General features: G+C 32.6%; 6 protein-coding genes across 17 annotated transcripts; 3 read left to right on the forward strand and 3 right to left on the reverse strand.

Annotated features, from left to right (window-relative positions):
- Positions 1 to 19272: 19272 nt before the first annotated feature.
- On the reverse strand, positions 19273 to 23343 carry LOC132696006 (diacylglycerol O-acyltransferase 1). Its single transcript, XM_060660523.1, has 9 exons — positions 23188 to 23343; positions 22894 to 23021; positions 21235 to 21363; positions 21094 to 21182; positions 20976 to 21028; positions 20819 to 20924; positions 20283 to 20761; positions 19956 to 20228; positions 19273 to 19898 (listed from the first exon to the last, which is right to left on the reverse strand). Exons 2-9 carry the CDS (start codon positions 22992 to 22994, stop codon positions 19668 to 19670), a joined length of 1461 nt encoding a protein of 486 aa, XP_060516506.1. The 5' UTR covers positions 22995 to 23021; positions 23188 to 23343; the 3' UTR covers positions 19273 to 19667.
- Positions 23344 to 23529: 186 nt separating this feature from the next.
- Positions 23530 to 33754, forward strand: LOC132696004 (golgin subfamily A member 2-like). 2 transcript variants are annotated; one of them, XM_060660521.1, is made up of 7 exons: positions 23530 to 23750; positions 28229 to 29270; positions 29362 to 29729; positions 29779 to 29992; positions 30330 to 30580; positions 31254 to 31475; positions 31533 to 33754. In XM_060660521.1, exons 1-7 carry the CDS (start codon positions 23748 to 23750, stop codon positions 32580 to 32582), a joined length of 3150 nt encoding a protein of 1049 aa, XP_060516504.1. In that variant the 5' UTR covers positions 23530 to 23747; the 3' UTR covers positions 32583 to 33754. The 2 variants fall into 2 exon arrangements, with proteins under 2 accessions (XP_060516504.1, XP_060516503.1); XM_060660520.1 differs by lacking the exon at positions 23530 to 23750 and adding an exon at positions 27960 to 28128.
- Positions 24797 to 27389, reverse strand: LOC132696007 (protein slowmo). Its single transcript, XM_060660524.1, has 4 exons — positions 27255 to 27389; positions 27034 to 27199; positions 26004 to 26199; positions 24797 to 25368 (listed from the first exon to the last, which is right to left on the reverse strand). The coding sequence occupies exons 1-4, from the start codon at positions 27284 to 27286 to the stop codon at positions 25091 to 25093; spliced, it is 672 nt and encodes a 223-aa protein (XP_060516507.1). The 5' UTR covers positions 27287 to 27389; the 3' UTR covers positions 24797 to 25090.
- LOC132696005 (probable ATP-dependent RNA helicase DDX23) lies at positions 30175 to 38599 on the reverse strand. Its single transcript, XM_060660522.1, has 8 exons — positions 37675 to 38599; positions 36997 to 37624; positions 36358 to 36516; positions 35098 to 35266; positions 34838 to 35040; positions 34124 to 34315; positions 33814 to 34077; positions 30175 to 30364 (listed from the first exon to the last, which is right to left on the reverse strand). Exons 1-7 carry the CDS (start codon positions 38440 to 38442, stop codon positions 33860 to 33862), a joined length of 2337 nt encoding a protein of 778 aa, XP_060516505.1. The 5' UTR covers positions 38443 to 38599; the 3' UTR covers positions 30175 to 30364; positions 33814 to 33859.
- A 443-nt stretch (positions 38600 to 39042) lies between these two features.
- On the forward strand, positions 39043 to 39668 carry LOC132696716 (probable small nuclear ribonucleoprotein Sm D2). Its single transcript, XM_060661703.1, has one exon. It carries the CDS (start codon positions 39144 to 39146, stop codon positions 39495 to 39497), a length of 354 nt encoding a protein of 117 aa, XP_060517686.1. The 5' UTR covers positions 39043 to 39143; the 3' UTR covers positions 39498 to 39668.
- Positions 39669 to 44641: 4973 nt separating this feature from the next.
- Positions 44642 to 121410, forward strand: LOC132696277 (regulating synaptic membrane exocytosis protein 2). 11 transcript variants are annotated; one of them, XR_009618010.1, is made up of 23 exons: positions 44642 to 44668; positions 47528 to 47879; positions 58178 to 58382; positions 67997 to 68190; positions 70308 to 70460; positions 71414 to 71625; positions 76750 to 76985; positions 82096 to 82309; positions 83971 to 84144; positions 84220 to 84237; positions 84884 to 85023; positions 85077 to 85242; positions 90275 to 90471; positions 90525 to 90752; positions 96121 to 96399; positions 100121 to 100434; positions 101827 to 102050; positions 103640 to 103798; positions 107803 to 107950; positions 112332 to 112546; positions 113374 to 113513; positions 115412 to 116043; positions 117689 to 121410. XR_009618010.1 is itself a non-coding variant. In XM_060661015.1 (22 exons), exons 1-22 carry the CDS (start codon positions 47770 to 47772, stop codon positions 117689 to 117691), a joined length of 3864 nt encoding a protein of 1287 aa, XP_060516998.1. In that variant the 5' UTR covers positions 47467 to 47769; the 3' UTR covers positions 117692 to 121410. The 11 variants fall into 11 exon arrangements, 1 of the variants encoding a protein (XP_060516998.1); XR_009618012.1 differs by lacking the exon at positions 44642 to 44668 and having other exon boundaries at positions 47437 to 47879; positions 101830 to 102050; XR_009618011.1 differs by lacking the exons at positions 44642 to 44668; positions 107803 to 107950 and adding an exon at positions 111470 to 111614 and having other exon boundaries at positions 47439 to 47879.
- The last annotated feature ends 486 nt before the right edge of the window (positions 121411 to 121896 follow it).

Genomic DNA, 121896 nt, shown 5'->3' on the forward strand with positions numbered 1-121896 from the left:
AGAGGCTGCCCTCATTTACCGATGCTTTAAAAATTCCGTTCGACTTTAGAATCGGATTTAAGAAACGTTACATACTAGCACACTCTCGCGATTAAACATCAAAACCTAATAACTATAATCGGATTTGGGACACGCGATCTGTCGTACCAAAACCGGTGTGTGAAGACGGGTCACTTCGGAGAATCAATTTTTTATAGATGTCATGTTGGCGAAAACAATGCCACGAATTTTATTTACAGGCTGATGAACAGAAAACCATTTATTATGTGTAGCGACCGTCCGCGGCGGAGATTAAATTGGGACCTACTTTCGAACAAAACGGTACATATTTAAAAAGGTTGGTAAGAGCAATAGCATCACAAGACTATTCTGATCTCCATTTCATCGTTTGGCTCAATTTGGCCTTTTAATGTACATTTGATTAGAAGACGGAAAACATAACTGTTCATCAGCTTGATGGATTTTCAATCTTCATTGCTCAAACAACAGCAAAAGCTACCATAGCCCTTTTAGAGAAAAATTGACAGACAATATTTAATTCATGACAATGTCAAAATACAAATTGCTCCGGTAATAACCACAGTAACGAAAAAAAAGAAAAGATGTTCCTAAAATCTTTAAGTCTCGGAATCTAGTTCAAATTCAAACAATTAAACTAGAACCTGCAACTAAATCATTGGCCTGTTCTGGCAACCAATAATCGTAAAAAGATATAGAGGATTAGAACCTTAAGTAGAAGTAAGTAAGTAAATAAGTGCCATAACTATTCTTGATGAAGTCCAAGATACTAACCTTGTATATATAATATTTTGATTAATCAGAAGTTTCGTTGAAAATCCATTTAAATTAGAGTGTCACAAAAATAACTAAAACAGATCTTAAATACAACCCTACAAGACAACAAACTTAATTTTAGCCGAAGTGTCGGAAAATGAAACTGGAGTACAATGAATGAACTGCAGCAAGTAGAGTATATCGATGAGATGAATGATTACGGAAACAGGCCGGTAGTTTTAGTACGGAATTTAGTTGGAGCCATTAGTTCCGTGTTGACCTTTTACTCCATCACCACTGACTTAATTGGTGGATTAAGTCATGAAAGAGCCAGTTACGATATTCGACATATTTTTCTGTAGCATGTTTGTTTCAATATTAGGTTCAATCATCCTTACGAGTTAATAATATCATTCTTGAAATGTTAATCTTTGACCATATTACCGCTTTTGGGCAGCCTGTTCCCTTGTGTCAATCAAGCAAGCCCACCTACTGGTCAGTATCTTCGTTCAACAAATTGAGAAATTTAAACGACGCTTAATTTGAATATCGAGTTTAAAAGCCTATTCAATTAACACCAATGTTTATTTATCCGGTTTTTATAGTCTCCGCCCATTTGACATAGAGGGTTTTAATCGATTCATGTAACTACCTGCCTTACAAATTCCACTTAAAGTGGACATTTTATAGGCGTTTTGTAACATGAACCTGTTCATATAAAAAACCCATTTGAATTTAAAATACGTCAACAAACGACGTTACCATGTGCGACAGAACCATTGAAATTATCATAGAAATGAAATAGAGCGCTATAAATTGTTTTCGAAATTAACAATTTAGCGGTGCAATAAAATTATTACGATGGCATTGCCTTTAGAGTTATTGCTGAAAAGGATATTTTTCGAGAGGCAATTATAACGTAAATAATATTTCCTACCCACGGCCTGTATTTAACGTTATTTGTAACTCGACTCGTAGATTTATTTTGTTGCAGCCCCTTTGCTCCCACAATTTCTGGAACATAATTGTTATTATAATTTGTTATGAAGATAGCAGAAAAGTATCGAATGTTGAATTATTGTTGATAATTTTCTAATTGGCACATAAGCTAACATTTACGTTATTCCAAAAGTTGGTACTTAAATGATGCGGCATGTTAAACAGCATTGGAACTAAATATTTGTCGATATTTTAGATTAAAATATTCAATGTAATGATCCTGGCGTAGGATTTTTGACATTAGTTTTAGCATATATAAATTTTAAATCCCAGCGCCAAAAGTAAACGTATTTTTCGAAAGAAATGACTGCTCATGCTTAGGAAATGTACCGTGCTGATAAATTTTGTTTATTAAACACTTGGGGCTCCGACTCCTGCCAAATCAATCTGGTGACTAAAATGGCGTTTATCAAACTTGTTACATAATATACTATTCTGTAGTACTGTAAGTACTAGATGATTATTTTTTCTCTTAAGGATATGCCGTTAATGTATGGGCATTCCAAAATACTTACAGGTTATTTTTGATAGACAATTTTCATAAAATAATTCGCAAAAAACTTTTTTTATTTATTAGAAAGAGGGCCTCTCGGAACGCAACCGAGGCCCTTAAATAGGTAAATGCAAAATGCATTTAGGTAAGTTTTTTTTTCTGAAAAGACCCAGGCGTATCAAATTTGATTTCATTGAAGGTTGGTTTAAATTTTTAAGTTTAACACCATGAGTAAAAATTTCATGTTTTGAAGTAAAGTAAATTTAGCTGAATACAATTCTTTGTTAACTCGGGAGAATTATAAAAATAAATGATACTTTGATTGGAAATGAACCTCATATTTTTTAACTACCTAATGATTTAATGGTATATATCGAATACAATTAACATATAATGAACTATGCATATGTCCTCAGCCCGAGGTCTAGCATAATTACTACTCCTGGTGAATATTTTTCCGGAGCTCAAAGAGGCTCCGTATAAATTTATCCTGGCCATTTACAAAACTTGTACGTATGAGAAGGTCGGTGAGTGACAGAATTGATAGAATTTAAAAGATTTAGAGTTTTACAAGCTGTTAAAAATACATCAAATTAATTGATGGTAAATGTAATTATAGTGTTAGATAATTTAACTACAACAGTTTCAAAACATAAAATACCACTGCACAGGCGAACTAAATCGTCACGAATGTTTCTTCATAGAAAAAAGGCTTTTAATTATAGAAAATTGAAATATTAATGAGAACCCGATAATTTGTTTAAAAATTAATTAATAACAACTTGGATATCGATACTCTTTTGGGTGCTATTCACAGCGGACGTGATACGCAGGTTTTAAAATTAATTAACCACCTTAGATGCAATCATTCAATCACCCGTCGTCGCTTGGAACTTTTGGACACCGGGTTTTAATACGAGCTTGCCAAAGTATTACTTTTTTCTATTCCCTTCTGTAAAATACCTAATTATACATCGATTTGGCATGCGGAAAGCGTCACTTAAGTTTAAGTTTCGTATCCCATGAATTCGAGTCACTTCGGACATTTCCGGGATATTACTGGACGGGTTTGGGAGAAACTTGGATCTTTTCGGAGATTTTACCCCAAGGCTTGAATTTATAAGTTTGTTATTTCTGACGGTCATGTCAGTGAATGTATTCATGTTGTTTTGCAAAAACCTAAAAACTAACCATCGTAGAAAAAGTATAGTTTGCAATGTGTTTGGCAAACTTTTTAAGTCACTCGTTTATTAAGCACCCGCCATTTACCACACTTGTTTGCATGATATACTATTAATTTGCTGTCTATAACTGTTAACAAAGCGAAACTCACATTATGCGATAACTGTTTTAGGGACCAGTCCTTAATCGCTGATAAGTAAGATGGTCTGCACCATTAAATGAAATTCTAATTTATTTTTAAGGAACGTCGTTCAGAAGTTTATTGTTATTGTTTATTTAAACCTCAATTCATAACGTCAAAATCTTGCAAGAAATTTATTTATCTGGTAATCATAAATTGTGGACCGAACTGAACCGAACCGATCTTTCAACTAATTTGTTCAACAGATTTGCTTTAACAGCAAATTCCATTCATCCTACGCTCGTACTAAGTACTGCTTGTATCATAATGCCTTTTCACCCTAAATTTTCCAATGTAAAACTTTATACTGCAAAACTTTTGTGATAATAACTTGTATAGCTTGAACTGAGGTGGCTTTTATTTGATGAAAAACCATTTATCAAAATAAATAAGAACTGAAAGTTCAGATTTTCACGAAATTATATATTTTTACATGACAATTGTTTCGACAACACCGTGTCTTTATCAAATGTTATATTTACCAGCTACCTGCTACTATATATACGGAAAAATGACCATAAAACCTTAATTAATATTGTTGTGAGAATTTAAATTCAATAAAGGAGCGGTATTTAAGTCTAATTGATCGTTAAGCAATACATTTGAATGCCAATATGAAAATTGTCGTCAGAAATGTGTTTTTCTGTGTTTAAGTGTGTTGCATAATTAGAATCTAGACTATTGTTTTTAAACGCTCTTTTATGTTCGTTAATGCGTTTCTTGAAGGATCTACCTGTTTGTCGAATATAAATTTTAGGACATGATCCGCATTTCAACCTGTAGACACCTGATTGTTGAGATTTTGGACACTTCGTTTTAATGTTTTTTAAAAATTTTCCTATTGTGTTGTTAGATCTAAAAGCTTTTTTTAAACCACATTTTGACAAATGTTTTGAAACTTTTTCATTAGGTTCTCCTATGTATGTAATTGTTTTAAATGGTTCTTGTTCTGTATTAGGTTTCGGATAAATAGAGTTTACTCTTGTCTGGATTTGTTTTTTATTTATAATTTTATCTATAATGGAAGAATTGCAGCCGTTGTTCATTACATTTTGTTTAATGATATTAAGTTCTTTGTTGTAATTTTCTGTTGAGAGTGGCGTATTAAGAAGTCTGTGTATAAAAGAGTGAAATGCAGCCATTTTGTGTATACAAGGGTGATTTGAATTGTTATGTATGACTGTGTCCGTGTGTGAAGGTTTATGATAAATGGAAAAACCTAATGTGTTTTGCGTTTTCGTAATAGTTAATTCTAAAAAATGAATAGAGTTATCCTATTCAATCTCGAATTTTATACGATTATGTAATGAGTTAATGTAATTTAAAAAAGAATTCAATTGTCTCCAACAAAGCAAGTAAAGACATCATCTACGTATCTATACCACCATAGAAAACTTTTACTTAAAGGATGTTCTAGTATGATATTTTCCAAATTATCCATAAAAATCTCGGCTAACAAAAAACAAAGTGGGTTTCCCATAATCAAACCTTCCTTAGAGATGTAAATCTGTCCATTAAATTCAAAATAATTTTGGTCTAAAGATACTATTAAGCAATCTAATAATTCTTGTTTCACCAATGGGTTAACCTGTTTCCGAGTTAGGGTGAAATCTACTAAATCTATTACATCCATAGGTGGAATACTGGGAAATAAGTTTTGTACATCAAAAGACAATAGTGTTGCGTTAGAAGGGATTTTCATATCTTTAATTTTGTTGATTAATTCAAAAGAATTTTTTTGTTGCAAATTTTGGTTTAAAATGTGTGTGGAAAATATTTACTATATATATATAGTAGCAGCTAGTTTGTAAATAGTACATTTCATAAAGACACGGTGTTGTCGAAACAATTGTCATGTAAAAATATATAATTTCGTGAATATCTGAACTTTTAGTTCCTATTTATTTTGACTTGTATAGCTACCTAAAAGGAAATCTGAAGAGAATAAATTTTAGTTCAAAATTTAAATGATTATTTAATTTAGCATGATGGTTGCACATTCATTTAATTCAAGTATTTATTATTGGTTAAAGTATAAACTCTGGTATCGAATTACAAATTTTTAATCAAATGAGTGGCAGTGCTCTTCAGATGACGACGGTAGAAATTGAAATATGAAACTGTGGTTCTATGAGTTATTGATCAAAAAACCGAGTCGACAATTCATTTTTTAGATATTTTAATATGTTTTTGGATTCTAAACCACTGTTCTTTGTTCCTCTTTTGTATCCAGTTATTTTTTGGATTTGGATTGTCCTTCATATTTCCGACTTTTTTTATAAACGATAATAAAATTTCTGAGATGAAGATAGACTTGCCACATTTCCTTTATTCGTTCGAATATCTTTTGAATAACCACTCATTTACGCACTGCGTACACTCATACTGCCAGTAATGCGCACTATTTCTCAGAACTTTCCAGTAAAGAATGAGTGGGATTGGAAAAATTAATTTATTTCATTAGATTCAACCAATAAAAATAAAAATAAAAATAGAATTTAAGCTAAAACGTTTTAATACAAAATCTTAAGCCACCCTTTTATCATATTATTATTTTTTAAGTTTTAAAATTATCGAACTGAATTGGCTTTTAATTGATGGAAATCCATTTAACAAAATAAATAGGAACTAAAAGTTCAGATTTTCACGAAAATTTGAACTTTTAGTTGCTTTTTTTAAGATTATAGCCAGTAGTTTGAAATTATGATTTTTTTTTAAGAATTTATTTGAGTTAATTATTTTCTTAGAACATTAAAAATATAATTCAGTATAATTTATAGCTGTACTAAAAAAACTTACAAAATATGAACTGTTGATTAACTGTTGATAAAACGATCAATATGTGGTGTAGGTAGGTCTAATATAATTGAAAACAAAACATTTTTCAAAGGGATAGAGGATCTTGTACGCAATTTTATCGTCAGTATATTAGTTAGATAGTGCTCATAAAAATAGTTTATTATTTAAATAATTACACGATAATACAGAAGTATTCTCGAAAAATTTAGGACAAGGTTGCCGAATACATACTTTATTCCAGAGTGAATGACTACAGTAGACACAAACTCTCAGCGAGAAATTGTCCCAAAAAATTTTCTCTTTCCTGAACACAGTAATTATTTATTTACGACACAACGTATTGTAAATTATCGGCTGCATAGCATACGATTAAGGCTTAATTATAATTTCGATGCTTTGGGCAGTATACACAAAGTTGCATTAATCATGGTGTTAAGATATTTTTTAAGTACTACCTTTTATATGAATTAATTCAAATAACGGTACGAGAAGATTTTCGAGGTTAATAATTACCGAATTTCAATAATTTACTTTCCACCGTTATATTGACCATCGTTTGTCCACCCCAAAACCAATAACGCACTTTAAAATATCCTTTAAGTATGTCCGGCAGACAAGTGATGATTTTAATTGGCCTCTTTGGCGTTGGTGAAATATTCCCAAGCAGAGGCGTAGATGAAATATTGGATGTCAATTATGTTAGTATTTGGAGCGTTTCGTCATAAAATAATAATTAAATAAAAAATTAATTAATCAAATTATGCACAATAGCTTAACTCTGATATCACATGGCTGGTAGTCCTAGGACTGTGAATAATAAAATCTTGCAAAATACTTCTTTAACGATACCAAATACAAAATTGCAGATCTGACTGAACAATTCAAACTATTAGGCTATCATCAAAAATAATAATTATAAAAAAATTAGGCGACCAAATCTCTAAACTCAATATATATTATACAAGGTCCGTCAAAATTAGAAACAATAATTTTAAGTGCATATTTAAAAAAAGGTAAAAAATTAAACATTTTGTCTTTCTATTTTTTTTTTGATTATCTTCATTGAAAAAAAGGCCTTAATCTTTATCTAGCTGGACAAAAACAATTTAACGATTAATCAGGGTTACTTAAATACAAAATAGAAAAGAAAATTTACTAGAACTAAGGAATAAACAAAGTATAGATGACCGAAATAGTTTTTCACTAGTTAATATCTTCAGAATATCATTAGCGTACGATGATTTTATGCATAAATATGGGGGACGACAATGGAATGAATGATGTTATGCTGTTTGACACAAAATAAAGACACTTATTATGACAAATAAGCATGCCAAGTTAATTAGTAAAAAACGATTTTCTCTAGAAATGTTGACATTTGAAGACGAAGCAAGTTTGACTCAAAATACTACAACAGAAAAAATAAGGAAGTTAACTAATTTTTCAAAGAAACTTCCACAGGCTACTGTAATGCTTTTTACAAAACTTCTGGATTCCTCCTGCATCGGTTTTTGCTTAGTCGAAATTACTAGCAATAGCAATTTTGACTAAGCAAAAACCGACGCAGGAGGAATCCAGAAATTTTGTAAAAAGTTAACTAATATTTCTAAAGATAAGCCTGGGAAATTAAAAATATAATTTAAGAAATCGAAGTTGTTAGCGGCAACGCGGCATACGACAGAGTCAATAACCTATAATGCAATAAATTCTGTTATATTCGGTTCGTAATTAAATAATTACTCGTAAATGATTTTTAACATATTCTGCCGTATGTTTTGTTTTTCTTTATTTCAATTGTAATTAACATTAAAGAAATAAGCTGGTCATCAAATTCATTTTTTAATAACAACCCCATTTTAGGGACATTTAACATAAAACCGCGGAAATAAACCACTCCAAACCAACATCTAAAGATGATTTATCCCAAAGAAGAAATTTCCCAAAATAACATACTACACAAAAATTATACATGCGTTCCAGTGTTTTATCTCCGATAAGATGCGATCGTTCGATAACGTTTTCGACTTTAAATTTTAAAAATAAGCGTGTAATTAAATTTCCTGGTGAAAGATTAATAAAAAACGGCGAAATATAATAACTCGTGACCCTGAAAGTAACCCCGATTTTATCAATAATATGCAGTTATTCGATTCACAATTTATTTTCGATGCCAAATGCATCTCCGGTAAAGATTTTTACGGGAGATTATTTTAGCACGTGGATTAATAGTTTTTTTCAGTGGCGTACAAAAATTCCAACACTGTCAAAATTATCTTTTATAACAACGTCTTTTTGTATATTTCGACGTCCAAGTATTTAATTATAAATTAAGTTATAAAGAAGGTTAATTAAAAAATTATTTCATTTAAGATCTTACAGGTCGAAGTTTTCATAAAATTAAAACGTGTAAAAGAAAACACCACTTTAGTTACGGTTTTGAGAGTTTTGTGACTACGGATGGTATTTTCACGTTTGAATGTTGCGTTGGAGAATGTATTCAAAAAGCAATGCTCGTAGAAAAAGTATAGTATGTTAAACACGTTGACAAACTTCTTCAGTCACACTTTTATTAATCAAATCAAAGTCGTGGCTAAAATGGCGTTTAGAAAACTTGTTGCATGATATACTATTAGAATTAGAATGTAGCCCCTTATTCTTGAAACTTTCGTAAGTTGTATTATTAAATTGTGGTGATCTTCTGAAAACAGGTAAACATACTCTTACATGTAAAGTGAAAGAAATTATTTTCTTGAAATGTATGTATTCAGTAAAACTATTAAACTATAACGTTTGTACTTTAAAAAAGGAATGTTGGAAAATGTTATAGTTTGCAACCTGAATAAATTTTTCATGCGCCCAAAATATGATTATATTAAAATATAACTTAGCGAAGAGTGAATATTTGCTTTTATCGCTATATACAGGATGTAACAGAGTAAACTGAATTTTATAAAAGAAGAAAAATATATAGTTTTAAAAAATATCTGCATCTTTCAGTTTCAAAACTTTATATAAACAATCGAGGATTTGTTATTATTATTTTTAACTTTGACTACCTGAACATTAGAAACGAAAGCAAGAGAAAATTTGTTTGCTAGAAAAACCATTTTTATTTTCCACAATAAATTTAAGGTAATACTTTGCAATAATTACACTTATTCTGCTACACCCTGTATTTAGCGATATAGTGAAACTTTCGCATTTGTTTAGAATTTGGATCGATGAGAACTTTTCGTCGGAAACTCGAATACTTTGACTTATACAGGACGTTCGGAAACTTCGAGGAAAGATTCGACGTGGTAAAATAATAGTAGTCATTTAACAAGAATTCGAAATCGTAATATTTTCCGAGTTATAGCATGTCAAAATTCATTTTTTTAAATTTTATTTTTAACGCAATGGGTTTAATTCTCAATGAATTACTTTGATTTAGTAAAAGTCATTGTTACAAATTAAAAACGTTTCAGAAATCTGTCACTGGAGGGAACTTTACCCCGAACATTTTTTGATATTGCAAAGAACAGAAAATTATTACTCTTGTTTTGAGTCGATAAGTTTTATCCTTTAGCCACAAATTATTTTTGGCCCGAATACCCCTTCTTCTAATTTACAGAAAGGTGATACTGGATAAGGTGTTACGGAAAATCAAGTGGAAATGCAGGCCAGCATTATTAACCTACAGGAGACGTGCACTAAATTATTGAAAACAGTATGTTAAATATTATAAAAATGAAAAAATGGCATAAGTATATATATATATATATATATATATATATATATATATATATATATATATATGATGACACTATATTCCGGGATATCATCCGTTCGCTCGTTGAACTCCGACTGGAATCCTGCATCCGACTGGAATCCTGCAAATCTTGCATCCGACTGGAATCCTGCAGACGTTTCGCCAAAATCTCACTTGGCATCTTCAATGCTCGCGCTCCGAAAACACTTCGAGTGTTCGAAGTGTTTTCGGAGCGCGAGCATTGAAGATGCCAAGTGAGATTTTGGCGAAACGTCTGCAGGATTCCAGTCGGATGCAAGATTTGCAGGATTCCAGTCGGATGCAGGATTCCAGTCGGAGTTCAACGAGCGAACGGATGATATCCCGGAATATAGTGTCATCACATTTTTCCATCCGTGAATCAATACGTGAGAATATATATATATATATATATATATATATATATATATATATATATATATATATATATATATATATATATATATATATATATATATATATATATATATATATATATATATATATATATATATATATATAAGTCATATCTAATTTAAGTAACATAAATACATTTTCGAAAATAAAAAAGTATTAATAATAATCGGGAATTAAACAGTATACAACGCAAATTACAATTTTAAAAAATGCTGTCGAATTTCGCAACCATTTATTATTCTTTGTCGTAGATCATTGATATCTGTTATAGGTGTTTCATACACTAAATACTTGAAGTGCCCCCAAAAAAAGAAGTACCTCGGATTAAGGTCTCGTGAGCGAAGCGGCCAAGCTAGAGCTCCGTCTCGACCTATCCGTCGATGTTCAAATGCCTGATTTAAATACCTTCGTACACCCAATGTAAAATGGGGTGGAACGCCATCTTGCATTAACCACGTTTTCTCTCCACTAGAAGGATACCTCTTCCAACAAAGGTGGTAGTTCCTCTTGTAGAAATTGCAAATAAAGGGTGATTCAATAAGGGTCTCCACATTAAAATAATAAAGGAAACTCGGAAGAATATAAAAATATACAAGCATTTTTATTTGCCATTTTAGATTAGTGTATTACAATTAGGTATGAAAGATGATGTCATTCAAATGACCCCCGCAACTCATGTGACATGACGTAATTCGTTTATTGAAATTTCCTATCACTTTTTGACACAATTCAGGTTCTATGCAGGCTATTTCGCGTCTAATCTCCTGTTTCAGCTCTGGAATAGTGTTTGGTTTATTTCTATACACTCTGCTTTTTAGATACCCCCAAAAAAAAATCTAGAGGAGTAAGATCACATGATCGCGGCGGCCAATTGATATCGCCATTACGTGAGATAATCCGACCAGGAAACTTGCCCCGCAGCAATTGCATCGTTTCTCTGTGTGACAAGTAGCTCTATCCTGTTGGAACCACAAATCTTCAATGTCCATACCTTCCAACTGCTCCCAGAAGAAATCAAATATCATGTTTCGATAGCGAACACCATTAACCGTAACAGCGTTCTCCGCATTATCCTCGAAAAAAAAGGGCCAATTATTTCTCCGCACCAAACAGTCACTTTTTGAGGATGCATTGCTTTTTGAACAATCTCTCTTGGATTTTCTAATCCCCAAATACGAGCATTGTGTTTGTTTACAAAGCCACCAACGTGAAAATAATTTTCGTTGAAAAATGAACCCCTTGTTCTCGTATCCATTCTGCAAACAAGCAGCGCTGTTGATGATCTCGAGGTTTCGACTCCTGAGTTATTTGGACTTTATGTGGGTGTAGATGCAAGTCTTTTGTTAAAATTCGCTGTGTGTTCACTTGCTGCGATCGATGACGAATCGATGTGTTTGGATCTTCGGCTACATTTTCGCGAACAATGGCAATATTTTGATCTGACCGACCTGCACGAGCACGTTGAGGGATTTTGAGGTTAGTTACAGATCCAGTTTGCTCACATTCACATTCCAAATTGTCCTCTCAGAAGGTCGATTTTGCGCGCCGAAAAATTCACGTAGAGCCCGAAATGCATTTTTTCTTGATCGACCATTTTCATAATAGGCTTGCACAATTTTTACACGCTGTTCAGTCGTATATTGCTCCATGACTAATTTTGTTTATGTTTCGAGGTTAGAAATCTCATATGATAATAAACAAATACAGTGGCGTTTCAAAAATATTTCAGATTGTAATGTGGAAACTCTTATTGAATCACCCGTTACACCCCTTAAAGAAATGAGGTCTATAAGATTATCTCCTGCCCATACATTTAAAGAAAACCGGCGCTGATGTTCCTTCAATTTTTGCATGTGGGTTTTCAATGTTTCACTGATGCATATTTCGAAAATTTACACTAGTGTCACGACTGAATACAACCTCGCCAGTGAACAAAATGACATTTGAGAATTGCGGGTAATGTTGAATTATTCCTAAAATTTGTTTACTCTCAACTGCTCGTCACATTCATACAGTGAAGATTATTTTCATGCAAAACTTCCCAAACTGTAGAGCAAGCAATTCTTTGATGAGAAGCAAGTTTTCTCGTACTCATTGACAGGTCAGCCTCCACATTTTTAAGTATTCTTTCCTCTCGGTTCTTTTATAACTTGGTCTCTCCTTATTCGTATTATCAGTTTTGAATGATCCTTTTTTACCAAGTCTCCTGTGTATGTTGATGAATGTCTTAACAGATGGAACGTTTGTATTGAGATAAGCGTTGATATGAAGCCGTCATGCATGAGCGGCATTTCCATTTGCTCTTCCGTAGCAAAAATATGTATCGCGATATTTAGTATTTGAATATTCTTGATGGGTCATCACTGTAGCAGTTGGATAATAAGTTCTTTTAATAGAAACTAATTTTTAACGAACTGAAATAATGACTTTTTCAAATTTCATTAAGTCCTGTTAGGTAAAATCACAGGGAAAATTCGAGCCGAGAATAAAAAATCGATTTGTAGCAAAATGATAACACTTATCGACTTCAAAGAAGAGTACCAATTTTTGAGGATTTGTGATTCTGTTTAAGACAATCTGTTCTATTTTGCAATATCAGTCTAAATACATAAAATTCGGGCAAAATAAAAAAATGTTCTAGGTAAAGTGCCCTCTGGTGACATATTTCTGAAACACTTTTGTTTTGTAACGATATTTTGACAAACTGTAACTCGGAAAATATTTTTTCCTCCAAGTTTCCGAACTCAATTATCGAACACCCTGTATACACAAATTATTGTGACCTCCAACCAAAAACGTAGAAAATTTTAATAGATCATTGCTTAATATGACCCGCTATACTTCTTCGAAAAAGACGATAATATATGCCGCAAGTTCCCAGAAGAGTCTATTTAACATGAGAATGAATTCATAATAGTGTTTCCCGTCTAGTAAGAAAGCATTTAAATGCAAAATAATGGATATAGGTAGCAGTGCCGTAACAGAGTTCCGAAACATTTGGGTTTATATAATTCTCGGAGTGAAGAGGTGCAAACGTTGTGCATAAAAGAGAAAACAAAATCCTCTACTTCGCAAAGGTTTAATTCAGGTTCCACGACCCTTGCCAAGTGTAAGAGATATTGAAACAGAATATAGGAAAAACATTACGATAAACATATTAAAACTACTGTTTTTTTACAGAACTTGGTATTTGTGATCTTTCACCAAAACAACGATTGCGCGGCAATGCAATGCGTAGATATGATTCAATAAAAATAGTGCGGATTCGACTAAATACGGTTCTGAAAATAATGCAGAAGAAGGCGGAGCACTCATCTACATTTATTATTTAATCATACCTAATATAGAGCGCTACAACAAAACAGATTTAATATAAATTTTAATAATACGGATTAGTCACAAAGCTTAACCTAGGATAATAAATATCGGTATTTTCTGTACCAATGTTTTATCTATATGAATGCTTACGAAAGATTTGTTTGGTTTTATTTGACTTTCTGCTATTGTAGGTAGTGCTTTGTTTTCTGCTGCAGTATTTTTGTCAGAACTTTTGGTATTCAAAATCGACAACATACGTGATTTTTTGAAGTGCATGTAGCATGGATCACACGTATTACTTTAAGACTTCAGCTTCATTATCCACGGTCGTGAACTCCGGACATTTCCCGTACTTAAGTCACCTGGTCGGATATTTTGGGTAGATTTTAGCCACAGATGGTGTTTTGACGTCACTCAATGAACGTATTCGTACTATTCTGCAAGAATGTACTGGTCGTACTTTATTAAGCACTTTCATATTTTTTTCATAAATACCTTACATTTACAAAGATTTCAAAATAATTGGATTTTGTTAGAAAACTGCTTTTATTTCGAAATCTATTTAGGTATTGGAATATAATACGAATATCAAACGTATAACCAATAGAAGACCTTGACGCTCAAAATGACTGCAAAGAGTTCGACAGATTTCACTGTGCCTGTGGCATTTGTTTAAAATATATACCATTAAATTTGGGGTGCAAAAAAAAGAGTATGTTTTAAAAAAATAACGCAAATCATCTAATAACTATATGAAAACACAACAGCCTAGAGCCAGTAAAACAATCCGGTGCGATGAAAATTGCATCAACCTTTAAATGCGGGTGTATTTACTCGATTCAATTAAATCAATCCTAATAAAAATTTTGATGTAAAAGGTTATTTGAGCAAACAATAATGCGGGCCTCAGTAGATCACGGCTAATGCATGGTTTCACGAGTTAAAAACGAAAGCGACGAACGATTTAAAAATATTCCAATCCAACGTTCATAATTGTTCGATAATTGAATCGTGTGCTGTTATGATACATTTTTCCACATTCTGACTATCAAATCAAGCGTTTTTGTGTTATCGCGCGGACGGAATCGTTTTTTATTTCTATCCTACGATTTATTATTTATGGCGGTCTGCATTGTGAAATGGAGCACGGCAGAACACGCTCTCCCTAGCTGTAAATTGTCTGCGAAAAATTTTAAACAAATTTTAACAGTTTACGATATAGTCCGTTTCCGACAGATACGGCTATTAATGTATTACATTGCGGCACAACCAATATTATAAATATCGAAGTCAGATAAGTATACAAAAAACTTTAGCTTACAACTCGTTGTACAGTCAAACATTTTATTGCTCAAAATGCCAAAAAAACTTAAAAATAATGAAAAAGATGTGTTTTTGGAATATTAACATTTAAACTGGTATAGATTCTTGTTCAATATTCAGTACTATAAAAATAAACTTTTTAATATATTTTTTAAAGTGTTGATTTCAACGAATTGAGGGTTCAGTTTAATAAAAACCACTTTTCGACTAATACAATATGCGTAAAAAAAATCCGATAATTTAATTCATACCGAAGAATAAAAGCATTTATAACGTCGTTGCAGTCGAGTATTATTCTTCGATATAAGATGACCAGATGAACTTTAAAATTTTTGTAGAATTCAAAAAATACAATACAATACAATATACAAGGTAACGAATTAAAAAATCACAGTTCATGATCATAACAAAAATTAAATTTTACAAAAATTATACAATGAAAATTGTAAAATAAAGTATTAAGTATTATAAGTTTACATATATTTGTGTTATTAATTATTTTTATTAACCCCAGGTATTATTACAAAAATTGTAATAAACAACATGGATCTTTAGAATCAAATAAATACGAAAAGGTCATACATCATTATTATACATAAGGAATATATTTTACAGTAATTAGCTCATATAAATTACACAATTTTATGTGAATTGAACAAAAAAAATAATTTCATCAAAATTATTTTTTTAAAAGAAAAGTTCTTTTACTGCAGGGTTTGTTGCGCTAACATAGAAAGACACCCAACCAATGCATGGACTGCCTATTTTTCATCTGAGGAATCGAAATATATTTCTACCAAATTTTCTTCACTTGCTTTTAAATTAATTTCAAGAGATTTTATTAAATTAAGTACTGTATAAAAAAGTTTTGTGTGCATTTTTTTGGTGGTAATTTTCTAAGAGTGGAAATAAATGAGTCTGGAAAGAGTAGAAGGCGATTTGAAATATCTTGAGTGTTTTTTCTTCAAGTTTTTCTTGAAAAATATAATCTGTGCCTTATAACGTATGTATTTCTTGGCTCATTTGCCTCTTCAGACAGCTAACCGATTAGTAAAACAAAATAGTTCATAATTTGATTTAGTTAAACTCGACATTCGAAATTTCAAATACTTTCTCAACATCTTCAAAAAATCAGCGTGATGTGTTTCCATCATTGAAACGACCAAACCCGGGTTGTTCTGGCTTATCCGCAATACGTCCAAGTTTCGGACACAGAATATTTTATATTAGACAAACCTTTTTATGTTACACCACAAATGTAACATTTCTAAGTCGATTTATTATTTGTTAACGTATTGTACTGTTTTTCACTGTAACAAATATTTGAAAAGGTACGCTAATATGCTGATTACCAGCAATACCATAAATAAAATTAAACTTTGCACTTCGTTGTTGATATATCGACATTATCTTTCGCTTTTACAGTTAATTTCATAGTTTCTTTAGCAAATTGTAACTTCATTGGATGACAAACCTTAGTGATGAAGTTCTATAATTATCCCACAAGAGATATCAAAAAAATACTGGCGTCATAACTCTTTTCTTCCTCAAACTTCTGTTTGTATTCCCAGTGCCCCGAGCCCCCAAGGACCCGTCGAACCCCTACTTACGTAATGAATTTAAATTAATATTAGGTTTCTTCTAAAATACGATATTATTTCTCTATACAATGGCACTGGTTAATAAGAAATATGATTAAGTAAACTTTGCATGATAATTTCTTCTGAATAACATGATTTTTTGGCCTGTAAAGCTTTGTCGTTATAAGATGGATGAATGTTAGTTTGTATTTTTAACTTGTGACTTATATGTATGATGGTTTCCTTCTTACAATTTAATTTAAATGGCCGGCTTTTAAAATTTTAGTTTGGTTTGGTTCTTTCGCTACTACTTCCATTGCACCTTGAGTGAAATATATTTGAAATTTTCTTTTCCATTTTCTCGAAAACTTAACGTAATTCGTAATAGAAACCTATTTGCTTACAGGCAAAATATAAAAAAACAAATGCAAAATAACAAAATAAATAAACAACTAAATAGGACCAAAATTCAAAATTCTAATTATTTAAATTTCGAATCAAGACGTTTTGACGTGTGCGAGTAAATAATCTAAAACCTATCAAAAAAAGAATTTTTAAATCTTTTTTTATATAACAATAAACGTTGTCCGTTATTTTATACGCTGGTTAATTAACTTAACTCATTGACTCATAATATTATTGAATACTGATTGCAGAACGTTTGTTCAGATTTCATTAATTCGTTTTCAAAAAATGATTAAAATGCGTAGCGCAAAATTTTATTTTATTTCCTTTTTCTATGGAATAGTTGGAAGAATATCTATCGCCCTATTTGCGGAATATGTAACACAACCTTTTTTAATTTAACATTAACATTAACATTTATGCGTTAACATTTCAATTAAAACGCAAATACATATCTCTATCGTTTTCATCCACATCCAAAAGAAAACACTTTAATAATTACGCTTATTATATTTTAATTACTTAGTATTTGTAAGTACTAATGCACAAATTATTGTCACAAAAATGTTTTCTTGGCTCTGACGTATCAATGTCAAAAGAGTAGTTGCTAGATAATTTGGATTCAACGTCTACTAGATGTTTGAAGTGTTTTTGCCATGTTCTTACCAAGTCTGACCGTAGTGAGTTGCGTGCACCAAAGAAAAAGTACTAACGAAAAAAACTCCGCCGTTATATATAAGGGGTTTCACTCGTTAAAACATTTTGTTTTAAATTGTGGGAAGTAAAGAAGATATAGCGCCACCCTGTATGTATCATGATCAGTCAATTGGAGTACTTTTTCTTTATCAACATTTCCAGAAAAAAAGCTTGAAATGTTATTTTAACTTCGCCAGTCAGATCAGATCAGGTCTTCTCGAATATGCCGCGAAAACATTTGACCCTGAAATATGAGACATCACGAAATAAAATTTAATCAACTAAAATTCTGTTGTAAATAATCGATTTTGTGTAATTTATTTACAAAAAATTATAATAAACATTTAACAAACTGGTGAATGCGCTTAAAAGTGCAAAATAGAATAATTAGTCAATAAATATTATCTATAGTTTTAGTGAATTTATTATGTTATATTTATAATTTTAACTTAATATCACAACCGTTTTAGTAAAAATAACGATCAAAACAACAACAAAAAATTCAATTGTTACGCTCGCCTCGTATAGGAGGGAGTATTCAGTAGGTTTTATTAAACTTATAAATATGTATATATGATTTACAAATATATTTGTGAATATCGAAATCAGGAAAAGTTTTCTTAAGCATTTAAAAGTTATATTTACGGTTTTTCTTACATTTGCGATATTTATTGGTTTGTTTTGACACTGCCAAAATAATACATAAACTGTTTTTTGTTGTGTGTGTCATTATAGTGAGTATGACTGCCACATGTTCCTCGCACGTGAGTTAATATATATATCAAGTCAATTCAATGAGTGTATCATAACTTAAGGTTCAAAATTCAAGGTAATATTGAAATCGGCTTTCTGATCTGCATAAACACTAATTTTGAAGTTAAAATTTTTGCCTGCTTGGAAACTATTGTAATTTTTCTTATATTAATTTTCACTGACCCTGCCGTTTTTTTAAAATTACATTTTCTGAAATTTTTGTTACGGATTTAGACATCAAAAATAAAACATAACATAGCAAGCCGTCTGGAATATTTTATATTAGTTTGGTTCCGAAGAAGAACAAAGTACTGGATGAAAAAAGAATGTATATTATCTCAAATAATTTTCTGTTTTATGAAAAAAAGAAAAAATGCAATACAAAAGTTTATTTCAGTCTTTCCATAATGAACAAACACTTTATAAAGAATTTCAAAGAACTTATTTTAATAAACATATTTTAATTACTAAGTAAATTCACATTAGTAAATCTATCAAAATAAACACCAACAAAATAATGGATATAAAAAATTGAAATCTAGTTTAGGTACAATGTAACAAAGAAAACCAACAAAATTTAATTATTTTATGTTAAAAAAAAATCTGAATAGTGATATGTGGTGGTTCTTCTTTAATTTTATAAGTGTATTTACAGAAATGCCTAAAAGAAATGCACTTTCTATTAGAGTATAACATAAAAATATTAATATTATAGAAAAATATTAAATTTAAATTTACAAACAAGAGGTATAAACAAATATAATCAAACAATAAAGTAAATCAAACAAAAATCAATAATATAATAAGTATGGTAACTTCTGTGATGTTATGACTTAGAGAATTATCATTCAATTTTGGAAAATTGAACTACTAAATAACAACTCCATATTTTTGTAAAAAAATAACATCTCAACATTTCTAAAATATTGTTATGATCTTCACGCTCGCTTTAAACAGCAATAGCAGAATTAAAATTTATCAAATCTGAGAATACTGAGCAATTGATTCACCATGATGTATAACCATGTAATCATGGTAGTACATCATTATACATAACGGCTGACCGATGATTATAGAGGCCCAAACTACTATGTTGCCAAACCGCGGACCATATTTCTTCTCTATAAACTTGCAAAAATATGATAGGGGTACTTGTCCCATCATACCCATAAATGCCCATATTTTGTAAGTTTTTAGAGGAACACTGACCTAAATTTTAATCCAAAGTTATTTATACAACTTTTTTAGCAGCAAATTTATGCTTACCATATATTCATGGAAAAAAGCACTGATAAAGAAGACGGTAACACTAGCGGCAGTCCTACCATAGCCCATATCCACCATTGGTAAATAAAGATGCCGAACAGCCCACCTATGTACGGGTAAATTCCAATTGCGCCAGAAAATATCAATATTGTTGGAATTCCACCAATCCGCATAAAAATTTCTATCAGCAAACTGCAGCAACTCCCCCAAAAGATTCAGCCACGAGTGGAATAATATGTAAAACGCTATGAGCCAAGCTAGGTGGTTAGGAATCTTGGAAAAAATTATAACTAAAAAAGTTGGAGTTTACAAAAAAAAAATACTGACTGCTAATTTTAGTAATCTCTCCGAAGCCAATGGAAGATCCATATTACCAAATGGAATTAATGAATTCCTTATGGAGGGTATCATGTACTGTTGAATAACGGCCAATATTATCTGAGTACCAGCCAATACCTCAAATATTCTCTTTACCAAAAAACGTTTTCTAACCCTATCAGTTCTAGGAAAATTCAGTTCATAACATAATGTCGGGGCTAGCAAAAAATACCCCAAATCTCTTGCAGTTAAATTATCTGGATATTGCACTAAGGGTAATTTTGAGCAAGTTAGATCTTCTTCAGAACTGTTCTTGTTTTTATTTTTATTTTTAATCTGTCTCTGAAGATTACTAAGAGAAACAGACTGTCTCCTTAGAGAGCTTTTACTGAACTGTCTAATCAGTCTGCACCACATATTTACTTGAATATAGGACCATAATTTAAGGAACAAAATGCTGTACACTGTGCAAACACATGATGCTCCAACTGAAAACCAAAACAATATATTTAGTAATAAAAAAAATATTGGAACTATGGAATTACCTAAACTAAAACCGTCTTTTACATGGATTGTAACCATAGGCACTAATATCACAGAAATTAAATTCAAGACATGTACCAACATGCCAAAATTGTTTGGGACAATTTCCTAAAAACTGTAAATTAGAATAAAAAAATATGAAGGAGAGAAGTTACTTGCCGCTGCAAGAGCTTTTTCAATAATGAGACATAAAGTGGTAGGTACTAAAGAATCTAAAAAATGAATTCTCTGTAATTACACGACTTGCAAAAAAAAAACACACAAAACAAAAACATACATAAAATCAATATTAGTGATGGATGCTGCGAGCCTTCTTCTTGGGTTAACACATAAAACCATTCTATAGGATCCACTCTTATTCCATATCTAAAAAGCGTTTCAGTAAAAAATGCTGCTTTGATAATTATTAGATACTTACTTTATAAAATTTTCTAATAAAAGCCTGAGACCTCCAATAGAAAGAAGCAGAAACGCCCAATTTACAAAGCCTGTAAAATTATCAAAACCAGAAGTCCAAGAAAATAATGAGTCTCGTGGTTTATGACATCTAAAAAAAAATTGTAATTGGCCATCATTTTCTATATACCAGGTGATTGATAGTCACTAGTACGTTCGACGAATGATTTTTGTTTTTTCACGTTGAATGTCCTATTTGAAGTTCTGGAGAACTAACTAACATTTTTTTTTTCAAATTTTGTTACATCACTATAGTGCGCCATGATCGTTTTGAAATATTTATGCACCTGCAGCGTTGCCAATTCAATTCGAAACAGGCAACATTGCAAATTCAAATAGAACACCATATATATAGTAAGTTTTCTGGTTTTTCGCATAATTCTGAGTAATTTTTGTTAATACTTATGCTTATCTCTTTTCCTTACTTTGGAAAAAAATATTTTTATTCTTTTTTGCAGAAACACATCGCTTTAATAATAAAGCTCTTTTTCCGTGAGCTAGCAATTTCAAAATTTCACAGAGATTGGTTTACAATTGTTTAAATAATCAATACGTAACTTTCATGGTAAGACATACAGCGTCCCAAAAATTTACATTTTTGAAAAAAATTAGTAAAAACACTTTTTTAATGCCACCCATGTATTTGACATTTCCGTTAGGATGGTCAAACTTTACCTACAAATGTTTCCGTATAAAAAGAAGACAGTTAATTGTTTTTTTGGGGGTGCACCAGAATTTTTGATTTAATTCATTGTAAGCTAAGTATAAACACTAATGGAAAATTATTGGAAATGGAAATTAATAAGAATGTACAGTGGTGTGTTCTACTATTCTATACTTCCACCTCTTATTTACATTTAATATTATATTATACAAGTTTTATAAGTGACACTTTAATCACGAGTTCTTTTAGGCACAACCGAGGGGCAGCGGAGCGAGTGCTTAATAGATGAGCTTCTAAATGAGATTATAACCGTTGGTGTATCCTACGCAGAGTACATTTTTGCAAAACAGCACGAATGCTTTCTTTGAGTGGCTTGCGATGTAACCATCACAGCTGACAAACGTCTAAATGCACCCTAACCTGTGACTAAAGTGCTGGAAACAGTGGTTATCGAAGCTGATGTCTCTTTCCTCGCTCCCGATCAGTCCATAATTAGATAGTTTAAAGTAGGGAGTAGAGAAATAAATTTAATTATGTTTATTTAAGATATTTTGGATTCTAAAAATATTGTAATAATTAATTTTTGGCACTCTCGCCTTTTTATCAATAAAATATGAAGATATTTTCTTTTCTTTACATATTTAATATTATTCGGTTGGAAAGAGTGAAATAAGTTTTATGGAAAATATTTAAGTGTTTCATGATAATTTTTCCTTTCTTTATCTAAATAATAAAACAGTTTTTAATTCATTGCCAATATAGACCAGAAGTGGTGAATGATAAAATATTATCTAAAAATAATTAAAAAACGCTTGTAAAATGTAAATTATAATTTTGATTTTATTCATAGATCTACACCACTTATCTCATGTCTATGCTCTACACGTTTGTAAAAAGAGGTTATGAAACTTCTATTCTACCATACAAAATTTATTTTTTCAAAAGTTTCAAACTTACGGTCGATCCGGTTGGTTTTTTCGAGCTTTTGCTTCAACGGCATGGATTTTTTCTGCTTTTGTTACACTGGAAGCTCTTTTTCTAAGTCCTTGTTCATTCATTTTTGAGTAATATTCTAAAACGTCGGGCTGCAGAAGAGAATTTATCAGAAAAGTCGGTCTATTTTGACAATAAAATGTTATCTGTTGAAAGATTAAGCGGATCTATTAAGATCAAAGGGCACAAATGAAGAGGGACATATAGGTTTAGAAACATTATTTTAAGTTGTGGCAAGGAGGGGTAAAAAAGCACTACCTTTATTGCAACCCCACAATTGGCATTTTCTAGCCTTGGAAGAATCACACTTCCTCATTAAGTAAATAACAAAACAAATATTACTTAGAAGTTAAAAGTAGTTAAAATTCATAGATGACATATGTAAAAAATGTTAAACGTTGGCCAAATTTACTAGAATCATTTGCCCATGACCGATTTCTGACTGATTATTAAAATTCCATTTTAGTTTTAAATTAAATAGAGAATATTTTGTGAGGGTCAGTTCTCCTTTTCACATTTTATTAAACGAACACACGCGGTTTTTATTTTCCACTCCATACGTCAAACATAAACGGCGTGTATCCGTCATCACATATCATCGAGCGAAGTAATCGACTATTGTAACGTACATTTCCGTGCAACTATATAGCTACAAGAAGTCAGAGAAGAAACTACCATAAAAAGGCTTCAGAAGCGCCATTTTCAAATCTCGTTTTCAACCAATAAAAACCCGTCATTTGAAACAAAGCAGTAAGACTTCGCAACTTTCAAGAATCAACGTGGCTGCTTACAGCATTTCAAATTCCATCCATTCAATCATGGTAAGTCAGAATGTCCCAAAAATTTATATTTCTGAAAAAAAGTAAAAACTTTTGTATTTGGTATTACCGTTAAGATGTTCAATAATTTACCTACAAAAGCTCCAGTATTAAAAGAACACAGTGTATTGTTTTTTGAGGGTGCACCGGAATTTTTGATTTAACTTATTGTAAGCTAAGTATAAATATTAATAGGAAAAGTATGTACTAGAATTAAAGTAATAAGAATGTAATGTGGTGTGTTCTACTATTCTATACTTCCACGTATTATTATATTATACAAGTTTTAGAAGCTGCACTTTAGTCACGAGTTTCTTTAGGCACGACCGAGGGGTAGCGGACCGAGTACTTAATAAACGAGTTTCTAAATAAGATTAAAAATACAGGGTAGTTTTTTCAAAACAGCATAAAAAGGTTGAGAGGCACCATTTTCAAATCTCGTTGTCAACCGATAAAACCCATCATTTTAAACGACGCAATAAGTCTTCGCAACTTTCAACAATCAGCATGGCTGCTGACAGCACATCAATTTCAATCAATTTATTTTCCATTTGGATATGGCATTTTTTCAGCAGAATTTCGTCAAAATATACTCTTAATCACATTAACGTCCCACTATAAAGTCGAAGCCCAGTTTCTAACCAAACTTGTTCTAATTGTGTGTTTTGGTAAAATGAATGGAATAACCGTCATTAGTAACGTCTACTCGTTTTCTGAGAGGCCAATATTGTTCCCGAGACCAAACATTCACGAAATTACTTTTAACAACACTTTAAACTACTTAATACACAACAAACTTGCACTTTGCAACATTTTTTTCCTGAACAGCGATGTCCACACAAATAACTCATTTTTTGATGGGAGCTGAGCACCTTTTGACAAAATACCGCTTAAAAAATGTAATGTCAATTACTCAAACCGAGTGTGTGAATATTAAATTTTCTTTAACACTTCTGAATTTTGGGTTCTAAAGAGCCTATATTATCCGGATAGGCAAGAGCTCCATGTCTAGTACCAAAAGAAGATTAAATACTTGGAAAATAAAAACATTTTCAGTGTGGAACAGCAATTTATTTTCTGCTTTGACTCATAAATCTCTAGAAGCAATCCAGCTAAGGAATGTGAAATAAATAACTTAAGTGTACTATTCACAATTAGTGTTCTTGGTTAACAATAACAAATCAACAAAGTGTTGTTTAAAATCTCACAAATAAATAACCTGAACTATGTAAGCTTGGCGCTATCTGGTAAAAGTTGCCAATAAAATAAATTTTCACTAGTTTGATTTAACCACTTCAAATCAATGAATTTATTTAATACTTTTTAAATTAAATTAGGTATCATTAACAATCGGTGAAATTATTTATCTTTAGATGCTGAATGTCATCCAGGCTCTTCTTTGCTTTCTGAGAAATATCGTCCATTGACTTTTTTGCACTTGATGTTAAATCATCGAAAGACTTTTTGGTTTGGTGCAAAATCTCATCTGTACTTCTTGTGAGATCTTTTACTTCCTCATTTATTTTTGTTATTACCCATTCCATTGCTTGTCTACCTTTCCCAGCATTGCTCGAGATTTTTGAGGTGAGGAGATCTTCCATGTAATTTGTAAGTGGTACTCCTGGGAAGAAAACAAAATTTTTAAATTCAGTGTGTGAATAAGTTGAGATTCAAAAATATTCTTTTTGAATAGCACTTAGTGTAATAGCAAGGGCTGATTCCTCCACAGGATCTACTAACAATTTAGTAACCATAAATTCAAAAAAGTAACTTCCGAAAATATTTTGACATTATTTTCTGACATTACATATAAAACAAAGCCATATTCAGAAAAATAAAACTATACTTCATTAATATTAATATTTAATATTGTATTTGTGTGTGTATAATATTGTATTAAATTAATGGAATTTAGTTAAAACTGAGTTACATAACTGTTATTTGTGCTGTTAAATTGTTTCAGTAAGGAAAAATCTTAAAAATTACAGAACTATCAACAGCAGTTATGTTCCTTAAATGCTGTCAACATATTTTAAATTTATTGAGTTGATTGTATTAGTTACTGGAAGTAAAAATCACTTTAAGCTTTAACATCTTTTTCCTGTCCCCTCTTACAGATGATTTAGTTTTTAAATTGAATTTTAGTAAGTTACTTCCTAAATAAATAATAAATATGCTTGTCATTACAGTTTATGCAAATTGTATTCAAATACAACTTGTACACAATCACACCTTACTTCACGATAATTACATTACCTTGAACTGTAACCACTGCTTCCTGTTTCAATAATGTCTTACTAGGATCTGAAGGGTGCGGCAAATACCTCAATGTTTCGTTTACTGCAATATGGCGACAGAAAGTGAGATTAACAGTCTTCAGTGTCATATGACGTGATTCTGGATTGACTTCGGAATGCTCTGCAGCATAACATATATTCGCTGAACCTATTAGCTGAATGAAATTGAAATTAGAATAAAATACAAAGATAAATTTGATCTGAAAAAAATGGAAGTTGCATTTTTTGCAAATTTATCAAAGTTATAAGGGATTTAAAAAAAAAACACACTTTTATGGAATAACAGAAAATTTCTACAAATCTTTTAGTCCTATTTTATTTTATTTTTAGTTTATACTGAGGATCTTTTTAAAATTGTTAATCAAGGCTAAATTTATGGCATTTACAGCAGATAAATAATTTCTCTGATTCAAAATGTCTGTTTTAATTTTCAGAATGTGGAGTATGCTTATAAATTCGCGTCTGATGGACTATATGGTAAACCAGTGTGAAAAGATAGCTTTATGTGTCTGTGCATTTTATGTGACTACAATGAACTTGGTCCATAAATAACCAAATCAACTTACTTTTTGTTAGTGCAAGTGCGCTATTGAATAGCTTTTTTGAAAAATTTGAAATATAATATTAAAAAGTGCAAGATCCTTTTATAAAAAAGTGTGAACTTGTCTTGCAATAAAGTAATTACAACTTTTTTGCTGAATTATTTGTAAAAAGTAAATTAAGTCAGTCCAGATAAATTAAAGGATTTGTCCTGCCATTTCTGCTAAATTCTTTGAAAGTGAAATCAAGTTCAAGGTCATATATAATTAGGACCTACAGATAATATGAAACAATTTGGCTCACCATGAACTTGTCATAATCCCTAAGCAGACAACAACCTTGAAATCAGATTGAACTCATTTTTAAAATAGCTAAGGTTTGAGTCTTACTTCATCATCAATATTATATAACATAGAGTTTTAGGAAAATAAAAATAAGTTAGTACTCACTGCTTGAGCCCACTTTGGAAAATACCACATCGAACTAACAAGTCTCTGAGTATGTAAAATTCCATCGACCACCTTCCGTTCTACGACGTCGGTACCTATCACAGCAGGATTATGCGGATTGGGATATTTTCTCCAAGCAGCAGTAGCTACAGTTTCCCACGGATGACTAAGAAAAATAGAATATGTGTAGACATACATGTCAGCCCATTGAAGAAACTTACTTAAATGTGTGTTCACTTGTCCAAATTTTCATTTTGCCTTTAATTTCAGTTTTTTCCGTGGGAACTTACAATGTACTCTCAACTGGACTACAGATAATTGTATTTTCCATCTGTCATATTTCAACCAGAGAAAGATATAAAGTTACAGAATCGTAGAGAGTGTACCATGATTTTTCGCCCATTGCCGCCACAAAAACGCCAAACAGGAAAAATGTGTTTTTTATGTCAATCTTTTCACATTGGTTGGTGATTGTGATATTGCATTTCTGGTTTAATTCTTTTATTTGTGAGTTCTTGATCGAACCATTTATATTTATTTCTCACCTTTTTGATTTTTTGTGGGTAAATTATTTATTAAAGGAAGTTTTGTATCATCGTTTTTGAACTAAGCAAATAATTAATATTTAAAATTTCTAAGTATATCAATTTTTTGCGTTTTATTTTGTTTTTTTTTTCATCAAATAATAATGCTAAACATATTATTTACAAATATTTAAAGAAAATGTTATTTGATCGTCAAATAATTGTATCGGTATATAGTGTAATTATATTCAGAGAAAGAAAATAATCTCTATTACTACCCTTTTTATTTATAAAATTTAACTCACTGGGAAAAATGAAAAAATCGCCGTTGTATATTTTGCGAACTTCTTGCTCTAGTGAAGGAACCTTTGATTTGAGCCATACAAAAATTAGAACGTTATGGCATCTCATATAGCCATAGTTGATAGAAAGGTAAGCTAAGGTATGTCAGTTTGTTTTGGGTTGGGTATTTTCGTTTTTATTGAACATACCTATTTGTTAAGAAAAATTATAGAGCATGGCAGATGTGGAAAAAGATAAGAAATTGAAATTAGCAAATACAAGGAAGAGGGTGAGTGATTGAATATAAATTAGGTTCTCAGTTAACGTAAACCTTCAAACTTGAAAAAGGTTTATAGGTTAGCCACATCATCATCATAGCTTTGTTTCAGTTTAAGGAACTCCAGGAATTGAAAAGGAAAAAGAATGAGTCCAATATAGTCACAGAAAGTTCCGATCTATCTTCAAGTGACATTCATCAGGATAACTTTCCCAACACTCTCTCTTTAAGTAATGCACAAAGTGAATCAAGCAAAAACCCAGGAGAGAATCTTTCCCATGAATCCTCCCTTCAAGAAAATGTAAGCCCAAGTAACTTAACACCATACTTCAATAATGATTGTATTGGTGTAAACTATGGTCCCGTGGATTTTTTTGATAATATATCTGTGCCAAATGTTAACAAAATAAAAGACGACACTCCTCTTTTAACATATTTTAATACTGAAAATGATGCAGAAAGCAATGACCAATATATAGGACAGCCAAAATACTTTGATAATACTTCAGCAAAGTTAGATAATTTATTTACTGAAAGTAATCAATCCAATTATACATTATTTCCCCAAGATATTAGAAACAAGCCAACATCATCCAATAGTGAGAACAATTCAAACATGAATGATGATGTTCTCTGTCAAGATGACCCAGAAATAAGGGAAAATGAAATTGCAGAGTACCAGCGAAGAGCTTCTGCCATGAATGACATTATTCAGGACCCAAACATTAGTCATAATGTAGATGACAGTGTTTCTTCTGCTAATGATTCCCGCCTTATAATTGATTTAGACAACACTTCTTCTGTGGAGGAAAAACGAGATAACAACACAACAAAACAAGAAATTAGTCTCTCAACAGATATCGCGAGACAAGAAATTCAACATTCAAACGTGGAAAATTTGAGGCAGATATCTGATCAGCTAGCGCAAATGATAGAACCAAGTTGTGAATTTTCTTCAATGGGATCAATAACAGATTTGGAGAAAAGAAATTTAGAATTGGCTGCAAATTTAGAAAGGGAAAGAATGTTTTCTCAACAACTGCAAGCTGCGAATGAGGAATATCGATTGCATATTCATAATTTGGAATTGAGAATAAAAGAAAGAGATTCAAGTTCAGAATTGCAGGCAGTTCAAGAAATTTCCAGATTAAAAGGTAGGTTGATATAAGAAGGGTACTGTTATGACAAAAGGTTCATCTTCAAATTGGCACTTGCAATATTTCTTTCATTGTTATTCATATTTAGGTGAACTTCAAGCGCATTTCCAAACCATTGGATTATTGGTAGCAGAAAAAACTGAGCTTTCAGCCAACCTCAGTCAATATGAGGTGAATTGGAAGCAGAAGACTGCAGAGTGTGAAGATTTACAAGGGCGCTTAAAAGCCTCAAGATCAAGAGTGTCAGACTTGGAAAGGGAATTAAGCAATATCAAAGCTGAAAAGGCTAAAGTTGAAAATATTGGAGGACAATACAATGAGCATTTGGAAAAGCTTAAGGAGGAGTATAAGATCATAAAAGCACAAAAAGATGAATTAATTCAAGATTTATTAGAGGCGCGAGAACGACTGGCTCAAACTTTGGAAGAAAATCTGTCTCTCCAGCAACAGAATAAAGTATATTAACAGTCATCTCTTAAAATGATCTTGACATTTTTTCTTATAGGAATTGAATGGAAAACTTTCAATGGCAGATATTAAAATTCAACAGTTAACAGTAGGTGGTCAAATCAGCACTGATAATCAGATTGAACAGTTAATTAAAGACAAGGTTGCTTTAGAAAGTGAAGTGACTAATCTAAACCAAATACTTAAATCTATAATTAAGGAGAGAGATGAATCAACTTCACAATATCAACAGTATGCTCAACAGTTAAATGGTAAGCAAACAAAATTTAGCAAGACAGAAGCAAATTGCACTGACATGTTGTATTGTGTTGATCGGATGAGTCATACATACTTCTCCTCACACATTGTGACTAAAAGTCTGGAAACATATATTTGCATTTATTTCACCAAATGTGACTGTCATGAAATGAATGGAAGTATACAAAAAAAGTTCCAACAGGCAGAGGGTGTAATGAATATCTGGTCCACCCACATTTTTTCAAACAAATTCCATATCAGAATCCAGGGGCGCCATCAAAAAATAGCTGTCTAATCTAGGCAACATCCCATCTGCGATGTGTTGCCAGCTGTATTGTTTCTAAATTCCAGGTCAAATATCCAACTTGTCTGAAAAATTGGAGCAACTGCAAGTGGAAAATGAAAATTTGTTAACTCAAGAACAGAGTCGGATTAAACACATGGGGGAACTTGAAAGGCAACTACAAATCCTCCAGGACAATCAGATTTTTTACACCACACAAAACGCCAACTCTGATCTTAAAACTGAACTTGAAAAGTCTAAAGAACTCTGTGTGGAAATGCAAATAGAAAAAAGTGAAGCCATTGACAATTATACTAAGGTGATTTTTATTTAGTTTGGTAATATGTGTTGAACTTCATGTGGGTTTGAATACTGTGTGTACTTTATTCTGCCTCCTATATAATATTAGAATTTTAAAATTTTAAATTAAAATTTTATTGGAACATCCTTAAGATAGTTTTGGTTAGTTTTAGTTAGACATCAAATTCTAGTTTTCTAACTTGTCTTGAGTAGACCACGTGAGTGGGAAATTTCATAAGTCAGCAGGCTCATACTTTTAAGGAAAAAGGAAAAATATTTCAATACTATTATGTAGTTAAATATCTTGGGATGAACAGTTAAATTTCAGCACACAAATAAAAACTGTTGCAACTCATCTAAAGTTTTAGGAATTGTGATATGGCACCACACTGTCTCCAGTCTGTAGGGAGGCAAATTAAGCTTACTTGAACTTTCTTTATTAGTTTTATATTATCTCTTTCATCTTGCTGTAATTTGTGGTTTTATTAATGTTATTTTTAAACTATTTATTAAGCCACCAGTACTGAAATGAATACTTTGCTTTGCTTTTAAAAGTGTAATCCTATATCAATTAATTGGAAACTGACAAATTGGCAGATATAGTTTCAATATAAGGTAACTATCAATCGATGTACTATAAGATAGTATCAAAAATTATTTTCTCAATGGTGATTACTTTTATTTTATTACAGGTTTCCAACGAAAATGAGCTGCTGCTGAAACAAATTGAAGCCAAAAATGACTCTATATCTCAACTGGAAAACATGGTGGAACAACTGAGAGGAAATCAACCAGATAGTGTAAAATTATTGGCAACGATGGAAAGCGATAAGGTTGCCGCTGCGCGGGCCGTACAGCAAAATAAGGACCTTAAAATGCAGTTGGATAGCATGCAAGAAGTTTTTATGAAATTGGTAAATGTTTTAAATTGGTCTTGTGAATAAATTATTTTAAAAATGTATTTATTTCAGGATAATGACAAAGTCGAATTAACTGATAGATTAAATTTACAACAACAAACTAATAAAGATTTGATGGAAAAGCTTCAAAAAACCGAGCTTCATCTCCAGACGTTAGCCGATGCCATTGAAATTAAGGATCAAGAGCTTGTTCATCTTCGAGAAGCTTCAGCAGATTTTGACAGAGATACTTTACATTATAAGCAATTGGAAGATAGGTTAAGACATTATGAAGCAACTGATAACTCCTCAAATGCTTTACAGCATGAACTTCAGGATATGAAACATACAGTTATTAAACTTACAAATGAACTAAACAAGATGAAAAATAATGTTCAAATTGAGCGACCGCCGGAGCTCTCCGAGTCGGAATTAGGTGAAGCTAAGAAAAAAATAATAGAACTAACCAAGGAAATCAATAGATTAAAATCACAGAAAAATGTTGACCTAAATATTGAAAATAAAGAAGTTAATGACTTAATTACAAATGATTCCAATCAAAATATGTTAGACAAGGAGAATGCAATGAAATATTTGGAAGAGAAAGTGAAGAGGACAATGCAAGAAATAGCAAATTTGACAGATGAGAAACAAAGGCTAGAACATATTGTTCTTCAACTGCAAGGAGAAACTGAAACGATAGGTGAATATGTCGCCCTGTATCAGCATCAGAGAATGGTTCTTAAACAAAAGGCGCAGGAGAAAGACCAGCAATTAAAACAATTGGCCCAGGACAGGGAACTGATAAAGGGTAAATTGGATCGGCTTAATCAGCTTATCGAAAAACTGGTCATAGAAAAAGGTGCCATTCCGAAAGAACTCATCCTACACCAAGAATCGGTGAATAATCAAGTTGAGAGTCTTTCTGAAGAGCGTACTAGGATTAACGACAAGATAAATAGCATAACTTTTAGTGGTAGTGCACGAGCTGAGAATACTAGTATTCAAACTGCCGAGGAAATAATATCTCTCTTATCTGAAATAAAAAGCAGTAATTTAGTGCAGCCAAATGAAAATTATCACCATTGTCCTTGGTGTTCGGGGCAGTTATTAACAGTTTGATTTTAATATAACCGATTTTGTAAAAAGATATATTTGGTATGGTGGTCATGTTTAGATTTTGTAACCAACGAATATTTTTAAAATGATAAACATGTTTGTTTTGCTACATTAGAATTTGAAATAATTGCGACATATTTCAAAGTGCCTTCAGGAAAAATTAAAGCTCTGGAAGTGTTGCTAAATGGTTTTTTATGATTCCTGATGAAGTTTTATTTCCTCGTATATGTCTTTAAAAAATATAAGAGGTCAGTTTTTTTCCATTTTAGTGGCAATTTTGTTATATTGTATATTTGTTAAATAAGGAATGCTATTTAAATATACTTATCCTCTTCAAGTTGATATTTTTCTTATTGATTTCAAAGATTTGATGTATATAGGGTGTTTCAGTTTTGTGTCGCATCAACTTAACAATCGAAAGAACTTAAAGAACTTTCAAAATTGCAACATGTTCTTCTAAATTTAGACGACCAGACCATTTTTGTCGATAATACTTATCCATTAAGTTTCTTATGACCCTGTAATAATGTACTGAATATCTATCAAGCTCTAATTAAATTACCGCATATTCCATATATTTGTATGTTCTGCTTCTAAAAATTCCAAAAAAAACTGCCACCTTCAACCTCTGAGATAAAAAGTAAGATTCTAAAAGATCTTATAAATGCTTATCCAGATGTTTATGAAATTTCTGGTGTCAATGTGCTGGATATCTATCAACATGGACTCAGGTTCGACTTAAATTTCCGCATATTGCTATGTTTCGCTTCTAAAAATTCTAAAAAAACTGCCACCTCTGAGGTGAAAAGTAAGCTTCTAAAAGATCTTAAAATGCCTATCTAGACGTTTATGAAATTTCTAGTCCAATGCACTGGTTATAAAAATTTACAATTCGAGGACGAGTAAAATAGAATTTACCTGTCCATGAGATTTCTTAAAAATGATCTATTATTTGCAGTTTCATTAAGAATTCTATTCATGCTGGGGTAGTAATCCTCGAACAGACCTGTTAATCTGATCCTGAATTTTCCGCTGAACTAAAGAGATTACCACTACTGAATTTAATTTCTGAACACATGTTTTATTTAAAGACTAAAATATTTCGAAAATTTTGCAAAATTTGTTGCGAAAACATGCCAATCTCGGAAACTAGTTAAATATTAAGCGTCAGGAGTCAACCAACCAACCAACCAGTTTGTATGAACTATTAGAGTAAAATATTTACAACAAATACCTTTCTATTGAAGTTATATGTTATATTAATACACAAAACAGTTCTCTTAAGCAAAAATCATTTCATCTCTCCTGCGTTTGGGCTGGTTCGGTTTCAGCTGACATTCTGGGTGATTCATCAATTCCGGTGGGCAATTAGATACCGGCGACGATATCAGCATCTGCTTAAGGTCATAGAACAATGCTGAATCATCATTCGTGCAGAAGCTGACTGCCACACCAGTTTTACCAGCGCGACCGGTTCGCCCGATACGATGAGTATAATCTGCAAAATAGTCATGAGGTATTTTTTTTATTAAATCGCAACTCACCTTCAATTGTTTTGGCCATATCATAATTGATGACCATGGAAACGTCTTTGATGTCGATACCTCTCCCTGCAACATCAGTGGCAACCAAAATGTCCTTTGCGCCAGACTTTAGACTTGCCAATGCATATTCTCTTTGTTCTTGACCTTTGCCACCGTGAAGTGTGCAAGCATTGTAACTAAGTTTCTCCAGACCTTTAACAGAAAATTAATTTATTTTCCTTTTCAAAATTTGAGGCAGTCTGTGTCTCTCTATGATTTTAAATCTATTTGCAAGTATTGAGTTATAAAATAAGTGCAAAAGCAAACACTACAAATTAATAAAATTTGAACTATTATTTTCCAATATCCAATTCAATTTAATACCTTTACAACAAAATAATTATAGAAGTTCTCAGGATTACAGAAATGAAAAAATATCAGACTATCCATAGATAAATATGAATATGCCCCCGTGAGCTTTAAATTAAGCAGAATTACCTTTGTGAATGTATACTTCAGTTCCAAAAAAAATGTTCTTTAAATCATAATTATGAGATATTAAAAAATTGAAATTCAAAGAAAAAAATGACAACATTTGCAAAATGGCCATAATAAAAACATGAATCATAGAGGATACTTAAAAAGTGAACATTTTGGCAGTGAAAACTTTTTACATTTGATATTTTATTGAAATATCTACTTATGAACCGACCTAGAAACAGCAAATATGTTTACCTTTAGCAAGAACATCAGCACCCTTCTTTTGGTTAACGAAAATAATAATTGGGGGATCAAATCCTTTTGAAAGGTATTCCATAAGTTTCCGTCTTTTATCATTCTCGCCTAATATGTGTACAATTTGTTCTACTCTTTCTGTGGGTTTACCAATGGATCCAATGTATACCACAGCTGGCCTTCTTAGGTAGGTCCTTGCCAATCTAAAAAGAAATATATTTTAACTTATTGAATTAATTTATTATTTAAGTAGACAAAACCTTTCTACTGCGGGAGGCATAGTAGCAGTAAACATGACAGTCTGTCGATATTTTTTTTTGCTATTGTAATTGGCCAACAATACTTTTGTATCTTCAGCTTCTTCTGTGTCTGGTTTTAAATTTGTGACAGGCATGTATTCAAGAATTTTTTGAACATCAGGTTCAAACCCTAAAAAAATAAACTTTTTTGTGCATTGTTTAAGTGGTACACGTGATACACGCCAGTGCCTGCGGTATTTCGTTACTGTTACACAATGTTAAAAATTCAAAAACCACCTTAAATGGTTTCAAGTCCCCTACAAAGTGAGAGGTTAGACTAATTTTTTTTCCACAACAACAACCAGTAACCAAAAGGGGATATACCCTACAGGAAAAACATTACCGCTAAATATTTTAAAGGAATGGAAACGAAAGACGATTTTGAATTTATTAAAGAAAGTTAAAAAGTTTTTGTTTCATCGATAGGAAGCAACTTTTAAAAATTGAATATTTTTTATTTTGCGTATGGATTCCTTAAAAAAAAAACATTGTCTTTATGTAAGATACAGCCTCTTCTGGTTTGGGATATCTTATATGGCTAAAAACATATTTAATAAACACATAAAATAATAAAACCAGTTACTATTCTGTCAAATTGTTCCTTTTCATTTAAGATGTGATACTATAATTAAACTCTTGAAATATTTACTTTATTTGCATATTAAACCAGCGAATTTGGAAATATGCATGTATGAAACCATATAAAAGGCGACTTTATTAAATGTATATCATTCATTGTGATTTTAAGTGTTCACTATCTTCGTCGCTATTAAATATTTTTTTATGCAATAAAAATTTTCTCTGAAAAAACGTCATGAACATTTGCCAATGTATTTCATAGTTTTTTAGCAGTATATTGCAGTATATAATTTCAACTAACATGTTTATTTTTTGATTAAACAGTTCCCTCCAATGATCGATAAAATAAGTTCAAAATAAAAATGTTTTTCTCATCCCTACTCTAAAATTCCAAAGGGACACTTAAAAATGTCAACTTAATTAAACATCCATTACATGAGTCACTGGTTGAGGGACGATTGTGTAAATTGAAAATACTAAATGATAGTTTACTCCAACAATGTCACTGATAATGCTCGTTTAAAAGGCGGTTACTTTTATGAACATATGGCTAAACAATAAAGATCATTTCCAAAAACCTGTCGAAAATGCTCTTATAAAATTTTCTTTATTGGATCATGTTGATGAATTATAAAAGCTTACCTAAATCAATCATACGATCAGCTTCATCCAATACAATGTAAGTACACTGGTTCAGCACGAGATAGCGATTGTCCAATACATCAATTAAACGACCTGGTGTGGCAATAACAATTTCACAACCCATTCTTAGTCTGAAGCCCTGTTCCTCTCTACTCAAACCTAAAAAATTACAGTAGGACTTATGTAAATCTAAATAAATTTTAAAAGTTAAATTATTAATTAAGCATGCTTTTTATATTGGATTATACCAATTGGATTTGTTTGTTAACTACAACCTCAAGATTAAACATGGTATTCCTCTAGATTGTCGATTTGTCTGTAATTGTGGGGTATCTAAACATTGTAATTCAAGATATCAAAATAAAGTATTGTGTCTTAAAGCATTCTAAAAACAAAATATTACTGCTATTTAGTGAAACTTGAGGGGTTTGTTTGTATACATGATTTTAGAAACATCAAAACTGAATGACTCTCTACATCAAAAAATGAGATTTTATTGTTGCATATAATTTGATCACTTTTCTGATACTATCAATAATTGCTAGTAAATTTAATAACTGTAAATTGGTTGTTATTTTTTCATTCTTTTTAAGTGCTATGGAAATTAATCAACAAAAAAAATAATATCTATGTACATACCTCCTACTACCACAACAGTTCTAATACCTAAAGGCTGACCAAATTTTACAGTTTCTTCTTCAATTTGTTGAGCCAGTTCACGAGTTGGTGCCAAGATTATGGCATAAGGTCCCTGATCAGCATCTTCTGTCCTTTCAATTTTAGGCAATGATTGAATCCATGACAGTAGTGGTATAAGAAAGGCCAATGTTTTACCAGATCCTGTTTCTGCAACCCCAATGATATCACGATTTTGCATGCCAATGGGTATGGCTTGCCTCTGAATGGGTGTGGGATCTTTATAACCAACTTTATCAATTATTTCTAGCAACTCTTTCTGGATCCCAGATTCTTTCCAGACACGAATAGGTTCGGGAATCTTACCACCCTTAATGGTAATGTTATAATCTTCTCTAAATATACGCCAATCTCTCTCAGTCATTTCATCTTTTTCTTTTTCAGACCAGTGGCGATCATCCCATAACTGTTTTTCTTCTTTTCTCCGGACCTTCTTAAGTCTAACTTTCTCTTGAGCCTTTTCAGCTTCTGTTCTCCTCTTTTCTAACAATTCTCCATAAAATTTACTTTGATCGCGCTTCTGTGCTTTAATGTCTATACCTGCCAAATTACCTCTGCCAAAAAATTGTATCTAAAAGCAAAAAGTGTAAGTGAGATTGAATTTTTTTACTAAACCCATACCTGATGTTTTTCTTTATATAATGGATTATAATCCAATGATGTATCCTCTCCAGCATCCCAATCAAATACAAATTTCCTATCATTAAGTCGTCTTACTCTTCGTTTCTTCTTTATTAAACCCAAGTAACGTTCTTTAATTGCTTCTTGTTCCTTTTCTTTGTCTTTATCCTTTTGCTTTTCATCATCCCTTTCTCTTTCCCTATTCCTCCTATCTCTATCTCTATCATCTTTTTTCTCTTCCTGTACTCTGGATGTGTGGATATTATGCAAAATTTTCCTTTCTTCTTCCTGAAGTTTTCTTTGCTTATCGACTTCTTCTTGTCTACGTTTCAAAGCTTCAGCTACACGTTGTTCTTTCGTTAGGAATATAGGCTTGCTTTTTGCAGCTTCTTCTGCTTTCTTTTTTGCCAGCAACTCTTCAAGAGACAGTGGCTCCTTCTTAAGAGGAACCTTAAGTTTTATGTCAGCTTTAGTATCGGTTAATTTTTCCTCTTCCTCTAAAGATTTTTTAATTTCTTTAGGTTTCCTATCTCTATCTTCTTTTTTATTTTCTCTAGAGTCTCGATCAGAATATTTTTCTTTCTCAGTCCTGTCATATCGATCATCCCGTCTGTCTTGCCTATCGTCTCGCCTATCATACAGTTTATCTCTTCGGTCATATTTATTATTTTCATACCTTTCTCTTGATCTGGACCTCTGTCGTTTGTGCGATTTTTCTTTACTTTTGGAACGTGACCGTCTATTTCTTTTTTCCCGTTCCTTTCCCATAACGAACTCAAGATTAAAATTTCATTTAACTACACTTTGGTCCCGATTTTAAAACTACTTCTTTTTCAAGTGTTTTGGTATTTATCCCCAATATTTTCATGAAAATTTAACTTTTACGTAAATTATGAAGTTCGGCTTCTCATATTTTTTCCATGAATCTTCTTCTTTTTGTCAATAGAGTTAATGGTAAAAAATGGAATATGCTTGCCCACACAGAGACGTCAGAATTTTGAGCTATTGCCCCATTCCATTTATACTGCCCATTTTAAGTGACTTTCCTATAAAAACGATTTATGTTTATTCATACACCGATAATACATCAGATAGAAAATATTTCGTGCCGTTCGTAAACCGCTTAAACACAAAATTGGCAATAAAACATTATCTATACACAAGCAGCCGAACAACAAAATGGAGCAAATGCAAACCAAATATGTTTTTGAAAGTTATTATTTGTCTATTTGCAATCGTCCTCAGAGGAAATAAATGAATTAATTTTTTTATTTGAAAAATTCCAACTATAATATCACCGCGTATGGTCTTAAACTTATAATCATTCCTAACCAGTTTTCATATATGAATTGCAGTGGTTAAAATTTTAACTATGCCCAGCGTGTATAGGTTAGCAATTTAGCATTCTTAACCTATAACAATCGTATAAAGTACTTTTTATAAAAACAGTATTTCCAATATTTTTCGATATGGCTTTGACGAAACCAAAATCCGAAATGACGTCCGAAGAACTGCAGGCTCGTGAGGAGGAGGAATTCAATACGGGTCCCCTGTCGGTGCTTACTCAATCCGTGAAAAACAACACACAGGTCCTAATAAATTGCCGGAATAATAAAAAGTTATTAGGACGTGTAAAAGCGTTCGATAGACATTGCAACATGGTTTTAGAAAACGTGAAAGAAATGTGGACTGAATTGCCTCGACCTGGTAAAGGAAAGAAAAAAGCAAAGCCAGTGAATAAGGATAGGTTTATTTCGAAGATGTTTCTACGAGGGGATGCAGTTATAATGGTTGTACGTAACCCATTGGCCACCTCTAATTAAGTCAAATAATTTTGTTTATACCCTAACCATGTAACTTAAAATAAGTCTTGTTTTTTACTTTGGTGTAGTTTGTAACTACTGATGAATAATATTTGAAGTGGTAAATGTTTCAAGCCATAGTGTTAACAATGCTTACCTGCCAAATTTGAATAAACAAATTCAGAAAAATAATTGTGTTTTGTGACTAGTAGTATTCCGCGTTATTGGCCAACAATTGAAGTGTTATTGCTATTAATTTGCTACTGCTTTTTAATGAACTATTCACATAATAAATATCGATTTTAGCATTATTAAGCAATTTGCACCTTTGAAAAAATATCACTAGTATTAGTTAAAAGGGTTAATACCTGAATAATAGATGCAAAAAGCAATTTTTTATATAGGTGGTAAGTAGACTGGGTGTAGAATGTTGGAAGTTTTGACATGGCACATGTCCCTGTCAACTTTTTTCATGTTGGCTTCAAAATTGCGTGTATTGTCGCATACGCCCTCTTTATTTCTAGTAGATATATGGTACAGACTGTTTATTTAATTTTGTTTTTAAAAACAAACGATTTTGCAAAAAATATTTTTGTATAGTTAAAAACGAATTATGTTTTAAATAGGAAAAAGCAGTCGTCAAATTTATATTTTTATTATAAACTTTATAGTTGTATATAACTGTATAGAGGGTGCTCCTTAATGGTGTGCCAATCTTACGGTCTCCTAAAGCAATGACTAGTCGAGTGATTTTTAGTAGAGAGGTAGAGCACTCATGGAATAATTAAGATTCGCTTTAAACTCTATTGTCTTCACGACTTAGTTGGCGCTTATAGGTGCGAACCCTACTGGTATAATCGTTAATGATTAATAGGATCCTAAAAGTCTATATATCTAAGAATGGATTCTAGATATGTTTGTGAAATTTGATCCATTTGTGCATCAAGAGGCATTTTTAGATTCACAACACGCGCAGCATATCTTTGAAGATATGCACGCCACTATCATTTTCCTATATTGCTTAGATATAATTTTTCTATATTCCTTAGATAATCTAGTTATTTCTGCATTAAAAGCATCTCTTGCATTTTTTTTTAAATTAAAATACTACATTACAACACTGACTAATAAAGGAAATGCGTAAATGTATGTAAAGTTTTATATTGACTAGGCATTTAAGGTGACCCTATTTCGATTATTTATTCAGAGTAAACGGAATCTAAATTAGAAAAAAGAACAGCTCTGTCTTGTAAGGCATTAACTAAAAATTTTTGAAAATTAGGTTTAGTTATGGCATGGGTTTTCGTCTAACCATACATGATTAGTACGGAAATTCGTATATAATTTACTGTACTGACGAAACATTTTTTAAACTACTAAAAATTCAATTAATTTTGTCCTTGATCAAGACTAGTAGCTCGTACCAAGGAGAAAATGTTTAATGTCTGAATGAACATAGAATATCTGGTTCTCAGATACTGAGTCCACTTCAACGAAACATTTTGCCTGTTTCCACAATATATTTGTTTTAACTGAAACGTGGCTCAAGTGAGTGTTGAAGAGGTGGAGAGGTTGTAACTCAAAAATTTCTAAACCATACGATCTTTCGACAACATCCAACAGGTTTTTGCAACCATTGGATCAAATTGAGTTTTATAGTTAGAGCAGTTCACTAATCTAATCTCCTGCTGCAAGCTTACTCAATTTTTTCGAAGACCTTAGCGATTCATTATATTTCAGTTGTATTCTACCTGTTTGCCAGAATGACAATCTCACTTTTTCAGCTATTAGTATCTCGTGGAGATTATGTCACAACATATTTGTTTTAACTGAAACGTTGATGCATGGCAGTATCTCCATCTCAAGTGAGTGTTGAAGAGGTGGATAGGTTGCAACTCACAAAACCTTACTTTCGAAACGATTGGATATTTCGACAATATCGAATAGGTTTTTGCAATCATTGAGTAAAAAATTGGTTTACATCCTATCTCATCTCCTACTTCACGTTTACACAATTTTTTCGAAGACGCTGGCTATTCTATTGCATTTTAGTTATTCTAGCTTATTCTACCGGTTTACCAGAATGACAATCTCAGTTCTTCAGCTACTACCTCGTTACAACCTCAGGATGCTGCAAGGGTGGAGGTTACAACGGTTACAATTACTTCCGCAGCCTTTTGGACCTGTACCTACTCTTTCTGACTCTATTTGTTTACCCACCTGTTAGTGTTACATTGAGAGAAAATTCTGAGACTTTTAATGGCCTTGACGTCAACTGGTTTCTACAGATACTTCAAATCTGCCAATTTTTCAGATATTGTTGGGAAAGCACATAAGAAATTTAAATTAACTGACTTTGATAATGATTATGGAAAATTCTCTGGCTTAAGAGTTTTATGCATATGGAATAGTATTAATCTATATGTATATAACAAAAAAACGGTTGGTATAAAGTATGTCCACGATTACAATAGACACGAGCAAAATGAGACTAAAATGTGAAAGATACAACAAAAAAATTATTCATTATCAAAGAAAGTGGTCTTTTTGACAGCTTGAAGATAAAATGTTAATTATAAATTTTGTTTTTAATTAAAAAATACATCTTATTACCCATTTGTTGATGTTGACTTTAGAATAGAGAATTTTTATATTCAAAGGGGAGGGCGAAAATTCTTATCGCTACATTTTCGAAATGCTTCAAGAAAAGCCTCCAAATATTCCATTCCATGTGCAGAAGTTTGGTACATTTAGTAACAGTTAGTAAATAAATTCAAACAACCTGAATCCGTTTATGATGCTTATGCTTTCCTTAAGAAAACAAGCACAACATTTACAAGTCTTTAAAAAAAGTTGTATTGGCCATATGTTAAGGAAAAATAAAATCTGTCCAAATAAACCAGTTTTTGGATCGGCAATAAAATTTTAAATACAACTTTTAGTATAAACGACACCGTGGCTTCTCAGCACTTTAGATGTTGGAGTAATGAAAATCCAAAATTTACAAATGCGAATCGTCAATACTTCAAAAAAGTAAATGTTTGGTGTGCTATTTTCTATTATGAAATTATAATGTACTTTTGTGATAAGACGACATTCTCATTTGAACATGGCGAAAACATGTTTTTCTACTCCTACCTAATTATATACCGATCTAGTGTGCGAAGATGTCTTTTCACTCCCGTCTGTAAAATACCTAATTACCCACCGATCTAGCGTGCTGGAAGCGTCAGTTTACCACGTCAGTTTCGTTTTCCATGAATCTGATCCACTTCGGACATTTCCGGGATTTTACCGCACGGATTTAGGAGCAATCGGATGTTTTCGGAGATATTTCCCACGCTTTGAATTTTGACGTTTATCATTTCTGATGGTCATGTGAGTGAATGTATTTGTGTTGTTTTGCGAAAACGTACCCAAAAACTAACGGTCGTAGAAAAAGTATAGTATGCAACACGTTCGGTAAACTCGTTCATTAAACACTCGCTCCGCTGCGCTCCGCTGATGTCAAATAAACTCGTGAGTCAAATGCCGTTTACCGCACTTGTTGCATAATATTCTAATTTTACCGCGTCAGTTTCGATGTCCACGGATCGGAGTCACTTCGGGGATATTACCGCACGGCTTGGATGTTGACGTTTGTCAATTCAAATTTAGCCAAAAATTAAAGGCAATAGAAAAAGTATAGTACGTAACATATTTGGTAAATTTTCTAATTCACTCCTTTATTAAGCATAATAAACTATTTGTTGCATACTTCTGAGTCTGTCATTTTGGATTATAAATATTCTTTGTTCTAAAGTCAGCACTTTTCTTATTTTGACAATCAAATAAAATAAGTGATAATGCGAAATATTTTGATTTTAAATCGAAATTTTAAAATTTCGAAATTTTGCTTGAAAATTTGTAATGATTGATTGATGTATTTTGAAATTTAAATAATATTTGTATTTAAGTAGTAAAAAGACCATTCTACTCTTTAGCAAATTTTCTCTTTATTTTATTTTTATTTATATTTATATTTATATTAGTGCGTTTTTTTCGTACCCTTTACAAAACAAACGTCAGGCATTATGAACGTTTAAACCAAGCGAAAACTTTAGAATGGCTTTTTCCGTATCTTTCACTTTTTGGTCCATTTGTTCTCTTGCCTACTTCATGGGTGAAGATACTGTATATGTGAGTAGGTATAGGTTAACCTTTTTTATTTTATTGAAAATGATTGAAAAACTTCTTGAACAAATTAGACAATTGTGAGAAAAGGTATTTAATTTGGACTATTTGAAAATATGCTTAATTTTATTGTCCTATTGGGGTTTTTGTGGTGCTTTGTTGCAAAGCGTCCTCGCAACCAGTTTTCCAATAAGGCGTAAATTATATCAAGCGACAAGCGACCTGAAGTATTAAGTGACCTACCCCCGTCACGGTACGTAGCAATGCACGTTGAGTTTTTCAAGCGTGTATAATGTCCTTTGTTTCAGCACGCGCGAACTAACCGTGTGTTTTTCTCATTTTCCACGTAATCGGTCGGTTTAACGTGAAGGCAAATGCCAATGTTGCTTGCACCTCAACGTGCCCTTAAGAAGGTTCACGAAGAAATTGTTATTGCGCTGCATTTAAACGCAAGGCTGCGGCGCATTGTTTTGTTCGCTGCAAACTTAATCTGCTTCGCTTCAAGGAAAACGTTTTCTGGGTCACTATTTTGCTTTGTTACGTTTATTACACACAACACATTGCTACCAGACGTGTTTACAGGCAATGCGAAATTTACCATTAAAGCTGCCTTATACAGTGTGATCATTTGAGTACTTACACAAAAAAAAAAACTCAAGCTCTATTTTGCTTCTTGCAATAAACTGAAATCGCTACTAAGGGAATATACAGGTGGATTCATTAACTTATTCATCAGTTCGTCAAATTAAAATAACATATAAACACAAACCTGAAAGTACTTTGATACCTAGATACAGGATGTGAAAGTTTCAAAAATTTTCGTTTTTTCGTTTTGATAAAATAATCATTTAGAGTTTCTTTAGCGCATTACCAGAGGTGAGGACGAAACGTGAAGACGGAAAACGTTACCCCCAAGGACGAAGAAATATTTATTTCACCTTTTTTTAAAAGAACAACATGTCTATTCAAACACCTTATATCCGCATAGAAGACATGGACCACCACTAACGTCACAGAACGTAAGTATGGTCACAGATCATTGGATATTATTATCATCCTTATTAACAAAACAAACATAAAAATCATCATTTCGAAATTCATATTGACAATTGATTTATCGTTGACAAGGTGTCCAAAATTTACCCAAACGTCACGCAGTAATAGTTACATTAATGTATGATTTGGAGGAAGCTGTAAAATGACTCGTTACTACATGATTCTGAGGAAGTTTATGTAATACAGTAATTGTTGTTATTTTCTTACTCCTATTAAATGAACATAACAGCTTATTTGCAAGGAAAATGTTTGAAAGGAAATATTTTTAAAACTGTAAACATTCGGAATAATTTTCAATTCATAATATGGTTAAAAGAATTTTCCGAGGAATGGAAAAATGCAAAAATATATAAGCTACAGCGTTCAGTCGAAGAATTCGATACACATTCTGCAAACCTGCAAAGTCACTGTTGACGTAAAATTCAAAATATGCCAGAAACTGTGAGGTATACGAATATTACATATGAAATATGCATATTTCAGAATGTCTTAATATAACTTTTGTCCTCAGGTTTTTTAAATATTTTGTAATTTCTGAGATAAAAAGATGATATTCGGTACAACCAATTTAGTTATTCCAATGATGCCTCAACCACAATCTGGCGAATGCGCTGGGCAGGTCAAATGTGAAATCTATTTACATATTAGCCTATGTTTTAACAGACTGAAGCCATTGGTACATACATCGCGACAAGAGAACAAAGAAAAGAGAATACTCTCTTTTGTCCCAGTAGTTGTTAACTTTTTCATTATTCTGGCAACTGAACAAACAAGTTTTTATTTGAAAATATAGGTATGCTGTTTTCGCACATTGAATTTGGTTATATTTTCGGGCAGACTCAACTCAGGAATAGATGTGTTATCCAGTATTTCTGCGAAATAATTACTTGAAAAAAAAAGACACGACTGGCGTTTGTGTAATAAAAAACTAAAATTACTGTCGTGTAAACGAGCGTTTGTTAAAAAGAAGTGACGAGAATATTCACGTTTTATTCACAAATCTAAAACATGACAAAAATACATAGAAAAAGAGCTTATTAAGTCGTCAAATTGCCTAGCTTAATACGACTAAACAAATAAATATTGAGTTTTACATTTGGTTAGTTTTGGTGATTCTAGAGTAACATTGCCAATGAGTTTCTTAATAGGATACTTTACTTTCATTAATATATGGATTAATAAAAAAATCAAATTTTAAGCCGCTTTTGTTATTGCTATTAAAAAATATAATTTCATTCATGTTTTCCTCGAGTTTTTGCAAATAGACTCTTTTTTGCATGGCAGATTAGGGAACTAACAGATCGTCTGTATAGAATTTTAGGTAAATTAAATTAAAAATTAGAAAAAATTTATTAAAAAGATTTTAACCGCAATATGACAAAAATAATAGAAATACCTTACTGATGAGTCCTTTTAGAATTTTTTCTTCTTCATTTGCTATTATACTTTGAACCATATGCAGTAAAGTATCTAGGCAATTTTTTTATACTGCACATATTGTCGTAGTTATTTGTAATTATTTATTTTGTGAAAAAGAAGGTTTTAGTTAGTGTTTTAATGTGCGTAATGAGTGACGCGATTCCCCATTGTATTTTATCAGTTTTATCAATATGACACGCCCGTATTGGACGAACCACGAAAATTTCATTTTACTTTTAGTTGTAAACAAACCGCTGCATACGTTTATTTATCGGGATAGATCTTAGCGCACCGAATTCAAAAATATAAAATTTTGCGCTTATATTTTTGATCTTTGATATCGATTCGGCATCCTCGGCGAAAGTTAGGTAGAAAATGTAATCTAAAAATATAGTTCTTACAATGAAAATATTTTAATATCACAAATTACTTTATTTAATTTATTTCATTTTCTTAACTGAGATTTTCTTGAAATGACAAATTAAAGATTGAGTTCGTTAAAATTATAAATATTTTGCTAAAGTTTGATAAACAGCACTTTAGTCACGACTGACTGAAAAAGGTTTGGAATAACTGAAAAAGGTTTGGAATATATTTTAGCAAAAGAATACGAATATAATCACCAAGTCATATGTGGCATGACCACGAGAACTGACAAAAGTTAAAATACCATCCGCTATTAAAATATAATGAAAAAATCGCTCCCAAACCTGTGACTAAAGTACCGAAGTGGCTCGCGATGCGGTAACGAAGTTGGTTTACTAAAGTGACGCTTCTCGCAGAATTTTGTGTTTTAGAGTAGGAATTAGGAGAATAATTTTAAATTTTATATTAAACGTGTTTGTCAAACCTGATCAAGTTTTCGAAAAATTTGGAAAATGATAAGAAAATAATAACAAGTAATGTGTTTTTACAACGTAACAGGAAGAATTGATGGATAACATCAATCTGGCCACCCATTCAGGGAAACAAAAATAGACTATTGATCTTAGGAATGTTTTGAGAGCTCTTAAAAATTTGGAAGAAGACCTTGTCCGTGGTCACTTGGATACCAAGGTAGGTAAAATGACAATACTAGAGTCGCAAAATAATTAGTTGCCTCTTTGCGAGGTTTTGGAAATCCCTACAATACCAAATATCTGCTGTAGGCTGAGCAGATAGAACTCGATTACGCATCTTGCATCCCGCCGTAATATAGATTCCTGTATATCTTCCCGAAATTTCAGCGGCGTGACGGCGCATCTTCAGATATCATTTCCCGGCGCGTGCCCCGCACCGGGAATCAATAATGTTATCGCGTGACGTCACCGGGATCGCGTTCGCCATTGGTCCGCCCTAAACTCATCCCATTATTTATTAAAAGTGTATGAATGGGTAATTGCAACTGTGATATTTGACTGTAGATCGCTCAACACAAACAACCGAGGAATAAAAAGGGCTCGAGCTCTAAACGGAATTAGCACGGGATATAGTGCGGGTATAGTAATACTCCGACCGATAGTGGAACTCGCGTCTCCAGGTCTATCCTGCATGTTAATTTGTGGTTATTTCGTTCGACATCATGGAATACTCGAGGATATATTTCTATAGTGGACTCTTCAATAGATAGTTGTGATCAGTAGGGTGATGCCTGAAAAGGGCTAGGATGGAGGAAGGACCGGATTTGTCCCATTTGACTCCAGAAGAGAGGGCCATTATCGAATCGGTCATGGTTCGCCAAAAGCAAGAGGAGGAACGGGAACAAGAAATTATGAGGTACAATTTTGGCATTCCTATTATCTGTTGGAGATACTTTTCTTCCTTCTATTTCCTGAACGAACCATTTTGCCTAATCTGGGAATGTTGGTTCAATCGATTAAATCCAAGGAAAATCTTTAATGTGGATCTTGCTATTTTGTGCATTGAAAGTAAATGTATTAAAAAATTATATTCAATACACTAAGAATACGAAAGGGAATGCGCTGGGTTTTATTGTATTTATTCTACATAGAAACTGTGTTAATATTGACAACCAATTTTGCAAGTACCAGAGGCCAATAAACAATTAATGTTGGGCTTTACTGGGGTAGGAAAGATGATGCTTTGACGTTATCTGCAGGTTAGGAAGAGCTTTGACATTTACTTTACTGAAAACCTGGTAACAAAACGATCCATTTTCTAATATTAACACCAATGTGCTTATTTGTAGTTGTATTTTTCTAGCTAGATTATTCTAGGACAAAAATTTCGAAAAGTCAATTTTGTTGAATGTATTTTATATTTACGTACTGATAGTTAAACCACCATTTAATTAATTATCGATGTCTCAACAAAAGTAGTAGTCAATTTTTAACTCGATTCTATAAATGAAATGAAATTTCGTAGCAACCGGCAGTAATTTTGAGGGGAGTGAGCGAATAACAGGCACGCTGTAAGTCTAAGTGACAATTCCATGTGGAACACCAAAGAACCAAGCGATTTTTGACATATCAAGTGAAATTGAGTAATTGAGCTTTGCTTTTTAACGTATTGAAAAGGTGATTTTGCATTATGTAGAACCTTTTTCGTGGAATCCAGCAATGTAGCTCTGTAGCATTGTACCAATAGGTTCCGTTTTGCAATTATAATGGTTTTTTAATGAATGAATGAATTGTAGATTATTTTTTATTTTAAATATAATGACACAAATAACAAGACCAATATTCTACAATAAGAAAACTTGACGGGTAGATGAAGTTAATATTTTAGCCGTTGTAGAGGTAAATCCATAAACATAATGTAGAGCCATGCAGGCAGAAGTTGTTAGAAGAGTTAATCACATTATTAAAAAAATCTTGAAAAAGTAGTAAAGTGTCACGACAATACCATTTAAAAATATTGCTGAACCCTGAAATAGTGAACAGCTGAAATAGTGAGATAGATACATAATAACTGTTCCCATTGCAACGATCAAAAGGCAATGCAAAATAAAACAAAATCATAGAGTGCTTTAATTAACGTATGCAGTGATATAAATAAATAAATAATAAAGGGCAGTGTCAGTGTACATTTTTACCGTTATATCCTCGCAGCTAATTTAAATGAATCACAAAAAAATGTAATAGCCTTCAAAAATGATTTACCAAAGCATTATCGAAAATCATGTATACATATTCAACTGCACTCGAGGTGATATTGGAAATTCGAGTGTAAATCTATTTCAGAAACGTCAGACAGAAAATTCAGAATGGGTAAACTCTTTAATGATGTTTTTCTAACTTTTTTGTGATCGCCATGAAATAACTTTTCGATAATTTTATTATGCAGCAACTCACTCGGCTCGATTATTTCGGAAGTTTGGAAGTGTGAATAGAAAAGAGGGAAGCGTAAGGCCCATTAACACGAGCCTCCGACCGACGCTGTTGAACAGAGGAAAAATGGAGCAAAATCAAAAAACTTTAATTTCTCGGTTCCAACAACAAATTAATTTATCTAGTGACACTTGCAACACATATATGGAGAATCATAGCTTTATTCCAAAAGAGTTTGGATTGAAATTTCAAGACGCAGGAAACCTAAAGGAAAATTGAATTTATATTAGTCCTGCCGAGAAGAAAGCTATACTCCTTTTATTAATGAATTACATAAATTTTGAATACTCTTCACAATCATACTGCCTGATTTTATAGTCTTTTATAAGAAGCCTAATTTTTAAGATTCCTATTCCAAACATTAGATTCTGGAAAATATACAACGCCAATCTAATGTGATATTAAAGTTTGGATGTTGGAGGAGAGTATTTTCGGCATACTCGTATATTGTCATATTGTTAATTTTGGAATTTATTGTAAGCTTTACTTTTAATTTTTCATTTTACTCATTCAATTTTTGTTAAGTTGTTTACTAAATAAATAAATATTCATAATAAAAAAAAAGAAAATAAGTTGTCAAATATTTAAAAAATAGGCTACATGTCTGCAATGAAGTTTATTGCAAAGGCCCCAGAAAGTAAATACGTTTTGTCAAGTTTATTAATTTTCATTTTTACTCGTAAACAAGACATGTAAGCAAGATACTAATACTAAAGGGCAAGAAAAGTTGTACGTTTAATGACTGAAAGTAATATATATATATACTGTAAGCAAGATACTAATACTAAAGGGCAAGAAAAGTTGTACGTTTAATGACTGAAAGTAATATATATATATACATATATATATTCTCACGTATTGATTCACGGATGGAAAAATGTGATGACACTATATTCCGGGATATCATCCGTTCGCTCGTTGAACTCCGACTGGAATCCTGAGGTTTCGAAGTGTTTTCGGAGCGCGAGCATTGAAGATGCCAAGTGAGATTTTGGCGAAACGTCTGCAGGATTCCAGTCGGATGCAAGATTTGCAGGATTCCAGTCGGATGCAGGATTCCAGTCGGAGTTCAACGAGCGAACGGATGATATCCCGGAATATAGTGTCATCACATATATATATATATATATATATATATATATATATATATATATATATATATATATATATATATATATATATATATATATATATATATATATATATATATATATATATATATATATATATATATATATATATATATATATATATAACCTAACCTAAACCTAACAAATTTTCTTTTTTTTTTGGTTGGATGGCAAATCGTCAATCGAATGTTGGTTCATGTTTCTTAAAACACCCTGTATATTGACAAACAATAATCACAACAAAAACAATAGAAATTTTTGATGCCTTCGTGAATTTTTTTATGATCGAAAAGAATAAAGAAAGAAACTAAAGCAATAGAGATAGCAAGTATAGTAAAGAATATGAAAAATACAAAAAACAAAAAACCCAAATCAAAGAATCAAATTATAAAATCAAGCAGCAACGAGTGAACAAAATTAATTTTGGAAATAGGAAACATTAAGAATTTCAGAACACTTCCAGTTATCCCCCTACTTTTTCACTATTTTCAATTAACATTGTAAGAAATCGTTTTTTTAATAGTATAATATGCAACAAGTGCGGTAAACGGCATTTGCGCCAAGAGTGACTTGCCCAACGTGTTGCATACTATGCTTTTTCTACGACCGTTAGTTTTTGGGTACATTTTCGCAAAACAACACGAATACATTCACTGACATGACCATCAGAATTGACAAACGTCAAAATTGAAGCAGTACTGTAATATCTCCGAAAACATCCGATTGCTGTCAAACCGCACGGTAAAATCCCGGAAATGTCCGAAGTGGCTCGGATCCGTGGGAAACGAAACTGACGTGGTAAAGTGACGCTTCATGCAAGCTAGATCGCCGTATAATCAAGTATTTTAAACACGGGAGTAGAAAAAAGTATACCAAACTTGTCGCATACTATACTTTTTCTACAACCGTTAGTTTTTGGGTACATTTTTGCAAAACAACAAGAATACATTCACTGACATGAGCGTCAGATTTGACAAACGTCAAAGTTGAAGTCGTGCGGTAATATCTCCGAAAACATCCGATTGCTCCTAAACCCATGCGGTAATATCCCGGAAATTTACGAAGTGGCTCGGATCCTTGGGAAATGAAACTGACGTGATAAAATGTCACTTTCCGCAGGCTAAATCAGCGTATAATTAAGTATAATTAGAAGGAAGTAGAAAAAATGTCAACACCCCATAGCTTTTCGTGTTGTTGTATTAACAGCATTCCTTCTCCTACTGGAATCTTTGCGAGTTATCCATTCTGTGAGAATCGGAGTAAAATATTCTGAATTTTTGACATACGACTTTGCTCTTTCCACTAGGGTGTACTAACTTTAGCTTTTGTGACTTTGTTCTGGGGATAAGTTCTGTTTAATCTTAATACATGAATTTAAAATGTTCGACTTGTTTAGTCTAAATAAGTTTCCAAAAATCGACGGCCTTCTAGATGTTTTGGTTAGTTTTAATTAGTTAGTGTGCTGCAACTGGTATAAGCTGATATCGCTAAGAAAACTATATAATCATGATGATGATTCCTAAATATTTTGGACTATACATCTATGGCAGTTATAGTTGCCTGCGATAAACCATTACTGAAAGATTTTACATGTAACGGTGAAGTTTGTTACCACATTCTTTTTGAAATTTGAAGGTATGTTCCCGAACATCGATATTTTGGCCTCTCTAGAAACTCTAAACTTTTCAATTAGATGGCATTTGTTACGTCTGAGTGGTTCTGAGTAATGGTCAGTTTAGTAGCTCTTCTCTGGAGCATTGGTCCACACGGCGTGCTTTAACATAAGCACTCTGTAGTGCGTCTGCTTTGGTTGGGTATAAAAATCTTAGGGATCCAGTGTCATCTTGTCGTAAGTAGATATTACATGTTAAATCTTTACTTACTTTTATTACTAAATGCTTTCTCAACCCACGCAACTTTCTCAACGGCGACAATTTTGTTTAGAAATTTGTATCGCTGCTTCTACGCAGTTGCACTGAACATAAAACGAGCAGAACTTATTTTTGTTACCCATTGGGCATATTACCTGCATCTTTTAAAATAACAGAAGACTTCGGCTTTATCTTAAAAAGGACCTATTTAAAAACAAAATTTGCAGAGAAAATATACCCTCTCACCAGAAGATGAATAATACTGTACCCGTATAGTAAGATTATCATCCCAAATTGATAATCTTTTAAGAAAATGCATTGTACGAGAGCATCTATATGTTTATTTCGAAAAAATATAATGTTCAAAATGTATGTGTATGTTCAAGGTTGAACCCATTTCTTATCCACATTAAAAAGACTCAGCATGCGCGTATTTTGTGAACGTTTATAACGGATAGTGTCCTAGAGTAAAATGGTACGATAATGTTTACCATGGGTTTACTTGCTTTAGCGACACCAAAGTGTTCATCACACTTAGTAGCTTTTTTAAATTTATCAAACAACTAAGAAAATACATATTTACTGATATGTGCTTCTTTACTTTTGATGGCGCATCTAGTAATCTTGACTTATCGTATTTAGATTACAAGGTAATACGACTCGTCTTCTGGAACTAATGGATAGCGCGGTTTTCAGCGAAACCAAGTCCTGATAACAAAAACCAAGCGCAGTTTTTAAGCAAAATATCTAGCTTTCATTCTGCAGGCAAGGAAAACTATATCTACTACCCAACATTAAATGAAACCATATCTATTACCTTTGAAATTATAACTTTTTACTCAGAACCACTAACTAAAAAATAATGATTTGGCGAAATGTGTGGAATAAAATATTCCAAAAGGTTAAATCTGAATGTGCAGCGAAGGGGACATATCTTGTTGATCCAAATGTAATCCCGGACGAGGTATTTCTTGTAAGAATATTTAATCTGCCAAACTTATATATGGGTTCATTAATAATCATTCATAATTATGTTGTCAAGTTTTATGTTAATTTTCTGAAAATGCATAGATGTGTCTATATATATATATAGATAGTTCACTGAAAGTTTCTAGCTTAGTAAAAGTCCATATAACTAAACAGACCACGAGAATATCAGCATAAGAGAGACGCTGTGCCAATCTGAGGTTTCTCTCCACTGATCTTACGAAATATTTGACATTCACGGAAATTTGCAATATCCAACTTCCTGAGGTTTTAGCAGCAGGTAAATCTACAGGTTTTATTGTCATTCCTTTTTTACACTCTGAGCAATCCAGGGGAAAAACTGGCCCTTAAGTTTTAGCAAAAAACGAACTAAAAATTCGCCATTTCACCACAAGCTTCTTTGGTTGAACACTCGTATATCAAACTTTACGTGTATATCCTACTAATAGCCAGTCACGCAGATAAAAGTTTATCTGAAGACCCCGATCCGCCGCAGTCAAAGTCTGTCTACAAATTTGTGCGTTAGTCAACAGCACGCGCTAGATGTACCGCGGTATGTCATGCAGCAACTTCTCTGACAGTTAAAATACGCAGGTTAATTTTATTGTTTCCATAAATGTATAATTTATAGTGAAGGGTTAAATCAGCGGTTTAAGATATTTTCTTAAATAAAAATAATATAAAATAATTGAAAACGTTTATACTCGTCTATTGTGAATAGAGTTTTTCTAAGCTCTTCTCAAGCGTGCAGAATGATGTCAGTTTCGTCATCTAAGGTTGCAAGCCACATGTTTTCGGGATATTACTCACGTTGTGGGAGCTCTCGTGTATAAACTCGCGATTCAAATGCTGTTTATCACACTTGTTGCGTAATATACTATTTTACCAGAGTTTCTAGACATTTATAAGAAGACATCCAGCTTTGTGAAAAATAAAGTCAAATGGGTACGCCAATAAAAACTTGAATAATAACAGGCATTAATTGAATAATTTCAAGAAAGTGTCCTAAAAATCCAATTTCGTTTGAGAGAAAACTCAAAATTTAGGTGGATGCTTATATATTCGTTATGTTAATCATAGAAACAAACCCAACTACAGTCTTATTTATAATTATCCAGGCCATTTTTCTAACCACCAAACTAAATGATAACAGACACGATATTCGGCATTCAATAATCACCAAGATCCCATCAAATCTTGAGACAAAAAGGAGTTAAGTGTGCGGATATCGCTGCTTAGAGAGAAAATAGTGCAAAGTGCAGGTTAGCGGGTATAATGTAAAGGCATGAAAATATTATAGCCACCTAAGCCGCGTCAATTTTTATGGTAGTAGGGACTGGGGACACTATTTTATCCATATAGCTATATGGTGGCAAGTAATCTCGTGTCCCAAAAAACTCGCTAGAAGCAAAACTGTACCACTTGTAATACTACTCATTAAGAAGAATAAAAATAACTAATTATCCAAAAGGAACGAGTATTATTATCTTCAAGTGAAATATAGTTGCATAGAGCACAGAGGACACACAAATACACAATGAATCAGTACCGGTAACACTTGCGGAAAAAGAGATCAAAAGGAATCTGGCAATAAAAAAGATTTAATATTGCATTTACACAAATTGTTAAAAGGAAAGGTCCGAAGTTATTAATCAAGCAATCTATAACCTCTCTATCTCTGATTAAGAGAATTGTTTTCGAACAGAAAACCAATGAAAAAGGCAAACCAAGGAACATATTCACCTTGTCTAATATGATTCGTCAATTTTTAAAAACACTAATAATTTAAGAAAAGAAGAAACTGTGGTGAAAGTATCTACCTAGAATTAAATTCCAATGCAGTGATTGGTTTAGGTTAACATAAAATTAGTTATAGACAAATTATTATTCAAGAAAATCATTGAAAAAAATTGATAGTAGTGATGGTGGGTGAAAAATGTTATATTTTCTCTATTCTATCACACCTAATTAAATAAAATGTAAATTAAACGAAGCAAAATCTATAAAATTATATAAAAACATCCAAACCGCCAAATGTACGTATTTTCATCCCCGTTTCATCTACGAAGCCCACTTGTTACGGACATCTGAAGAAATTAAAGGTAGGGGAATGAGAACTTAAAAGTATACCAGTAGTGTTCAAAAAGTAAGGTGACTTTTGTAATTGGGCGGTCTACGTACATTCGAACTTCGATATATATTTTTTTATGTTGTTAAACATGTTATAGTGTCAGCCAGTTGGCACATTTACTTTTTTTACGAGTTAGACGTTAGACCTGTTTTGTGTGCTAGGCGATTTTCTGCTGTCAAAAAAATGGAACAAAGAAATATGCATAAAATTTTGTGTAAAAAATGGAATACAGTGCTGCCAGGTACTTGAAATATTGACAACGGCATATGGTAAATATAGTTTGAGCAAAAAAAAAATGTTTATAAGTGGTTCCATGATGGTTGAGAAGAACCTCGCTCTGGGTCAACAAAGCGTTGAAGAAGTGAAACAAATGATGTTGAAAAATTGTCGCACTATTAGAAAGGTGGCTGAAGACGTCGGCATCTCTGCTCGTGCCATGCAATTTTTTCCGAAGTTTTGACCTTCAATTTTTTTTCCAAAACTGATTAGTTTGGAAGAAAAGGACCGACGAAGGAGCATCGCTCAAGAGCTGTCAATAATGATCCAGATATGCTCAAAAAGGTCATAACTGGCGACCAATCAGGGGTATATGCTTACGACGTCGAAGCCAAAGCCAAGTCGTCACAATGGAAGAACCCAGAACTGCCAAGACCAGAAAAAGTTCGATCAAATGTCTAGGTTTGGCTTACTGTTTTCTTTGATTATCGTTCTCACCACAAGGTCGTCGTACGGTCAATAAATGGTATTACTTTCAAGCAATACGAAAAAAGATCTGGAATTGTGGGAAAACAATTAATGGATTTTGCATCGTTGCTTGTGTCTGACATTTTGCCAAAAACAAAACCACAATCATGCCTCAGCCATCATATTTACCAGATATGGCCCCCAGTGACTTTTTTCTAACTAAGCAAGTAACTAAAACCTAAGAACCAGATGAAAGGAAGGATGTTTGGAGCAAATGTGGACATAAAGTAAAAAAAAAAACGAGAGAAGAACTCAAGGCTATATCAGAGTGCTTACCAGAAGTGCTTCGAGGATTGGAGAAAATGTTAGCACAAGTGTATTACATCTTGGGCGCTGGGGGGGGGGATATTTTGAAGGAATATTAATTTTGATGAATAAATAAAACACTTTTTGCTAAAACTTAAAAGTCACCTTACTTTTTGAACACACCTCGTATATGCCATTATATTCAAAATGCGATGTTTTATTGCTTGCTCTCCTCTGCGAACAGGGAATGTCACAGATTTAGTCTCACTTCGATAAATCTATCTAACGGCATTTAATTTATCCCTAAAAATTTCTACAAACTGAACAGTTCTTATTATTATAAGAGGGGTTCACAGAAGATAGGAGAGTTCTGGATGTGGGAGAACTGGGCTGTTACTGTTTTAAATAAGTTATTATATATTTTGTCGGAAAATTTTATATCATGGATATTGTTCCATACCGAAGTTCGTTTTTGAGGGAGTAGTGATGGGACTTAATATCTTATATTTCATATTTTTTACTACGGAATTCGTTATAATATCATATTGCCTTTGATGCCACTTAAATAAGGCTTAAAAAACAATTTTACAAGGTAACGCGTGGGTTACTTTTTAGTATACTTCATTCACGGAATTGGGAGCGGCTAAATGTTTTCAATGTACCTGAAAACTAATGGTACAATTTGCTAATATATATTATAAAACTTGAGTAAAATTTTCGGGACACATTTTGCTTTAAAGAAAATTGCGCCTATAAATGCTGAAACGTACAACAATTGATATTTTAGAAATAATTCATCCGATAACTTATGTACATGGTATTTACATACATTATTGTAAAAAGTTAATCGTAATCGTAAACATTTGAGTAATTTATTTCGTATGTTTTGAATTCACTCAGTAAAAATGTTTCTGAAATTCATCATATGCCTACATTTTAGGTTGCCTTCCAATTTTTAATAAATTATATACTTAAACTTCAACGAAAAATATTTTCTAAGATTGTTTGTCAAAAACCATCCTGCTGGCTTCTTCAGAGCTTATTATAGTAACATGTGGAAGTGTCTTTCAAAATTTACAATAATTTACTTCAAATGGACCAAATTTAAATTTCTACATCGGTTCTTAAGAAAACTGTAAACGTTATTATTATTCTCAATAAAAAAGGGGGTCTTACATTTTGAAAAATTAAGGTTTGTTCAGTAACTTCTTAATCTGACCTCAGTCATAGTAGTTAAAGATTATATTAAATTTTTGATTAGTTTTTTTTGTAAAATAATCAGAATCGTAATAAAAATTAAACCAAAAAACATTCTTTTGGAATCTGCTGATACGTGTAATTAATGCCATAAACAAATATTTCGGAATGTGACCCCGATGTTTCCGCGGTTAACGCGGTTGAATATCATGGAAAAGGAAATCATTATTTGTGATTGTTGTTGATTCTTGTGGTCTAATTCCCGACTCAATGGTCGACAAAGAGTTATCTTATTAAGATTTTAAATGTATCTATGTAAATTACCTATACGTTACTTAGATTCCTTCGTTCGACGTATTGATTCAAGCCCCGCTTTGATCGTCATTTTTCGTTTTCAAATAATATTTTGTGGTTGCAGGCGGAAGGCTGACGAAGTTCAAATCCTCGAAGAAACGATACGGGCCCGGAACGAGCAGCACAAAAAAGCCGGGATCGAACTCGAAGCTACGTGTCACATATGTCTCAAAACTAAGTTCGCCGACGGCATCGGCCATATTTGTAATTACTGTTCCATCCGGTGTTGCGCCCGGTGTGGCGGAAAAGTTACTTTAAGGTCCAATAAGGTTCGTACTTAGCTTTTCTAGTTTTTAATAAACGCGTCGATATCAGAAACTTGCAAATAAATAAATACGTGAAAATTTGCAAGTTCCTCAAATAATTCCTCAATAATAAATGTCAGAAATAAACACATTTATTGTAAACATTTAATTTAAAAATAGTTTCACTAGTTCTACAAAAGCATATTTTTAAAATGTTGTTTTAGTAGTCGATACGCGACATTCCTAAAACCTGAATTTCAAATTTGATTGGATGTTTTTAAATACTACGAATTGAAAATAATGAAAACAACTAACGACTAGACATTTTGCAAAAATAATTGTGCTTCTGGACTTATGCTAAATGGAAAAGGAAAGGTGGTTATTTGATTTGCTTATCAGAAAATCAGTATCAGAAGATAGGGGATCCTTCTCTATTTGCGTAGGAAATTTAATAGAATGATGAATATCAATTAAAAAGGCCAAAAGAATATTTACAAAATTTTAATTTTATTGAAAATGATAAAAAAGTCATCTACGTAACCAGAACAGAAGATGACGTTATATAGAAAGTATATTGTTTAACTTCGGATTTCATACATGAAAATTTCAGCTAGCATGGGATAGGTTGGAACCTATAGACAGGCCGACATTCTATATATATATATATATATATATATATATATATATATATATATATATATATATATATATATATATATATATATATATATATATATATATATATATATATATATATATATATATATATAAGGGGTATTTTTTTTCGATGTATAGAACTTTAAGTTGCAATAAAACAACAATAGATTATTCGATTGACGTGAATTTTATTTATCCAAAAGATAATTTTGTGGCGTTACATTTTAAATATGATTTCTGGCATATGACCGTCACAGCTGGCGCGGATGTAGTCCACTCTGGACGTCCAATTTTCGATAACTTTTTCCAACATTTGTGGCCGTATATCGGCAATAACATGGCGAAAACAGTCAGTTTTTCTGGATGTAACGGTGTTTCGACATACACTTGAAGATTAGCTTCGCTCCAACAGTTTTGTTTATTGCTGTAGCCATTCAACCAGAAGTGCGCTTCATCGCTAAACAAAATTTGCTTATGAAAATCGGGAACAACGGCAATCTCGTTTTGGGCCCATTCGACGAATCTACGCCTTACTTGATGATCGTTTGGCTTCAATTCTTGCACGAGTTGGATTTTGTAAGCACGTAAACCAAGATCCTTCCGCAAAATCTTCCATAAAGTGGATGGACACAGATCCAATTCCTGTGCTCGATGGCGGATGGACTCATTCGGGTCTTCCTCAATGCTACGCTCTACAGTAGCAATAACTTCTTCTGTACGCACCGTACGGCGTCTTTGGGGATGCGAGTTATCAATAAGAGTAAACGAGGTGCGAAAACGTTCCATGGTTAATCGAATTAACTGCTCTGATGGACGATTTTGTCGACGATAAAATGGACGTAGTGCGCGATACGTATTCCGCACAGAACCATTATTTGCGAAATAAAATTGCACTATTTGCAAGCGTTGTTCAGGCGTGAGTCTATTCATGATGAATTGCCAAACCAAACTGAGAATAAATCATTTGACAGCTGTTAAATCCAAGTAATGCCAACTTAAGGTTCTATACAGCGAAAAAAAAACACCCATTATATCCGTTTTAAGTTGGTTTACTAACGACAGACAATCATTAAGAGGTATGCTTGGAACTAAATTAGCTACATGTATGGAGACCAAAATCTCTGTTTTTGGTATGAAAATATTTAAGTTTAATCCGGTTAATTGTTTGAAATTACTGATGGAGAATGAACTCGAAAAATGGATTAACTGTAATAAAACATTCTTTAACCAAGAGCTTGGAACATGGTGAAAACATTATTCAACACTAGTGGACGTATATGAATATCATTTTTATTGATTATTAATCTTTGGAAATCCATAAAACATAGGAATACTAGCGTTCATCAGTACGAGCTTCGATTTATAGAATTGGAAAAAGCTGTTTCTAGCCTCCCAAATATTTTTTAAAATTTGTTAATGAAATTTTGAGCTGGGTTAGTGGCAGTGTAATCGCACTTATCTTTATTTGATTTTCTGTAGAAATAGTTTGGACGGAATTAAGGATCTAACAGATTTTAAACATATCGTGTGTGTCCTTATTCGAATTTGTTCACCTGCAGTGGGGAAAATGTGAAAATATATTTCAGACTGGTTTCTTATACTGTTACTTAGATTCTATGTAATGAAAAACAATATCTCGGATCAAACGTTCGTTGTTGAAGTTGTCTTTACAGGGTAGTTGGAACTTGAATTGGCATTGTGGGGGAAAAAATTCATTTAAGATTTCAATTGTTATTCAATTTTCTTACTTAATTTTTTTTTAGGAAGTTGGGGAAGAGGCAAGAGATCAGAACAATTTAAGTTTTAATTCTAGAAAATTCAATTATGTCGTTTGACCTCATCCTTGGCCCACTCCATGAAAAACAGCCTTATTAACCCCCATTCTTCTTACTAATGGGTATTTCGGAATAATGGTTTCTTAGACACTTAATGTTAAACCAGACGTTCACCTTACACCCCTTCCTCATTAAATAGTTCATCTTCAGCTCGTGGACCAAAGTAACACGACCAGAAAAAAAAATGGAAAAGTAGTCCATCTCTCAGAGTAAACTCAGGAGAAAAGAAACAACCGTGTTGTCCTTCACAACAATTTAACGTAAAATCATTTTTTTTTCGAGTGCCAAACGACAGAACCAGTTTCGAGCACTCAAGTACCTTAAATAACATATCTAGCGAGTGAACGAAGTAATTAACCAAGAGGTAAACCGGAGTTCTAGTAACATAAAAAGAACAACCCAGCGTAAACACACTTTTTTGAGCTAGAAAACAGCGGTTGAAAACAAATATCTGTGTTTGTGTGTGTTTGGGGAGATTTGATTAATTTTCATTATATTAAGTTTGAGTAATTTGAGCTATTGTTTGGTGGGCAAAACTCGACCCAAAAGAAGCAATACAGTAATAACGTGAGTTGGACATAGTACCAGAACAAAGGAAAAACTTAAAATGGTTAGGGGACTAAAAGACGCAATGATCTATGACAGGAATATGAAATACCTTTACTATTTCACTATTTTTGCCTCCGAAGTGAGCTGACGTAACCGTAAATCGTGGTAGGGTGTCCTATTAAAAGTTTTGAAGGATTAAGAAAGCGAACTTTTCGAAATTTGATATACAATAACAGTGTTTTAGCGAAAGATGCTTTTTGAGACATTAAATTAACATTACATTAAAAATTGTCAACTGTAGCCTTGCTGAAAATCCCTTGCCAAATGTTTTTTTCTGCCCAAAACTCACAACCATCAATGTGGTTTTAAAGGGCTGATCTATATATAAAATATCATAAACAACACCAAAACAAAATTTTGAGTGAGTGATTAAAAGCTAATTTGGTCCAGGCCTGGAAGAAAAAGTTGCCGATGTACTGTTATTACTAGAAATAATGCGAATTGATTTAACCAATAGATTCCTTTTGATAAGATCTATAAAAACAGCTTTTGTGTGAATTTTTAACTTTTACAGTGATTTCAAAAAATCGGGTAGTGGATTCACGTATTTGGTTTTCCCGTCATTTTTTATTTTACCTTAAGAGCCTTTGGTGGACGGGTCAAAAAAATTGGAACTGATTTTTTTAAACTAGACTTGACTAAAAAACAACATTTATTATAATAGACCAAGAACAATCCAAATTTTAGAAGAAAGAATGAGACAGGCAATCAATGAATTAAATAGACATTTATCTCATTCTACAAAACCAATGAAAATGAAAGCGATTATTTCAAGAAATAGAATTTAGTTCCATTATTTTTGCTGATTGCTAAGCAATTAATTCGATTAAACAAATTCAAGAGTTATTGCCGTTGCCTTTGTCAAAACTGACAATTATGTTTTAAGACTTAAATATCAAGGAAATTTTGAACCGTTCTATGTTCAAAACTAATGGATAAGAATATGAAACAATATACTGGACGTTCCATTAAAAAAGACATGTTGTTAAAATTTGCCATTTTTCCATAAAAATCATTGAATTTTCATATTTGCACTGTTTGTATCTCTTATGGGTGATCATGTAGATGATGCTGTCAAAAATGTAAGGGAAAAACATATCGAAACATATTGAAATCATCGACCAATACACAACAATGGTTCGGTGTTGGTCCCGCGATTATATCGATAGCAATGGGGAGCAGGAATTCGCCGCGGAACTCCTGCCAGGCTGCCCGGGAAGAGCAGTGCCTCGATCGTGGCGGCGGCGGCGACGTCCGTGGCGTGGGAAGTCCATTGTGAGGATGCCGGCAGTGTGCGTGGGGTTCGAGTTGACGTCATTGCCGAGAGAATGGCCTGGCCAACGTTGTCATGTATATCCAGGAAGAATACTCGTACATGTAGAGTGTGTAACGTCGATTCCAAATGTAAATATAATAAATGGATCTGTTTCGCCTTGTGACAGTATAAATAAGTTCCAAACTCGACACTGAAGTTGTTCGTTTTTAAATTCACATTGATGGTGGTGATATTCGGAGTCGTTTACGTGTTCGCGTTTTTATAGGGTGCGGTTAACATAACGTCATCAAGGGAATGAAAAAGGTTATGATGGAATAGAACATTGAGTGCACATAATAAATAAAATGTACAAGTATACAGGGTGGGCACTTTTCAATAGGATTTTATGGGTAACTTTTAAACCATTAGAGATACGGGGCGGTTAAATGGGATAAAAGTTGTTTTCATAATACCCTGAAGTTGCCAATTAGCTGAGGCGGACTAAGAAATATTTTAGAATAATCAAATTCTTTGGTTTTAGTATTTACTTCCTAGCATTTTTACAAAAAAATCGTTAGACAAAAGTTGCCGGGTTCAAAACGAATCTCGTTTTCAATATTTAGATGTTTTGACTACAGGTTGTCCGAGTTCCACAACTAATACCATCAACACCGAAATTTTCATTAGAACCTCCTGTATTTTGTACATTTTTAGATTCTTAATAAAAAAAATAAGCTAACTTTATAATTAGTTCTTCATGTCTCCTGTTACTTGCTTTCGCTACTGTTTGTTGCTTCATATTGTCTAAATGTCCTATGCACGTCATTGTCATTGACATTGTCATGCAGGTCATTTGCTTATTGTATCAATGAAGTACTTAGAATAGAATTAGATAAAAATTCAGAGAATTTTAACTAAAATTTTATTGTTGTTAGTAGTAGTTCAAAATTGGGAAACCATTTCGACTAGACAAGAATATTCTGAAGAAACTCATTTTGAACCCTACAATTGTTGCATAACTTTTTTCTTTGTAAAGTTTAAAATAATAATAGTAATATGGAAATCAAAAAATTTTTGGTTTTCTAAAATATTTAAAAGTCCACTTCAGCTTATTTAATTTTGTTATTGTGCATCTAAATGTAAAAGTTTTGTCCTATTTAATCGGCTTTCAATAATGGTTTCAAAAATACTCATTCAAAAAGGTGTCACCATGTTGTCTCATTGAGAACTTCGTCGATCTGATGGAAAATCCATAACTACTAAAAAATTTGAAATTTGGGACTATACAGGGGTCAACTTTTTTAATTTCTTTCTAACATTTTTTAATTTCTATAGAAATTTTATCCATATTCCATGTAAAATATCGTATATTGCCGTTTGCCAGAACATTTCTACAATTTCCCTATCCTTTACAGTTTCAACGTTAGGGAAAGAGAAATGTTAAACAAATTTCAATAGTAAATGTAACATAATAACATATTATTAGAACTATATTATCTTAATATTTAATAAAATTTTAAAATGAATTAGTAAATAACGACTAGAAAATAAAAAGAAAAACAACATTACATAATTTTCAAGATGTTTCATTTGGCATTAATTTTTTCCTCATTTTTTTTTTCAACAAGTTTTTTAAGAAAAGTATAAATCACAAATTCTACCAAGCAAACCTTTCCTTCAAACTTAGCAACAGTTCAGATAACACTTGCTCTTTGTACAGGTTGTAAACTAAAACAAAAACACTTTCGTCAAAACATTTGCCGCAAATTGTGAAAGCAATAGCGTTAAGTCATCTATTAAGTAAAGTATCATAACCAAGTTTTACAATTTCCTTCGCACCGAGAAATAAATGTTTTTTCTTTCCGTGGGAAATTAGGAATTAATTTTGAAAAATAAAAAACTCCCAATATTAGGACACCATTTCTACCTAATCATTAAAAAATCTTTATCTGAAGTTTTTATGTGTCATTTATAGAGATATAAAACACCAAATTTTTTGAGATACAACGTTCTTATTTGACCACGTCGAAATTTCTAGTATGAGAAAGAGTTTTTATCCGGAGCAAAAAATTTTGGTTTAAAACTTTTATAAGATGTGTTGACAATTTAATTCTTATATCAGTAACTAAAAATAATAATAAAATCTTGAGATAGAGGCACAGCCCACACGAGCACACATAAGAGATTTTTTTTTTTATATTTTAAATATTTCTATCACTCCTTCTCCAAACTAACCAAACAGGTACAAAGTACCAAGTTGAATATTTTAACCTTCACGACAAAATGAAAACTTCGTTTTCTTCGTACTTTTACGCACTACCATTCGAGTGATTGAAAACGGAAAACAAATCTTTGCAAACTCTAAAATAGTTGTTGGGATTTCCACAACAAAGCCATTTTTAACAGTCTAGGAGAGGATTTACATCCCTAAATACTTGTTTTCCAAGTGTTTTCTGTTCAATAAATAAGATTTCGTTCTGTTTTAGCACATTTTGAGAAATTACATGGTGTATTTGCCTCTCTTTCATCTAATCAGAAAATCATGAAATTAAGAAAATGTATACAATGATTTAGTTTTTTTATTATACTGTCGATAAAAGAAACACGAATCATACACGTGAAGCGATAATGAAATTTGCGTGATCGCAATTTTATGAATGGCGGTATCACCAATAGCGGCAGTTAAACACACGTAAATTAGCGATGCAACAATTATTATTATCATCTGATTTTAGATTAAAACACTTTGCGTCACCTGATGCGGATAATAAATAAAACATTTGGTTGGAAATAGCTTTAATAAAATACTTTGATTTGGTCTTAGGACCGTCATGTGCATTGCAATGTCCCCGCGCGTATGCAGGTTTGCAGTAGTAACCGATTTTTCGCTATTAATGCTTATTATTATTATTAATGCTATTAAACGACTCCTTATCTCGACTATGTGTCCGTACTTGTTAATTTCATAGATAGGTGTATGCAGACAGTTAAACTACCCCCAAAGTTTTATCTCATCACGAGTTCAAAGATGAAAACAATAAACACTTTATCGAATAAAAAATAAGGATATTCCAAAACTCGAAAGATTAAAGATAAACATATCTCTCGTGATTTTTAATAAACGTAAATACCATTTAAAAATGTTGTTTTTGTCGAAACTTTTTTGTCAACTTTTGGAAGAAACTTATACCAATCTGGAACTGAATTTTAATTCAGATTTTAAACGTTAACGCAAAAGTTGCAGAAAACTTTGAATTGAGCTGTAGAATGAATGACCACTTTGAATATTTTTTTTAGTTTTTTTTCTTTACTCGCCCCCCTTTTCGGAAGTGCATTTTTAAAAATGCAATATTTGCAAATATTTTTAATTCAAACATCTATTACGTACGAATAATTAAAAATTTCTTTCCATAAACCATTCAATAGCAAACAAGCAAGATTAATTTTTGCTGTCCCGGGTCGAACGCTTCATCCCACGTTGATTGTCGTGGGTGTATGCTGCATTACAAATAGCCTTAGGCAATCAACCAACCCACCTTCATGTTCAATTGCGTTCCGATGCCTACGCAAGGCATTTCGCTGATCCTCCCTAAAATTAGTTTTGGTTAGTTAGTTTAGGTTAGAAAATTTAACTGGTTTTGGAATATTTTAGCAACAATTCCCGGAGCAAGTGGAGTAGGGAGTAACCAAAATTCAAAATATCTAATCGATAAGAATAATTCAACTATGCTTAGGCTTGTTATTAAAATACCATTTTCTAGAATAGATTGTTTTTCTTTTAAGGTCGTGTTTTTCTCGCACCAAGTGAGCTATCGCGTGCATTAACAAGCCCTCGCTCCGCTTCTTTCCGCTAATACCAAATCAAAGTCGTGGCTCAAATGGCGTTTATCAAATTTGTTGCCTAATATATAATTTTAAACAAATTTATTGCAATTTTCATTTATTCCCAAGCCACATTATTTCTTCTATAATTTCACAACTAGCCCTCTCAAACGATGGTATAACATATCATGCGCTTTTACCTGATAACTGTCTTCTTACTGGTCTAAATTAAGTAGACAGTAACGGAAAATGAGTCACTAATCCGATAAATTTTGTTTGACGTCACAAAGATTGAGAATTTTCTAAAACTTCTGCCTGGAAAACGTATCGACAAAATCTATGCATTTCAGTTGTACGTCTTCCGTCAAACCGAAATAATGTGCTGATATTACCTCAGGTAATGTGGTTGGCTTTCCTAATTTCCCTTCGTATTCATTTTAAAGATATATAGTGTTTTTCGGTTGTATACCGACACTAGAATTTTAATTTAATACTGTTTTTATCTAATTTTAGGCCCTTCAATGAATCATTAAGTTGTGCAATTTAATTTTTTTATCTCAATGTCTATAATGTGCAGTTATTCAAGAGCTAAATTTAAATTTAGGTTGTTGTATCCGTCAGCCACAGCATAAAATCCCACATTTTGTATCCTGCATTTGTCGCCGTACGCAACGCACGCTTGAGGTTGCAGGGTCCTTATCAGAGTTTACAATTTTTCCTTCCTCACAAGAGTTAAAAATGAGTTATTCCCGATAATCGTAACCGGTATGTGTGAACTTCTTTTGCTTTCTAAGCGTCGATTAGGTTTCTTGCTGATAGCTAAAATTCTTTATAGCTGAGGCTTCTTAGCTGTAACGCGACTTTGCTGTAAAGTCTATTTATTTGCAACCAGGTTATGTTATTTAGTTATTTTTTTAGTTTGACATGAGGTTTAAATAGTCAATTAATAATTTTGATTGCGTACTTCAGTGATAAAAATCATGTCTCTTCTTTAAAGACTCTGTTATATTATATACAGTTATAGTCAAGGTAATTTCAATAAAACGCACACTAATTTTGATCGTATACAAAGGGTTCCATTTAAGAAAATATAGTTTTGATAAATTTCGAACTTAAAAAAGAAGTTAATCGTATTGCTTTGGTCAACAATCCCTGTTATTATCAGCCATTTTTTAAAATTTAATCACAGCACATTAGAATATTAAAACTCATATATTCTCATTTTGCGCGAACCGGATATAATAACTACCTTTTTGGTCCTTTGATGCGGGATGCCCAGTCAAGTCAACGGTACCAATTTTCTCGAAATTGATTCAATTTTGAGTTTAGCGCCATTTCATGTATTTATGCTCGAACATATTTTTCGCTCTCCCTATTAACATTCTACAAAGCAAATGATGTAAAATATGAATCTTATAGATATGAGCAATATATTTCATGATTTATGTCATTATTTGCAGGTGGTGTGGGTTTGCATCCTCTGCCGCAAAAAACAAGAACTTTTGAGTAAAACGGGTCAATGGATGTTGACTGGCGGCAATCCTGAGACTGATATGCCCATACAGATGCAGATGCAGCAGGCCCCCTCCGATAAGCGGCCCAAATTGGAGCGGGCTCACTCTGCCGCAGAAAAAGAAAATCAACCTTTGCAAAGGTACACTTCAAAATTTAATTTTTAAAGACTGATGGTAATTAGTTGTTTTTACTGGGCACTATAATAAACCAAACGCTACTCCTTCGCACTATCGATTTCCGTTGGTAAAAGATCTGTAAAATTCTTGATTCTTAATATTAGTTATTGCTTATAGTCCGAGACCTATTTGAGTACGCAAGATCGAGACCTGGTTGAAGGACAGTGGGACTGAACCAACCAATTAAAGAAAAAGAATTTTTTTTCACAAAAAATGTTGAAGTTACCATCCATTTAACGGCAGATTAGTACAAAGTAGCCAACTTTTTTTTAAAATTATGTGAATAATATGAATCAAAATAATTTTTAGGGCATAGGGTTGCTCTGTTGCAAATTACGAATTTGGGATTTGACTACTTTAAGTAAATCAAACCATTGTGTGAAGTTTAATACAATCTTTCTTTTTTCCAATTCTATTTGCTTACTGAGAGTAACCTTACCTGCTAACTATGAACAGGGGTGATTATGAGGCATTTTTTTGTCTAATTGTTGTTACCCATAACGATTTGGGTTTTTGCTTGAAGAAAAATCCACGACTCTGCTCAGCCTGACGAACCACTCCGAGAACTTTGTCTTTTTTTTTTCAGTCATAAATGGTCAGTCTTGTCATATAGACTTCTAATATTCTGATATGTTGTTTGATGTTTCTATATCAAATTTTGAAAATGTGACATTGAAGCAGGTCGAATTTTGGTGCTATCATTTTTTTTTTTCAAAAATCAATTCAAATCAAAAGTTCAAATTATTATTATCGCTTATGTTTTGGTTATGGTTAGCACCTTGAGAAGTTTTTTTCATATCCATATCAAGCTAGAAGCCGTCCCAAAGTCGTCAATTGTCATTTAGAGTCAATATTTATAGTGGACGTTGTATCCACAATATCAATTAATAGAAATATATATAGGATATTGTTTACTTGATCTACATCATGATTAGAAATTTTATGAGTTTGTCAACCTTCCTTCCTTCGAAAACTGAATAGTGGGCAATCGTCTCCAATGGGGACATATCTTTCTTTGACACATTATTTCGTTTCTATGAAATCCAACTCCACAAAGATTATTCTTAGTACAGTACCGACGTTAAAATCGAAAAATTAACTTTAACATAATACTTAAGACATTTTGCTGGATATGAAACCATCACGTTGCTAATAAATAATTTGAAATAAAAAATAATTAGCCAGAAGCTTGTCCTTCACATTGGCCAAAGCTCAACAATAAAAAATCTTGTAAACAAAATTGGTAAGAGATGTAAACAACCATAGAATTATATCTTGGAAAATATGGCGATGAAAACAACAGTAGGGTAATTTTACATTATTTTGCTTTTATAAGGACGGAGGGTGGGCAAAATATTTCATCACACTTTATCCTCGTATCAACAAACAAACGAATCTTTACATCAGATGAAAACATTGTTGGGAATCAAATTAATTTATAGCTTCTGAGATGAATGTTTTTTCACGGAAAATTTAATGGGACCTGAGCAAACTTTGACAACATACTATCCGTATCCAAAACAAAAACTGACGAATCGACAAATTTTGTTTGTGTTTAAATGGTGCAATGTTGGTCGAAGAGTTGAAATGACAGGTCTTGAAATTTATATATAGCATATAGAAGACCTCTATATATGAACTTACTTTTAAACGACATGGACTATTATAGTATAATTTTGAAGCATTCGTGAGATTAAGAAAATGTATACAAGCACGCGCACGAGTAACCATATAAGGTTAAATATATTTTTGTATTATTTTGTATTGTATTATATTTGAACCAAAGTGTTCATGAGTCAAGTCAACAATAGTCATAATTTTTATTAATAAATTAACTAAAAGTGCTTTAAGGGATAGTGGGGAAGGGAAGTGTATTTCGTATAACATTCAAAATCTATATTGTCTGATAAGACTCTTTGAACTGATACGATTTTAAATTACAAATTCTCAAAACGCTCATTAAGAAATTCTTGAAAAAGTTCATTAGATTTGTGTCGAAAGCTCATGAATGTCTGAAATTTTTCTGTGGAATTTTTGGGGAGTTTGCGAACACAATTTAATGTTTTATTGAAAATTTCAGATCAGGTAGCCTGTTACGGCGGCAGTTTTCCGAGCAGGAACCAAGAGCACTTTCCTGCGAAAGGTATCAGCAGTTCAACGAGGATGACCCTCGATTCTACCAAGGTGAACTGGAGGGTTTAATGAGAACCCACCCTCATCTAGTACCGAGAAGGTTTGTCGCAATATTTTAATTAAATTTTTGGCATTTTTTTCATTTTGTTAGTCTCCGGTATAATAAGTAATATGTATTTTTTTTTAATTCATTGTCTCGAAAGTATTAAAAATATATTTAAGATTTTAAAAAATCATTGTAAATAATCATCACTGTAAATAACAGAAAACGATGTAAATGCTAAACGTTATAATTTCATCTCAGCACCCAAATATCAAGGGCCAAACTAAAACCGTTCAATACCCACCACTGTAGTGTTTTTGTCATCCGATTTGGAAATTTCAAAAACTCCGTTAAATAGTCAACATTAATTTTGTTAATGCACCATATATATTTTCTAATTTGCGAAATCTACTACGTTTGCTAAACATGTTTATGTAAAAATGTAGTTGACTTCAATATGACGGTTATAATGGACATAATTATTTTAAAGTGGCATCAAACCACAAGGATCTAATACCACTAATACTACAGCGGTGGGCGTTTCCTTGCATATATTTATATGAATATTTTCACGCAAATATAAACTTTTTGATATCTGCGCTTTTTGCCATCCGCATAATGCGAACAAAATTGTTATAGCTTCCTTTTTTTGCTATACATCACAATAATGTGCCCTTAGAATCCCATTGGTTATATTTTCTATTCCAGTAGACATTTATCTAATACAATTTCTTGCAAGCTTCTCGATAATGCAAGTAGTCGGAATACTTGGTGATTTATTTTTGAATTTTCGAAAAAATTCGATATGAACTTTAATATTCATTTTTAGGGTTGAATCAACCTTTAAATTTTTTGCTCTTTATTGCCGGGTTCCACGAGAAGATTGCTAGAATTATTGAAATGTGTTTGCATGATGCAGAATTGTTTGAACAATTTTTCTGGTACGTTATTTATATTACTCCTTAACTTTTTGCTTGGAATTGGTTCGAAACTAAATAAATCTGAAACAGGTACCCAGACGAAGAACCGGATACTTCTCCAATTGACCTTAATCAGCAACGGGTCTCGTCAACCGCAAGTGCCAACAAAAAACACAAACGAAGCGGATCTACTAAAAAGCAGCATCCAATGCCTCAGGTTCAACTTCATTCCTATTCCAGTTCCGAGGAAGATCTAAAATCGACGCCGGAATATGGAAGCGACGAAAGAGACAGCGAGAAAGGTAAGTCGGTCTATAATTTTTTTGGGTTCCCATGTATTCGGATTAGTGATACAACCACGATGTTCAATGGAAGAATAAGGGGCTTTTTCGGACACTGAAAGCGCCCTTCCAACTGGCCCTAGTTCAAAAATTAATGAATTAGACATTTCAAAAGTTGTTGCTCCCATCTGGTAGATTCTACAAAGCAGCGCAATTTTTTGAGAAACTGTGAATTTAGCCTTAGATATAAATACGTATGATATTGCTGGAAAATGCTCAAGGAGATTGGGTTTCCATAAAACTTTTCCCTAACTTTTCTGCGCTTTTATGGAGATCATAAACTACAGTCAAAGCAGTACCATGTAAAATGCATTGGATTCACTTATTGAATGTGCGTGACGGTTCGTCAACATTGCAAAAGGAGCAAAGGCTATGATCGAAAACATAGGCATAGGTGATACTTCTTAATTCTTGAAACGGGAGTTGTCTGTAAGTTCGTTGAATTCTGAATTTTTTACTTCTACGTAATATCACAAATTCGTCTCTTTTTAAAAACAATAAAAATTTGTGCAAGTTTTTCTATGATCCAAAAATGTTTTCTTAAAAAGAAAACATGCAAAATAGATGCAAAGGTTTTATCGCAATTGGGTTATTTTTTTATATTTAAAAGTTCAAGTTCTGCGAATTATATTCGGTGGAAAGATGTAACCTAGAAAGAATTTTGATTAGATATTGATTTCGCTTGTAGCTACCAAAATATTTTTCTCCCAAAGTTTTGAACGCGAAATCATCTCATATTTGTCAATATTTAGGAGATAATCATATTCAGTTGTTTGCGAGTAGGTTAAAATGTTGTTTTAAAAAACAGTGACTTATTCTTAATAGTGGTTCTTTTATTTCTTGCAACAGTGGGATATCAAACACTTCGTGCACAGTTTTTATGCACCAAGGTTAACCTTTTTTTATTAGAGTTGACTATGAACCAAAAAACGTGGACTGCAAGTGCGTTTTCATTATAGTTTAACTTCCTTTAACAATAATTTTGTCATCTTTCGTTAAGTGATGAAATGCTAATCAGCTGTATAGGACTCTTATCATTGGGATTTCTGATTAAAATATAGGACAAAATCTCCTATTTCGTCGGAACAATTTATTTTAAGTGTTTTCTTTTTTTATTTAAGTGTTAACTTTATTGAAGTCAAAAATCGCGTATGACATATCGTTCTCCTGGTAAAATCGTTAGTTCTTTTTTTTAATAATATTTCATTTTTTGCAGTCTTCTGGCAATACACCTTCTTCAAAGAAACAAGTTGCTGCCACCTTTTTTCATAGTGTTTTAAACGTATCGTTGGAGCAATGTTCCTTCCCAAAGTATCAAAATTATTCATTATTTTGTAAACCCAAGCAGTGTGCTGCAATTAACAGCGCAAAAAGAAATCTCAAATATCTTAAAAATTTTCTAAAATAACATATTTTTGAATTTTTACACAAATTATGCATTTTATTATTAGGGTTTTTTATTTTCTTAATGATCAGGTAAAAATAAATAAATTGAAAGCTTTACTACATTTTTTAGAAAATATAGATTTGTCAGCATGTTCCCGTTTTATCATTAATAACGGAAACGTAAATATTATTTTGAAAACTAAGCACAAGATCGACCGGGCGGCTATAATGGACTCGTATGGGACTAGACTAGATATATATTGGGAATATGGGAAAATTGAATTCATGGATTTATTCTTCAAAAATATCTGCATTACCTGACTCTCTACCTGTTTGTTATTTTTTTCATCACTTGCATCACAGCAATATTTTAACTTTTTATCCGTTCTAGCGATCGTAAGATAAACAGAACATATTAGCGGCCATTTTTAAATAATTGTGTATAATATTTATTTTGTATTTAATATTTTATTCACGAATTGGTTACGTGAGTATTCCGTTTACTTACACGTTTGTTATATTTTCTCCCTGATAATACAATGTGGCGCGAGTATCGTTGTCAGATGCCTTTTGTACAAACAATATTTACAAAGTTGCTCAGTTTTTCTGTACCCACTGAGACGTGGATGTGCTATCATTGGACATTCAGGGAAATCATTTGGTTTATTTTTTGGAACCTTCAGTTCTATTCAAATTTATTTGACATGGCATGGAAATCCAAATAACCCTTCGTTTACCCACCAGATGGAAGAAAGAGGGTATTTACTCTGGACAGAGACCGTTGCACCAAACATTCTGATTCACATTTGGATAAACTGCCAGTATTTTGTTTTGAATTATTTAATTATTTGGATTTTGGAAAGCATGATAAAATCTTTAACATTCATATAATGCATTTTATTCAAAGAACCCAAAATACTCTAAATATTGTGAACACGCAATGCGATTTGCAGGAGGCCACGAGAGCGAAAAAATATCAGAAAGACTGAGTCGGCAGGCGATACTCGACGAAAAAATCAAAAAATTTTTAGCGGTGAGGCTCAAAATGATGATGTACCAGAATTATTGTATTTGATGTTGTTTCATTTAAATAACTGCATGGTGGTGTTTCCCACGCTGCTTATGCACAGTTCTCTATATATCTCTGCATTTGTCAGTTTGATATACGACCTAAGTTTGACTTATGTTTTTGTTGTCATGTGACGCAAGTATTGGCAAGTATACGATCTACGTTTATGCCACATTATTGTTTATTTTGCTGCAATGAATATTTCTGAACATTTCCCAATTTAAAATAAAAATATGTTCCCAGATATTGTTAATAATAACAGCTAATGAGGGTGTGTATGTAAACATATACAGTAGGTACGTCTATATGGGGTGATTCATGGTGGATGGTGATGGAGACATCAACTTGTATATTTTAGATGGGACACTCTGTCTACCTATTACTAGATTTTGAATTCTACTAACAATTTCTGGTTATTTTTGCATAATACAACCCTAATACTTAGTGATTTTCGAGGAGTAAATTATTTGCCTAATTTTTTGTTCAAAACATGGCCCCAATTAAATCTTAATTTCAATGTGTAAGGGGTTGCAATTTATGCTGGTGTTTTACGTAGTCAAGTTCAATTTCACTTTTTTAAATGGAACGCTGTGTAGCATGAGTAGTAATGACATTGTTAATCAATCAATCTGAAAGTTTCAAAAAGCTCATAATGGAGGGAAATTTTATCCATAATTATTGAAATGTTTTTATGATTGTCCAAACATCCCTTCGTTCATTGATTGTAAATCAAAATACGTTTTATTTAACTTTCTCCATATTCTTGCTATTATTTGGAAACATTGTTCCTGAAAAATAAATAAATTCATCAAAACTTTATTTGAGTAGTTCTCTCCCTTATTTAAATGTTCAATCGAATTCATTTATATGGATAACTAAGGCAAATATATCAATTTGTAGACAAATTTGATTTTATTTACGAGTTCTTAATATTTAGCATAGGAACATGACATATCATTTAAAGCAGTTTTTTATTGTCTTCCAGAACAGTTGATAAAGTATTTAACTTTTTTTTTCTACATGTCTACGAATTTCAATAGGCGACTGTTTCTTGTATAAAACACAGTCGTGTTTTGAACAAAACATAAGGGAGAATAATTAACTTCTAGAAAAACCACTAAAGATTAGGGAGGTATTATAGAAAAATAACCATGTCCAATTTAAGATTTCCTTTTTTCCGCAACGTTGAATCGCTGAAAATATATTAGATAGATCGTCCTCGCTTATGCAATCAAGAAAATTTTCAGAACTGTCTTGTCTCGTTCATTATAAACGTCTAACTTGTCATCCAATATGCATCACCCTGTATAAAGGAAAATAGTTTCATTTCCTCGAATTGATCATTTAGATGGATAAAGATGAATTTGTTCACAGTGGTGTAAGGATAACTTAGCTGATCGCTACAGCAACTCGCAGAATATTTGTACACATCAAAGAAAACCAAGTGTGTACTTGAAGGACAAACTTATTTTACTGCAATCTTAATAGATTAATTAATTTATGCGGATTTAAGGATTCAATATTCCTTTTGAAATAATGTTTTTTAACAACAATTCTAATTATTAATTAAATCTGTTAACTGTCTAACTATCCAACTCCAAAGTTTCTTTGTTGATAGCATAAGTAAAAATGTGTAAAGGCGTTGTATAGCATATTTCTAAATTAGGTGATTGCTAATAACAAATCGGGGACTGAAAACTTTTTTTACAAAAGAACAGAATACACTGGACTTATCAGCATTTTTCTAAAATTCATCAAAGATCGTGAATTCTACAACATCATCAACAAAACTGCTTGCTGTCCTTATCTAAGTAATTTGAGGGTTTAGAGGCTTCGTAAAATCTTGGAATTATTATTCCACCTTTCTCCGCATCTTCCTTCTTAACAGGAAAAATTACTATCACTTTTTTCCAAATTATTACTTAAAAATTTTGCGAAAATTTATTTTAACTCCAAAAAAGGTAAGTAAATATGGTATGTATCTGAACAAAGCTTAATTTTTTGCATTCAATCCAAATGTAAAATAAGGTTCCTGCACGTTTCTATTTATTCTATTTAAACAAAGTCAGCTATTGCTATTGAATACTTTATACTCTTTTTATTGTGCAGCAAAAATTCATGATTAATCCGGTATGTTAGTAATAAATATATCTAAAATCCTAAGTTACTTAGCAAATACAGCTCCATGCTAACCATCAAGTTATGAAGACTACATTCGAGTAAACATTTCCCTCCATTATGAGCTTTTTGAACACTTTCAGATTGATTGATTAACAATTTCATTACTACAGTGGTGGACTTTGCATTCGCATCGCATTTAATCTTTGGCCATCCAGCTTGCCGTCGGTATGACAATGTGTGACCTTTCTCACCCATGAGCATAATCACTTATTGTAAATTTTGAGTTGTTGACCGAAATAATATCGTAATGAAAATTGTCACATTATTAACATAGAGTAAGTGCATTAGAGGATTAAATGGTGATAAGATACAGTCCATTAGACCAATAATAATTTCCAGCAATATTTTTGGAACTTATGTACGTTCAGTCAGGAATATTGTATATAAATCCCGCGTAATGCTAAACGCCAATGACAAAAGTGCTTTTGTCACTCTAAATCCCTCTCTAGGGAACAATGGCGACTGGCCGCCCTTAAGTCACTATATCGTCGCACCCCAACACAGACCATTACAGGACGTGACAGCTGACAATAGAGGATTCACCGAGCGAAGAAAGAAAACAGTAAGGTTCGACCACAACGACGGCAGTAGGCAAGGTTCACAAGACTCGCATAGAGATTCGGGAATTGACACGTCTTCCACGTTCACTAGTAGTGAAGATTCGACAAGGGGAGATTTACCCAAGGTGCCTAGATAACACGTCATCGTTGTAGTTGTCCCGTAGATTTCGGCGCTTATTACAAAGTTTTGCTAGAGGATGATAGAAGTTCGCCATACGTGAAAATGTCTTTGGGATGAAAAATGTTATAGTCTCGAAACATATTCAGCTGATAAAAGACGCGAATGTCGTATGGTTTAATGGACGTTACACAGGGTTTCTCACGGTAGCCTTTTGGTAAAGGTTTTAGTGGATAGAATAAACTTACAATTCTGATCGATTCAAGGATTATTCAATATTGTTTTTCCTAACAAAACTTGATAGTTTGTTTCGTCATATTCGCCCGTACCTATTTTGTACAGTTTCTTAGAAATCCTAACTATTTTGACAACTTTTAAAAACTAGACACTATGTAATTTACCAATGGATATTTCCGATACGGTACGACCTTGAAAATATTTTTAAATAAAAGAGAATTTGAAATAACTGCGGCGTCCACAATATTGAGAATAGTTTTTTTTTCTATACAATTCTAACTTCTAACGAATAGGCGCTCTGAGAAACTTTTTATAATGACGATTTAACAACAACCCCAAATATTGTATCAAAACAAACCAAATGTGCATTAATACTATTTCCATATTTCAAATTCGCGGGTATTTTAGATAGTTTGGATTTATTTTAGTTAATATGACGTCAAACTGTCACAGGTGTTGTTCCTGGTTATACGTCATCTACAACGCTCAGTGAATGGAATAAACTGTTACCATCATCCTACAATTAGTGAATTAGTAGTGTCACTGTAAACACTGACAATTCTAAAACTCTATCGTGATTAGCTACAACCAACTTGAGTAAAACACATTCTAGCGTCTTCGCCAGCGTTCATTATTCAGCAGATTTCTAGCAATTTAATGAAAACTTGTCGAATCTCCTGTTATATGTATTGTCATTGATGGTAATCTCATCTCTCATGTTTAGTCACTTTCGTTATATCTACATTTGACTGTCGCAGTTAAAACCTGGCTAATTTGATAATGCTGGAAATAAAGTAAAAAATGTTGAACTTAATTTGGGAAATGCAATTATCAATTTTCTCTATAATAATTACTGTTTTCCCGAAAATTAACTGAATATCTAGAACCTACAGTTAATTTTACTAGGTTTGTAAATATCAACCAGAATATACAAAGGGTGATTTAATAAAAACCAACAAAACTATGTAAAAATTCTTACCTTCAATCCACACAAACATCCCGACGCAGCCGCTAAACTTGTTAGCAAATTATCAATAATTTTATATGGGATGTCTAAAAATGTTGAACTTAATTTGGGAAATGTAATTATTAATTTTCTCTATAATAATTACTCTTTTCCCGAAAATTAACTGAATATCTAGAACCTACAGTTAATTTTACTAGGTTTGTAAATATCAACCAGAATATACAAAGGGTGATTTAATAAAAACCAACAAAACTATGTAAAAATTCTTACCTTCAATCCACACAAACATCCCGACGCAGCCGCTAAAGTTGTTAGCAAATTATCAATAATTTTATATGGGATGTCACAATCTCATATCGTGCAGTTCTTTAGATTTTTGCTTTTATTTTGAATAACATTTAGCAAAATTCAATACTACCACAAACGAAAAAAGCTGGTTTTAAAAGGGAGGAAACTTTATATTTAAGGGTTCTTATTTTTTTACAATGTAATGAAGGATACCACCATAAGACCGAGAGCCAAATCACGTACTCAGAAGTTTCTAAAAATTTGAATTGAACTATTAAAACGTATGGGAAATCAATGTAATCAATAATTCAGATAAATATAAAAATGTCCAGTTCCAAAAAGCCTATTTTTTATGGGTACTTCCTTAGATGGACATCAAAATTTTGTATCCGAAAACTAACCAAAACTAACCAAAATTGGTTAAAAATACATAAAAAGAAAAAAAATCGCATACGGAATGATTGCCCATAAATTACCAGTTTATTGGCTTTACCTGAACTTATTAGTAATAAAAAGGAAGTTGCGGTTAAAAATCAGAACTCAAAAAGGCCCTTGTACTCCAGACTATTTGCTTAATAGGACATTGAGCAATTTATAGCTAATTACAATTTGTTTCCTCTACTATTTTTATTAAGGGTTTTATTAAGAAATATAAAGTCTATTTATGCTCGATATGTTAAAATTATTTTTTTTTTGGCATTTTTTTGCACACATATAAATTTGAATACATATATTCTAGTTGTACAAAATACGTAAAGAGGGGAATAGATTGTTGCTACACACAGGTGTCTATTTAAATTAATAGTTGGCTAATTGTTAGGTGCTTCTATTCTATGAGATAATTTTGTCAGTATCACTCAAACCTTCTCACTGAAGACGATAATCCTAAAGATCTTTAAAACTGCATCTTTCTTTATCAAGTCCTCGAGTTACCTGGACACATTACATTAAAAGAAAGGTCATTCAAGTGATTTTTAAAATTTATTAAGCAAATAAAGAAATAAAAAATTAGGTGCCTTAAAATTGAATTCATTATTTTCTCTATTGAATTTACTTAATTCTACCCGCTGCTCCCAATTCGCAATTATTTTAGTTATTTCTTTCTTTTTCTAACAGGTTTTTGAACACTGGACCCACCCAAACTAACCAAAATTAACCAAAACTAATCCAAATTAATCATAACTAAAAAAAACTAACCAAAATTAATCTAAAGTCAATGGTACTAAACACCTGGTCCCAACCACCATGACTCAAAAATAATCAAAATTGTCAGAGACTGGCGAAAACAGGAAAAAATGAAATGTATAATAATAATAAAATAGCAGTGTTACTGTTATTGTTTAAAAATACGTTTTAGCCTAACTTTGACTTCAAGATCGATTGAATAAATTTCTAAAGAAATGAATAAACGACATGGAACCGAATTCCTTAACATATCAAAATTGCGGTTCTGAAAAAAACCGTTTTTCGTAGATAAATATACTGTCCAACTCGACGCTAATTTATTTGCAATTGGTGTATTCGGCGCTTTCATTCCTTCGCTAACAGTGTGCTTAGCCAACTCTCCGGGCAACAATGATCTCACGGCTGATTTAATCTCTCTCCTGGTAATAGTGGATGGCTTATTATAGTGAGCCAAACGAGAAGCTTCGGCGGCAGTACCTGAAGAAAGACCAGAATGAGGATTATTAAAACATTAAAAAAGCAAATCTTGTCTCCGACGCAAAAGTTCTCTTATTGCATCCATTATTTGCCCCCTTCAATAATCCCCTCGACTAAATAATAATTCAAAAATTTTAAAAAGGTATTAAAAAAGCTTTTAGGCCCCCAGCCACTAAGACCACTTCAAAAAAACTAAAAGAAATTCATTTTTCCCATGTAATAAATTATTTAGTAATTTGGCCGTCTACCAAGTTCGCTGGCAGCCGCAACTGCAACAGTCACCAAGATGGTAGTGTTTTCTTTTAAATTTAAAATTTATCGCTGCGGTCTCAGAACATATAAATCACAAATTTTACATGCGAATGCTGTGAACTAGTTTCTCGTTTGCGTATGCAATTAGTATATTTATACAAACGGTTTCTCTTATTCATGTTATATATACAAAGTTTAGTACAGCTGGATCATGGATACTTTACTAACTGTCTAAGACAACTTAAACGACAGATATTTTTGTTTTGTTTATTTCTTTTTATTTTTGTGAATATTGTTATTGTATTGCACCTCTTAAAACGCTCAAATCCCAAATTTAATAATTTCGTCTCTGTCTATAAAATTTCTATAACGATTTAAAGTTAAAACATTTTTCAAATTCTATTTTTACCTCAAATATCCCAGTTGTGGAGGAATTATTTAAATAAAGAATTATTCATAAATTATTAGAAAAAAATAATATTGCAGTGGAAAATTCGGCGAATGTTGGCGATCTTCTACTCCGGGGTGACTACAAATAAACAGAAACAAATAAAATTGTTTATTAAGAATAAGAGAGGAATAATGAATCACTTAGAATATAAAACCAGTTAAGTTGTTTAAAAGGATGTAAATGTATTTGCAGTTGATTCGTATGCCCATAAAAAAGAAAACGACCAATTGCGAATTTTTGAAATGACCACCAGGGTAATTCTCCTATCTTGATTTTTAAAACTCGGTTTCTACAAAGTTCTATAATTGACTACAGTCAGAGAAAGTATTGCTTTAAATCTGAGACAAATTCATTTTTTTTATTTAATTCTCTTTGCTGTATCTGTGCAAAGAAAATGGTGCTTAATGAATTTTAATAACTTTTTTTTAGCATACATTAGGTTGGTGGGCCCTTGTTATGATATAAAAAACAGTTTAATCGATGCATTGTTTTCATAGAATGTTTTTTTTGCGAATATGTCGGAAAAAGCGATCTGGTGGCAAAATAAGCAGTGGCAATCGCTTCACTCACGATGATTAAAATGTGTTAATTCTTTTTGCAGTTATTTACTTCTTTTAGAGCAAAAAGCACTAAACAAAAAATAATTGTCGCTTGGCATAGTATATCGCGGCCCTTTCTGGGACAAAATTATTAATAAATTTCGGCAAAATTTGTAAACTCGCGAAATAATGATCTTCTGCCATGATGATTATTGGAAACAATTGTTTCAAATTTTTACTTTTCAACCATGTTCCACAATATACTTCTTTGTGTTATCGAATTTTGAATATTAACAGTAAACGGTAAATGGTTTTTGTTGCATTGGAGGTTAACATACAAAGATAAAAACTCCATTCTCAACAATTCCATAAAAAAAATTGACTCCTGAAATAAGGAAGGAACCACGAAGAAATTGGCAAATGCTATGGACGTAACTAACCATGGCAATCATTGCGAATTAGACTCACTTAACGCTGAGCTAAAGTTGCACTAAATCAATCCTTCAACGACGGAAAACTGAAACTGGAATGTTTTATATTAATCATTATTAATTCTAACTTATGCGGTAGTGCATGCTTTACAGGCTTCTTTCTTGTTGTAATATGTCTTCTACGTGAATACATTTTTTTACTGCATGAGAGTTAAAGTAAGCAATTGATGCTAAAAACCTTTGGTCTAATCGAATAAGTGTCTCAAATTGTGATTGTGATTTTTAATTAGCACCCGTTGTCCTGGCAATTATCTGCTGATGGTACTCGCATGATTGGTCATATGATCTTGAGAAGGGGCAGTGGAGAAGCTACGGGGTCCAGCGCTTCAATACTGGGGTTAAAAGTAGTAGGAGGAAAAATTTTAGAAAATGGTTCTAGCGGTGCCCTCATTGAGAAAGTTAAGAAAGGCAGTATCGCGGATGTTGAAGGCCAATTAAGACCCGGTGAGTTGGAGATGTAACGTTCGTTTTCTTTTTAACTACGTTACACATAGTATTACCATGAAGTTGCCTCTATTTCATAAATCCCTTTCAATAAAAGTCACCTGAAGGTCGTAGGTTGAGTCAACTTTCCTGCATTTATTGTTAGTATAAACTTCTTCAGTATCTCAGTTAGTTGTTGACAGATTAGTTATAAAAATTAATTTTATTTTAGTGTTTTAACTTTTCAAAGAAACTTCCACAGGCCACTGTAATATTTCCTGTTGGCTTCTTCAGAGCTTGACTGAAACTGGCTCGCATTTTACTCTATACCTGCTTATTTATTGTTTGAGGGGGCGGAGCTAAATGAGGGGCAAGCAAGTTCGACTCAGCAAAAACCGACGCAGGAAGTTTTGCAAAGAGTGTTTTAACTTGTTTCACTAGTAGTTTAATTCATAATTAATGTCTGAAAAATTGGGTAATTTAATTATTAATCATACTATCAAACGTTAAAACGATTTCAGTAAAATGTGTAATGTTTAAGTGTTTTCGTCTAATGCGAACTGCTGAATAAGTTTATTTCAACAATAAACGAAATATTTTATATAAGCATAGATAGACCTGTTGAAAAAAATAGATATTAAGGTTTTGATTGATTAAAGAATTAGGAATATCATTCAAATAAGCGGGTGTTGTCTCTACATTATGTATGCAAGTATGGCAAAATATAAAATTGCAAAATCCTCTTGAAATTTCTTAAGTAAGGTATTGTAAAAATATACCTGTTGTTAATTAGTCTAGAGGAACTTCTCAGGACATTTGTTCACTTTTGTTCAGGTTCTGGTATTGACATGTAATTTCAGTGCAGAAAATAGTAATGGTATATGATAAAAATACTCTTTACATAACATTAAATTAAATGTCAACAGCAGAACCTGTTAGAATAAATATCAGCGTGGTTGATAATTTGTGCTCTATTTCTAACGTTAATCGTGATTTGCTTCGCTTAAATGCGATGTTAGTTGTGTGTCAAGTTTAATTCTATTTTTAAAATAACTATATATAATGAAAATTGTATTTTTTTTTTAATTGGATGGCAAACAAACGGGGGAATGAAGGTGTATGCTTAGCAGCAACCTTATCCCCAGAATGAATTCGTAAATATCTTAAGTTTTTTTATTCCTCTTTTTATTCATTTTATGTATTTTTTTACATATATTTTATTTATGAAAATATAAGTAAAAATTTTGAGAAAAAAGTGCGACTTTGTGTTCTTTCCAAAAAACTCTCCGCATCAAGGACATCAAAAATCTGAATCCAGAATTTATAAATTATTTTGCATTGAGCAAATCCGGAGTTATCTGTATTAATTATAAAATCATTCTGAACCTCAGCCACCACTTTATTTCAAAAGTTAAATTTCTGTAAGCCATTTTTTTTGCAACTTTTGTTACGGACATCGTTTTTCCACATCTGTACAACAAATATCTTTGGATATTTACCCGGCCGATGCCTTTAACTGAACACCTTGTACATTTTTAACTGTAGATGGGCAACATTTTTATTTAAATTTATTTTTTTCACATTTAATCATTTGAAATATGACTAATTAACATTTTATGTTGTTGCCCAGATATTACGCGTTTTTTGATATCTGAAACAATAATCTAATCTTCCTTTGCCAGGCGATGAATTGGTAGAGTGGAACGGCAGATTACTGCAAGGCAAGTCTCATCAAGAAGTAACTGACATTATAGCCGAAAGCAAACACGAGATGAATGTCGAACTTATAGTGGCGCGAAGTATGGGCAGCAGACGGATTGCCCAAGCTACTTGGAGGCAAACGGCAACGCATAGAGGTATAAACCAAACTAACCACAACTAATCGTCATTTAGTAGGTACAATTTTTTGGTTTATTGGATTTGGTTTTCAGGTGACACCTTCGTTGCAGGTAAAATATTAAATTATCACTGTAACACTTACGAGCACCAAACACACCGCTGGAACTTAAACTCACACGTTACACCTAAAATATTATTGTATTTGTATTTGTTTTGTTTTGTGCCAATGTCCAGTCCTCTAGATCGTAGTATTAGATAAAAATGGGAGCAACAACTGTGTGTTTCGGACTCGCTATAATTTCGTGGCTGTTATACCTGACTAAGACTGTAATATATTTCTTATTTGCGTTTCACGTTTGAAAGTTTAGCGGACGCATTGCTTTTAAAACCAGTCACAAGCAAATGAAGTGGCACTCTTGAGTATCAGCTGTGGATCATTCGATTTGCAATTCAATCAAAAAAATGAGACAGCATCGAGTATTATAGAGTCACCATTTTATTTTAACGCACGAATCTAACATTCACGACTTCTTTGCGCGGTCATTTCATCCATCTCTTGAAGTCCTAAATAAATCTTAGAGGATCGTATTAAGTTTTTAGTCCATTTCGCTGAATTAATTTTCTACAACTAAATGACTGCGAATCCGAATGAAATCGAATGGTCGCTGTGGATCTTAGTGGAACCCGCACAGATACATTGATGATTACACAAATGTGGATTTTTTTTATAGCACAAACCTTTGTTATATCTTTTAGGGCAGGTAGCCGGTCAATGGCCTCCCGAAACGGAAGTGTACGAGCGACCTCACGTGCTGGTGACCTCGCCGGGCAGTCCAGAACGTCAAGATGCGTCTGCATCTTTGCATGGACCTAGTAGTGTAGGGGGGCGCGTTCAGGTACTGTGTTCTCATGTTTTATTTGGCGACTCGTGAAGCAGCCCATTTTTTAGATTCGTCTCGGTTTTGATTCTGCATCACTTCAATTATTGGTCACCATAGTATGTGCAGCAGGTTTGACGCCAAGAGCGGGCCACCAGCCTAGAAACCCTTACTGTAAACTTTTTCTTCTGCCAGATCGATCGGAGAAAAGTAAGAGACGGACCCGGACATTAGCTGGTAAGAAATATTGGTTAATTATATTTCTTTCTATACAGTAAGGAACTAAAATATTACACTAGGAATTTGCGTTTTTGAAAGTGTGATTACCAACCAAGTATATCATTTCAATCTTATTAAAAAGGCTGATTTATTGTAGTCACACGAAATACGAGTTATAATAACAATATTTTACTCTATCACTTATAAAGAAAACGACAGTACAAATTGACATTTATAATATTAATTTGAGAATATAGGAAAAATTAAAAGTAAACGAATCAGTAACTAGAACAGTATCAAGAAACACAAGTTAGTTTGTTTTGTCATTTGTATTTTTTTATGATACTTCGATTTCTAATGTTTATTAATTTCGCTATATACCGATAGTACCGAATTGTGGTTAATATAGAAAACAGAGAACACATTTTATCATGTTGGGTAGGGTAGGGAACTGACAATTTTTGATCAGCCGAACATAACAAGACACAAAAGACAAAAATATATGATTTGCCTTTTCTGGTTAAAAAAAATGCCACCTGGAAATTATATAAAACGTGGGGCATCGTTTTTACGGGTGGCTTTTAGTGGTGACATGTTAACTGCATCCACCAGAAAAAGTGAATCCCCATTTCTGTTAGTTTTAGCAGTTTTATGTGCAAAAGCAAAATTTAAGAACAAAGTTTTCAATTGAACAGAACCTATAAACGGATAAATAAAATCCAAGATTAGGACGAACAGATTTGTTTGCTTCATAAAACTTATCATACATTTAGTTTTTTTAGCATATCTTTATATTTCTATGCTCGATGACATATTTTCAAACGAAAGTTTGATGCGGATTAGCAAATTCGTAAATTCCATAGTTTATGTCTATACAGGGTGGAACAGGTTTTAGAGAGCTAACTCCTTACAGCTGATATGATACTATTTTCTAAGAGAAGAAGAACAACATGATTTTTATAACTTTATGTCACATTTATTCAATTTCATACATATTTTTTAAGGGTTAGAGGACATTTTATGATGCTTTCTTTCTTAAATATGACAGTGGCCTCTGAAAGGCGTTAAAATGAACATTTTTGAAAGAAAAAGGATACAATATTGTTCGTACACGAAATTCTTAGATATGGCTCAAATATGACTATATATTTTGAATTAGCGTAACTCAAATAATTTTTTCAGTTAGAAATATTAAACATTTTAATCAATAATGGAATTTACTCCTTAAAATTAATACTTAAACTTTAATAAAAGTACTGAATAATATTCTTTAATGAAACCGAAAAAAATATTATAAAGAAATAAAATACTTATGGTTCCTATGGTTTATGTTTGTTTCTCAGTGGTTTTGAATTCAATAAACGTCTAGTGTTCAAAGATTTTATTACCTGGTGCCCTTAAAGTGATTCTTATTAGCTTTGATTAATAGAGCACTATCATTTGCATTCCAATTCTGAAAGACAAGTTCTCCTTGGCTGCTTCGGAATTAAATATGCCTCTGTTAAAGAAGGATAACGTACCTACATGTTATAAACTATGGAAAAAAACTTAATAAACAGATTATAGCATTCAATCGTGCTTACCGATCAAATTTTCGGTTATGTATTTCTAAATGGGGACCGATTCTAAATACCCCAACCATTATACGAGGTTATCGCCAAAATTTCCGGGCCTGACATAGATGCAGCTCCAGTATGACGATAAAACTTTGCCTTCTTTGAAATATGTATATTAGTAGGCTGCGAAAAAAAATTGCGTCTTGCAGTTTTTGATTGACAGCATTTTAAATAAGACGTGTCCGAAAAAATATTGCACATGACGCAAATTGAGTATAGAGCAGTCATAAAGTTTTTGACAAAAGAAGGGTTAGCACCTAAAATTATTAAAGAAAGGCTGGATGGTGTGTACGGCCAAAGTTATCCTTCGTATTCTGTAGTGAAAGAATGGGCACAACGTTTTCGAATGGGTCGGGAGTCCCTTGAAGATGATTCAAGAATTGGTCGAACAGTGGAGGTCATAACGGAAGATATTGTTGCGATTATAGAAGAGGTGGTATTGAGTGATCGACGTTTAAAGGTCAAGGAAATCTCAGAAATTATTAAGCTTTCTGATACAAGTGTTCTTCGAATCCTGCATGATCATCTAGGTATGCATAAGGTTAGTGTAAGATGGGTTCCTAAAAACCTTTCGGCTATTCAAAAACAACGCCGTGCCGAGTGTGCGCGGTCTTTTTTGGAACTCTGGTGGTCGGAACCGAAGTCTGTGATAGAAACTATTGTGACGGGAGATGAAACTAGAGTTCTCTATTATGACCCTCTATCGAAAAAAGAATCAATGGAATGGCGTCGTAAGGGTGAAGCACCCCCAAAGAATTCAGAGTCTGCCAGTCAACAAAACAAAAAAAAAATGTTTTGATAGATTTTAAAGAAAGTAATACCACCGTCAATGGTAAATATTACGCAATATTATTACATAAATTTCAAGACTGCATACGTGTAAAACGCCTAGGAAAACTGACCAGAGGCGTCCGTCTTTTGCACGATAATGCACCTGTCCATATTGCTGGTGTTGCACAAACTGCCATTTTAGAGTGTGCGTTCCAACAGATAGATCTTCCTCCCTATAGTCCAGATATGGCCCCCAGCGACTATTATTTGTTTGGATATTTAAAAAAGGACTTACGTGGACGGCGGTTTAACGACGAAGTTGAGTTAAAATACGCTGTTTTAGCTCATTTTGCAGATAAACCAAAATAATATTTTTTTAAAGGGACCGAGTTGTTAAAGAAGAGACGTAATAAGTGTATTGAAGTTAAGGGAGATTATATTGAAAAATAATAAAAAATTGTTACTCTACTCTGTTTCTTTCATATTCAGGCCGGGAAATTTTGGCGCTGCCCTCGTATATCACCTTCACAACTTGGCGTCCCCAAATCTGTTTCAAGAAGCTTTACAGAATATGTGCTAATAATCGGCCAAATTAACCTAAGGCGCAACCGATTGGCCAGCTCAAGTGCATAGCACCTAATGATCCCTTTTAAAATTGAAGATCTGAGATTTTCGATTTAAGCATTGCATTTTTACATTACTTTAACTGATTTTTGAGACTTCCTAGATATATAATATAAAATGATTTGAAATAGAAAGCATTAGCTTATTATGTTTAATGATTTGGCAAATTATTCATTTTAAGATTATGATAGAATTGAATATCTGGTCTGATATACTCAATATGAACGCAAAATTTTGTTTTGGATTGAATCTTACGCTTTCGACCCAAGAAAAAAATGTTGAACAAATATGATTTCATGAATGAAGAAAATTTTGTCTGTAATGAAAACCGCTTCCATGCATTTTGTAAGTAAAAATAATTGTTGATAAATAACTTCCGACAATTTAAATTGATAGTGAGGGTTATTTTTTAATCTGTCCTTTCGGTATCTTTATTTCTTCGTTTTTGTAACTCGAAAACTAAGCAATTTAGGAGATTTGCTTTTATGCACATTTTTTAAAAAAATGGGTTCTTTTTTTTTGTACGAGTTTTTGTCCACCCTGTACAATTTGCAAATTTAGCTATGAGTAACTTATAGCTCCTTTTACGATCCATGTTCTTATGAAGTTACTTTTAATCCTTGGGGTAGTTCCATAATTTGTAATTTGAATAATGTATTCACTACAAGCAACATTGTTCAAAGCCAGTTATTTGTTTCTTGGAAACCTTTACGAGAAATGATTTACTATCCAAGTTCGATTATTAGAATTTAATTATTGAAATTCTCATGAAAGATTTTCTTCCTAACGAAATTGAAACCTTATCCACTATCGCAAAAATATATTCCGTACTATCTCTAAATAAATTATTCGGCAAAATTTGCTTCGTGAAAACAAAGGGACTCGAAAAATCCCAATCGATCACAGAAATCTTGGCAACTTTAAAAGCAAAGTCACGGTCAAATGAAAAGCTCCATCCAAAATTTCTATTATCGTTACTTCCTCTATCTTAGAGCCTCTCGAGTGATATATTGAGCACAGCAGATATAGTGGGGGAAATAAGTTGGCAGCGTATGTAACATGCAGATTATCAGGAAATATCAGTGTGTTCGAAGCGACACGTTTTACCGGCTCGCAAATATGTCGGGACGTGATTCGAAGGTAAACTGCGGAATTAGATACGTTGATTTTCTAGTTATTTTTCGGTTTGCTTACTTTATGGAATAATTTTTGAGGATGTGGCGAGTATTTTGACATGAGTGCGATATCGTACAATATTGGGCTATTTCATTAAATTTTATGCTAAACTTATACACTACTGAATACTTTTAATAAAAAATTTGGACCGTTATTTTTCTGAAGCATCTTGTTTTTAACTTTTAATTCATTGTGATAAAGATATCTAGAAAACTATTTTTTTTTATCAAATTCAATTCTAGTGAGATTAATTAAAGTCTTTAAAATTATGTTTTCAAGACAATGGGGCAACGAGTAAATAAAAATTGCGGACGCCTTTCAAAGGTCCATATCAAGGCTTATTTCCACATTTGTGGCGATTTTTGATACCTATACCAGTTTCTTTTAATTAATTTATATTTTAACTTAATTCATTTAATTTTAATGAATTGTAACAGCAAGTGTTAAATTTAACATTTCTGTGTTTTTTCTTCTAATTTGAGCTCTCTTTCTCTTCTCTATGCACTCTTTTTCATTTTTCATTTCTCCCATTCTTCTCTTTCCTTCTATTGTCTGCATAATATTCACTTTCTTTGACCTTTTTCTAGCCAATAGTTATTCTTATAATAGTTATGCATATCCCCTTATTTCCACACCTAAACTTCGCTCTACTGATGCAAAGTTACCATTAGCTTCGGGTAGATTTGAAAAATCTGCTTCGCAAAAATATTTTGAAATGAAGATTAACACCCATCATCAATGTCGTATTTCCCTTTATCAGTCTTGTTAATAATGATGAAAAAACCTTTTAAATGTGTTCTGTTTCTGTATAGAAATGAAATTTGCAAAAACAGTGTAATAACGTGAAAAATTGTTACTGGCAGGTACCACTGAACCTATGTGGAACCAAACCTTTGTATACTCGGGATTACGAAGAGCAGATCTCAGGTTACGAGCATTAGAAATTACCGTATGGGATTATGTTCGGTACGGCGCTAACGACTTCCTCGGCGAGACCATAATCGAACTGTGGCCACTCGACGAGCAACCCACCTGGAGGACGCTGGGCCCTCACGAAGAAGTAAGCCCGTTATTTTAATCCGCCGGTGTAGTTTTGTTACTAATTCGTCGTAGGTTGCTCTAACGCCAAGCGAACATCTTTCGCCTCCAAGTACAGGCAGTCGATTTTCGGATAGCGATACACCGTCCGAGTGTGAAATAGACGGCGGTAGAGAAAGAAGGGGAGCCGATGGCGCTAGTGTAAGTAGCGTAGGTAGTTCGTCGAGCCCCCCTAGAGAAACGGAAAGGAGATCGAGAAGGGATCAAGAACCAATGCAATCGTACAATCAGCATTATAGGCGGGTGAGTATTACCACGATTGCACAAGGTATATCGAAAAAGTGACGTTTGTTTATAAATGAAAAAAAAAAACAAAAATGCGTAAATAAATAATGGTAAAAGTTGGCAGTTTGAAGAACTGCATTAGCGTTTATATCGCGCAAATTAAAACTATATAGACTTAAAATCTGGTAACTGAACATTTATCGGAATACAAAAGTAGATATGCCGGGAGATGCTTTCTGAAGTATTTGGTCGTCGAAGAAGGAGGAAAAGACACAATTAACTAAAGTAAGCTAAATATGGAAAGACACATTACTCACATCTTTTCTTCTCCAACTGCCTATCGGTTGCAGATGTTGGCGATCAGCATAGCTATTTCTACTTTGTTGATGGGGATTCGGAAAAGTCCTACTGCTGATTTGTTAAACCGCGTTCTAAGGTTTGCTAACCAAGATATTCTCCTTCGACCCGGTGCTCACTTGCTGTTGAGTTTGCCTCGGAGGATTTGTTGTAATAACCCATATCTATCTGGGTTCCTCATTATGTGACCGAGATACTGAAGTTTCCGACATTTTACGGTATCAAGCAGTTCTGTTTCTTTATTCATACGTCGCAATACTTCTATGTTGGTTATTTTTTGTGTCCAAGATATTTTCAATATACTCCTGTGCAGCAATAGTTCGAATGCTTCCAGTCTCTTGGTGGTTTCTTTAGTGAGTGTTCAAGTTTCTACGCCATACAGAAGGACCGAGAACAAGTAGCAACGCAATAGTCTGAGTTTCATGTGTAAGGACCGATTGTGACTCTTAAAAAGCGAGCTCATTTAATAAATACTGAGCGAACCTTCTCGATGCGACATCGTATTTCTTGAGAGTTGTCCCAGTTCTCGTTTATGGTTGTCCCCAAGTATGTGTACTGCTTTACGCTTTGTATTCTACTCTGGTTTATATATAAATTGTCTTCTGCGACGCCTCTTTTAGTTACTACAAGGAGTTTAGTTTTGTTTATATTCATTCCCAACCCGTACTGTGAGCTAGCCTCAGTCAGTTAGTTTTTGTAGTCCTTGTCATCTGGGTACCTTATGTTATTTAGTTTAGCACCATTTATGGTTATTCCTTCTTGAATACTGTCAAGAGCCTTTTTAAAGATGTACACGTTAAATAGGATAGGGGATAAAATACATCCCTGAATTACCCCTCTCAATATTTTTATTAGTTCTGTGTGCCCGCCGTCAACTCTTAAAACTGCCGTCTGGTTCCAATACAAATTTATAATTATGTTTAAATCTTTAGGATTCATTCCTATCTTCTTTTGTGTGTCGACGATTTTATTACGTTGGACTCGGTCAAATGCTTTCTGATAGTCTATCAAGCAAGCAAACATATCATAGCTGTGGTCCCTGCATCTCTGAAAAAGCACTTGAACACTAAATAGGGCCTCTCTTGTGCCAACGGCATTCACAAATCTAAACTGATTTGGTGAAATCTGTTCTTCACAAAGTCTATATATTCTTTTGTGTATTATCTTAAGAAATAACTTTAAGAGATGACTCATTAAGCTTATTGCTCTAAAATCACCACAAATTTTCGTACTTGCTTTTTTGGGGAGTGTGATGAATTCTGACTTCAACCAGTCTGCCGGAATTTCCCGTGCTGAATAGATGTTGTTAAATATTCGAGTCAACCATTTTGTTTTATCCTCATTCAGTAGTTTTATAAATTCAGTCTGTATTTGGTCGAAACCAGCTGCCCTTCGTGGCTTCATTTCCGATATGGCGGCTCTCACCTTATCAACCAGAATTTTCGGCCCTTCACCTTCAGCTGTCTGTTGTTCCTTGCGTGCATCATCGAATAAATTCTCCAGATATGTTTTCCAGATCTCCTTTTTCCTCTCAGCGTCAATCATGATTTCTCCTGCTTCGTTAACCAGGGCTTTACTCTTGTTTTTTTGGCATTTCCTTGTTTTTTCTCGGACTTTCTTGTGAACATTGAAGTCTTCATGTATGTTTTGGTGGTGTTCTATTTCACGACATTTTTCTAGAAGATAGTTTTCTTTTACTTTCCTTATTTCTTGCCGGATGATACATTGTATTCGATTATATTCGGATGGATTTTCTTTCTTCAGTTTTCTTTTTTCTATCAAATTTAATATTTCTGTCGTCATCCAAGATTTTTTCATTATTTTGTTTGGTTTACTGTTTTTACTGCTCGTTGTAATTTGGGGAGTTCTAGATCACCGTTGTTGTTTTCGTTTGGATGACTGCTATCGTTGAGCATTATCGCTGCCGCTACCTTTATTGTCGGGATTTTAAGTCTCTGGAGGTCATAGCTTGGAGTCTTTTTAGTTTCGACCTTCTTCATTTTAACCTTAAATACGCCAACTAGGGGACAGTGATCTGATCCAACGTCAGCTCCTGGATATGTTTTGACAGATAGGTGGCTATTCCTAAACCTCTTATTCGTCCAGGTTCATCCATAGGAGATTTTCACGTATATAATTTTCTGGGTGGTAGTTTAAAGCATTACAACGAGTTCATTCGTTTCTGCAAAAACTTCCAGTGTGTCTCCTCTTTTGTTTCTTTCACCCAGCCCATATGGTCCCACAAAATCCGATGTGCGACCCTCTCCCAATTTTGAGTTATAATCGTAGTCTCATAATTTCTCAGCACCTTTAGTATGTTATTGAGTGTTGTGTACATATTTTCTACTTCTTAGTTCTCTCTATCCAGCGTGGGGGCATATATCTGTATAATGTTTAAGTCAACTGGGCACGCTTTCACTTGAACGAGTGCTATTCTCTCTGATATTGGAGTAAAGACTTTCACACATTGTGTTCACGTGTTCATGTCTCCCATTTGCAGTGCCTAAAAAGAGAACTCTAAACTCTTCGGTGTATATATTACCAGTATCCGACCATCTCATTTCACTTACTCCAAGGATATCTATCCTCATTTTTTTCATTTCCTTGATTGTTTTGTGCATTTTGTCTTGTTGGCTCATAGTTTTTACATTCCAGGTTGTAGTTCTTAGTTCCTCTGTGGTAATTATTCACGTCTCTGCTTGTGACTGTCCGTCCCGGAGATCCGATTGAGGGACTTACTGCAGATATTGATTTAGCTGTAAGCATAGCCATTTTGATTTTACTAGAATATATCCCATTAGGATCTTTAACGAGGTGGGTGTCCAGAGTTCTCCCTCGTTCTTATGTCGTTGACAGTATTCTACTGTTCCTCCGCTTTTGGAGCCAGTTTCCCAACTCTAGGACAAAAGAGTGCCCTTATTTACTCGACTCGTCCACCCGGAGCTGTTGGTCGACAAGGGTTTTGAGGTTTTACCGCATCGGCTCGGTGCTAGCTTCGTCATATCTGACTATCCTCACTTGGTTTGGCCTTCAGGCAAAACAGTGAAGGGAAAGACACATCAACGAGTATTTGCAGAAGTTTATAAACTTGTTGCATACTATACTTTTTCGACGATTGTCACGAAACATATCAGTATGAATATATTCACTGAATGACATGACTGACAAATGTCAAAAATGATTTAAATATCTACTGAATATCCGATCGCTCTGGAAAAGCTCGAATTGCTTCGAGTTAATATTTAATGAATCTGACGGTTTAAAGTGAGAGCATGCGTAAGCGCAATTCATAATTGCGTATTTAGGAATAGAGAGCAGGAAAAAGTGATTTGTATATTAAGACCGGCAACGACAATTTGTTGTCGGAATACAAACCAGATTTTTTCTACAATCTGTGTTTAAAAAATAAACATTTGGTAAAAACCAGTATTGGTTGATATCTGTCAGATATGGACAGTTAAAAGTTTCTTTATTTTGTCCATAGTAGCCAAGGGAATCAGAGCGGAAAATGGAATATTGCACTTTCTTTGGAAATTCAGGTTTGTACAGTCCCAACTTTTCTTTCTGTATAGAATCAACATAGGAATAATAAATGTGGCCTTGGTGAACTATGCTCAGAACGAATAGGATACTGAGTGACATGACGGCATCAAAAAAAGCGTCAAAAATGTTTTAAATATGTACTCAAAATTTCCCACCGAAATAAAGTGAAAGCTTGTGCAAGCGCCATGTATTACTGAGTATTTAGGAGTAAAGAACACGATAGAGCCATTGGCCTATCAGGATCGGCAATGTCAATTTATTGTCGAAATACAAACAAGATTTTTTCTACATTTGTGTTTAAAAAAAAATTGGCAAGAAAAAATAGTGGTTGATATCTGTCAGATATAGACAGTTAAAAGTTTATTTATTTTGGCCATGGTAGTCTTGGGAGCGGAAAAATAGAACTTTTAACTTTCTTTGTAAACTCAGATTTGTACCAACGCAACTTTTGTTTCTGTATAAAACCACATAGAAATAATAAATGTGGCATTGGTGAACTATGCTCAGAACTTCAGCTTTTTACGATTTCAAAGATAACAATAAAGAATTGATTGATGATTCAAAAATAATCCGAAAATATTGGAGGAGAAAATGCAATGATATGCAGGCCGTACCCAAACATACCCAAGAAAAGAAAAGATGAATATATGCAGCGTCGCAAAGATTTCAAATTACCGCCCGAAAATGATAAAATCCGAGTATTCCCAATTCATGTATATTTGTATTTGGAAGTTTGTGGACGTGAGGAATTTAATTACTTATTATAGAGGGCGCTAGTTAGAACCTAAAATATCTCCATTTTAGTGCCATAACTTTCTTTTTAAATCCTATTAGTTGTTCAGGTTCTATTTGAAAATTATGATAGAGAGATAAGTAAAAAGATATATTACATTTACTTCGATTATATATACTATTTTCGTTATATTGAAAACTGAAAATTGGCCCCAGTTGTAAAGCTATATTTGTGAATCCAGTTTGGGCCACACTGCACAATAACGTTAATATAGGCTATTAGTTAAGACTTGTAAATAAGATTGTGTGTAGTTTTAATCAGAGAATATTAACAACTTTCACATACACGTTGTAATTAAATTGTTATTTTATTTTTTTAACAAATTGATTATATTTCATTTTAAATAGTGCGCCTACGTTAATAAATTTTTAGGCGAAAATATAGCAATCCCTTTGAATTTTCAATGTGTCGGTGGCGGTCCTATATCTCATTTTTCATAAACATCGAAACTTTCATCCACCTTCATACTTACCACAAGCAGCTGCACATAATATAAGAGTTCACATAATTTGGCATTCCACCTTTTCCCTAAATTTTCCTAGAATTTCGCGAATAAAGGATGTGGGACATCATTGAGCTCATTGGTCTGCGACGCATATGACGTAATTAATTTCGCCTACCTGCCTGCTCATCTTTGGTGCTTTGGTGCGGTGTTGTTTTGATTAGATTCGGTACTGCACCACTGCGTTTCAGAATGGAATGACGAATCAGCGATCCCATTCGGCAGCGCCCTGTGATTCCCCAGGAATCCACGAGTCCCGGTCTCGTTCGAAATCTCCGCGCCGCGCGACTACCGACCATCGATCCTTGTCGCCACCAGACATGCGCCCCATCACCGCCGTCGATTACGGTAACGCGGCGTCTTACCCTGCAACCCGTTTCCAATCTCGTTCAGCCACGGCCACCCCTACAGGGTCGCCGAAAAAGCGCCAATTGCCGCAAGTGCCGCACGCCCTCGCCCGAGCCCTGCAGGTAAACATCAATATTCCTGCGTTATTTTTCGAAAAATTTTGTTTTGACTAGTTGTTGACATTTATATAGTGTTAGGACAAGTAGAGGAAAAAATCATTCAAAAGATCTGTACATTGCCTCAAATTCCCTTGAAATTCTCTATGATTTTCTGAAATTTCCCACAGTGTTCGAAAATAAAAACCAAATATCGATGACCTGATGAACTGCAAAACCCCGTATCTGACAATTTTACGTTATATTTACTTAATACTTTATTTTATAACGGAAAACAATCGTATTTGCATTTTAAATATACGAGCCATTAGCAAAATTTAAATAAGTATAAAAATTCAAAAGCACACAATAAAAGTATATAATAACAGAACAATTATGAAAGAAAAATCAGAGTAAAATTTCAGACAATACATAAGTTTTAATTGATCTTTTAAAAGCATTTAAATTATCACACTCCTTAATATTAAACGCTAACAAACCTTTATTTAAAACGGTATTCAACATACGTGTAGTTTTACATCGATTGACTACGATGAAATCAGTACGGTTTCTAGTGTTATAGTCATGAACATTCTTAAAGCAATTAACCCTATTACTAATGTAGGCAGCATCATTCTATTTTTTTATCTTAAATATAAATATAAAGGCATCAAACATTATATTTTGCTTTACAGTTAATATTTGTAACACATTTACCATAGTCATCACAGGTGAATATCTATTACATTTTAGAATTGCGCGCATTGCTCTGTTTTGTTTCTGAAGTTCAGTTAGTCTATAGTTAGGTATACTAAACAATAGAGTTGAACAATATTGCAAATGTGGTACCGCCAAACTATTGTAAAGTAACAATTTTGTATAACCTGTTAAATTTTTGCTTGCTCTAGATATGAAACCCACCTCTGTGAGAACTTTCTCATTTATAATCACAATGTGCATCAAAATTTAATTGTGGATCTTATACAATCCCAAATGTTTCTCACACTGCCAATTAACGCCATTTATATTAATATTAACACTCTCCAGATCCAAACCACTCAATCTATGTTTTTTGCCATACAAATAGAACTTCGACTTCATAACATTAATGCTAAGATTATTAATGCACAGCCATACAAACACTCGATACCGGTCATCATTAATTTCTCGCTGCATTTCTTCGATATTCTTACCAACGACACATATCATGGTATCGTCGGCAAATAATGTAATTTTGCTGCTTGAGCTAGATCATTAATATACAGAAGAAACAATAATGGCCCCAAAAAAATCCCCTGTGGTACACCATGATCCACCAAGATAGACTCAGATACAGATGACTCTTATTATCGATTAAAATATCCCTATTGAAAGTCTCAAAAGCTCTTCTAAAGTCCACAAACACAGCCAAAGCAAAACTCATTGCATCAGATTTGTTGGACTGCCCAGAATGCTGCATTAGCTATTTTAAATAAAATAATATTTTGTCTCTCCCGTAAAATTTACGTTTTTCAGATATGCGATATTACATCGATATTCATTCCAAATTTCCAACTCCAATAAAACGATTTCATAAGCGATCTTTGTGCTTGTAAAAGTATACGCGATATATTAAGTATATAAGTGTTGCATCTAATTTTCTCAATTCCTCACTGCTAATTAAAATTCTTTTGACAATTTTTGAGAAATTTTATTTGCTTTAGATATGAATGAATAAAATTGTATAAGGGGCGTCAAGTAACATATATTAGCGTTTTCAAGGTTATTTCTGGCTTAGTGTATTTCTTACTACAACTTAAAAAATCCATTGTATTACATACAAAGGAGTAATTAGGAAGGAAAAAATATTTTGCCCCACATTCTTTTTTTGTGTCGACAAACTTTTGCGTAAAAAAATTATTAAAACAGTTTCCAGAACTTCTTGTAAAACATCAACATCAACATCAACGACATCAGCAAAGTTTCTTATCAATTAATTAATTAATTATTAATAGGAACGTTTTATACTCTTTTCAGCTCTGCTTTAATTTTCAAAATTCTTTTTTTGTCAACATACTGCAAAATAGAACAAAGAATCCATAAGTTTAACCGACTACTTAAAAAACTTTGATTATAAGGGAAATAACGAATTGCTTTTATAATTATTATCATAACACCAACCAGTTCTAAAATAATTTTTTCTCCAATTTCAGACTAATATTCGAAATTGATTGGGTAATTCAACAAGAACCAATTTAACACGGCCATTTCTTTATTTTAAACGCAAAAACTATGTTTTCATTAACGAGACCAATAAAACTTGTCAAGTGAAGTTTCAATGGAGAATTATAAAATCCTCTTACCTATGATTGATTTCCTATGCACCCTAACGGTGGAGATAGAGACATAAATATTATAAATAAAATTTGTCTTGATCAATTTTTTATTGGGACTTTTTTCACAAACTCCTACAACTATTAGTTCCCGACATATGGAAGCACTGAAGCAATGAATACGTAGAGAGTAACGGGAATTTTTTCTGTTACTTTTGAGTTGCAGAACATATGATATTTAAAATGTTGTTTACTTTAATGAGCTCTGTAAACTGTTTAAAAAAAAATCAACTTATGGAACACTTTGTCTATGTATCCGATATTAAAACTAATAATGTTACCTTTTGTATTGAAAAAAAAGTCTTTTTTGGTCTATTTCTAGTATTTTTGATGTTTCGTCTCTGTCAAAATAAATAAGAACTAAAAGTTCAGATTTTCACGAAATTATATATTATGAAATGACAATTGTTTCGACAACACATTTGATAAAGATACGGTGTTGTCGAAACAATTGTCATGTCAAAATATATAATTTCGTGAAAATCTGAACTTTTAGTTCTTACTTATTTTAATAAATGGACTTTCATCAAGTAAAAGCCACCTCAGTTCAATTTTTGAAAGAAGCTGAAATTGGTTTCTTGGCTATTTGGTATTTTAAAAGACGTTTGATAAAGACACGGTGTTGTCGAAACAATTGCCATGTCAAAATATATAATTTCGTGAAAATCTGAACTCTTAGTTCTTATTTATATTGATAAATGGATGTTCATCAAGTAAAAGCCACCTTAGTTCAATTTTCGAAAGAAACTGAAATTGGTTTCTTGGCTATTTGGTATTTTAAAAAGACATTTACTAAAGACACGGTGTTGGGGAAACAATTGTCATGTCAAAATATATAATTTCTTGAAAATCTGACCTTTTAGTTCTTATTTATTTTGATAAATAGATTTTCATCAAGTAAAAGTCACCTCAGTTCAATTTGTGAAAAAAGCTGAAATTGGTTTCTTGGCTATTTGGTATTTTAAAAGACATTTGATAAAGACACGGTGTTGTCGAAACAATTGTCATGTCAAAATATATAATTTCGTGAAAATCTGAACTTTCAGTTCTTATTTATTTTGATAAATGGACTTTCATCAAGTAAAAGCCACCTCAGTTCAATTTTTGAAAGAAGCTGAAATTGGTTTCTTGGCTATTTGGTATTTTAAAAGACATTTGATAAAGACACGGTGTTGTCGAACCAATTGTCATGTCAAAATATATAATTTCGTGAAAATCTGAACTTTCAGTTCTTATTTATTTTGATAAATGGATTTTCATCAAGTAAAAGCCACCTCAGTTCAATTTCGTCTCTGTTTTTTTCAGCGTAATTTCTTAATGTATTTGTACGTAAGAACTAGTAAAATAAATATATTATTCAATTTCAAATTGCTCAGGAGAGGGTAGCTCAAGATCTAGAAGATCGTTCTACGGGTACCAACAACCGAAGGATGAGGTATATACACACGTATAGAAGTACAGGGTCGGGATGGGAACGGCGTTACAGCGGGCTCAGCGATAGTGATCTGACTAGCCACGGTAGGTCAGAAAGAGATAGGGCACACCACACGCGAAGGCTAGTATCCCCAGACAGAGATCAAGATCCTCTGGGGCTGGGGGATTTCGACAGTGACATGGAATCGGTTGCTTCTGTTACCAGCAGCGCTTTTTCAACACAAAGCGAGAGACCCAGAGGAAGTAGAATGATGAGGTGAGTTAAGATTTGTGTGCGTCAAGCTGCAAATAAAATATACAAAATATTTCGTCATTTTTAGCAGATATTTAACAATTAAGCTTTTAACTACAGAACAATTTGAAAAGCAGTGTTAATTGATTTTATTATTTTTTTGATGCGCATAGTTTGGATTTTATTCAGAATAAAGGACTGGGCCTCTGAGGTTAAAATAATAAATATATCTGCCATTCTCCTCTACAAATTGGAGGCCTATGGCTACATTACATCACTAGTGGTGTAATGAACTCAGACAATCCAAACGGGCCAAAATACATTACGTAATAAATTCATATAGTGTGGATAGTGGATAAAAAGTATTTTAGCAATTGCGAATCTTTCGGTCAAACTGGAAAGTAGTGATCTTTGTATTCCAATTATTTTTTGGTTGCGAACGCCAATTTGTTGTACAAATTTATTTTAGCTCTAACTCTTATTTAACTTCTAGTACCTCTAAAATAAAACCGTTCTCATTGCTCATTATCATAAACGATGATAATGAAGTGGAAATGGATCTTCATTAAAGAATTTGGTTTACTTTTTTCGGATTATTTCGTAAAAATGTTTCTATTCTTGCAGGGAAATCACAAAATCCGGCGAGAAATTTCTCCCCAAAATTGAGTTGGGACAACATTTCAATTCCCTTCCATATCATTACGGCCCATCATTAAAATTGCACACAATTATACGAAGTAATACGCTAGATTCCTCCAAAATGGTAACTTTTAACACCCAAAATTATTATCAATATTTCGATCCCGTCGATGAAATCGTTTCGAATTTGTCATCTGATTCCGAAAATTGTTTTAAAATGCTTTCTAAATCAGAAAGTGTCCAGAATATTCCTGTAAATCGTGAATCAAAAGTCTGTCGTCCGGAAGGTGATGGAACCGATAAAATGTGTCAAGGCATGCTCAACGAGTTGTTGGAAGCGCCTCAGAATGCCGACAACGTAAATAACGCTGTCGAGTCTCAAAGAAAACAAAAAATCGACCGAAATTGCAAATTGATTAATGATTGGTCTTCCAATGCAAATCAAAACTTGGCAAGCACTCTCAATGATACGATAACAGCAAAAAAATGCGACGTATCCATTATTATAAGCGACGAAGATCAAATCGATAAATCGTCTCTCAATGATAGTCAGGAATGTTTGAATCTATTTAAAACTTGTTCGCTTAGATCTATCGAGTCTCCTAACTTAGAGATTGATTCTTTACCGAACGGCACCGAAAGTAAAAATGTAATACATAAAAGAGATAGCGTAGATAGCAATCCAAGCTTTAGTACCGAAATTAACCTTATGTTTAAGAAATGTAGCGTAGATAGAGCTAGCGAGTACATACCTACAACTAGTTGCTCTCTTGACAGTAGCGAATATGGAGAGTACCCTAGTTATCGCTCGGCAAGGGACCCTAGGGACAGAGATTCAGACCCCCGAGAACCTATGGAACCTTTAGATAGCCGTCACGGTTATCACCATAAGTCACATCATCACCATCATCACCATAATCACCATAGGGATGGAAGCGTGAAAAGGGGACAATTCACTAGGAGCCTCTCAAATACGGAGCCGCCTTCGGACGAAAAAACTGGTAAGGGTAAAGAAAAAAAAGTTTTGTTTGTACAAGTCGTATTTCTGATAACCTCTCGAGCGATTTTATTATAGTATTATTATTATTATGTATTATGTAGACTGAGACAAATTTTAATGGTTTTTAATCATATTTTAAACATAATTATTGAAATGAAAATATTTTTAATAACATTTTGTTCTAGTCCGCCAAAAATCAAAACATCGGGCTACTGCATCGGTTAAATTGGGGAACAGCTCCGTATTTTAATGCTGCTTTCTATATTTCCAAAAAATAATATATAATATTCCTATAATAATTACTAAAGTTTGAAGAACGGTTTTTATCAACAGGATGACAAATTTCTTTATCACCGATGTGTGATACTACTTTATTTTCTACTATTCTATGCAAAATACATATTTTGCACACCCAATGAATATTTTGCGACATATTCAATTTACATCTAGTGACGTCATAACTTTGAGTTTCGGAATTTTACTCAAGTTTTCTGAAAACCTTGTGTATAATGATGGAAAATTTTAGTAAATAGCTCCTCATGAAAAACATAAATGTAGTAAACTTTATTCCAGTTTCCATATTAGTAAATATGATACAAAGAGAGAATAAATTACAGTTTTTTTTTTTAATTTCTTATACAGTTATTCAGTTATTAAATAACCCTCTCTCCCTCTCTTATTTAATTATTGAAAACCATCTCTTATCGGATATGGTACATATCCAAAAAGTCGTTGGAAAGTAAATACAATTAGAAAGTAGTTCTTCTAAACACAGGATATCATTGTATTTTGTATAGGGTATCCTACTTTGGACACTTTTCCCCTGTATCTTTTTTATTTAATAAGTTATTGAAAACTAATCAAAACTATTAACTGTTCCTTTTTTTATTTGAAGTAACTGCTGTAAAGGTTTATGCAGTGCGATAGTGCAAAATTTAATTGTTTGGCTTTGCGACCTGCAAAACCCTTGCAGGAACTACCGCACTGGAAAAGTATTGCCAATGATATTAAAACCTTTTTCAATATATCAACCAAATGATCAAAGTTTTAACATTTACTTGTTGATAACGTAACCTAGAGACCTAGCTCGTTTGATTGTGGTAATACAATTCGGAGTTATTAACATTTAACATCCAACTTTGCAACTTCACAACTTATTGGCAGATAACACAAAATGGTTTTGACCAAAAAAACACGAAATAGGGCGCAATCTGCAATTATTTTTTACACCTCTTCATCAGGTAAAATTGTCTAAAAATTCCATTTTCTTATTGGTTATTGAATTCTGGCCATCTATTTTCAGAAAATTTTCACGACCTCCTGGTAATATATTTTTTTCCGCAGGCCATACGACTAATATTTCCCGTGTAACACCCGGTCCATTTGTAGACTATAAAAAAATACATCTTCTGTCAAACTTCCACTAATTGCGAGACGTCCGCTATAGATATCGAATAAATTCTAAAAAAAAAACTTTTTTAACACTTTCCGTCCACTTTAGTAAAAAAAAAGATTTACTTAGTCCAGTATATTCAGTAGAAGAACGAGAATCGACATGTATTGATCAGATAATAGTTTGTTTATTTTTAGACGGTAGTTTAAGCGATACCGCAATACTTCACGGTTTAGAAGTACCACAAAAAGAAATGAGCAGGAAAGAGAGCCAACGCGACAGGGAAAGAGAAAGGCAAAGTCAGTTCGTGGGTTTAAGTAAAAAAAGCAATTCAACCAGTCAACTTTCTGCGACAGGTAAGGATATGTCCTAACATACTTGTGTGTAAACAAATGTAACAATTTTCTCTGCAACTTCTTTTTTTAATGACTCTTGCTCAACGATTAACGTAGCGAATTAAAAATTGATAGTCAATGGATTAGATTAGAGTACGATTTGTGTGTGACGCGTGTAAGCTCGTCCTCTCCCATTTTACCCTTAGTGTCCTTGCCATACAATTGTTTGCTTTGTGTATTTAAAATTCTCCAACGTTATACGGACTACCACAGAATTGTGTTTAAATTTCTATTGCATTGTAGGGTGTGGGTTTGTATGTCTACTATACGAGTTAACAAACAACTTATTTACTATGTTCAAAATTGATTTATATTTAGCAAACCTGTTCATAATATTAATAAAACTTTATTATGGCGCTTAGACACACACAAGAGTAAAAATTAACATATAAACTGCCTTTACAACAAAGAGGCTCAGATATGTCTGAGCATGATTATATATACATTTATTGAACTGAATTAATATATATGAAATAAATATATAGGTAGTAGCTACGCAAAAAAAACCCTCCTGCATTTAACCGCCTCGCCAAACATTTTTGCCCTGTTGTGCGAACTGTTTGCCGAACACTGTGTATATTCAACTAAACGAATTTTAATTAAATATCTCAAGTCTCTTCATGAGAAATATTTGAAATATGTTGCCATTTTTTCTTAGATGGTATTACCGTAATTAAATTATCTCCCCTTTTGACGTCAAAGTTTTTCTCGAAGCTCCATATTTTTCGCCGTACTATTTATAGCAACTTTTTTCATCAACTTGTTTTATTAGATTCTTGTACTTTTAAGTAGACTATTTTATGTATTTTATGTATTTTATGTTTTATAGCTCTAAAAATTCCAAATATTGAAATGTATAGTGTAGGTCGTTTATCTTGGGACAGCCCCATATCTCCGAAACTGTAGAGGATGGAGCCAAAAGTTAAATACAAAAGTTAATTGAGAATTTATTTAATTTATTTTAATTTTTACACCTAGTACATTACTTCATTTTTGAATTCTATGCAAAATTCTAAACATTTTTTTTGTATAATGTCCTATACCTAAGTCTAACCGTTTTAGACATTTTTAATTTTTTATGCAAAAAATTACGTTTGCAAGACGTAAAATATCTGCCAGTTTCTTCATTCGGAAGCGTTTCACTTGAGTAAGTAGACAAAGGACTCGAATAACGGATAAGAAATTTCGATATATATTAATACAAGGTACGCGAAAAGTAAGATTAAAAATTAAATTAAAAAAACTGCCAAAAAACTTTTTTTTTATTTTTTATTTAGCATTAAAAATTAAGACAATTTTGTATAATGTTGAATGTGCCTAATATTTTTACTTTTTGCAAATATTCCTTTTAAACACAAATAATATTGTGTTGCCATATATAGGTTGAGTTAGTGAAATGTGGACGGTGTTTGAACAAAACAAGTGCTACAGCGCTGCCTCTATGCGCTTATGAAGATCCATTATTTATACAAATAAAACCAAGTATACGCGATAACTTTGGTGGATATTTTATTAACGAACGATCAATAAAAAATTAATAGCGTACAAGGTATAATAATTATTGTAACAGTTATTCAATATATCCTCCACTTTAGACAATACAATTAGTATAAAGGATTTCTAAATACATAATGGCATTTCTAACAGAATCAGTCCATTTAAATATTCGTTGACGGTTTGTGTTTGTAAACCAAATGTTTTAGTGTACCCAGTGAAAAAAATCTAGGGGAGGCCAAGCATAACTACCATTTTCCCCAATCCATTTTCTATTGTGTGCAATTAAATAGGTGCTAATTTCTTGACTTCTGTGATAAGGAGCGCCATCCTGCTGTCAAATTAAATTTCGTTGTTCCCTTTCGAGCACTTTATTTTCAATAAAGGGATAATATTTAAAAGCTCTAAGTAGCCTTGGGAATTTAAATTCTGATAAAAAAAATACTGGACCTATTATTCAGAACCTCCAAATTACGCACCTTACTTTGACAGAAGTTCTACCTGATCTTGTAACTTCCATACGTTTTTTTATTATTCTTATTGCTCCACTAGTGGGTATTTTTCTAATTAAAAATTTTAGTCATCTGTCCAAATAATATTAGCAAATATCTTTTCTGAAAAGTGACTCTCGTTAAGATTGTTGCAAAAAACTAACCTGATGTTGTAATCCCGTTGCTCTAATTTCTGCACTGGACAGAATTTATAGGACTTCCAGTTGTTTATTTGAGGAACGTTCGAAACGCTCTTCTTTTGATATCTAAATCTAAAGACGCATTTGGGGTAGAATTTTCAGTGGTCTCTGCAAAATTCAACAAAATATTAAATTGCTCTTCATCATTCAAACTAAGACAACGTCTATCTTTTTCATTCTTCAAGGTACCATATATTTTAAAGTGATGGTAAACATTATACAAAATTGCCTTAATTTTTAATGCTAAATATGACAAGATTAGTTAAATTAAACTAAAAAAAACAGTATTTTGGCATTTTTCTAAATTTCATTTTTAATCTTAATTTTCGTGTATCCTGTATTAACATGTATCGAAATTTCTTATGAAATACGTTATTCGAAACCTTTGGCTACAACGAAACTTACTCAACTGAAACGATAAACGCTTCAACATGAAGAAATTGGCAGATATTTTAAGCCTTGAAAACGTCATTTTTGGCAAACAAAATTAAAAATATCAAAAATGGCTAGACTTAGGTGTAGATCATTGTAGACAAAATATTTCTAGAATTTTGTATGAAGAATAAAGCAATATACCAGGTGTTCCGTTTAAAATCAGAAAGTTGATACTCGCCCACGATAAATGAAACACCTGTATATACAACATTAAAATAAATTGAGGGTTTGTAATACCCCAATTAACTTTTGTATTTAACTTTTGTAGGATTTCGTTAGATGGATAGGGAAAGATTGACCTATAAGATGATCAGTTAGGTCTCCAGATCTTACTCAATCTTTATTGGCGATGTGAACTCCAAGCTATCGAGGAAGGTCAACTGAACATATTATTATTATTATTTTTATTATTATTATTTTTATTATTATTATACAGGAGATTGAAAAGAAAGGCAACGTAGTGAATCGCGAAAAACATTTTGAGATAGCTAAATTTTGCATTTATGTGGTGACAATTTCTGAGAAAAGCAAAATTGAACCAGATATCTCTAGTGGAACAAAGTTTATTGAAATTCCTCTTTCGCCATTCTTCTTGAAGCATTTTTCGATGAAACAATTGTAATAACAAAGCCTGGGGTAAAATTTCACTTTAATATTCCAGATTTTATGCCCAAAAAAAGGGGAAATCCAAGGACTACTTATAGTACCCGATGCGGGTTTTTTAAGCAAGAAATCGAAATATGTCGCTTATTTAGGTAACTTATATAGGTAAAAGTAAGTTAAATAATAAAATTTAAAGAACATATTTTTTGTGTTAGAAAATGTATTCTTGCTCAATATCATTTCATAACCGCTTTAGAGACATTTGCGATCAAATTTTTACATGGCGTAGATAACTTTTGGACATTGCAATATAGTCGGTAATAAAATTGATAGTTTATAAAGAACTCTGTTAAGAGCTACGAAAAAAAAATCACGCGGCGGCAAAAATGTTAAAGTGGCGCTAATTTTCAACATTTACTGAAAAGTAATTTTGTATAAAAATACTTCACATATCGCCAAAAAATACTACACATATTTATGTAACTGATTATACCTAACTCTATAAAGTAAATGAAAATGAGGTTGGTACTGAGAAAATTATTCTAATTATAGCAATTTTTCAGTTTTTATTTAAAAAAAAGATCACACATTGTACATTTGTAACATTTGTACTGTATATATAATTAGGAAGTTTCTGGATTTCCCTTTCCTTTTGAATCACCTTGTGTATTAAATGGAGATTAAAAAATTACCTTGCCGTTTAATTGCACGGAGAAAAAATATATAGACTATAAATGTACAGGTCGCAAAAGGCGAATGGGTTTCGGAAGAAGAGGTAAAACGTCGTTTACTGTACATAGATCGGAGGAGGTACTACCAGGTGATGTCCGTCTGTCCAAACAAGGTTCTTCAGCGTCTAGTGACGGAGAAGGCTCCGCCGATGGCGACAGGTGCATTTTTGGCCAATTTTTTTATCTCCTTTTGGGGTTTCATGATTATAGTCCTTCGATAATAAATACTAATGGACCTATTCAGTTTTCCCTGGCAAGTAGCTAGCTCATATCCAAAATTTCTATACATATAGATCTTGAGATCTATCATAGGAAACATTCCATTTTTGTCTACTAGAATCAACCAATTTTTTCTGCCACATATTGTGTTGACTAACTCAGATTTTTAATTCACAAAATTTTTCATAATTAAAATTGGTTCAAAATATTTTGAGAATACTTATTATTTTACAAACAAGTAAAAAATTCTTAATGTTTGCTTACTTTATTGTTATATTCATTATAATTTTAGCGTTAATGAGAAAGATAGTTGTTTCTTTAGGTAAAATTACATCACAATTACTATCAATTCTCAAAATTTGGAAGCTGCTACCTACTACAAGTTTTCGTTAAAGATTACTGATCCTATTTTAATTGACATTATTTAAATCTGCACTCGTGATTCTAAGTAGTTTTTATTATTTGCCTCAATATTAATGAAATAAAAACATGGAACAAGAGAAAAAATGTTCGTGAAGGTGTAATAAACATTGTGATTCACGAAATAGATTAGGAGAGGGCTTATTAAAATTTGAACAGGTTCATTGTTTTCCTTGTGTTACCACCGTTCACCAGTCATCCTAAATCCCATCCCAGGAGCAAACACGTTGATAGGTACATAGAGAGATGAAAGTTCTAGACAACTACTCTATTTTTGATATCCAAAATATGTCTTAAATTCCAAAGAATGATATTAGTTTACACCATCCGATCAATGTGAGTAATCCTTTGTACAAGAATATCAGAAGAGTCGACTTTTAACTAGGATAATAAAACTTTGACAAATCGTAGTTGCATTTAAGTAGATTAGCCTTTAGGACATTTTCTTTGCTTGTCCTTCTACCTAGCGTTACTGTAGATTTAGCAAAGCTATCGCTTTATATATTTAAACCAGTTTTGAGATTCTTATAACGTTTCAAACGAACACGACAATATTTATAGTTATCAAATTGGTATGGATTTACATCACACGGAGCGAACCGTGTGTTAGTTCATAGTGTAGTGCTTTTTATGAACGGCATGCTTGTTTAGGAAACAGTAAAATTCTGGGCCCGACGTAATGAGCATAGGAACGCTTAGGTTGTTTTATATACAACGAACTATAATAGTCTAGCTGTCCGAGTATTGCTGGTTACTTAATTAGTTTAATATGAAATTAACAAGTGTGATAAAAATTTATATACGTAATTTTCACCTGAAAAATTTGGTCTGTACAAAAATATTATTTAGAAATGCCTTCATTAGTGGCCCTTATTGTAATGTATTGGTAATATAAGATGTATCGGAAGTTTGAGTTTATTATACATATTAACCTACAAGATTACCTATTTGAAATTCTTTACTCTAACGCAAATTTTTAATTTATCGCCATTAGACCGACTAAGGTATGTAATGAAATATCGTTAATATTTGAGCTTACTTTATTGGATAAGATTACTTTAGTTTCATTCTTTAATATAAGTACAAATTTGACAAACATTAAGAGAAATGTCACTTAGCTTTGAAAAATAAACGAAAAAAATTAATTTGTATTTAGTAAATCATAATTTTAAGCCGTGCGTCATTCATTCGACTATTACCTTTTAACATTTTTAAAAAATGTCCTCTTTCACATTGCCATCAAATCATTAGTTGACTAAAAATGTAGGGACTTATCTCTAAAAAAAATTTTATACGGTAAACCAGAAATTAAATTATTTAAGTATTAAAGTAAAGGTTGAATAATAATGATAAATCTAGTCATTACCTTTCATTGCCTTCGTCGGCAAAGATACAATTTAGTCTCGAATATAATTTTTAAGCAAATATTTACTTGGGCCACTAACTTGGCTGTGAAATGTCGATATCATAATACATTGATAACGCCCCTGCCATGTTTATATGATGAAATGATATTATTTCCAAAGCAGACTTGATACATCATTGATTAAAAGCCTAGTAACTTGCGACGAACCTAAATCAAAACAAGGATCTAAAGATGCTTCCATTCGATGCATACGCAGAATATTACACACACAGAAAGGAGTTCGTGGGTGGATCTATCTTGAACAAAACATCAACTAGTGATACAGTTGTCGCTTTACACTTTATTTCGGTTTCGAATGTGCTCTATAGTTGAAAAGGAATAAGTGAAGTAATTCTCCAATGATTTTAAATAATAAGAGTCTATTTAGTATTTAGAGAAATTTAAAAATTAAAATCCACATAACTCATAAAATAATTATGAGACGTGAAAAGCACCTGATTAAATTCTTCAATCAAATCGCAATTTGGACGCATCGTTCATAGTTTGATACGTCGTACTGGTCAATGCGAATATTAAAAAATAAATAAATTTTGGCCTCTATAACTTGCGATCCCCATTCTTGTTAAATAAATTTATAGTAGTAGCAGTAGAGTGAGGGTTTAGTAAACGAGTAACTAAAAATGTTATTTACGAATTGCATAATTTCACAGTTAATAAACAATAACATAATACTTGTGTCATTTCTTAGTTTTGCTGTATACAAAGAGTAAACAAAGTAAACAATAGGTACCTAGATATGACTAGAAAATCTCAAGCGTTAAGGTGTTAAAAAATTTAAAGCATAAAGGAAACAAGCTATTCAAAAAATTTGAAATCATACGGTGGCAAGAGAGAGAGAGAGCAAGAGCAGTAAATGCGTATTTTTTCTTGTGTAGGTGATAAACTTAATGTATAGAATAGTTGTTTCTATTTGTCTTCTGGATCTTTTTCTTTTTGAAAAGTTATAACAATTACACGTTTTAAATCGGGCTTTTGATTGCGTGTCAGAGATAGTATCTGCAAATCTAAGGAAACCGATGTGCATCTTAATATTTTTTCTCGTCTTCTAATTATAAACTGTTAAAATGTGATACCTTATAAATGAAAAATGACATTGACGTTTAAAATAAGCGAGTTTCCTTTGGATAAAATGTCATTGACTTCATGGTACCGTTACGTATCATATTGCCTGAAAGTTGCAAAAAAAGTCCCTGCATTTTGTAATTATTAGCAAAAGATGATTTACTTGATCTGCGCTTTAGATTAAATCCGAATATCATCCCAAAATCAATAAAAAAGTGCTAATTGTATAAGTTGTAGTTTCGGGTGTGGTTTAAGCTAGTTTGATTGTCATTTCAGCTCAGCTGCATAAGCTCCCGCCCGCACTAGTTTCGTATTGATATTTTCACGATTCCATTTTTATTTGTGAAGAGGTCCAACTATTAGATCTCAACTGAAGTTTGCCCTTTCTACGGAACACCTTCAAAGTTTTTAACTTAATCGTAACAAAATCATTTTGTAAAGAATATTCGTCGCCTATTTAATTTCATATTAAACTGTCTGAAGCTATAAATGTGGAAAATATATGTGGTGCACTACTGGGAGATTTAAGCACAATAATTTTGTGGTGGCAGACAGCGGATACAATAGAAAACGTGTATCCACTAGTAGCAGCATCCAACGCTCCCAAGAGGTCGTACCTAGCGTACCATCTAGGTCTTCGGAATCCAGTCAACGGGCTTCTAGCCTGAACTCCATCTCAAGTTCAGAGGGATCTTCGTAAGTAACAAACACAAAAATGAATTCACTGTTGACCACGTGTGTGATCTGGCTGCAGTTTTTGCATTTATTTTAATATATTTTTATTTTCTGGTTTGTATACTAGATGTGCGCGTGATGGTTTGATGCAAGGATGCTAAGAATTAATTTTATAGAGTGTTAATGGATCGTAAATCAAAACATCCCCGTATCAAATATAATCCGCAGCATGAATATATGTCGTTGGAATTTATAACTTTATACACACAGCCTTGCGAAGTTTTTTAAAAATGGTTTTGTCAATTCTGCCACCATGGTATGTATTTGATTTGTTTACGCATGACTTTTGTTGGCCTGGATAATACGGAAAAATTAAACGAACAAGATCAGCAGCAGTAAATAAACGACGACGTAAACTACAATTGGACGTAATTCGTTATTATTGCATGAGTTTTATAGCACCGTCTAGAAGCACGGTCGACACCCGTTTCACACTATCAAAATATCACAATCGGTAGATTTATTAGCTATTGGCCCGGTTTTCCTCTCTTTCTGTCTATCTCTCTCTATGTACATGTCTGTGTCTGCTCTTAAATGCTCATTACTCTCAATAACATACTGATTTATACTAGGTAGCTCCTACTCTCATCGTGTAATATACAAATATTTCCGAAAGTTGGGTTGAAATTTTGTAAAAGACTCTGGAAATTTTTCTTTTAATACTAATTTCAAAACCAGGTGGTCGCCATCACTGAGACTAACAGGCGAAGGAGGTCAATTAGCTGACTTTATAGACGGATTAGGACCCGGTCAATTAGTTGGACGCCAAGTACTTGGTGCGCCAGCTCTTGGAGATATCCAGCTGTCTCTGTGTTACCAAAAAGGTTTCCTGGAGGTCGAAGTAATTAGGGCTAGAGGTCTTCAAGCACGGCCGGGATCTAAAGTTCTACCCGGTAAGTATATTTCGGTCAACGAAGAACTGGAGATTGTAAAAAAAAAATAGATAAAATGATGTTTACAAAATATTGATGCTTCAACGTTTATTGAAAACAAGACATACTGTCATTCCTAAAATGGGACTGTTTACAATGCCGTTCTATCGACTAAATATTTTTAATAGTCTTATATTGTCCGCAATTTTTAGAGAGATTTTCTTATTTTGTTATTAACGCGATGGATATACTGTGTAGAAAAGTTGTAGAATTAGGCGCTAGACGCAAAAATAAATTTTCATAGTAATTTGCTTTTTATTTCGAGATTCTAACTAAATAGTTAGGTATTAGAAAAAAGGACTTTCAACTGTTTTCTAGAATAGTTGTTATCTACCTGCAAAATATTTGCTTTCCACAAAAAATATGCAAAATAAGTGATTCCTTGAAAACCAAAAGTATAAAAGATGTTGCTACTGTATTGTTTGGCTATAATTTAAGGTTTTTTCTTCAGAGTAATTTCTGTTTATTTCTCACAAAGTAGTTGATATATTTTCTGGCCTCATAAGTACATGGATCATTTCTGAGTGGCTGAATTCACGACTTTTCGATCTTATTTTTCATTTATTCATTCAATATTACTTTCTATGATTACGATTTTTTAATAAATCATTTTTATAGCATGCTACCTCATAAAAACATTAATAGTTATGGGTCGTTGGCGATTGCGGACTTTATTTAACAATTTCAACAAATTTACATATTTGCCTTTTCTAATGTATCCTGAAGATTTACGATTCAGCACGATATTAACGTAATGAACTGTTCTACCTTTATTTTCTATTTTACAGCGCCTTACGTAAAAGTATATCTGGTAAACGGAAAAAAATGTATAGCGAAAGCGAAAACATCGACAGCTCGCCGAACTCTGGATCCATTGTACCAACAACAATTAGCATTTAGGGAGAATTATCAAAATTGCATTCTTCAGGTTAGTACTTACTCATAAACTAGTGTTATTTTATTTTGTAGTAGGATAAGTTAGCTTAACATTAACAATAAATAGTTGTTTATTATAACATGTGTACTACCTTTTTAGGTAACTTTGACGAGGTTAAAGTTTAGTTAAAGTTTAGTTTAGGACGTCTATTGATGTAATTTTTTAGTGGCATAGGCGTCGAAGTTAAACACCTACAATATTTTTCATAATAACCTTGCATGCATAGAAATCGGCCCACTGGCTTTTTTTTCTAGAATCTATTCATCTGACCCAAAAAATAAACATGCTGTTTGGAAGACAATAATATGCTTCAGTATAAAGAGTGTAGATCTTTTATGTGCTGAGTAACAAACTTGTTATAGATTTACATTAGTCGCCTTCGCAACTGGAATTTTCACATTATTCATTTTTAACCATGTGGATAGCGTTTAATTGTGTTAGCTTGATGCATACTACACAGCAAAAAGCCGCTCAAGTTATCGTTTTAATCGAAAGCGGACTGCATCAGCGAGCTGTTGCTCGACAACTGGATATGACACGCGCAACAATTTGAAGAGTATCCCAACGGTATGAGGAGTACTGGATCCTTTGCTAGGCGCCCTGGAACAGGCAGAAGGCAAATTACAACGGCTCGTGATGATCGCTTTGTTGTATCAACAATAATAAATAATGCGGTTCAAGTGCAACAATAGAACAGAAGAACAGAAGTTCGACAAGTGGCTATTAGTCAGTGGATACTGAGAAGAAGACTCAAAGAACCCGAACCTGAGCCCAAAAACAACTGCAATTGGTCCAAAACGTATTCCAGCTCATCGACAAGCACGCCTACGCTTCGCACGGGATCATCTGAATTGAACATTGGACCAATGGTGGTCTGTTCTGTTCTTAGATGAGACTAGAGACATAGACTTTTGGTAGTGACCGACGAAAAAAAGTGTACCGAAGACCAGGATTTACAGAATTCTGCAATGAAAAGCGGAGCCCTTATGGATGTGGCTCCTTCACGACATGGGGTGCAATTTATATGGACGCACGATCCGATCCTGTTTTAATCCGTAAGGGCGGCCGTGGTTAAGGGGCATGAGGTTTAACAGGTGCTAGGTGCATCGAGGATTTTTTATCAGGTTACTGGATTATTGGAGAAGAATTCATTTTTATGCATGACAAGGCTAGGCCTCACATCACAAGGATCTTGGAAGATTAAGAGTTATGGAGTGGCCAGCATGCAGTTTCGACCTCAATCCGATCGAATGTTTATGGGATGAACTGAAACGGAGAATTCGTACTTCATACCCCAACTTCGATTCCAGAGCTTATTGTTGGAGTAGAGGAACAATGGCTTAATATTTCACAAGAAACAATAGCGAACTTGATTACATCTATGGCTAATCGAGTCAGAGATGTTATTAGGGCAAGAGGGAGTCATTGAGGGGGGTTGAGTTGCTAATTGTCAGTAACCCTATTTGTTTTTAGTAATAAAAAAAGTTAATTTGACTCGTGCAGTTATTTTACAATGCTAAACCTAAAAAACAGAAATAAGTTTTTATTAATTTAAGCTCGTATTAAAGCATATATTTTTTTATTTCGTCCGTAGTTTCTAAAAAAAAAAAAAATTGAAGTCAAAAGTTCACGATGGGCCGATTTCTATGCACGTAAGTTTAGATAAATATAAATCATAGCAAAAAATATATGTTTTAGAAGGCAACTAAAAGATATGCAAATAAGTCATATTTTGAATATTTTTTGTTTGAAATTTAGCATTGCAGCGTAAAAGAAAATGTTATTGTAGTAAAAGTTTTGGTACATTCCAAATATTTCAAACATTATTTTGATATCTCCAATGGTTCAAAATTAATGCCTTTATTCATTATTTTCAATTTTATTTTTAGGTGACCGTGTGGGGTGATTACGGTAGAATCGAAGGCAAAAAAGTGTTTATGGGCGTTGCGCAGATCATGCTCGATGATTTGAACCTCAGCAACATAGTGATTGGATGGTACAAATTGTTTGGAACCACATCCCTGGTTAGTGGACCTCCTTCTCTTGGTTTATCGCGCCGAAGCTCGGTGGCTAGTTTAGATTCCCTCAAACTATAAATTCGCAACACCGTATCTTTCCCATTGTCGTGCTATTTGGTTCGAGCAGTGAATATGCCAAAAGTCGCAGTTAGGTTGAGTTATAAATGTGGTTCTAATCAAGTTTTAGTTCTGCAAGTTATATCAGATAGATTGCCAAAGATAATTATGAAAACCTGAAACATCTAACTGAAGTTAAATAAATTCTAACTATAGAAATTTAATTTGTTTTTCTTTCGGTCGTTGGATCTTGACCATATGGTGGAAGTTGCAAATAAATTAATACAATCTCCTCTATTATTAAAACCACATACTACGCCTAACCTCTTGGATCCAAAATATAACTTTTCGCATATACATCTGCGATTTCATTACTTCACTTTACTGCATATCACCGACCTCGTAGCTGCGTGTTAAACCACCGAAGATACTTCTCCTGCGCATAGGTACGGATATTCACACTTTTATCTTTATTGTTGTGTGCTTCTCAGTCGATTTATCAGTGTTATTTCCGTTAAATAACATTTTATTCGAAATCATTGCTTGAGCATGCAATTAGGATAGTTCGCACAATAGCCTAGACCCAATAGAAAAGACCTGGTAAAAAATTGATGCAAAGAAATTAAGTTTTTGGTTCGAATGTTTTTTTTTATTGTCGGGTGAAAACTACGTCACCGCATCAATTAAAACAGAAAAGGATTTGCATGAAAAATATTTTTATATATTTAAATATGTAAAGAAGTTATTTGAATTGTATGCCAATCGATAATGTTATTTGGTATAAAGACAATGGAAACTTTGGTGGATATAAGATTTCGTATAATTAACAATAATAATAATAATTATAATAATAATAATAATAATAATAATAATGATAATAGAAAGTAAATAATGTCGTATTGGTTTTCACCATCTGGATTTCCTCGGCTCTAAAAGCCGACGCAGATCAGATCAAAATTTAAAGAATACATATAAGTTGTCTCACTCAAGCCCACGCTCTCGACTACCAACTTCTTTCCCCGCACCGCTGTTGCGGCTGTTCAGAAGCGGAATCCGTTTTTGTTTCTCGTATTTCGTGGTTCGGTTTGATAAACTTTAATTATACTTTACTTACTTACTTTCTTTATGTTTATTCCAGCATACTCAGGAAACCACAAGAACAATGTCCAAAACACGTAGTTTTAATTTTCTTTATGCAAGTTTTCCCCTGGATTATTTTTTCATTATGTCTATGATTTAAAAATATGTAGATCAAACTGAATTAAAATATAAAAAATTATGAAAACCTTTTTTGGGAACTGCCCTTAATCTCGGCTATTTCAAGATACAATAATTAAAGCATTGTTCATAAAATTCTGTTGTCAGTAAAAATAATTACTTTTGCATACCTTTAAAAATCGCATCTTCTTCTGCTAAAAGTTCTCGTATCGGAGTCAAGTGAGAGTCGAATAATATTTACTAATATTCATATTTCATTGCGCAAAAAGTAAGTAAATTGCACTTTATCATTGAATTAAATTAATTATTTAATATCCCCTGTACCGTCAAGAAAAACATCTGAGGCTATAAAAATGGGAGGTGTTTTCTGAACTGACGCAGACAACAGATTTAGGGAAAGTAAGGCAACTTATATAACAATTTTCGTTAGACACGTAAGTAAAAAACCAGTGTTTCTATCGAGTAACAATTAGCTTGATGTTTAGTTGGTCCGAAGTAGTAAGACTTCAACGAGGAGCAACGAATGAAGTGAAAAAATTCTTTTAGTTGCCTGCAAATTCGTGTAGAATAAAAATGAAAAAAAAGTTGTTCATACCACTCAATTCTCAGAAAATTTTTATTTACCGCACCTTTGTAGGTAACTACTAATATATTAGCATGTACATGTTTGTCTCGATATATAATTTTCTCCAGCCTGAGTTATATCTTTGCTTAAAAAAGAAAAATATCTGTCGTAAAAACAGACAATTTAATTTAGAACAAAAAAAAAAACAAATGATTTTTATTTGTTATTAAGCAGAACAGAAGATGTTTTTCTTTACAGCAAAGGGCTTTGATTGTATGCTTCTACTAAATACTTATTTTTGTTTTCAGTGAAAGGGTATTTCACCCACCAGCTTATACAAAAAGGGTACTGCTTAATTTTTAAAACTAGTGTAACGAATAGACTATTAAAACTAAGGACAATTTTCTAACCGGAGTGCTCTAAATATTGTCTAGTGGGTTTTCCGAAAACAAAATATACCTAGGACTATATCCCAAAGTGATTACAAAACTGGGCAAAACACAAGTGTTTATCGAAGGAGTGCTCAAGAAATATTTAGAGCAACGTAAACACGAACTTTGTTAAAAAAATTAAATTATATCAGAATATATAACATTGTTAAAACACAGCATAAAGTGATGAAAAAAGAACTTAAAATAGTCAGAGAAGTAGACAATTTAGTAAATAGTGTAAATGAAAATTAAGGGAAAATCCGTAAGTGTAGATACCACGCACACATACAAATATAGTGTCACCAATATCATATCCAAGTATTAAAATTTTTATTATACAGGGCGTCTCATATTTAGCGAGTGATATAAACAATTGGGCCCGCAAAGCCCGCTCTGTGTGAAAAATGCTTTATTGGAATTGATAAAATGCTTTTTTACTTAATAAACGATGAAGTCGTTAAAAAATTGTAAATTATAAATACATACGTAGATCGGTATTACGAACTTTTATTGTATGAAAAAATATGTTATATAATTTACTTATTAAATTGCATGTGATAAATATGATGTTATGTTGGCTGTTTAAAATACCCCGCTAATGATACTAAAATACAGACTTCGACGTCGTTTCGGATTTTCGTTTAATTCTATCTGTTTTCTCTATCGTGCCTGAACTTATCTCCGCTATACCGGGTGATTGATGGTCGACGTTTATAGAAAACCAAAATGTTTTTCCTTAATACTTATATTTAATCTAGTGCCCTTTTTGAAATTGTTTTTCTTTTTTTTTACAAAATATAATTGCTACCATTTAAACCCACAAAAGGTAGAATTGGGGAAAGCCACAAAAAGTCAATTTATTCTATGTGGACGTTTAAAATGTGTGTTTTGAAAAGTTTATAAGACAATTAAATTTCCTTAAAAAAGACGTGAAATAGTGGTATGCCTAACTGGGCTGATGCTAGAAATAATCGCTATAATTATTAAAAATCACATTAACTTCATAAACTTTTATTAGTTTAAAATCATCAAACTCTCGTTTGAGTAATTAATATGCGCCATTTTAATTCATTTTAAAAAATAAATTAAAAAATCATAAATGAAGTTTTAAAACTTTTAAATCTATTTCACACACGTGGAAATTGAGCAATTATTGGTAGACAACATGGCGTTTAATGGTTTATTAATAGAAATATGACAAGTTAATATCGGACTGATGTGGCTTTTACTTGATGAAAATTCATCCATCCAACACAAATTAAATTAGAACAAAAAATGTTCAGATTTTCAAAGTTTTTATTGATTTATGGCAGCGGTTTCGGCAACACTATGCCATTCATTTAAACTTTGACTATAATTTTGCTATTTTACATCATTCAAAAAGCAAAAAACTAAATTTGTTGGAAGCTATGGAGATTAACAAAATGAGATATTCGAATTTATTACTTAATGACCAATTGGATTGAAATGCGTCTCCGTTGTTAAATTTAAACTTATAACTAAATCTATTACTACCTGTTTTTATATACAAATGTCGGAATAGAGTCATATTTTGTATTTGACAAAGGCATGGTGTTGCCGAAACAGCTGCCATAAAGCATTAAAAACTGCGAAAATCTGAACATTTTTTGTTCTAATTAAATTTGTTCTAATATACTTCTTAAATGTACTAGGTATACTACTATTCTAATTTTAAATAATAGAGTTTTGATCATTTTCCAGTATTACATGAGAATCATTAAGTTTACTTTGGAATGAATTTTAATGGTTCAAATGGAAACTAAGCTAAGGTTCTAATTCTAATATTATCATATTCTGGGCAAAAACTGTACTAGATAAATGGGATAAAAAACTATTAATCCAAAATAATCACAAAAAAGCTGTGGGTGCAAAAATGTAATAAAATATACGTTACGTTATGATATTTAAAACATGAGTCCCGCGGTCACCCGATGTGAGTGAAATCGAAAAAAAGGGATTGTAGATGATTTTTTAGTATTTTAGGAAGATAATATGTAAATAGTTCTGACAATTTCTAAAAAAGGTGTCAGGCCACGGACTTATTATGATTTCTTATTGTGGTTTCAAGAAGTGGCAACTATTAGACAATTTAAGATTGTGTGACATCGTGCTTAAAAAATATATTTGCTTTGCTTTTGCTATGAAATTCATTATAGTGTTGGAAATGTTTTATTCGTTGCAAAAAAACAATAAATTACGTATCAAGTTTATAAATACGCGTTTTATATTCACGATAGACAAAACAGAAACAACGAAGCCAAAACTAAAAAACAATCGATAAACTAGAACATTGTACAGAACATCGATGTAAAAGTGCGCTGCATTTTTTTTATCGAACTAAAAAATGGATCCTGGTATATTAAATATGATAAATACTACCAAATTCTTGTAAATTATAATACATTTTTGTATCTATAGTTGTTTTTACCTTAAGTGTGTAGATTTTTTTATTGTTGCCTCATAATATTAGTAATGAACTTTTGTATGATTATTTGATAAAAGTGAACTTGCCGTCACTCTCTGGAGTTAATTTCCGTACAAAGGGGTAACTGGGTAATGGGTCCTTGAATATCCGGGCATATAGAACCCCGTAAAGAAAACTAACAACTAGTTGAATTTTCGCAATTTTTTTTAATTTGTGATATTGTAAAGAACCTTTTTGACCAGAGAACAAACTTTTCAACATCACTCGGTTCAGCTCTAGGGTGCGCCAAAAATTCAAAGGTGATATTTGCGACATTGATTGTTAGCTTCCGATTGGAATCCATTAATCTGTTTTTAAAGTCTTTATGGTTATATAGTATACAGAATGACACATTCTATATAATACACTTACATTAACAACTGATTTTCTCAAAATAATATTACAACACAACAATTTAGGATACCAGTTATTAAGCAATCAGCTCTTGGAATATGGACATGGTGGTTAGCATATAGATAGAATGGTTTTAAAGTTTGCAGCTCTCTCGGGCTTTGAAAAACATCTTTTAAATGAGTATTACAACATAAATTACAAACATTATTACAGTTTCGCATCAAAATCTGCGAGGTCCTTCATATTTTCATTGGAAAGGTTTATTCAATAATATTCAAATCATTTCATGGTCATTTCACTTTTTTTGCTTAATGTCGAATTTTACATACAAACGAGACGGCAAGTTCGTGTAGGATATTAGTTGAAACATTAGAATATACTTTTGTTTAGCATATTGTTAGCAATAGGGGCTTTAAAACTGCTTAAAACATTCGAGGAGGATTTTTAAAGAAACATTTCATCATTTGATTGCTATTTAATTAACGGTATCGCGAAATACAGTTCAGTAGAAAGTTTAAAAGGAGGGTTAAAAATTTGCAGGATAATTTGATAGTTATCTACATTTTAATAATAGTGCGCGTAGTATTTCCATACTGATTACTGCTGAACTGTGTTTTTTTTGTTTAAAAACACAAAAAAGGCAACTGTGCATATCACTGGAGGTGTCAACAGCGTCCACTGAATGTCCGTCTTGATATGTTCACTCTTGACTGATGTACCCATTATCCAGCCCTCTGGGCAAGACAATAAATGAAATGATCTATTGAATAACCGTGTTATTTCTAACCATGCTTCAGTTTTGTGTTCCAGTTGTTTCAGCACTTGTACGGTGTTTTCAAGATAAGGATGCAGCAAGAGAAATTCGTTAATGACAAGAGCTTTTCTTTGTTTATCTTTTATTGGATAGTGGTTATTTTAATGCTTATTGTTATTAGACGCAAAATAAATGAGACAAGGATAAGAAGACGAAAAATAGAAAAAAAAAAGAAAATATTAAAAGTAATTAGCCGTTATTTTGAACGTCAGCCTAAAAAATTAAGTTGAATATTCTTAATGGGATTGTTTAGGAATAAAATACGTATCTTATTTTATTTAAAATGTGCCGAACTTTAAAGATTTTTTTCTATTTTTGGTACCTCTAGTACAAAATTCACAGTTTACGAAAATTATTCAAAAGTTTTCAGAGAATCTAAGAGAGAAAACAGAGGCTCCGCGCAAAAAAGTTTGGGAGGGTTGAATTGAGTAC

Source organism: Cylas formicarius, unplaced genomic scaffold (assembly GCF_029955315.1).
Source record: "Cylas formicarius isolate icCylForm1 unplaced genomic scaffold, icCylForm1.1 PGA_scaffold_1__22_contigs__length_36826433, whole genome shotgun sequence".
NCBI classification, from domain to species: Eukaryota; Metazoa; Arthropoda; class Insecta; order Coleoptera; family Brentidae; genus Cylas; species Cylas formicarius.

Excerpts from the sequence above, each read along its gene's own strand:
- LOC132696005 (XM_060660522.1), bottom strand. The coding sequence starts at position 38,442 with ATGGGAAAGGAACGGGAAAAAAGAAATAGACGGTCACGTTCCAAAAGT. Across the intron at positions 34,316-34,837 it reads TGCTGATGTTCTTGCTAAAG|GTCTGGAGAAACTTAGTTAC; the intron begins GTAAACATATTT and ends TTTCTGTTAAAG. Across the intron at positions 34,078-34,123 it reads TATGGCCAAAACAATTGAAG|ATTATACTCATCGTATCGGG; the intron begins GTGAGTTGCGAT and ends ACTATTTTGCAG.
- LOC132696277 (XM_060661015.1), top strand. The coding sequence starts at position 47,770 with ATGGAGGAAGGACCGGATTTGTCCCATTTGACTCCAGAAGAGAGGGCC. Across the intron at positions 70,461-71,413 it reads CCTCATCTAGTACCGAGAAG|GTACCCAGACGAAGAACCGG; the intron begins GTTTGTCGCAAT and ends AATCTGAAACAG. Across the intron at positions 103,799-107,802 it reads CAGTCAACTTTCTGCGACAG|GTCGCAAAAGGCGAATGGGT; the intron begins GTAAGGATATGT and ends ATAAATGTACAG.
- LOC132696716 (XM_060661703.1), top strand. The coding sequence starts at position 39,144 with ATGGCTTTGACGAAACCAAAATCCGAAATGACGTCCGAAGAACTGCAG.
- LOC132696006 (XM_060660523.1), bottom strand. The coding sequence starts at position 22,994 with ATGAATGAACAAGGACTTAGAAAAAGAGCTTCCAGTGTAACAAAAGCA. Across the intron at positions 21,364-22,893 it reads AAAAACCAACCGGATCGACC|ATGTCATAAACCACGAGACT; the intron begins GTAAGTTTGAAA and ends ATTTTTTTTTAG. Across the intron at positions 20,229-20,282 it reads AGAGATTACTAAAATTAGCA|ATTCCTAACCACCTAGCTTG; the intron begins GTCAGTATTTTT and ends ATTTTTTCCAAG.
- LOC132696004 (XM_060660520.1), top strand. The coding sequence starts at position 28,075 with ATGGCAGATGTGGAAAAAGATAAGAAATTGAAATTAGCAAATACAAGG. Across the intron at positions 29,271-29,361 it reads AGAAATTTCCAGATTAAAAG|GTGAACTTCAAGCGCATTTC; the intron begins GTAGGTTGATAT and ends ATTCATATTTAG. Across the intron at positions 29,993-30,329 it reads GTATGCTCAACAGTTAAATG|GTCAAATATCCAACTTGTCT; the intron begins GTAAGCAAACAA and ends TCTAAATTCCAG.
- LOC132696007 (XM_060660524.1), bottom strand. The coding sequence starts at position 27,286 with ATGAAAATTTGGACAAGTGAACACACATTTAA. Across the intron at positions 27,200-27,254 it reads ACAAGTGAACACACATTTAA|TCATCCGTGGGAAACTGTAG; the intron begins GTAAGTTTCTTC and ends TATTTTTCTTAG. Across the intron at positions 26,200-27,033 it reads TTCCAAAGTGGGCTCAAGCA|CTAATAGGTTCAGCGAATAT; the intron begins GTGAGTACTAAC and ends AATTTCATTCAG.